The 144,179-nt window shown below is 39.7% G+C and overlaps 1 long non-coding RNA gene across 1 annotated transcript, besides 2 other annotated features; it reads right to left on the reverse strand.

Moving 5' to 3' along the window:
- Window positions 59,602-60,801: an enhancer, noted in NCBI's record as "P300/CBP strongly-dependent group 1 enhancer chr7:42700646-42701845 (GRCh37/hg19 assembly coordinates)". NCBI's record gives its function as "activates an origin of replication core promoter dependent on BRD2, BRD4, P300/CBP, MED14 and CDK7 cofactors, with strong dependence on P300/CBP, by STARR-seq in HCT116 cells {active_cell/tissue: HCT116}" and the evidence as "EXISTENCE:reporter gene assay evidence [ECO:0000049][PMID:35650434]".
- On the reverse strand, window positions 60,281-105,002 carry LINC01448 (long intergenic non-protein coding RNA 1448). Its single transcript, NR_110833.1, has 3 exons — window positions 104,786-105,002; window positions 71,340-71,526; window positions 60,281-61,047 (listed from the first exon to the last, which is right to left on the reverse strand). It is a non-coding gene; the product is annotated as a long intergenic non-protein coding RNA 1448 (long non-coding RNA).
- Window positions 85,110-85,658: an enhancer, noted in NCBI's record as "OCT4-NANOG hESC enhancer chr7:42726154-42726702 (GRCh37/hg19 assembly coordinates)". NCBI's record gives its function as "activates a minimal SCP1, AML or CMV promoter by ChIP-STARR-seq in naive H9 embryonic stem cells {active_cell/tissue: H9 hESC(naive)}" and the evidence as "EXISTENCE:reporter gene assay evidence [ECO:0000049][PMID:30033119]".
- Window positions 105,003-144,179: the final 39,177 nt, after the last annotated feature.

Here is a 144,179-nt window from a genome sequence, read left to right on the forward strand (position 1 = left end):
CCTGCACATTGTGCACATGTACCCTAAAACTTAAAGTATAATAATAAATAAAATAAATAAACATATATATTATATTTATATATATTTACACATACATACATATATAAAATTTGGGTACAAGAGAAATGCTTATCAAGATATTACATTTCAAAAAATAAGCTGTGTAGTACTGCCCAAGTTCAAATCACAGTCTTTCCAGTTACCATCTGTGTCCTCCCAGGCAATCTCTGTTACCTCTCTGGGGGCAGAAATAATACACCACTGATAGGATTGTCATGCAGATTAAACAACTATCAATATGTGTGTTCAATAACTGTTAGGTACCTGTTTCAGCATTCAGAGAATTTCACTCTGGCCAACGTGGAGTAACAGGGACTGGGTTTACTCTCCCATGGAATTAGAAAATTGGGCAACTGTATGAAACTAAGGATTTTAAGACATTAAATATCAGACAACAAACCATAAGGATCCCTGAGACACTAGTAAGAAGTGAGGTGAGTTCTGCTGTTGCCACATATTTTTGCCTGGGGAGAGTTTCCAGGCCATAATGCAGGTGGGGGGACCCCAGACAGAACCCAGTGGTTTCTCAGAGTTGAGTTCATGGAGATGGGAGTCCATGAAGGCTCAGGGCAAAGGACTGAAGAAGAGAGAGCTGAACAGACAGTAAGATATGAAGATTTGAAGAGGGTCCCTTCAGTCTTCAGCTGAGTAAAGATCAACATGTGCTTGTAAGGAAGCTACCTGAGGCCAGGGAGAGAACCACCTGAAATAATTAGAGAAAATAACTTCTGAGGTTCACGCAAAATCAGAAACTGTTCCTGTTCCCAAGAGCCAGATTGGGAAACCTCATCACTCATGGGACATGGAGTAAAGTAGCAAGATACTTTTGTTGTAGGAAAGAATTAGCTCTAGACCCAGTGCTGCTCAGTCCAGCCTGACAAAGTTTAGAAGCAAGATCCAAAATCCCTTGGAACATGTCTGATCAAATCTTTTGCCTATTTTTTCAGTTGGGTTTTTGTTTTTTATTATTGAGTGTTGGAGATCTTTATCAGATATGTGGTTTGCAAATACTTTCTTCCAATGCATGGTTTTGTATTTTCATTCTCTAAACAATGTATTTCAAAGGGCAAAAATTCTTATTAAATTTGAATTTATTAATATGTACACACAAATGTTCATAGCAGCTTTATTAGTATTTTCAAAAAACTAGGAACAATGCAAATGTTATCGACAGGTGAATGAATAAATAAATCTTGGTATATTCATACAATGGGATATACCCATTGTATAGTCAGCAATATAAATATTCCTTTATGCAAAAATATGAGTGCATCTCAAAATAATTGTGCTTAGTGAAAGAAACCAAACCCCCAACCCTCCCCAAAAAGAGTATATACTGTGTGGTTTCATTTACATGTAGCTCTAGAAAATAAAAGCTAACAGGCAGTGAATAAAAGCAGATCAGTGGTTTACTGAAGAGTGGGGAATGAGAGAGTTGGGGTGGGGAGGACAAAACGATTACAAAGAGACACAAGGGCTGGGCATGCTGGGTCATGCCTGTAATCCCAGCACTTTGAGAGGGAGAAACAGGCAGATCTCCAGAGGTCAGGAGTTTGAGACCAGCCTGGCCAACTTGGCAACATCCTATCTCTACTAAAATACAAAAAATTAGCGGGGCATGGTGATACACACCTGTAATTTCAGCTACTAGGGAGGCTGAGGCAAAAGAATCGCTTGAACTCAGGAGGTGGAGGTTGCAGTGAGCTGAGATCGCGCCACCACACTCCAGCCTGGGTGACAGAGCGAGACTCCATCTCAAAAAAAAAAAAAGCACAAGATCACATTTGGGAGTGGTGGGTGTGCTCATTATCTTCATGGTGGAGACTATTTCATGGGAATATATATATACACACACATATATTTTAAAACATCAGATTGTGTACTATAATATGTGCAATTCATTGTGTGTGAATTATACCTCAATAAAGTTCTAAAAATTAGTCACTCGGCCATGTAAGCATAAAAACCAAATACAAAGAAAAAAAAATCAAGCTAACCTCAGGTTTCTCCATTGCCATATCATTTTATTTTATTTAGTGATTTTTAAAAGGCCATTGACAGACTTTATCTAGTATGTAAGAACCCTTAGCATACAGCATTGGTGATAACTTTTTTAACAAAGGAGTAAATAATTACGAGTCATTCCATGTGTGGTGACTCTGTAGACTAGTGCAGGGTGTTGTTGGAAGGTATCCTGAGGGCCCTGATTCAGTCTGAGTATCCAAAGGTGGTGTCCCCAGGGAAGTGACATCTGTGCTAAGAAAAGAGAACTTCCTGGGTGAAAAGAAGTCAAAAGAGTATTTTTGGAAGAAAGAGTCTGTGTAAATGAGGTTTTCTCTTATAGGCACTAAAATCTACTTTAGAGAATATGGTACCAGACTCGATTCAAATATTTAAGAACTTGGCTAAAGTCACACTAGTAAATGGCAAAGACTATACAAAACCTAAACAGCTCTATTTGACCTATATGATCCCAAAAAGAGTTTATGATTTAATCGTATGAGCTAAAAAGGGGAAAAGTCAGACTGCCCCTGGGAAAATACAGAAGATCTATGCAGAAGTTTTCAAATGTCTCTGCTTTTTAAAAGACTTCCAAAGTTTCTTGGTGGGTAAATTCCAAATAGGTTTGCAGAATATACAAAATCTGCACCATTTGCTCTGGGTCTAATCTTATATGTGTATTCATCAGCCTCTCTTTTTCATGCTCCTGTCATATTGAAAGACCTCCAACTTTCACAGGCATTACTGTCTTATTCCTTTGCCGATATTGCTCCCTCTGCCCCACTTTGCCTGAGAGTGACAACACTGTTGTTAAGTCTCTTCTAATGGAATGCTCGCTGAGTGGAACTACCTTTGCCTAGGTTTAACCCTATCTTTTAGCCAACATAGAGGATCTGTGTCATCAAACCCGCCCTGCATCCCTGTCATGGCACTCTTTAAAAATACATGTCATTTTTCAAACCATTTTTAAAAATAAGAGATGGGGTGCCACTATGTTACCCAGGCAGGCTGGAGTGCAGTGGCTCTTCACAGGCACAATCATAGCGTACTACAGCCTGAAATTCCAAGGCTCAAGCAATCCTCCTGCCTCGGCCTCCCAAGTAGCTGAGACAACCTTACAAGAAATGATGACAGAGAGATCTGAAAGTTAAGCACCTTCAAACTGCAGCATTTCATGGGTTGATAGGAAACACTGAATATCTCAGGGAAAGAACATTTTGGAAGAGTTGGAATCACATTCTTAAGCAGTGGTTTTCAAACATTTTTAACAGTGGGGCCTTTTTTTTTTTTCCACATGAAACCACAACTGTAATTCCATCTTACAATACAGATTAAAATAGGCCTTTATGAATAAAAGTTTAATTTATAATTTCATACTTGTAAGGTAATCAATAAGAACAAAGAGGCTATTTAGGGAACAACGAATTTTAGTACCTAACACACTTGAGTGTATGTGCTTTCTAATTACTATTTTTAAAAAGTTTTAATTATGGTTTTTAAGAAGTCACTCAAACATTTGCAGACCCTGAAGCAGTCTTCAGTGTGGCTTGGAAATTACTGTACTGCCTTAAGTCAAAAGTAGAGCTTAGACTGGAATCAATGGGTATTCAGGAAATTCAATGGTATTGCTTGATTTAAGCCCAGGTCTTTCCAGTTCTGAAACCCATGCTCTTTCCATTGCATCGCTATTCCCCAGGTTTTGCAAATTTGCCGTGAGGAGTTACAGACAGGCATTTGCACAGTCCTAAGCCTCTAATTAACAAAGCAGAAAATGCAGTGCTTCAGGTGGGGAGCAGAGGGCCCTGGACAACCCTGGAAACTCTGCAAACTACTCATTCCCCTGAGAGGAGTGCCAGGCCAGATCGTGCAACCTTCTAGGAAAATGCATTTGGTGAGGCCACAATTAACTGGGCTTGGGCAGCTTAACAATGATAAAAGGGGAAGGTATTTGACTTTGTCCAAATACTTTCAGGAACAGGCAGTACCAAGTGCAATTGTGAGGTTCCTTTACCTCAATAGAAGCAGATAGCTTCTAAATGAAGTGATTGTGCACAAGCTTAGAGGAAATCTGAGCTACCGCCAAACCACATGAGGATAATAGGCATCTCAACACAGCGACCGAAGCCATGTACTGCTAATACACACAGACGCTGTGGGCTTCAGCCCATCCAAAAAGGCAGAGAGGTTGCACGGTATATTAAATGCACTGATTTTTACAGCTAACATCTGGCCTCAAGGACAGCTGTGGTCAGGTTTAGTGAAAGACTTCAGTGAAAAATGATTAAGTCAAAATATTTGGCCTCTCCGTTTAAAGCAATTAAAGCAATTTGTTAATCAGTCAATCTGCATTGGGACTTGATATTTACTAGTTTCATTTTACTTGAGGCAAGAATAAACTTCTCAAACAAAGTTAAACATCACTCCTTGGACTCAAGGGAGTCTTACTCATATAGTGCTGTCTTTTCCGTTTGAAAAACATATATTTTTATTGTTATGAAATTAAGAATGTTTCTCTTAACATCCCTTGAGTCTTACTCACACTGAAGTTGCTTGGCCCTTGATGATGAATAAACAGAGAATAAAGAGTGTGTAAAATGATTGGCATCTAAGCCTCCCTGCATGTCTGAGATTTTGAATAAAGGGGTAGTTAGCATGAATAACAACTCCTACATCATACACATGAAAAAAATTCTGAGGGGTTTTATATTTGTGAAGAAAAGTTGTCTCTCAAAATCTGTTGGGTCCACTTTGCAGTCTGTTTCTAATCTCTCAGAAAACACAACATGGGTTTAATGTGACCCTGAAGGATGTCAGGAAAACAGGGCTTGCCCTCTGATCCCCTGTGTGAAGCTTGTTGAATTAGTCTGAGCACATTTGAAATGAATCAGGATAGTGAACATCTGCCTCCCTTTGTTAGAAGAATCCTTCTATTTATAAATAAACACTTCGTCTGGCAAAGATGGTGAATTCCTTCATTCCATGTTGCTTTTCTTGAGCAACTTGAGCATGGGGCCAGTGGCACAAGGTGCATTCCGAATCCCATCAAGGGACACAGAGAATGAAAATAATTAGCTAATACTAAGACCTTGCAGGCTTCTGCCTAGTCCTGTGTGGCAGCTGATTCAGCTACCTGGAAGACACTTGGGAAATTATCTGGACTTTCCTGACTTACACAGCTAAATGACCCAGAGGTGCTTGAGGCCCCTGAGAGAGAAACACTCCTCAGTCAGCATTTCCTAATTGTGGAAACACAGAAGAGGCCACAAAGATAGTTGCCTGCCTTTCAGCAGCCCCAGTGTGGGTATTCACTACTATCAGGAGGGTAAAGTAGACCCAGAGGAGATAGTTCTTTTAAGGGGCTGTGGGCATTAGAAAATAGAACGTTTAAGGAGAGGTTGGGCCTCCTACGCCTCTTGCATACCCCAGCTTCCTTCTCTAGCTCTCATGAATGCACCGGACATGGCTTTACAATAGCTCTTCAGAGTGACCTCAATGATATTGCTTACAGCTCATTTAATGGGTAGGATGCTTCTGTGAATTCAGGAAAATAATTTTTTGCTAAATGTTGCAAAAATTAAAAGCCTATATTGAAAGTGAGGTCATTTTTACTAAAAAGATATTTTTCATACTTAAGTTCCTACTCAGTGGATACTGATTTGATTTGAATAATAAATTATTGCAGTGTGATTTTGGACATGATACTCAACTCCCACAGGAAAATTTCTCTAGTTCAAAAACAATGAGAATATTGGTATTTGAAGAGTAATCTTCACAATGTGTCTTTACTTACATTTATAATTAGTGCCCTCAATCCTGTGATGAGGAGATGATCAATCCATTTAACATAAGGTTAAATAACTTATTTTTTTTTTAATTTAAGAAGGATAAATGTAACTATTTAAAAGTTAAGGAAGATATATGAACTTGCTAAGATGTGGAATGGGACTAATACCTAATCTTCCCATTTCTCAGTCATGTGTTCCTTTCAAGGCACTAAATCCAATGCACCTAAAAAAATAAAACTGAAAACTGTCACCAACTCACTCCCTTCAAGGCTTAACTGAAAGAGAGAGATTCTGGTTTTGTTAACATGTCAGGCTAGGTACCTGGATCAACCCACTGAAGACAAAGAAAGCTGGATAAAATGTAGTTTTGAAAATATTATGAAAACCACCACTCAACCGTTCTGAGATAAATTCCTTGAGAGTAGGGATTATTGTCTGTTTTTTACACTGCTGTGTTCCCAACACATAGAATAGTAGTTGGAAGATTGTAGGGGCTTCACAAATATTTGCTGAATGATTGATTTGGTGAGCTAGCAAGAAAGTAATGTTTGCTCAGGCCAAAATCTAAGGGAAGATGAGAACATAGAGAGGCAAACATAGAATTTCGTTCAGTATTTTTACCTTGAGATTATTTTCAGAACTTAACAATTTAAGCTGTTATGAGCCTGTAAGGTGTAGAGGTCAGAAAATAAAGCACAGCTCCCTTTAAGTGACAGTGTCTAACAGGAGACCTCCCTGGATAAAGCTGCAACACCAAAAGTCTTTATCTTAAGCATAAGTATGAACTAGAAATAAACTCTCCCCATCCTCCTACAAGAAAATGGGAAAAAGGAAAAAGAGATGGGGGAGAATTGCAAGTTTTCAAATCCTGGCACTGAGTGAAAGGGGAAAATAGACTCTGAGAAACTGTATTTATAGGTTAGATCTCGTGTTTGTTTGCTGCCTCAATTCCATAGTATTTGGATGGCCCAAAAAACTGAGAATGGAATTTAGTTTAAATAATCCTAGACGAGTTGTCAACTGGCAGAGGAAAGTCATAATTGTCTTTAGAAGTATTCACCTTTGTGTAAATCTAAGGAGATTTCCACACACACACAAGTTACGTAGGAAAATCAACAGCTCACGTTTTAAAAGTCATGAGACAGATAAAGTAACAAGATACCGTTGAGTGAGAATCAGCAGAGAGTTAAACGCTATCTGTGAACACTTATAGTGTGAAAATAAAAGCAGATTCAAGAGAAAAATCAAATAAAATTCTAAAAAGGAAATATATTACAAGAATTTAAAACTTAGTGGGTACATCTGAAAACATCAGACAGAGCTGAGGATTTAAATGGTACACTGGAAAACTGAGCTGAAGGGCATAATCCATAATCTAGCACAAGAAAAGCCAAAGAAACAGATATAGACTATAAAAGAGTAAGAGACATGGAGGGTGAATTTAAAGATCTGATCTCTATTTAATTGGAGTTTCAGAAGGAGAAGAAAGAATAAAGCAAAAGCAGTATTTGAGGAGAAAATCATGAGAAACTTTCAGAGAAAGAGATTTAAAAATTTTGATATCTAAAAGGATAAACAAAGTGATATTCACAATAAGGTACATCGTATTAACACTGGAAAACATGAATGTCAAAGCAGAGATACTAGAGGAAGCCAGAGAGAAGGGACAATTCGCATTCAAAAATGTGTCAGACCAACAGCTAACTTCTTAAAAACTACAATGGAAGCCGAAAGACAGTGAAGTGGAATTTTCATGGTACTGAAAGGAAAAACAAACAAGCAAACAAACCCAGACACTATCCAACTTAGGAATCTATGCCCAAGGAAAATAACTTTCAAGAATAAAATTGGACATTTTTAAAGAAACAAGAACTGAAAGGTTTTGCTGCCCACAGACACTCACTAAAGGAAATCTTAAACAACATCCTTCAAACTGAAGGAAAGTAAGTTACAGGTGGAAATTTCCCAATGCCAGAAGAAGCAAAGAGGAAAGAAAATAATACATATTTGGGTAACATTTAATGACTATTGAATGAATAAATCCACAATAATTGTCCTGAGATAAACAGAGAAATAATATACACCACAATAATAGCTTTCAATTAGAGAAGGAGGTGAATGGAGTTAAGATTCTTTCATTCTAAGATGAACTCTACAAGATGTGTGTTTATATAAGGCATATCTCTAAAGACAGAGAAGGCTAAAAGTAAAAGGATGAAAAATATGTTCAGGAAAATTATTCTATGTCAATAACAAAAGCCACTGTAGTTATGTCAATCATATACAAAATAGATTTTAAAGCAAAAAGATTTCCTAGTTATAGGTTAATTACACATTATACATGATTCAATTCACCAATAATACATAAGAACTCTAAATGTGTATGCACCAAATAACACAGTTCTGCTTGGGAAGCCACAGAGCTGCAGCAGTGTTGCCAGGAAGAACAGAGAGGATGGAGGAGGCTTAGTGATGGCACACTTTAGACCTTTCCAGCAAATTCTCACTCCTGAAAAGAAAGGACCCACCTTGATTGGAGTCTACTGTAAATAAATTTTAGTTGACAAGGATATGTTTGCTGAGGGCAGCTGAAAAACAAATACATAATGTGCACAAGGGGTCAAAAGGTGAAAAGTATCAAAAAGTGGATACTTTTGTAAGGGAGGGAAATGGAGGGCAGGGTCCCTTGTTTCTTTGTTACAGAAACAATAAGAGCTCGGGGTTCATAACAGAAGACATCCTGGCTAAGTGAGAAAGCAAGTTTGACTGACCAGACAAGTTGTCTTTTAAAGAAGTATCTATCTCTGAAGCAAGAAGACAGAATCTGAGTGAACAAACCTGTAAAGCCACCCACAAGAATATTCTAATAACTGCATGTTGATAAAGGAGCTCCTTATTCAAGGATGTGTTTTTCTTTTAAAGAAATAAAAAGCATTTTAAAAGATGCTCAAATAAAAAGCTGAAAAGAGCATGGTTGAGCAATTCTATTTCCAGGCATTTACCCTAGAAAAATAAATTATTTATCATGTGCCCCAATGCATGTATTCAAGAATGTATGGGAGTGTGTGTGTGTGTGTGTGTGTACATATATAACATATATACTATAATATAAAAGATACACTATGTATATGTAATATATAAACATTATATACATTATAGCTATCTATCTCAAAACATTTCAATTTCATGCAAATAACTGAAAAAAAATCCAATGGCCGGATAAATTGTGGCATATTTATGCAATGGAATACCATAAAGGAGTACAAATGAATAAACTACAGCTCCATACATCAACACAAAAGAATCACAAAAGCATAAGACAAATCAAGTCAGAGAAAGTACATGCAGTATGATTTCATTTGTATAAATTTCAAAAATAAGCAAAACTAAATAATACATTATTTGGATACATTCTAAAATTATGTAACATCCTAAAGAAAACCACAATAATGAGTATCACAAACGTCAAGATAGTGATTACATTTGGTTGGGAGATAGGGGCGAAGCACAGAACTTGGTAGCTAAGAAAATGGCACAATTCATTTATTTACTTGGATGCTGGGTTTTCAGGTGTTTGCTTTATTTAAAAAAAAACTATTCAAATACAGCATAGATACACAAAAGTGTACAAATAGAAGCCTGCAGCTGAATGAATGAAGCCAGCAATCTCCAGCACACCAGCACCAAAACACCCTACATCTGACTCTCTATCCTAATGAAGAGAAAGATAGCAAACAAAAACCAAACAAAATAAGGAATGGCAAGTCACTAACCCTCTCTCAAAGGTAGCTGCTATTCTGACTTTCAACACTATAGATCAGTTTTTCCTGCTTTTGAACTTTATATTAATGGAATTACACAGTATGCACTCTTTTTTTAATCTGGCTGCCTTTCCTCAATATTTTGTTTATGAAATTGACTCATTTTGTTGCATGCAGAAATAGTTTGTTCATTCCCTGCTTTATTATTTTTAAATTGTACATGTATATTTTATATACTTTTCTGTGTTTTTATTATATTTCTCAATAAAGCAAATGAAAATAAAACTTTGAAAGATCAGATTCGATAGTAAGGAAGTCCTTGTTACTCTCTGCATGTCCATTAAAGTTGTAAATTCTAACAATCCAAATATTTTAGACATTAAATATTTCCAGAGAGTCTGGAAAGAAAGTCATTTCTCAAACACATCAGTCTTTCTACTTTTGCTGCCAAGTCCAGACCAGACACAGGGACAACAAATATGGACTGTCAAGTAATTTCACCTAAAGTATTTCTAAGACCAAAATTCAAAGAGCAAAAACAAAGAAATGCTACTCAGCCAGATTCCTCCAGTTGAACTGCTCCTAACAAAGTTGCGCAGTAGGTAACTTGTCTCAGGCACCTGGCTCTCACCAGGCTCACCCCCTGCCTCCGCACACCTGTCTGCCCTTTTGCCCTGTCTTTGCCCTTTTGATCTGTAAGTCCTCCTTCTGAACCATGCTCATTCCAGGTTTCTCCATGTGCTCGCCTCTTTAATATTGATGAAAAGAAGGCTGACAAAGTAGTTCACAGTGAAATATGAAAAAGAAGTGGTTATTCTATCTTTCCAGAGGCTGTCGATATTTTACGAGGGCAAAGTTATCACAAAGCATCGGCTGTGGTAGTAGAACATTGTGGGAGATTTTTGGGTGGGTCTTTTGCATTCCATCAGGTGAGCATCACTCTAATTTGCTTGCAATGACCCTGTGCCCTTGGAGACTTTGTTTATTCTAAGCAAGGAGACTTCTGACAACAGGAAGAAGGCTTTAGCCTTATTATCTCTGTGGCCTCCAAACTAGAAACCACAATGCAAAGATGAAAGCTAATCTTCACAGCAGAAAAATGTTTCTGAGCTGCTGCCACTGCAAAATATAAAAAAGTCAACCCCTAAAAAGGCCACGATGGAAGAATGCCCAAGTGCTGCCCACTCTTCTGACCAGGCCAAGCAGTGCCTGGAAAATGCCTGCATCTCTAGTTGTGTCTGAGGGTGGAGATTTATTGGTCCACTGGGAAACAGGCTTGGGGACAGTTGCCTGAAGCCAGACCTGGGCCTGCTTCTAGCTGAATCTGAAACTGTTTCCCTGAAGATGTTGCTTTCCCTGCACCCTTCTCTCGGGTGGGTGTTCATCCTTCCATCTAGGTAGACTGTACTTTCAGATTTGTCTCAGAGTCCTGGTTTGTGCCTGCTGTCCTAGAATCCATTTTGGTTTGCATTTATCCTGGAATTTTTATTTTCTAACAAGGTATTAGTAGTAGTAGTTACATTAAAGTACGTTGGGAAAGGCTGGATACACCTCTACTTTGTAGCTCTAGCTTTTGCCAGGGTCTCATCCAGGAGGGGGGCAGGTAAGTGATTAGTGAGCAGAGTTCTTATTTTATTGCCTGTTTACAGCAGAAAGACAACCCATGATAACTTACTCTCTTGCCTCGAGTCTTCTTAGATTAAACACTACTTTTGTGCATGCAGAATACTGGCTGACAAACTAGAGCTGGGTTGGACAACCACAGCAAGAAACATCTCAATTCTTCCAATCTCCAATGATATGATACAAGAAGCATTCCAGCCAGGACTTCAGCCTGCAAGATACAAGAAGCCACAAGGCCACTAGTCAGATCTTATGCCAAGGAAGTGGTTGAACTGAGACCCAAACCTGAATATATTTAACTTGAAAACTCATATTCTTAAGCACATTACTAACCACTCCTCACTTTCACTAAAGATTATGGCAAAAGAAGCAGCCCCCCATCTACTCTATGTTTCTTTCTTCCTAGATGAATTCCATATCCATGCAGTCAGTTGCATCATTGTGTCAAGGTCACAGCTCCATGCCAACTGCTACACTTGAGTGGTTAAAACCTGGTAGGAACTTTGGGCATTAGTGTAATCATAATTCCCTAGTCTCCTCATAATATTTCTTGACAACTCCTTTTCTGACTTTGATTAGCTCACTCTCCACTCAAGCAATGATGTGAAACACAAATTTCCTCAAGCATGCTCTTATACCTACCCTTCTTCTCTCAAAAGCTGACTTGTGTCCTGCATCATTTTTGGAGGACATTGAGGGAACTGGCTACACATTTCTCAACCTTTAGATACCACATCCTCCCTCCTACCTTGTGCTTTCTTCTATTAACAGCCAAGCTTTTCACCTGTGCTCATGGTCCACTCTGCTTCTAACCATTCAGGACCTGGCTCTATCACTTATTAGTGTATTCTTTTTACTTTCAACCTATGCTGCTCTGCTGTCTCATTTCCCTTGGCTTATAAGCTTGATCAAATCTCCTTCATCAAAACAAATAAACAAAAATCTTAAAACTTAAACCACATTCTTAACAGTATCCTTTTATCCTTGACCTATCCCTCTTCTTCTCTTGTAAGTTAAGAATCCTGAAAGAGTAGAATACATTTCCTCTCTGAATTTCTTCACTGTCCAGTCTCATCTTAAACCCTTATAATGTAGCCTCTGCCCTCACTACAATCCCTAAAACTGCTCTAGCAAAAATCACCAGTGTTCTCCCTATTGACATTTAAGTTTAAAAAAATGTTGTTACCATTCTTAATCCTTTACATAATTTGATACATTTCACTATTACACATCTTGAAATTCTGCATATGCCTGATTTCTTGTAACCACTACCTTTGGATTTTACCTCCCTGCAAGCCAACTCCTTTTCTCCCTTTGTGCTCTCATCTGACACACCTTCTTCAAATCTGAGCATTTCTTCTTAATCTCCTTCATAGGAATATCGAAATTCCTAGGATTCTCTCCTTGGTCCACTAAGGTCCTCAACCGACCCCAAAGCAATCCCACCCACACTCATGGTTTATCTACCACTTGTGGGACAATGACCCCATCTCCCGCCACAAGCCATCTTTCCCACCCTGACATTTCACCAGCACATCAAATGCATATACTTCCTTGCCCAGGAATGTGTACACATAGTTGTTGCACAGATACCTCACAGCTCAAAGAGTCTAACGTGCCTCATTATTTTTCCCTAAGACCTATTCCCTGTCATCTCTACCTTCATATGTCGTGGTTCCACCTTGCAAAAGCCACTTAGGTCAGAAACCTTAGAAATCTGAAATTCATCAATGATTCTCCCCTCCCCCCCACTCATACTGTGCAATGTCTAAAGAATCATCATAGCTATTGATTTCTTCATCCTAAAAAATTTTCAAAACTTTCCACCTTTTACCTCTGCTATTTTCAGGCCCTCCCTGCCTGCCTAACTTTTCTCCCTGCTTCTCTTCTGATGCTCTCTTTACTCCATGCTGCCACCAGGCTTATACAAACCCACCACTCAGTTTTTAAAATCAAACTGTCATGGGTTTCCTTTTATTGCCTGCTGGGCCAACTCCCGGCTCCCAAGATGGCAGATGTAGCTCTCTCCACAATGTGCAAACCAAGGCCAGGCTTCACCCTGTCTCTGCCTGTCTGCCGCCTCTCTGGAAAACTCCAGGAGAAACACACAGAAGTGCCTTCTCTTCTCTGCTGACATGAAATTTGAACATGTATAAACCAGCATCAAGGTGATGTAATCCCATCCAACTTTCATAGATAATATCCAGGATGGAAATGTTTCCAAACCACAGCTGAAAGACACATGTGGTTTTATTCGGCATGAAATTCGGCAAGTAATTAATACACAACTCTGTCATGCTCCTGGAAGCAGGGCCACTCTTGGAGCTTGGGGGAGTGAAAATGAGACCCTCATGCTGGTCAATACTGACTGCCTCCATCACAGCAGGGAAGGCCAGAGCCGTTCATACCTACTTCTGGGTAATCACACACTTGTGCTGGCTGCTTCTAGGGGTTTATGGGGGTGATTCTGGATGACTACACACAGAGCACCCTGAGTCAAAAGTGTTTCAGGGACCATCTGGGATTGGTACTGAGGCTGGTTATCTCCAACACTGTCCAGTAACTACACAGTTAAAGCCATTCTAGGAGAAAATATAAAATCACACTGAAAGTTTATACCACACTAAAAGTGTCAAATGCTACAAAACCTCACCTTTAAGGATAGCTGAAGGGAACTGCAGGGGAAAACCACAGAAGCAGTCAGGCTTCGGCAAAGTGAAAACCTCACGCCAAGAGCATCTTCATGAGCTCTCACCGAATCAATGCAGAGTTTTCCTTTCCATTCTTTCCTTTCCTTTGCCCCCTCTCCTACTGAACGTAGTCACTTCTTACTTGATCCTGTCTTTTTCTTTTTTAAGACATGAGGTCTCGTTCTGTGGCCCAGGCTGGATTCTAACTCCTGGGCTCAAGCAATCCTCCTGCCTCAGTCTCCAGAGTAGTTGGGATGACAGGCAAGTGCCATCGTACCTGACCTTGATCCTGCCTTTAACTCATCTCCAGTTCCAGTTAATAATTTTTGGCTCTCAGTCATATTTTCATTTTTAATAATTTGGGGACCTCTTTGAGAAATAAAATAAAGTTATGGACTCTCTCTCCAGGAAAAAAAAAAAAGTACATACAGTTGAGGTTTTGCTTATAATTCAGGGAGTTCATGGATCAGGCCCCTTCCCAACAAAGCACATTCATAGCCTTATAGGCTTTAATCAACCTTCCAAATGGCAGCCTTCATGTACTTGAAGAGCATGCCCAGGAATGACTTCCTCTCTCCTCTCCTCCTCCACCTTGGCTTATGTAAGTCAAGTTGTTGGTGTGTTATGTTTCTCCCCCAAAATGAATCTCTCCATTTTCATCTTTGGGCAATGTCCTGAACTGCATCAGCTCTAGAGGTTTTATGTGACACATGTGCTACAGGACAAGCCACCGCATCCTCCCTATCATCAACACAGCCTTAAAGGAAGCATTCCCACCAGGACAGCAGCAGCCTCGGCAGCTCCCTGGCAGACCACACAGAACACTGCCAGCTACAATTCTGAGGATGGTCCTTGACGTATTGACGCCTAGTTGCAGCTCTATGACTTCAACTGTTGGGTCCCTAGGCACCATGTGGGAAGGCTCAGTGAACTGTAATCCAAGGGATTGGATTGGGAGGGGCCAGCACCTGGATCAGTTTCCTATGAGAATGGGGGCAGCTGTTGTGCTGGACCCTGTGGGCAGTGCAGGAGGAGGTACAGGGCAGCTGCCCATGCAAGACACCTTTCATTAAGCATCCATGGGTACAGACAGCCAGTGGGTGTAGAGGCGATGGTGTAATCTCAGCCAGCCAGTGGAACAAAGCAGTAGGAAAGCATATTCATTCATTCATTCATGCAATGAAGCAGTTTTCACTGTGCTCCTGCTAAGTTCCAGGCTCTGTGCTAGGTGCCTGGAAAACAATAGTGAGGAAAATAGATAGGACCTTCTTGGAACTTCCTGTCTAGTGGGTGATGCAGGCATGTTGGTCATGTGACCATTCAACCATGAAGGTAAGAATCAAGTTTTAGAGAGGACTTAGGAGGGCATAGAACACACGTTGGGAGTGGGGAGGATACTGACACAGGGAAGGCCACCTGAGGGCAGTAACATCAATGCTGATGTGTGCAGGGTGAGTAGGTGCTAGCCAGGTGGGTGGGTGCCTTTGCTGTGGGGCCACAGGTGAAGCAGGGTAGAGAGGGCCAGAGGGAGAGTGGGGACTTGGTGGCAAACTGGTCATGAGGGCCAGCAGGGAGGCCAGTGGACCAAAATATTAATAGATACTACCAGAGAGGCAGGAAGGCCCGGAACATGAAGCACCTCTGACACCATTTTAATAACTTTCCACTTTGCACTAAAGGGTTTTAAGCAACATGTGATTGAGGAGATGTGAGTCCCTGAGCAGGGATTGTGGAAGTCCAATGTGTTTGTCAGCAACTCGGGAACTCAGGCAGGAGCAGTAAAGAGTGCTCCTTTCACACAATTCCCTCCTGTCTTCCAAAGAATATCAGTCCACTGAGCTCCTCTACTTTTCCTGACTGTCCTTAGGGGAGGACCAGGGATGTGTGGGGAGGAGCAGTTCAGTGACGCCCAGAACTGACTGAACACCCCAGGAATGATCAGGGAATGAACGTATTCTTTCTTTTTTGCCAAATCTCATCCATGCACATGCAGAGTCCAGCTCTCCCGAGGGGTTTCTGAAATTCACCCAGTGAGCCTGAAACTGGAAGTCTTTGCCAAATATCCAGTCTCCAGGGTACAGGGCAGGGACCAGCAGAACACCATCCCTCTCTCCTGCTTGCACACAGCGCCACCTCCTTCCTGCACACCAGGCCTGCTCAGCCCCAGGCAAGAGGAGGTGGGTCTGGAAGGCTGGGAGCCTGATCACAGTCCCATAAGAAATGGCTGGACTGTTGAATAAACTGAAGGGTCTCTCAGGAGCCGAGGAAACAGGTGGGGCTTGTCTCAAGCAAACTTCTCACTAAAACAACAAGCTTCTTGGTATCTGTTTAAAGACTGTTAGACTTGATGTGCAGAAATGAATAGCCCTTTACACTTCCTTTGTTTGAGATGCTAGGAGATGAGAGACATGGCCTGCTTGTTTCACTTCTCTGCATCCCAGCTTCATAGGGACAAAGCTGGCAACACTGTCCCTTCTGTACTGCTTTTACCTTGGCGCCCAGGCTTGGCCAAGGTAAATAAGTTTCCTGATGAAACTTATTAGCACAGTGTCTGCTTCTGCAAGTGAGAGCGTGAGGGCTGCTGTTGCCCCACGCAGGGCCCCCTGGACTCAGCAGTGTGCTGGCCTGACCTGCAGCTCACCCTTCCCCCTTGGGGCGAAAGCCAGCCACAGCAGCTGCCTAGTAATTCTCTGTAGTAATAGGACCCCTTCTAAATGCCTATCAAAGTGCCATGCACTGGCCATAAGTAAGCTCTGGAAATTACTTTTGCTGAGAGATCCCGGGTGCCTGCCTCTGCATTTGGTTTGCAGGAGGTCTGAAGCCACTGGATGTTTTACTGAGCTCCCTCTCTCTTTTTGCAGCCAGCTTGTAAGTCCTGGATAACACTTGTTGAATGGGCTTCCGAGGACTTTTGTGCTGCCTGTTTATGAGCCAAGCTGGAGAACTCAGCCTTATGTGGGGAAGGTTCCCACCCTGTAATGTGGGTGAGTGTTGGAGGGCATCCGGGATTAGCTTGGCCTGAAAGCCAGAAGAGCACGTTTGTCCTGCTTTGTTTTTGAAAGTAATAATGCAATGCCATTGGAGGATGGGGAATAAAACCCCTAGGGTTACTATCTTTCCTCAAGGCCAAGGTTAAAAAGAACAGGAGCCAAACTTTGTATGGAATCTGACAAAGTTAGATCCCTGAGCATTTTACTCCACAAAGCCCCTCACTGAGGCTGCCCACCTCCCTCTGCTTGGAGAATTTATACTTGGCTCATATATGGAAGAATTTGCAAATTCTGGTAGGCTCACTGGTTAATAAATATTCATGGGATATTTATGGTGAGAGGTAGAGTCATGACACAGACACCTGCCATGTCTTGAAGAAGCCTGGTGAGAAAAGAGAGACCCTCAAGATTGGAAAGAGGTTAAGGGTGCTGCAGGCCAACCACCACTAGGAGCTCAGCTCTTGCATCATCTTCTTATCTGCTGTGCTTGAGTGCAGGAGGAATACTTCTAGTGACTGTGCCCTGAAAACATCAGTTCCTCTTTCAGGGAACAGCTCGTCAAATATCCCAGATTCTGTGCCTCCTTGTACTGTCTCCAGAGTCCTCAACCGCTCCTCTGAGATGTGGTCCAGGGAGGAACATTTTAAAGTCACTGAAACTCATTCTACTCCTAAGCGTTGTCTGTCTCCCTCATCCTACCTTGTGAGGCTGATTCATGTTTGTTTGTTTGTTTTTCATGAGGTTAATAGGGGTTCAGCATGACATATGCTCAATTTTACCTCTTGACCTCAAAGCCTAAAGTATGTACTGTGTAGTCATTTACAGGAAAAGTTTGCCAAACCTTAGTCTTGATTTTAATTCTGTTGTTGAACATAGCATAATCCATTCCTTTTCGCAAGGGCTCCAATCTGATAAGGATGACGTGTTACGTCTCTTATTAAATCTCTAAAAATGCATCAGAGTAGGTACAGGTTAAGGATAGCATGGGGTCCTGTCACGTCCCACTAGAGCCATCCTCCAGATAATATCAGTCTAATAATCAATGCAGGGCAACTCCTCTAGTCCAGCTGTTTACAAATGTGCCTTGTGTTCAGGGATATCAAGAGATCCATGTCAATTATTTTGTCTACATCCAGATATACCAAATATTCTAATACATCTCACTGTTGTTCTGGCTTGGGAGTGGTCTCAGATAACACTCAGACTAGTCTGATATAAATTACTTAGGTGCTGGTCTCTTTTGTAATGACACACAGATTTGTCACAGAGTTTTTCTAGGACTTGGTGGTTTGCTCTCCCACCTGTACTGCTTAGGGTATATATCACTTGCTACTGTGATAGGTAAGCTCCACAATCTCAGTGGATTCGTGCAATAAATTTTTTGCCATTCTCAGAGCAATTCATAATTCTTATTATGAATTAATAAGAATGTCACAAATTCCATGTCATGACTCAGGGGCTTAATCACTTATGGCTCGGTCTTCCCCTAAGGCTTCGAGGGGAATGTGGAGGTAGAGAAGGTACACCTGCGCCATAACTGTCTATCACCTTTACTCATGTGCCATTGGTGGAAACCACTCATATGACTACCAAAAAGGAATGTCATTCTGGCCTCTTCCCAGCTACACTCTAAGCCATGGAAAGGGAATATAAATCTTTGGTGGGCATCTGGCCATGTCTGTCATGATGTGTTCTTTTTTTCTTTCACAAATTGTAACTATGTTTAAAATATCTAAGTTAGGGCACCTCCTTTTACTCTCATTATTCCTCACTGGGCATTGACAAATGGCCCTTGCACTGAGACCAGGACACTCGTTTATTTTTATAAAACAAGATGTTCTGTTAGAATTATTTTACCAGTTAAATGATTGTATTTCCAATTTAAAAATGTATTCCACTCATGTAGGTCTCAAGCTCATTCTCTGTAATTGAGGTCTACTTAGCAAAGACACTTCGTTCCAAATGAGAGAAATCCAGCTTCAATTAGCACAAATAACAAAAAAGAGGATACTAGGTTATATCGCAGAAAAAAAAGACCTGAGGAACCGTGATCTTAGGGATGAGAACGGGGACTTAGAATAGCCAGATCTCTTTCTCCTTCCATTTCTTTCATCTCCACTTGTCTATCTGACTTCATTCTTTTTTTACTGCAGACAAACACCAGCGACAACACATGCCAGCATAATAGCCTAAAATGCTTCTCACCTAATTTTAGATTAAGAGATTCTGGGCAAGAACCCTATTGGCTGTATTTGAGACACCTGCCTGCTCCTCGGCCAATCACTATATCCACAGAAATAGGAGTAAGTTAACGGGCCATGCCCAATCATGTTCCACACCACCACTCTCCTGTCCTCCATGCCAGGGTCATGGGAATGGCTTCTGGGAAACAAAAGCAATCTCCATCCTCTACTCAGTAGAAGTAGCACAGGGGAAGTAACATAATGCCCACAGAGACGGGGATTCCTTTGTTATCTGTTATCCATATACATTATACCACTGGCCACACACAGCCCACCTACACCTAAAACTTTCTTGTTTTTTTTTTTGTTTTTGTTTTTTTTGAGAAGGAGTCTTGCTCTGTTGCCCAGGCTGGAGTGCAGTGGTGAGATCTCAGCTCATTGCAACCTCTGCCTCCTGGCTTCACGTGATTCGCCTGCCTCAGCCACCCAAGTAGCTGGGGCTACAGGCATGTGCCACCATGCCGGGCTAATTTTTGTATTTTTAGTAGAGATGGGGTTTTACCATGTTGGCCAGGCTGGTCTCGAACCCCTGACCTCAGTTGATCCACCCGCCTCGGCCTCCCAAAGTGTTGTTTTTCATTTTTTTAATCGTTTTTGTCTTTAACACACACACACACTCACACACATGCACACGTGCACACACGCATACATGCACACACTGAAAGACCATATTTACCAATAACATAAAGTAAAATATATTCCACACTATGATTGAGATATGCACAGAGTACTATAAAAGTTTGGAGGTAAGAGAAATTTTGTGTGACATTAGATTAGGACTTGAAGAATGTATAGGATTTCAACTGGCAGCCTAGGGGAGGGGAAGAGAGTACCTGGGGCAGGGAGTCCTGGCAAGCTAGATGTCTGAGACAATCTCAGAGGCGATCTGTATTAGAAAGGTTGTCAGGGTGAAGGGCAGAGTGAAAGAGTTCCAACAAGTGTTTTGGGACCAAGGAGTAGCTGCACTTGGTTGAGGCCTATGAAGGCCAGAGTATCAGGATACATAAATTCTGGTATGCCTGTGTGAGAAACAGTCTCATTTCCTTATCGTCTCTCATTGTAGATTTGGTTTCCCTCATTAAATTCCAAGCTCCTTCAATCCCCAGGGAAAGAAACTCCTTTATAGAAAGTCAGCTGTGTGCTGATGTTTTTTTAAGTCTTCATAAATCATGTGAGCCCTTTCATAAATCACACAGAGCTGCCTTCATTTTGCAGCTGCACTCCACAGATACTTCAGGGGAATGCTTCTATTTGTCCCAGGCAAAGCTATCAAGACATGGGCAGTCCTAGACCGCCTTCCGTTTCTAGATGGTACCTCTTCCATTCCATCCCCTTCATTTGCCCAAAGGCCTCTTACTGTCTTCCCACTGCCTCTCCCTTCCCCACCCACTCCACCTATGAAAACAGGAAAGACTCTGTTATCAGTCACTTACACCTGATGATGGATTGATTAATTGCACTTTAACTGAAATCCAGTCACACAAGTATAACCTGTGCTTTCAACCATTCATTTGCATGTTAATCCTTTTATCTTCAAATATGGAATGAAAGACTATTTTCCATGCTCAAAGAAATTCCAGGCTTTAACTTAATTACTGTGAGATTTTAGATGGTGGTGGTAAAGGAGGAGAAAGAATAGGAAGAAGAGACCAGGAATAAAGAAAACAAAAAAGGGGGGACTGGCTGTAAAGCAGGAGGAAATATGGAAGGGGTGAAGAGGCATATGGAAATTGCAAAGAGCAGGCCTAATAGACAAGATGTTTGTTAAATATTTATTGAATAAGCGCTCTTGGAATGCGCAGATGGATAGAAGCTAGATTTAGAAAAATAAATAATTTTTCTCCTCTAAACTAAACAGTAAGTTATTTGGAGATGGGAAATGTGACTTACTTCTTTATCCCATGACACCCAGGATATATCACCCTACTCAATAAATAAGGAGAGATAATAAATATACGCTGACTGAGGTGTAGCAAATATTGCCAAAATGTGTTCCAGGCTTGGAGTCTATCAATAAAATAAATTTTTAAAAGCCCCAAACTTCAATCTTTTACTGCTAGACGCCTGGCTTTTCAGTCAACTAGCTGTATCACTTTAGCCCACTGGTTGACCTCTTTGTATCTTGTTTCTTCCTCTAACTAGCTGTAGATTAGCATATTTGAACCTGTGCTCGATGGAACCCTGGGGGTTTCTGAAAGTGCCCCAGAAGCCATCATGAAGTAGAGAGGGCAAGGGAAAAGCCAAATGGTAAGAGTGAAAAGCTTTCCAGCCCTGCCTCAACTTCACCCTTTCCTACAGCTGTCAGGGAAGCAGCCCCACTTTTACCTTTACCTGTTTTAGAGTTCTGAGTACATTTTTATTTGACAAAGAGAAATGTTTGAAGACGACTGCACTTGACCTCTAAACACAAAATTTCATTAACTCTTATTTATTATTTTTAAAGTATGTTTTCTAGCAGTAGTATGTCATTATAGCAGGTTTTTGTGATTAATAGCCTTAACATTAATTCGAAACAATACAATTTTAAAGCATTTGCCAGATACTTTCATGCTATACACCTTAGACTAAAAATAGATGCAGACATGATCTTAAAATTACTATTAGTATATTTTGAAGTGTTTTCAAAATAGTTGCAAAATCCTCAAACTGTATTCAAGATAGTCATTGAATTGACAGCTATTAAAATTAATTTCTGAAAACATCTCTCTTTTTCTAACCAGAAAGCTGAGTCATATTTCATGGGTTCGCGGAGGGAAGGCATTTTCCAATTAGTGAACTCTTCTGTTGTGTTGTAATTGAAAAATATAAAATATCATATTCATGAAGAAGAGAGAACAAATTCTCAATTTGGTGGTAACTAGTAAGTTATTTGGCTTATGAAAATATGGGAATTGAAGGTGAATGTATGGTCAACTTCTAGCTTGATGATAAACATATTCAAAATACTCCATATATTTAGCCCAAAACAATGTCTAGTGATAAAAAATTGAGTTACGAGGAGATGAAGCAATTTACATCACATGAATTGTAAGAGACTTGAAATTCATTGACACCTCCATACCAGAAAGGAATAATTGAAAGGCAACCTCTGAGTAATTAATGTAGATATGCAATTATATGTGAGGTCATGTTTAATGCAGTTCATCAGGTATTTCCAACACATGGAAAGATTTCACTTCCAGGCTTTTTTGTGGTTGGATGGTGTCATGTGACTAGTTCTGGCCAATATTTGATGTGAGTTGGTTCCAGGCTAGCAATTTAATTGCTAATGTGAGAACTTTCTGAGCTCTCTTTTAACCTGGCAGACCCTAAGAAACATCTAGATGGTGACTGCTTCTCCAACTCTGGTGACCATAGACCCCAGATGACCGTAATGGCTGTGTGGTTGTGTAGTGTGAATGAGAAGCCATTGTGGTTTTAGCAACTGAGATTTGAGGGTTAACCACTGCAGTATGATCTGATAGGATGTGTGAAAGAGAAATCTGTTTCAACAAGCTAGTAAGTAGCATTCTTCTTCTAAGCAAATTGGGAAATTTACAAGAGACGAAACCACAGGCAGGGGTTTGGGGGATAACTGTAGCACACCCCTTCTGAAAAGTCAAAAACAAACAAAAAAAACCCAAACTGCATTTATTCCTCAGGCTCTCATGGAATACTTAAATACTCTCTGGGAGACTATTTTAATTGGAAGCAATGTGACTTTTCCCATCTTAAGGTTTTTAAATGGCATGTGTCATATTTATCTGAAAACAAGACTGATTGAGGTAAAAAATAATAATTCTTGTAATGTTTTTCATTTGAAGAGAACTCTGAATTTTTTCCACAAAGCTTCATTTTTCCAACTTTGCTTTTACTTTGAGATAAATGCTAAAGAAAGAAAATTACTCAGAGCATCTCTCACAATCCCTGAGCATCTCTCACAATCACATACACTGATGATATATCACACATTTCTTTCTCCAGGCAACTTTGGTGACTCTCAATATGCTTAAAGGAAAGAGCTGGGCTTATGGCTGATGGAAGTGGTCAGGTCCCTTTGGAGAGTGGCAGAGGAGAGTTCTTTCCCTGAATGAGTCACAAGGTCCACATGGCTGCTTAGCTCACAGTTCCTGCTAGCCAGAGTAATAGAGTGTGTTCCCCTCATTCTTTGGTTTTACAGCAATATTATTATTAATTCCTTTCCTATGAACTGAGGTTTGGATGTGTTCCTCCCTGATTTTTAAAAGCATATTAATAGTGAATCAGGATGAGCCCCCAAATAAGAAAAAAAAAACATACGCAAAACACCTCTGTGTGATTCCACTCATACTAGGCCAATCAATTTCTTACAATTTATACTTATTTTATGTCATTTAGTCTTACTGAAAAAAATGGCTGAAATATTATTTCTATTAACCAATTAGTCACTAAAACCAATGACTACTTAATTAGTTTCAGTAATTATTTAATGTGTCTCTTTAAAATATCATACTTGAAACCAGTGTCCAAATATAGCTTTATTTTTCAAGCTGATGTATATTTTCTACATTTAACCTTGAAACTGTATAACTTTACTTATGGACAGTCGAGCCTCATAAGGCTTCGAAAAATGTAGGTTGATGATGAACACAACGACCTGCTATAGACTATTAATAGGAATTGCTGGCATATTTTTATCATTTTGTAAATTGGGAAGGCAGACATCTTTGCTTTGCGAGTGATAGCAATACCCTGACATCACTTGGGCTTCCATCAAAGAACTTCCTTAAAAAGTGACTCTTGTTTCCTGGTAGCTGTGTCAATAAATCAGCCAAGGATGCCTTTACCATCATCATCCTGACCATGTTTCTAACATTAGAACAGATGATCTGCTCTAGCTTAAAGAATACAAAGAGAAATTGCTACCTTCACATTTTTGGTCATCTACTAAGACAACACATGCAAATAACATTAGCAAAAATTTCCCTTTTGTGAGTTCCCCCTTGAAACCACACAGTTTGATGAGGGTTTGCTAAATCAATGATTTCATAACTGGAGTCAGTCTTAAACGAAGGAGCAATGCGAGGCATGAACAACAAAAATTATAGGAATCCTTTTTCAATGTGATGAGCCCTTTTGCATGCTGCTTCGCAATCATCAGCATTGTCAACAACGTTTATGGGTACTGCTGGGCTGCACAGAGTATGTGAGGATGTGATCATGACTTTGGGTTCATTTATGAGGCAAGATAAAAAATTGTGTTGCAAAGAGTTGTAGCAGTCAGAGAGCTGTAAAAATACTACGCAAGATAATAATTTAAAAAGAATGCTCTTATTTTGTGTATAAGCATAGATCTGTTTGGTTGTATGTATAAAGGACATGGAATGACAAGTGAGAAGTAGTCAGGGAAATGTTACGCTAGTGGATGGATTTTCTTTGTCTTTATTTTACTTCTGAGGATGTCCAAAGTTATGTTAGGCAGTATATATACACAAGCACATATACTTGGAAAAAAATCTGGCTGGATTTAAACTGCTAATTATTTATTAATAAGCTCATCATCAAGCATCTGTTAACATTTATGACAATTTTGTTAAGCTCCTTTTATTAAGCGCTTTGCACGTATCAGACCCTGTGCTATGTGCTCATATTTTGAGTTGGTTACTGTTATGCTCCTTTGGTAAGAGAAGAAACAGTGCAGAAAGGTTAATTAAATGTTGGAAAATTCTGAAGCTGAGATTAGAAACTGCATCTATCTGAATTTAAACGGTTGCTTTGAAACTAGGCGCTTTGATGAATTAACTGTTTGTCTGTTTATTTTCCTTAAATATGCTGTTTAAATGTGGTTGGAGAGTTGAATAGGTGAATAGTGGAAAATAAGAACCTAAGAAATCAGGGAGTGACATTCTGCAGACAGAAAAAATATTGTTGGAGAAAAGAGAGAATGGAAACAACCTCAAGTGAAACAAATGAAGTTTTCTTTTCCTTTACCCCCATCGTCACATCCCAGAAGGAGCCTGGATTTATTGACCCAGAGCCACAAGTTAAAAAGTCAAGTACAGAGTGGAGCCTGAGTTAACCCCATTTGTTCTCTGAAGGTGGTCACCTTGCTGTAGCAAGTTGCAATGCCAGCACCTAGAGAACTGGCTGGAGGTGGCAGAAAGGAACATGGATGTCCACCAACTAAGAGTATGGGGTCATCATATTAAACAGAATTCCACAATGACATACAAACTGTGAAGCCTAAAACAAGGCTACGTATGCCTCCTTATCTTGCTTGAAAGAAAGAGAATGCCTTTTCCAGACCAAGGTTGCCCTAGACTTCTCTATGTCTATGGATTTTATATATCTATTCCACATATATTTCATTTGATATATATTTGAATTTTCTAATTAAACTGTTTAATACAATCTTATGTTGAGTTCAGTCACGTAATGTAAACATTCTGTGAATGCCTAGAGAGGAAAATATACCATGTGGCAACATCCCATGGAATTACCTGGGGAAACTCATGACTTGGCGTCATGGACAATGTTGTTGCTCATGTGTGTAAGCTCTGTTGGGCAGGTGCCTGTAAATTGGGAAGCGTGAAAGAGATTCTGTCTCATTCCTAGCCATCTGCTTAAGTGAACTTTTCTTAACCGACTCTGAGCATCCAAACAGAATCTGTTTTAGATGTATTCAGCAGGATCACAGAGACAGTAGTTTTAGGCATTTTTTTCTCAGCAACACACATGCCTTCAGGATTATCACCTAGGATCCTCTTCCCTGTCTGTGCATCCCTAAGGCATAATAATTCTGTGCAACTTGGTGCAAAACTTAATCTTCTGGACAAGCACAACTTAACTGCCCCTCAGGGAATGGGACACAAAAGAGTAAGAGCTTTCAGCTAGAGGGCTGGATACTCTCACTAAGGTCCATGTGTGAGCAGGACTCACAGCTTCCACTGTGAGCAGTGGCTCCATCATAGTGGATCAGACAGCCACCTCTGCCTTCTTGGAAGGAAAGTGGGGGCTCTGGTTAGGCCTTAACGTCTCAAAGAAGAGCAGAGTGGGCTGTGAATAAATGTCTTTCCCCAGGGAAAACCTTCCTCCTTTAGTTGTTGGAGTCCAAGGGGAATTTTTTTCTTTCTTTACGATTTCCAGCCTCCCTACATGGTCTCATCACTGCCAAGTTGCACACAAACATGCCTTTAAGCCAGAGGTATTCCAGGGCCCTCTGGCTGCATCTTGATTTCTTCTCCTGGTTAGGGTTCCATGCTGGGCCTCGTCCTCACACAGCATTGCACGTGGGCAAATTGCCTAATAAATCATAGTGATCTATAAATGGGGCTTTTCTTCTTATATCTTCTACCTGGTGCAAAATGCATTGAGGACCAATTTTCTATGAGTAATTGTATGATTTTATACATTTGCAGGAACCCAGGTCTTTAATAAATCAGACTTTTGGAGTCCTTGGAGTATTTTTCTTTTTACCACAGATCTGAATATTTTCTATGGTTTGTGGTCATTTGTTTTTTTAATATTCTGGCCGGTATTCAGTTTGCTTGGTGGTGTTGGCTGCAGACTTGTAATTTCTGCTAGAGTTGAATTTTCCACTCAGAGAAATTTTATAGCTCTCTGGTGTTCACAGAGATCAGAACAGACATTTTTGCCAATTTGACCAACTTCATTGACAGACTCAGAATCCTAAGTGTGGGCCAGATAATGGACGTGATTCATATGTTACAAGCACCCCTGTTGATTAGCCCAGGATCTGATGCTGGCCTTGTGTGAATAACATTCTCCAGCCTCCCCTCAGGGTGTCTGGGAGTATGCAAGGCCATATCCCACATGGCAACGCAAATGTTATCCCTCATCTCCAGGGCTTATTCTCGGGGTCAATAAAATTCTTTGGGAGAGATGCAATGTCCACACCATCATAAATATCTTTCTTCTTGACTATATATGAGGTGAAAGAATGCTTAGTGTTCAGAACTGATGCTGCATTATTGCTCATCAAACCAATAGACTGGGTTTTCGGAAGAAAAATAGTATTAGGCAGTGTGTCACATGAGAAGGCTAAAATGATTTTAGAGAGGCTCCTTCACTCTGTTTCAAAAAAAATGATCTCAGGAGAATGACAGATATCCCAGATGTCATTTAAGGACAGCTGACATAAGACAATACATGCCTAAAGTCACCTATCAAGGCAATGAAAACTCAGCACTCAAATCATTGTATATAATCTAGCTTGAGCTAAATTTAATGCTAATTATTATGCATGAGCAGGTATTCTGAGTGAAGTTCAATTCCACATAGGAAATAAAACCTTCAGAGAAGTTGGGGGAGGGGAATTAGGAACAGTTGAGCATCTGCTATGTGGCCTATGCCTTGCCTCTATGAAAGGTAAGTAAATACAGAAGGACTCATAAATCCCATTTTACAGATTAACCACTCAAAACAGGAAAAAGAAGTAGCATACCCGGGTTTCTCTGACTATTACACAGTGTGTCCTTCCCACTCCACAGCTGCCTCCTTAAACTGATATAAAGCTATGAGTTGACATTTTGAGACTTCAACAACATTTGGCCAACTCCATCTGATACCACTGCCATTTCCAACTTTCCTGCCCTTTCTTTAACTTTAGAGGGCTTTCCTTCTTAAATATACTTTCTTACAAGTGTTCACACAAGTCCTACACTCCAACCTTGGGCTAAAGACCAAGGAATATACTGATGAAACATAAGGTAATTCCTGTCTTCTAGAAGCTTGTAATCTAAGTGGAAAGACCATGAGGCAACCACATCCAATAAACAGTTTGATAAAAAAGTAATATTTGTCACTACCTTCATTCATTTATTCATTCCTTCAGTCACAGTCAATGAAAGCTAATTTTTCTAAAGTATAATTTTTTAATACACACTTCACAAACATTTACAGTAGCTTATCATGTTAAAAATACACGTAATACAAAATATTTAAAATGAGACTGAAAGATCAGAAGCAGTTCAGACAGAAAAGAGAATAGTCAACCAGGAGACAGAAAAGAGAACAATCAACCAAGAGCCTCCATGTGCAGCAAGAACCTCTTCACAACTGAAGCAAAATGTAAAATCCAAATGAGCTTTGCTGTTCTCCTTCAGTCCACCTAAGGAATGAGCTCTGATACAAAATGTAAACAAAATTAATTCAAATAGATCCATATACAAGTTGATATGATCAAACACATCAGAACCTCAGGAAATGGCCCAGGAATTGAATGTGATCAACAGAGATTATTTGAGGAAGTAATGCAGAGAACATCATTAGGGTGAAGTCTTGGGTGGCAATGCAGATGATTTTAAGAAATAAGAGGATCCAGCATTAAATACAGTAAATCACAGAGTGAGAACGTCACCTTCTTCCAATGTTCTTTCAATTAGACTGTCTCAGTTTGGCCTGCTAACTCACTACCTCCAATACTTGGTAGCCTTCCATCTTAATAAAGAAAATGGCAACCTCTGGCTAATTGCTTTTAGTAGGTAAGATTATCCAGTAATAATTTTTAACATTATTTTGTTTTTGTTTTATTTATCTTCATGACTTCCTTATACTTATAACAAGTGATGGCAGTTTTCAATTTATGGTCAAAACATAAAATTTCCCTTTAATGAATTTATGGTTTTTTAGAAAGTGAATTTATGTTTTTTTTTTTTAGAATGTGTGTCTTTTCACCTATCTTATTGGGAGAAGCTTAGACGTCTGTGTTGAGGAGGGTGTAGATTTATGAGATCCCTGTACATGGCTGCTGGCAGAATCAATTGGTATGAGCACTTGGGAAAACAATTTGGCATTATCCCCTTAACTTGAACATTTGCCTGCCCTAATAACCTGCCAGTTCCACCTGTTTGTCTCAATCCAAGATAGGTTTTTGTGCTTAAACGGTGGGAGACCTGCAGAGAACCTTCCCAGCAGCCCTTTCAACAGACCAAAAACATGGAAACCACCCAATGCCCAATGGCAACAGAAGAGTGAAATGACAAACAATTAATAAATTATGGAAACTTCATATCATAGAGTATTATACCATGGTCAAAATGAGTGAACCTTTGCCATGCAGAACCCTATGGATACATCTAAGTAATATAAAGTGAAAAAAGCAAGACCAAAAAGATTACATGTGGTCAGATTCTTTTTCTAAGAATAAAAACAACTAAAATTAAAAGTGAAAATGAATAAAATGAGACATATTGATAAAAAAAAGACTATAGAAAAGGAAGCAACAGAATGATGAACACAAGACTCAAGGTGATTTTGAGGCAGCAGAAGGTAAGGGCAAAGTTGTTGAGAGTTGTCATATGGTTGGATTTAGGCTATTATATGGTTGGCTTTTGTTTTTCAAGGTGGTTCACAGATACTCATTATATTATTCAAAGTAATTCAGCCACTAACAAAATAAGGAAAACTAAGCCTTGAGTGTGCCAATAATGAGAGTCTATCATGAACCAACAATTATGATTTACTCAATTCTGTACATTTGAGGTCCAATAAGAAAAACTAGAGAGGTAATTTTTTAAAAAGATAGTAGGCAAAATAATGGCACATGTGGGAAGGAGTATGCAACTGACTAAAATTTTAAAAATACTGCAATAGGGAAAGGTCTTTCCCAGGAAGAGTGGTTTAGATAGTCCCAATAGACTGGAGCTTGGGAGTCAGGTCTAGGGAAATTGGGAAAGCACTTGTATTAGTTGGTTCTCATGCTGCTAATAAAGACATACCTGGAACCGGGTAACTTATAAAGGAAAGAAGTTTAATTGACTCACAGTTCCACATGGCTGGGTAGTCCTCACAATCATGGTGGAAAGCGAAGGGGAAGCAAGACACTTCTTACATGGCAACAGCCAAGAGAGGGAGAGAGCTTGTGCAGGGGAACTCCCATTTATAAAACCATCAGATCTCATAAGGCTTATTCACTACCATGAGAACAGTATGGGGGAAACTGCCCCCATGATTCAATTTTCTCCACCTGGCCTCACCCCTGATACCTGGAGATTATTACAATTCAAGGTGAGATTTGGGTAGGGACATAGCCAAACCATATTGGCATCCCAGTTGAAAATGAAGTTAGCCACTGGGACCAAATAAGCAAAGAACTAGGGGCAGTATGAGAACTGTGTGGGGACAAATGGAAAAATAGGATGCATAACTGAGAATTAGGAAAGAAAGCTCAGACTGTCAAGGGCTCAGTAATGTGGTTGGGGGAGGTATCAACTCTGATGTTTTTTTACATTTGGGGCCTTGACTTTCTGTTCCTTGGAGTGTCCAGAGCTGAGTCCATCTGTAGTACTTACTGGTAACCTACCTGCTTTCAGAAAGAATTTCTGGTGTTTCACAGAAAGACTTAAAATATAGCAAGGTAACCTAGGTGAGGAGCAGGTGAAGGATAAATGAATAAAAACAAGGAGAAAAAGCCAACCTGGAGTCTGCAATACTCCTAATACAAAAAAATAACATGCCAGAAGGTTGGCCAATACACTTGCTATGTAACAGATGTGGAGGGACAGCAAACACTCCCTTTAGCTGCTCTTTTGGAAGATTCACAGGCACGTTCTTCAATTATTGTTATCACAGGGCTCCTCCATTGAAGGCGGGGGTACAATAATGTTTCTCTGAGCAAGCCTGCCTTGGGAGAGCTAAGCAGGTGCACTGGTTTTGTAACCTAACTTATCAATGAATGAAGAACCTACAAAAATGATTGGGGAGTACAAGCCTTAAATAATTTCTACTAAATAATAATAGTGTCAGCGATATTTTTTGTAAGGGGAATTTAGAAGTTAAGTTCCAGAATGTGCCTGAAGTGGGTGTTAATCTCTAAACAGAGAGATCCATGAGTTTCAGATTCTTAGGGTTTTGTTTGTTTGTTTAGGGTTTTTTGGAGACAGAGGTCTCACTAGGCTGTCCAACCTGGCCTTGAATTTCGAGGCTCAAGAAATCCACCTGCCTCAGCCTTTTGAGTAGCTGGGACTGTGGGTGCAAGCCACTCTGCCCAGCTTGTTTCAGACTCTTAATCAGCAAGTGGCTTAGTTGGTTTTTGGATACTAGCATGCAAAAGCATGACCTGCATTCCAGTCCAGACTGGATGCTGTCCATTCTCCACACCAGGAGAAATGTCGAATACACAGAATTTAAATGGGTATTTGGAGATGGCACCTCAGTGAATAAAATATTCTCTGTAGGAAGTGGAGCTGAATGGATGATTTGGAGTCTCGAATGAGCCTGGGGCTGATGGGAGCCAAAGCTGGCAAAAAAAAATTTTTTTTAAGTCCACAGGAATGTTTATCTCCAGGAGAGAAATTGGTGCTTTTTCCCACGTGGAAAGGAAAAATAGAATAATTCTTTAAGCTGTAGAATAGCAAGAAAACATTGGCACCTGGAGAAGATTTGCAGAGCGGTTGCTGGGTGCTGTATGGGACTGGACATTGGAGGTGTGAAGCCAGCTGAGGAGCTCTGGCAGTAGCTCAGGCCCCAAGGTTGTGAGCTCACCTCTCAGGTGATCCTATTTTCACAGCGACTTCCTCCCAGATGCTCCTAGCTCTCTCTGAGTCTTCTATGTTTTGCTACACACAGTTTCAGCTGAATTTATTCTCCAATGTAATTCTTTTTAGTTGTCTAGGGAAATAATTATTGTTTAAAATCAACCCTTTCAATAAGAACCAGTCCAGAAACCAAAAAGTACATAAGATGTGGCAGAAATGAATAAGAAACCGGTATTAGGGGGATTACTTCCAAAATTCCATCCTTTTTCCATTTACAATACACTTGAGCAAAATCATACTTGAGATTTCTGAATGAAACACTGCAAGGATGTCACACAGTTCCTCTTGAAATGACAATAAGGTTGAGATACCAATAAATCAATGAGACATTCCTTAATATCCTGTAGCTGAGGAATGGCTGCAATAGGAATCCCTGCAAAACACAGCGTATCCTTTCCAACATCCAAAACCATGGGCTCCGCTAGGCTTTGACACCTTATATCCTCTCTGGGTTCTGTTGGGCATTTATTACAACACATGCCATGTGATGACCCCTCCTTTCCTTTTTTTTAGATTATAGCAAAATCTCAAAACAAATCCTTCTGGCAAAAGGGAAGGAAGCCAAACAAGCTACAGTTTATTTGAGCTGGCTGGCTGGGAGGCTGCCGTGTATGTCTACTAGTGCACATACGTCCTGTGGAGACCTAAGGAGAGGGAGAAACAAGTGGTTAATGAGACAAAACACTGAGCCCAGTGCTATTGAAATGTTTGGTCCGTTCCTAATTTTTTGTGCTTAGTGGTGTGACTTCTGAAATAAAACAAAACAAAAAGTATCGGTGTTACCACAGGTTGAACTTTCATACTGAGTAAAAATAAAATCCTAAGCCCCCCAGCTGATTGAATAAACCCTTCTTGGTCTTATAGGAATAACAATGAGATTGAAATAACACGACCAACCTCATTGGAGGGCCACTCTGATCCAGGTATTATTAAGAAGGAGAAAATTCCCATTACTGTACAACGGGAAGTCTATATAAAGAGAACCTAAAACTTTTAGGAAGAGGCTCTGAGGAAGCAGAGTGCTTGGAACCTGGCTAGTAACATGGGGAATTAACACCCACATTAGATAGCGGCTTCAAAAGTAATGGCACTGGCTATCTTTCTTTGGAGTTTTTCAGTATTTAGATTGTTTTCAATTTTCAAATGGGCTTAATACGATTTGACCCCTAATAAATAAATGGGCAGCTATGGTCTGGTTATTTATACTGGGGAGGGGAGCCAGAGGAAAAGGAAAGAAGAACTGGTTTCTCAAGTAGTTGTATCCAAAAGACACAGACAATGTCTCCTTTGCGCAGAAGTTAAAGAAAAGCTGTTGGGAAGGCCTTTATCCCAAAGATGCTCGAACTGGCAGTGGGAGCTGGGAGGAGATGCCAAGACTGGAATTAAAGTACATCAGCAGCCACATCTTCAGAGTAAAATTTGAAAAGTATTTTTATTTTATTTATTTATTTATTATTTTAGAGACAGGGTCTTGCTCTCTCACCCAGGCTGGAGTGCAGTGGTGTGATCACTGTAACCGCAGGACTCTTAGAATGTAAGGTATTCCAAGGAGGACAGTGATGAATTGCTGCCATTCAGCATGAACATAAAACTCAACGTATTCAATACTGAACACTAGAGTAATAAATCTGGGAATCTCAAAGATGGCTTATATCTCTAAATGCCAGTCAGAGAAGTGTCTTAAGACTCAATAATGTAGTCCAGAAACTGCAAGAGGATCATGTACTTCAACTCTTCCACCATGAAATATACCTTTTATTAATCCTAAATGCCAACTGCTCCTCACCTAGCTGGCATTTCCTGAACTCAATAGGGAAATATTACTTGATCTTTTAAAATTAAGGGACTGTGGTATGGAGGAATTCAAGACAACCCCAGGTTTTGAAGATAATTATAAAAATACTTTATATTTGTGTAACATTTGATATACAAACATGTACCTAAGTGCACATGTATTAGCTATGCCTATGAGCTTTACAACAGTCCTATGAAGTGGGTGTCACAGGCATTCCCATTTTACTGTTAATGTCCTCCGTTTTCTTTATCTTCATCTTCTGTGAGTTTGCACAAATGTGTCTACCAGTATTAACTACTCCAGTCGTTCCCCAAGTGTGGTCTCTGGACCAGCAAGATCAACATCACTTGGGTACTTGCTAGAAATGCCCATTCTCAAGCATCCCCACCCTCCCCAGACCCACTGAATCAGAAACTCAGGGATTGGGCCCAGGGATCTGTGTTTTAACAAGCCCTCCAGGTGACTCTGATGCATGCTTGAGTTTAACAGCCACTACACTATGCTCAGCCTTACTCCAATTCCTGAGAAAATCCTGACTGCTGCAGGATACACATCAGACAGCTCAGGACTCCACTTGTTGGGACTTAGACTATTAGTCTCTCCACCTCCAGAATCTGGGTGCCCCAGAGCCAACTTTTAAGCTGGCCCACTTATTACTCATCTCCTCTCTGAGTTTCTAGACTCAGCTGAAACTTGAACTGGGTCCTGGGAAAGCCAAAATGCACCTGAGAAAATGATTTTGCAGGAGAACGTTCATTCACGAAGGCAGTAACGAAAAGGAAACATCTTTCCTTCCCATCTTAGGTTCATGGTTAAGGCACCTATAACAAAAGACAGACTAACAAGAGAAAAATGTACACGTTTATTTAATATGTTTTATGTAACGGAGAGCCTCATGAAGAAATGAAGACCAAATAAACAGGTAAACTTGTGTATTTCTATGCTTAGATGAAGAATGGATAGTCATGGAGAGATAGAATTGGACAAAGAAGGTGTGATCTAATGTAACAAACTGGGGGCAACATAGCAAGACCTGTTTGTTCAGATTCTTCTTTGCATCTCTGTACCTCTGGCTCCTTTCCCCTGAGGTACAGGGAAAGCACCTCACAAATGAGGAGCCTATGACCTGCTTCTGCACCCCCTCCTTATTATTTTGAAGAAAAAGACCCTCCAGATCTTTCTTTTCCAGAGGATACTGGACAAAAAGTAGTTGCCCCAGTGACTGTTCCAGCAGCGCCTCGAGCGACCGCTCTTAGGTCTATTCAGGCAGGAATTCAGCAAGCTAGACGAGGGGGTGACTTAGAGGCTTGGCAGTTCCCTGTTAGAATACACCCCCCAGATCAACAGGGAAATATTACAGCTACATTTGAGCCTTTTCCTTTTAAATTACTCAAAGAATTAAAACAAGCTATTGATACTAAAAAAGAATGTAGAAAAAATCAGCGAGTCAGGCCACCAGATGGGGAAAAAAGAAAACTGCTGAGCCCGAAATATGTCCAAAATGTAAAAAAGAAAAACACTGGGCTAATCAGTGTCACTCTAAGTTTGATAAAGATGGGAACCCGATTTTGGGAAACACCATGAGGGGCCCGTCCTGGGCCCCGTTCCAAACTGGGGCGTTTCCAGCTCAGGCCATTCCCTCACCCCCGTACAATGTCTGTCCCCCGCCACAACCCGTAGTGCCGCAGTAGATTTATGCTGCACATAAGCTGTGAGTCTTCTGCCTGGGGAACCCCCGCAAAAAGGTCCCAACAGGAGTCTGTGGACCCTTGCCAGCGGGGACAATAGGATTACTTTTAGGAAGTTCTAGTTTAAGTTTAAAAGGGGTACAAATACATACAGGAATCATTGATTCAGATTACAATGGAGAAATTCAAATTATTATATCTGCTTCTGTTCCCTGGAAAGCAGAGCCAGGAGAGCGCATAGCACAGCTCCTGATTGTGCCATATGTGGGAATGGGGAAAGTGAAATTAAACGAACAGGAGGATATGGAAGCACAAATAAACAAGGCAAAGCAGGTTATTGGGTAAATCAAATCACTGATAAACGTCCTACCTGTGAAATAACTATTCAGGGAAAGAAATTTAAAGGTTTGGTAGATACAGGAGCGGACATTTCCATCATTTCTCTACAGCACTGGCCACCCCCGTGGCCAATTCAACCCGCTCAATTTAACATAGTTGGAGTTGGTAAAGCAGGTATATTTGCCAGCTAAAGCTGTTCTGATAGGTGTAGAGTGATGCCTAGTTGTGGTTTTAATTTGCATTTCCCTAATGGCTAATGACACTGAACATCTTTTCATGTACTTTTTTTCATTCTTACTTTCCCTTTGATGATATGTCTGTTTATGTCTTCAGCCCATTTTTTAAATTCTTTTTTTTTTGTTTTCTTATTGTTGAGTTTTGAGAGCTTTCTTAATAGTCTGTATACAAATCCTTTATTAGGTATGTGATTTGTAAATATTTTTATCTTCATCTGTAGCTTGTATTTTCATTCTCTCAATATCTTTCACAGGGTGAAGTGTTTAATTTTGATAAGATCCACTTTATCAATACTTTCTTTTATGAGTAGTGCTTTTGGTGTCATGTCTAAGAATGCTTTGCATGACACAAGGTCACAAGAATTTTCTCCTGTGTTTTCTTCTAGTAGGTTTGTAGTTTTATTTTTATCTATAACCCCTTTTGGGTTCATTTTTGGGAAAGCTGTTACGTTTAGGTTAAGCTAATTTTTCGTACACAAAATTCCAAATAATCCAACATCATTTGTGGCATTATTTTTGTACCTCTGTCAAAAATCAGTGAGACATGTTTGTGTTATTCTGTTCCACTCCTCCACTTGTCTGTTTATTCACCAATATCATCATATCTTGATTGCTACAGCTTTATAGTAAATCATTAAATCTCATAATATGAGTCCTTGAATTTTATATTCTTTTACAAAGTGTTTAGCTGCTCTAAGCTCCTTTGCTTTTACATATAAATGTTAGTATTAATTTGTCTACATCTACAAAAAAATCCTGCTGGGGTTTTCACTGGGACTGTGTTGCATCTTTAGATCAATTTTAGAAAAACTGGCCTCTTTACTATGTTGAATCTTTCAATTCATGATCATTTGCTGTCTCTAATTATTAATATTTAGTTCTTTCTTAATTTCTTTCATTGGTGTTTTGTATTTTTCAGATTACAGACTCTATGTTTTGTTAGATTTATCTCTAAGTATTTCATTTTTGCACCTATTGTAAATTAGATTTTTTAAAAATAATATTTCTATTGCTTCTAATATACATTTGTATATCTATTTCTATTGCTAGTAATACATATTTGTATATATTTCAGTATATTGATTTTTATGTGAACCTGTATCTTGCAATCTTGCTAAACTCATTTATTAGTTCTAGAAGTTTTTGTTATTGCTGATTCTTTGGAATTTTCTACATAAATAATCATGTTATCTGTGAATAGGAATAGGTTTATTTTCCCTTTTCCATGTATATACCTTTTATATGTTTTTGTCTTTTTTTACCTTATTATTCTGGCTAACACTTCCAATACAACATTGAGTAGCAGATGTGAATATGGACATTTTTGCCTCATTCTCAGTCTTAAAGGTAAAGCATTCAATTTTCCATGATCAAATATGATGTTAGTTGCAGGCTTTTTATAAATGGCCTTTATAGGATTCAGGAGGGTCTCTTCTATTACACATTTTCTCTGAGAGTTACTAACGTGAATGAATGTTGTATTTTGTCAAATGCTTTTTCTGCATCAACTGATATGATCATGTGGATTTTCTTCTTTAGACTATCAATATGGTGGATTGCATAGGTTGACTTCCAAATACTGAGAAAGCCTTACATTCCCAGGATAAACCCTACCTGATCATGATGTATTATTATTAATATGTTGATAGATTCAATGTGCTAATATTTTTCTTGAGGATTTTTGTGTCTATAATCATGAGGAATATTGCGGGTATTTTGGAAACTGTGTTCCATTCTGGTAATGTTGGCTTCATGAAATGAGCTGGAAAATATTCCTTCCACTTCTGTTTTCTGGAATAAGTTGGGTAAATTTGTGTTATTTTTACTTTGAATGTTTAGTAGAATTTGCCAATGAAAGTATCTTGATGTAGAGGTCTAATTTTGGAGTGCTTGGCAATGAATTCTATTTCTTTATAGTTATAGGACTATTTAGGTTGTCCGTTTCATCATCTTATGTGAGTTTTGGTTGCTTGTGGTTTTTTAGAAATTGGACCTTTCATTTAAGATATTGAGTTTATGTGTATACAGTTGTTATTATTCTTTTTGATGAGAAATCCACAGAATAGTTGTTCCCCTATAAATAAAATGTCATTTTTCTCTGGCTGCTCTCAAGATTTTTTTCTTTTTTTTAGGTTTCAGGAGTTTTATTAAATGTTTGGGTATGGATTTATTTGGGTTTTCCTATTTGTGGTTTGCTTAGCTTCTAATACTTGTAGGTTTGGGTCTCTCACCAAACTTAAGCTTTCAGCCATCATTTCTTTATATATTTTGTCCAGATCATACTCTTTCTCCTTTTCCCCTGAAACTTTGAAAAGAAGAATGCTAGACCTTTTGTTATCGTCTCCCTGAGGTTCCCTTCATTTGTCTTCATCCTTTTTGGTCTTTGTTGTTCAGACAGAATAGTAGCTGTTAGCTACTCTTCAAATTCATGAACTGTCTTCATGTCATGTCTATACTGCTATTGAGCCCATCCACTAGGATTTTTATTTATTATATTTTTCAGTGCTAGAATCTCAATTTGGTTCTTATTTACATCTTGAATTTTTTGTTGAGATTTTCAGTTTTAATGTTTTTTCCAATAGTCTGCAATGGCCAATTTGAACATTGTTATGCTAGCTTTTAAAAGTCTGCCAGATAATTCCAACACCTTTGTCATCTCAGTGTTTGCTTTTGTGGTCTTTTACCATGTGAGTTATAATTGTCCTCATTCTTCTTAGGCCAAGTAATTTTGCATTGTGTCCTGGACATTTTAGATACTAAGTTCTGAGACTCTAGATCTCACTTAAATGCCATGGAACACTTTGATATTTTTGCTACGGAAAGTAACTGAACTGGTTAGGTTCAAGCAGAAAGTTTCAACCCACATTCGGGGGGCTATGGTTCAGATACCAGTTAGTTTTCAGAGCCCTTATAGAGTTCTTCAGATGTGTCACGGGTGTGTGCCACCCAGCGGCCTGTCTGGGGCATGGGCAGTGAACTATTTTTGAGTGTCGTTCCCAAAATATTTGGTTGCTAATTAGGACCAGATTCACATGTGTGCAGCTCAGGGATTCATAAACAAGTTTATGGGGTACCTTTCCTGATCTCCTTCCTCACTGTGATCTCCTCAGTAGTTTTAGGTTTCTAGAGGCTCTGTTTTTCACTCCTCTAGCCAGAAACCTGGGGTTCTAGTTCCCCCTCTCTTCTGTATACTTCCATGGTAGAGGCCAAGCAATAGGAGGACAGAAAAAGGGAGGAGAAAAAGCAATGGGGATTTGTCTCTCTCATTGAGTCTACACTAAATTGAGAGGTAGGTTCCCCTACTGTACTAGTCAGGGTTCTGTAAAAAAAACAGAACAATATTACTTTGTATTTTGTTATGAATAAGTGTGTTTGTGCGTGTGTTTACGTGTCTGTGTGTGTGTGTGTGTGTGAGAGAGAGAGAGAGATAGGGGAGAGAGAGAGAGAGAGAGAGAGACTGATTTGTTTTAAGGAATTGGATCATGTGCTAGTGAGGGGCCTGCAAGTCCAAAATCTGCAAGGTAATCTGGCAGGATGGAAACCCAGGAAGGAGTTGAAGTTACAGCTTGAAGACAGTATTCTCCCTAGAAGGAAAACTCCCTCTTCCTTGGGAGTCCTAAGTCTTTTTCTCTTAAGGCTTTCAACTAATTGGATGAGGGCCACCCATATGATGGAGGATAATCTGCCGATCTCAGGTTCTACTGATTTAAATGTTAATCTCATCTGGAAAACTATCTTCACAGCAACATCTAAACTGATGCTTGGCCAAATACCTGGGTCTTGTGGCCTAGCCAAGTTGACACATAAAGTTAACCATTACAAGGCCATCCCTTCTCAACTTGGCACTCACGCACATCTCCTTAAACTACACTTAATCTCCAAATAAAGGCAATATTCCCACCTAACAAGATACAACCATCCTGCACAAAACTGAACACACACTATTCCTTCCCCCAGAATAGGATGCAGAGTCCTTGGGTGATGTTTACACTTTTCGATATCCTGAGTAATATGATGTAAAGTTAACAATATACTTAAATACCATAAAGTAGAGCCAATACATCTTATGTTATATGATAAGGAGATAAGAGAGGGAAGAAAACAAAGATATTTGCTTGATACACACACACATCATACATCACACACACACACACATAACAAAATACAAAGCAATACCCATGACAACTGCATCTCTCTAAGAGCTTTGACTCCATTAGCTTCCTGTTAACAGCTACTCTCCCTGCTGCCTCTGGATCACTTGGGGTCTCAGTGAAGAGAGAAAAGAGATAAGAAAAATAATTGTTTTAAAAATGAGTGAGTCCCTCACTGGGTGCATTAGGAATTCACTTTCCAGCTCCTTGAGCTGGCACTAGAGGAGCTCTTAGAGCTGTCTGTCTGTGCCCTGATGTCCCCTTCTAGGTTTTGGAATATGAGGAGTACAGGCCAGGGGACACTGAGGGGAAAAAAAAAGCTCATTGCCAGATCAATAGTACTTCAAACTTTTGTGCTCTTTTTCAATTTTATTGCTGCTGTTTTCTTTTCAGGTTATTTGCATAGCTTCCCCATGCATTCTGCCCAAGTTTTATGGTTGTAATCAGAGGGAGATAAAGTGTGAGTGTGTACATCTCACCCACAATCAGGACTTCTCACCTGCTTTGTTCACCTAATAAGGGAAATACAAAGTGACTACTAGAAAATTTCAGGTAATATATGTGACTCACATTTGTGGCTTTCCTTTCTTTATATTTTCATTGTATAGTGCTGGTCTAGAAGTTTGATAGACAATTTTTTAATCCATATAATTAATATCAGTGAAGCACCTACTTTGTGTTAGACTGTTTGCTAAGTGCTGGGATACCACATTGACAAAATAAACACAGTCCCTTCCATCATGGAAGAGTCTAGAGTGGTAACAGATTTCAATAAGTGATAACACACCCAAAACTATATCATTATTCTTACAATAAGCACCATGAAGGAAATAAAGAGTATGCCATAAAGTTTCCAACCTAGGACTATAATCCGGCAGGGCAGGCCATGGAAATCTTCCCAAAGGAGTGGCATTTAAGTTAAGATGTGAAGGTAAGTAGGAGTTTCCTGGTTGAAGAGGGGAGGGAAGGAGAATTTTTGGCAGATATAACCCATGGGCTGTAGATTTTAAGGCAGGAAAGAGCTTTCCTCAAGGAAAAGAAGGTTGGTGCTGGTAGGAGCAGAACAGAGGCCCGAGTTGGTTGGGTGAGGTATGTATTGCGCCTTGGTAAGGCCCTGTCAGGAGTGATGCCTGACAAACACTAGTTATGTATTTCTCCACAAGATTATCCCGTTTGCTTTGGGGTTTGTTTCTGAGAGGAAGCGGGCCCAGGAAAATGTGCCCCACTACTTCTGAAGAGTAAATACAGGAGTTTTGGAGGCCTGAGAAGATCCATTAAGTATTTCCTAGACCACTTCCCCTCTTCCTACTCTTTCCTCGTATCACTGGACGCCACCCAGGGCCTGCAGACTATCAACTCTCGAGTTTGAGAAGTTTCTTTGTAGTTTTTCTAACATGATACCCTCATAAAGGTGTGTGATGCAAAATTATGAGGTCCAGAGGAATTACAGATGAGTCCAAAATAATAATACAAGTTAGTAGCAGCAGAGCTAGGACAGAGCCTGGAAATCTCTCATGTTTGCCATGAAAAAGGAAAAAGCAGAAGTGTTGACCCTGACTTCTTTTTAAACCAGCTGTTTCCCACTTCCCTAATTCAGCTCACACTGGCTGGAGACATAAGGTCTCTTTGTCCTCATCTTCCTACATACAGCCAAGTTACTCTGGTAGTGATAGTGGCAGGAGGCAGTCAAATGCCTAGACAGATGGGGCTGGGTCCCCAGTGAAACCCCACCTTCAAACCAAAGACATTTTAAAGCCTGAAAACCAAGCTACAAGTCCTGGGTAAATCCACAGACCAGATTGAGAGCCTCTCTTCCCATTTGGCACTTTCTTCTGATTGATCCCCACCCTTCATCTATTTTACATATACTTACCCTTCCCTAATTAGTTTTTTACACTGTTGTGCCCAACTTTGAGTGGTCTGTTTGTTTTGGCCTTTTTTGCATACTCACGGACCAATCAGCATGTACTCTCCCATTCTGAGTCCATAAAAGCCCTGGACCCAGCCACACTAGGAGGGAGACCACCCAACTTCAGGCGGGGGACCATCCTCACATTACCTCTCCACCGAGAGCTGTTCTGTCACTCAATAAAATTCTTCTTTGCCCTCCTCGCCCTTTGATTTTAGCATAACCTCATTTTTCTTGGATGTGGGACAAGAACTCAAGAACCACCAAATATGGGTATGAGCTGTAACATAGGTGGGCTGGGATGCACCTGGCCCAGCTGCGGGCTGAGCATGGATCTCACTGTGTGCATGGGATCTGGGCCAGGGCACAAGCTCAGGTCCTGGGCTGAGCGAGGCCAGGGCAGGGATGTCGCTGGCCACGGAGGTCCCTAGATGGCAAAATGACCAAGAAAAATCCTGCATCAGTAGTTCTTTAAAACTACTGTCCTGGTATAGATTATCTCCAACTTTTAAGACTTTCCAAAAACTAAGAGGTGGGACTAAATCCATTCTAGAATGTTCCTTGGACTCCCTACCTATATGTAAAGTCGTATTTATCTGAGTAACTTTTAAAAGAGTATTGCTCTCTCATTTTTATGCTAAATCTTCTCCTTTTCCCTTTATCAATTCCATCCACATTGAGCATACTGATAGAGGAAACTTTGGTTTTCCTTTTTCATAAAACAAAACACTATTAAGAGCTTCACTTTTACAATCAGCTTGACATATGTGAATACACTTATTCAAATGCCATTTGGATACTGGACACCATCAGTGAGAGGGATTTTGTGGCTTGGATCGCTCCTAATCCCAGCTTAGCTGGCTATGAGAGAACTTTGGACACTAGTTACAACTTTCTTAGCCCTGGAAAAGAGAGACATTTTCCTATATTGCAGCATCTGTATCTGGCAAGTAATAGAAGCATTCATAACCAGGCCCATGAAGGAATTTAACCGGGTTAGGTATTTATTGGCTGACATTAGCCCAGTGGATGGAGGGCTTTGTATGTGTTTATTTAATGGTCAGTCACATTAAGGGTTAACAAGCAAAGTTAAGATTTTGGGGAGAAAATGGCCATCTCACACATCTGGTCAGTGCATGTTGCTCAACATCACAGGCAGACCAGAGATTTATTCTTAAATATCATATTAGCCAATATTTGATGGTCCCTTTTCTATACCTGTCTGTCATTTTTTATTTAACAAACAACTGTGTAAGATAAATTAATCAGCAGTGTAAAGTCACCTACATAGAACTGTGCCAAGACTGAGTGGAAGTTTTGACTGTGGGTCTTGCTCTGAAAAACTAAACAAGAGTCACAGATTCCTGATTTGGGAACTACTTTCACTGAGGCAAAAGGCAGAAAAGGGTGATTGTAAATCCAGGCTGGCCAAGAGTAAACTGCAGTTCCTCCTGCTGTTGGCCAGAGAAAAAGCTATTATGCCCCTCACAAGAGGAACAAATGGCCCACGAGTCTCTTCTTTGGCCACTCTGAGGGATGCTCCCTCTCTCACTCCGTTTCCTACTCCTGTACTCCAGACATTGCTGCTCACACACATCCTGAAGCAGCTATGAGTTTTGGTTTTCCTGGCAGCTTGGGTTGGACAATGTCAAAAAAATAACCAATGTTAAGACTGAACTGGAGAGGGGATTCTACCACACACTGAGTTGCTTTAGTACGCAAGTAAGTTTCAACTGCAGAAAAAAGAGTTGAAGACACATGACATGGCTGTCTACAGATGTCTTAAGGACTACCAGAAGGAAGAGGGTTAGGCTTATTTTGTGTAACTCCAGGATGCAGAATTTGGTTAGGCTGGATTTATAACCAGCTGTTTCCCCCTCTTGCCTCAGTGAAAACCATTACCAGATAGTGAAAGTCTGACTCTTCCAAGCATTGAGATTGCAACCCAAGAGTAAGATATAAAACAAGGTAGGTGATCACTTCGCCAAGATTGTTTTCCCTCTTCTATATTTACTTTGCCATCAGTTAAAATAATATAGTATTATTGATAATATTGATAATCCAATCATTGTAATCATTAACTAGAAAATAACTTTTCTTCTGGATTTATTATTTTAAAGCCCACTATAATCGTAATTATTATTTCATTACACTCATTTTTTACAGAATTCTCAAAGAAAATATAACTTCAACTCTAAGAGAAAACTAATGCATACACAGGAAATTTCATTTCAAGGTAGTGTTGGAATGCTTGTGCTCAAATGAATAAAGAACATCTGCCGTTACACCTCCCACCTTTATGGTCACATTTTCAAACTTTTATTTCCTTTAATTTGCCATATCAGAATCTCTCTTTCCTAAGCAAAGACAGGCATGGAAAGAGTCAGTAGCTTCTGCTCTTCACTTTCAATAACCATCAAAATGTTTTTCAATTAAACATGAGATTTGAAAAGAATGAACAGTGTGCAGAAAAGGTGAGACTAGTTGTCAATCCACCTTTTCTAGCTATGTCTTGATTTTTAACTGTCAGCAGCTAAAGACCAAGAGATCAGAAAGCCAGCAAAGACCCTGTATTGTAACCCCCAACTGTGAACTGTGTGTTTTCTCTCAGGGATTGAATGTTTGAAAGATAAGCAGATTTTTAGCTGTTCAGAAAAGTTTGCACACAGTAGGAAAGGAAGAACTTCAAAAGCTCTCCATCCTTCTCCTAGTTCCTGAACCTCTGCCAAAATCCAGACATATTCTAGTTACTTCTGGGAAAGCCACCTTCTCCCCTGCAACAGAAAACACATCAGCCTCGACATTTAACCAGCAGATGGCTTCCAGGGAAAATATAAATGATCCACCTGCTGAAGCAAGGAGCTGACATAAAGTTGGACATATTTACAAATGACTCATGGTGATGACTTCCTTGTGGTTGTCAACATGCAGCCTCCTCATCCACCTCTAATTGCTGGGTGGACAGCCCAGCAGGTGATGTAGCTTCACTGTTTGTTCGGCAGGGGGACTGCAGGGACCCATCTCTAATATGACCCTTGAGCCCTGCGGCAAGGATCTGGCCTCATTTTTCTTGGAGCCACAATGCTTACCCCACTTCCTTCCTGCAGCAGGCACTTGTGAATATTTGTTGAAATGAATTTGAATCCAAGGCAATGAATGAGGATGCTAATTTCTCTAGTTGTCTTTCAGGACATAAGTAGGCAGGTTTATTTTTAGAGTATTGATGGAAAGTCAACACTTATGTCAATGTCTCTTCACTAAGTTGTTTTGCCTAGAGTCATAGAGCCTCAGACTTAAACAACCTGTTGGGGGTTACCTGGTCTTACAGGTCCTCTGTATACATTTATGCTTCTCCTGGGAAGCAGTGGCTTCTGAACTCTTCTGAACAGTACATATTCTACCACCATCTCATAAGGATGTCCAATAAAATCTATACTCAGATTTACAAATCAATTCTATTCATAGATGAGAATTACTCTTTTTTTGTCAAGGAAAAAACACAAGGGTGCTATGGTGTGAGCATGTGTTGGGAACTTAATCCCTAATGCAACAGTGCTGGGAAGTGGAGCCTAGTGAGAGATGATTAGGCCATGAGGGCTCTGCCCTCATGAATGGATTAATGCTGATATGGCAAGAGGGGGTTTGTCATAAAAAAGTGAGTTTAGTCCCCTCTCTCTTGCTCTCTGTTGCCCTCTCTTTGCCCTTCTGCCATGGGAAGACATGGCAAGAAGGCCTTTGCTAGATGCCACTGCCCCCCGCCCCCTCAACCTTGGACTTCCTGGCCTCCAGAACCATGAGCCAGTAAAGTTCCGCTCATTGTAAATTGCCCAGTCTGCGATATTCTGTTACAGCAGCACAAATTTGACTAAGACAGGAGGGTGATATAACTATCAAGTATTGTAGTAAGCATTAGTTGTGTTATTTTGGAAAGTGGAAGATATTTGACTTACCTCTTTTTAAATTAAATCATTCAATGTATACTAAATCTACATAATATAGTATTCTGTGTGTGTACTGCATGTAAACATATAATGCTAGATCAGTGAGCAACATTACTGATTATGTTGCCATGGCCTCCTTATTTACAGAAAAAGAATACTAGGAACACAGAGAAAAGGGGCATACCCAGGAACTTGTAGTGGCAAAGCCCATTAAAGGAAAGTGAAACATCAACAGAGCCTGGAGGATGAACAAAGATCAAGACAGAAAGGACAAACAGGAGAAGTGGAAAACAGAGAATAAAGAAGCAAGGTGGGAGAAGAGAAAAATGAGAGCCTGGTAGAAGTAGGAAAAGAAGAAACAGAGAGGACAGTGAGCAAGGGAAGGTGAGGAGTGGAGGAGAGGAGGAATAGTGAAAGGAAAGCTTAATGTAAGAGAAACTACAGTATAATGATTAGGAAAATGGACATTGGGGACTAATGGCCTAGGATGATATACCAACTCTGCTCCTTACTTGCTGTGTGATCTTGGGTAAGTCACTTTACTCAGTTTTCCTCATCTGTTAAATGGGAATAACAGCAGAGCTTACTTCACAGTAAAGTGCTGGGACAGGATGAGCACAACAGAAATGTGTTGTTTCTCATTATTGTCTTGTGATCCATCCCCTGATCTGGGGCCCTGGCAGCTCCCACATGTCTCATTCACTGTCAAAAATAATAAGCATTTGTGAACCCATGTCTTATTGATTTTTCAAGTCCTAAATATGAAAAACTTTCCCTAATACTATGCTAATATTTTTTTTCAATTTCAAATAATCTGTTCAAAGCATAATTACAGTGATTAGATTTCTGGAAGAATATAGACTTTAGATATTCTTTCCCATAAGTAAACCAAATCAGACCACATGTTTCTAATTCCTCAGATACATAAACATTGTATGTTGTTATTTTGGCATGCGGGGCAAAGAAATTGTTCAGACAATGAGCACAGGAGGGCTAACTCATGTGGTTGTCAGTGTAGTGACATGCACTTCTGAAAGGCTTCTGAGCAAAACCTATCCTTGGATGACTACATTTCCACTGTGAGCCCCAGCCTATCAGATGAAATCCATTTATGGATGTCACACTTCTGCCCTCCACTCCCTACCAGTTCACCCAACTGGCATTTCAGATCAATCTATGAATTACCAATTTATATGCCTAATGTCCTAGAGTGCATTGCTCATTGACACGTTGGCTATGCGAAAGTCCCTAAAAGTCAAGACAGGTTTAAAGTCCAGACAGATTTGATGGTTGTCTTGGATAGCTGAGTCTTTCTGAAGCCACGGGGCTATAAACACACAGAACAAATATTATGGTCTGGTCCTATCAGATTTCTCGGTTGTGATGAGCACATAATCTATACTTACAGGAAAATTTGACGTTTTCATTATTTTTATTTTCAAAATTGTGTCTTTGGTATAACTGACTCAGGGCAAAAAAAAAACAAAACAAATATTAACACATTAATTAAAATGCATAAAACGCAGGCTGGAAGCAGTAATTAAAACAGCTGAATTCCGCCTCAGGGGAATCTAACCTACACTTTCATGGGAAGTAGTTCAGAAATCCTGAAGAGTTAAAGTTCATTCTGGCCCTCATATAGTAAGTGTTAGTTCTCCATTGGATCTCAGCTTCTATACTATTCTCAGCAATTTACAAAATGTACCAAATAAATACTAGCTTTTTGAACTGAGTACTTTACGGTACAATCAGACTCCACATTACCCTCAATTTAAGGTGGGCAAGTGACCAAAGACAGTATAAACTTACCTATTGCTGCTTTCCTTCTTCTCCTAAAGCTTCTTTTACTCTCTGGGGTGATTTTAAACTAAGGGTCATATGTACAGATGTAGACGTGGGAAAGAAAGGGAGCAGGGACCAATAATAAACATTGAATTTTTGAAGAAAATAGATAGTATTTTAGAGGATTGTACTTGGGGATGAGGGTGGGGGGAGAGCAAATACAGGCAAGCCCTGCCAGTTCTCAGTGCCCACACCTGGTTTTCTGTGGCATGACTGTTCAAAGATAGCTTTTAACTTATGGTGTATTTCAAATATACTGCATGTACTACACACACACACACACACACACACACACACACACACACACACACACACCAAACCTTGTGCCCAGCTAAAAAATTAAAATTTGAAAATTCACTGAAGTCCCCATATCTCTCCCTGATCTCATCCTCCCCCATCACACACAGTAGAGAGCATTATCTGTGACTAGGTGTTCAGATATATCCGCACATGTATCTCTATATTGTTTTGTTTGTTTTGTATGTTTGCATATTTATTTAAACGACTATGTAAAATTCCATTAGCCATTTTTTAATTCTAGGCTAGCTTCTGTTATTTACTTGTCATTTTGCAGGATAATCATTTCTGCCACCAAATGGCTAGTCATTATGACAATAAAATGATGTAATTTAGAGGTTAAAAAAAAAAGTATACATCAACAATTAATTCAAAGCTCCATGAGGGCTGAAATGGGCCTCTTAGCCAGGGTTCTATTCTGTTTTCAGCACCTAGTGCAATTACCTGGCATAAACTTGGTGCTCAGTGAATATCAGGTGAGCAGATCAGCAGATGAAGACAGGAAGAAAAGACCTCTTGTCCCATGATCGCGCTTGGTTTCTCCTCACTGCTGTTTCCTCTGGTGGTGTAGCTTAAGTGCTGAAATCAGTCTTTCATTCCCACAACATATTAACATTGGAGCAATTTCAGTTGAAGAAATCTGCAGTGCATTTTGAGGTTGTAACCAGAGAAACAATGCAACTATTACAATTCTCTAAACTCTAGTAAAATGTATTCAGGCAGGACCTCAATCAATAACCCTGGAGTTGAAGAGAAAAGGAGGAATTGTTGAGCAAGGAGCTAAATTATCTTGTTTGAGTGATTTGATTTCCTCTAAATACAAGGTCACATGTGGCCAATTTAATTCTCCCTACTCATAAAGAAGTCCAGATCAAAACAACTAAATTGAACCCAAATTTCACAGTTCTTTTCCCTCAAGGCCCAACTCAGAAGCTCACAGACATCAATGACTGATGATTTTTATGACAAGCTCCAGTCTTGGCATAATGGGGTCCCTCAGTTCGTTTGAAGACCTTTTCATTTGTGATATAACAGCACTGTTGTTGGCAGCATTCGATGACATCATAGTCATAAAACTCAGCAACAGCAGGAAGATTGTCTTGGTGTCGAAGTGGGAATTCTGCCGTGGCCAACACCACGCCATCCTGTGTTCTTTGTTCAAGCTCAATGTTCAGGCTGGGTTGGCCTTATCCAGTTATGGGCAGTAACTAACGTGCAGGCCTGCTAATTTTTGATTGCTATGTCCAGCTAAGAAACACAGCTTGTCCCTGACCTTTGACCCCCAGCATTCTCCTGTTCTCAAGCCTTTAGGATTAGTAACTCAAGTAGCCATGTCTATGAGGGCCTTCGATGGGTGTCTAAGAAATGCAAACATGAAATTTCACCACCAGAAATTTGGCTCTTTAGATATCAAGGGCATTTCTGGCTTTGTTGGACTTAAAAAATCAAAATTCTCCAGGAAAAGGCCTGTCAGCTCTCTGTGGGGGAGAAGGAACTTGTGATGGTACAACATGGCCCAATTTCTTCTCTAGTAGCTGGCTCTATCCCTACCCCACTGGCCCCAGCCCAACCATGGGCCAAGTATGCAAGGCCCACACCTCTGAGGTCCTGGGCACTCTTAGGCCAAGAGCCAGCAGGGGATGCACAGGCAGCTCCACTGAGAGTCTAGCAGAGCCCTGCACAAACCTCAGCGATACTCCATCTGTCCTTGATGAGGACTAGAAAATGGTTCACTCACCCTCCATTTGCCTCAAGTGTTATTAAAAATAATCAAGAGTGGAAATAAATGTAACATAACTGGGCCACTGTAGAGACAGAATGTTGCTGTAAAAATCTGCAGAACAGAACTAAAATACCAGTCTCTCTAGGTAAAACACAGACATGAAAATGGCTTTAACAGGAGGTAAATAATATGAAGTCACATCCTCAGAAAGTGACCGAATCTGCCTACCAGTTACTCTATAGGAAGGAGGAGCTTTGCAGATAGACACTTCACTTTGTGCCTCCTGTTGCCATAAGACAAACCCAGGCATTTTCTATGAGTTAATGCCACTGTCTCTTCAGCACCCTGTCTCTTCAGCATCTTGGAAAGTAAAAACAAACCACATCTGAACAGGATCTAGGAACTGTTTCTCTCAGAGAAGCTAAAAGTGTTTCTTGAAGGCCATTGAATTGCGTGCCATTGCTATTCCCGAGCTGCCTTTTCCTAAGTTGAGCAGAACAACAGAGGAATCTAATGTTCCTGTCCTTGGGGAAGTATTTCCTCCTTATTAAACAGTTCGTGTTCCTGAGTGCTGTCTTCAAAACCTGCTGTTCATTCTCCACTGAATTCAGGCCAGTCATTCTTCGTTTCCTCAATTAAAGTGGGCCGAGAACTTCCCTTTCCTCACAGAAGGACTGTGACTTTTAATTGCTCTTCCAAGGGTCCCTGAAGTCCCCTTAGAGCCACCCCCACAGCCTGTCTCTCCAGCTCCCACAAGCCTGCTCTGCCATGTTGCATGGACCAAGGCTAATTCTGGCAGACTGAGGGGCCCTGCAGATTCCTCCCATAATATCCCAGGGTGAATTGATCTCCACAGCCCTTCTTGAAAAGTCTTAATGACAGCTTCTCTGAACTAGTTCAACAGGAATAAATCCTCCCACTCCTTCTGACTAGCATTTAATTACTATATGTGCCTCTCCTTGGAGCCCCTGAGAGAAAGACATTGTCAGGCTTGTTCAGCAAGTGTTTCTCAGAGTAGGTTGGTTCTGCAGAGCATGCATTCTGCAGAATATTAACAGGTGTCACCTGCCACACACACAAACTGCAGGCACTTATGCACACACCATGCACCTACGCACACTGCATGCCATACATACATACACTCCTCCCTGCACACACATATACACTACATGCCACATACACCATGGTCAAATAAGTAGAGAAATGCAAACTTAATGTAAAACCAATATTTTGCATCTGCTTTCAGAGCCTTTAATATACTGATGTGTATTGTAAATCTTCAAAAGCAGGATTTGAAGCAGTGTTTCCCAACCTATTCAAACACAGGGCTGCTTCTTTGTGGAAAGCATCTACAATGAAACACAGTCTGCAAAAAACTCTGTCACAACATTTTTTTTTTAAAGATCACTTATTCATCTAAAACTGAAGTGATAATGCCAAGCATTTTAAATAATATTAAAAACATAAACATTTTCAAAAGCATTCAGAGATTAGGCCAGGGGGTGGCAAACTGTGGCCCACCAGCCAAACCTGGCCTATTGCCTTTTTTTTTGTAAAACCCTCAAGCTGAGAATGTTTTTATGTTTTTAAAGAGTTGTGAAAACAAAACAAACAAAAAATCAAATATGCCATGGAGACCATATGTAGCCCACAAAAAGCCCTCTATAGAAAAATTTTGCATAGCTATTAGCCACATGTGTTATTTAAACTTAAATTAATCGAAAATTAAGAAAAATTAAAAATTCAGTTACTAGGTCACAGTGGCCATATTTCAACTGATCAGCAGCTACATGTGGCTAATAACTATCATACTGGAAAATGCAGACGTTCTCAACACTGCAGAAAGTTCTGCTACATTATGCTGGTCTAAATAAAACTTTCTGTTGAGGTTTAGGGTAACACTGTCTGTGGTTCTCTCCCGTTGTTGCTGTGTTGAAGGCATTTTATTTAAGCAGCATGGATATTAGTCTTGCAATAGAGTCCTGACAGATTTCTGATGAATTTCCATCTGAGTATGTTTACCATCTGAAGCCCTCACTTGTACCTTGGTCTTCTGCAGCTCCCAGAAACTGTATCTTGACTGACCCCACCATACCACCAGACCCAGACAGCTCCTGAGACTAGCTAGTAGTTTACAGGAAGATTCCCAGTCTTGAGTTATTTTGGCTTGCCTTCTCTCCTCTTCAAGTTTCTGCCAGCCTCTCTACATCTCTCAGTTTCTTGAGTTTCTCTGCCTTCTGCCTTTCCCGCTAAAATGCAATTCCCTTCACTTTGTTTTTCAGAATTTTGTTCTTCACCTTTTTTGTGACTTTTGGCTTGTATTTACATATTTAAAAACTCATAAATATATTCTGCTAAACAAAGTATCATCTACTTAATTATCCTTTAGCAATATGGAAGAATTGGCAAAACCCCTGAAGCAGAAAAGCATCTTTCTGCATTTTCCCACCCATAACTATAAATGGAAAAGAATAGTATCAAAATTTAGCATTTATAAACATATACATATTTAGTATTATATACATTAGAAGGTCAAGTGCAGAGTTTTTGTGTAAATGGCATTCACCCCCCTTGCCTCATGTCAAGAGTGAAATCTGTTGTTTGGTATATTTAATGTTTCCAATATTTCCTCTTTCTTTAAAAAAAAATTGTTTCAGATAGGAAAATAAACCTTGCCGGTGGGGAGGGGGAATGCCATTTATGTTTTTAATGTTATTGAAAATGATTGGATTATCACTTCAGTTTTAGATGAGTAAGTGGTCTTTTTTTAAAAAAAATGTTGTGATAAGAGTTTTTTGCAGACTGTGTTTCATTGTAGATGCTTTCCACAAAGAAACAGCCCTGTGTTTGAAGGAGAATGTGTGTTGTCAACAAGAGTGAGAAGAGCATTAGAAGAATGAAGGGGTCAACACCATCAAATGTTGCAGAGACCAAAGAGGATGAAGACTATGCCAGACCTTTTCAATGGGTTACTGAGAATTTCTTTAATAAGCTATTTTAGTACAGTGTTGAGAAATGGGTAAGGGTGGGTAGAAACTACAATTTTAAGAAATTTGAGGATGAAAAGAAAAGGACAAAATATTCAAGTACATTTTATTGTTTTAAGACAGAAAAAACAGGAATATGTAGACTCCAATGGATAAACCAGTTATGAAATGAATAAAAAACTGTCCTATGAGAAATTAAACATAAGTTTGCACAATGGGGCAAGTATAGGGTCAGAACTTATAGCACCTGTGTGGTGTGGTTAACACTAGCCAGGTCATTAAAACAAAATTTCATCTAAGAATCAAGAATCAAAGGATTCTGCAGAAGGAGATATAAAATTATTCTATAAGATCACTTATACAATTCATGGTCCATAGACTGCAATTCTTCCAAGTAATAAATAACAAAATTAAGCAAAATAAACAAAAAACACAGAATAAGATTAACTATAACAATAAAAAACATCAAATCATACAGAGAAAATTACTACAAAAGAGAGTTTATAGACATAACGAAAGGCAGAACTGATGTTATACAAACTAGAAACAAGAGACAAATCCCTTTAATTTAAATAAAATAGATTTTTTTTTTTTTGAGACAGAGTCTTGCTCTGTCACCCAGGCTGGAGTGCAGTGGTGCGATCTTGGCTCACTGCAAGCTCCGCCTCCCAGGTTCACGCCATTCTCCTGCCTCAGCCTCCCGAGTAGCTGGGACTACAGGCGCCCACCACCACGCCCAGCTAATTTTTTGTATTTTTAGTAGAGACGGGGTTTCACCATGTTAGCCAGGATGGTCTCGATCTCCTGACCTTGTGATCCTCCTGCCTTGGCCTCCCAAAGTGCTGGGATTACAGGCTTGAGCCACTATGCCCAGCCTAAAATAGGTCTTTTAAAAATGAGTAACAAAAAAACAGTAGTAGTAGATAACATCACAAATAATAAAGGATTGCTAAAACAAAAATAGCCATCAAAATTCAAAATTTATTGAAGAGTAAAATGGGTTAGACAGAGCCAAAAAAAGAATTTAAAGCTGGAAGATTGATTTGAAAAATACAAGCAGAATGAAAAATGGAGTGATAAGGATGTGGAAAATACGAAAGAGGTTAAAAGACATGAAGTTACTCCTGTTTTCTAAGATGGAATAACAGGAACTAGATTTACTTTCCCATCTGAAACAATTTTTTTTTAAGAAAGAGGAAATATAGGAAACATTAAATATACCAAACAACAGATTTCACTCTTGACATGGGCAATGAAGAACAGTAATTTCTGAAATTAAGAAAACAAATGAAATGAGCTCTACCTTTGTCCTAACTGTCTTGAGAGTTTCCAGGTAATGGCACAAAGAAGGGAATGGCACAAATTCCTAGGCAAAACCCAGTGGAATCCCTTAGGTGAGGAGACAAAGGCAGCTAAAATATACAAGGCAGAGTGCTGGGAAAAGAGAGAAGCACACAGAGAAAATTATAGGGATATGCAAAGTGAACCCCCCTCCAGTATTCAGCTGAGTGTGAACTAATTCATGGATGTGAGGAAAATACCCAAGACTAGGAAAAGAACCACCTGAAAGGAATAGAAGTAATAGTACTCTGACCAGGATTAATGCCTATTCTAACCAGTGTGAATTGCTAACTTCAAGAATCATGGTACATTGGGTAGAATGCCTGAAGAATCTTGTGTCACTAGTAGAAAAATATTAGCCCTGGTCAAAAACTATCTAACAAATCTTTAAAACAATACCCAAAAGAATCAAGGTTTTCCAGTAAGTTACATGTTTCCCAGACCAAACACACACACACACACACACACACACACACACACACACACACCAGCAAACAAAAATTGAAAGAAAATCCTCAAGAACATTGATAGGAATACAAAGATAACCTGCATCCAACATGATAAAATGCACAATGTCTAGAATCCAATAAAAAATTACCAGACATGCAATTAATGGGAAAACATAATATCTGATGAGAAAATAAATGAAACCAACTGACATAGATATTAGAATTTAAGTGCACAAACTGACACAGATATCAGAATTAGAATACAAGGACATTAAAGTAACTATAATTCATATGCTCAAAAAGTTAAATGGAGAGATGGAAAATACAAAAAAAACCCCACAAACCTACTTCTAGAGATGAAAACAGGAAGGAAAACATATGAACGAGATTAATAGCAACTAGACATTGCAGTTAAAAACAAAAAAAAAGAAAAGAAAGAAAAGAAATGGTAGCCAGGCACAGTGGCTCAAACCTATAATCCCAGCACTTTGGGAGGCTGAGGTGGGTGAATCACTTGAGCTCAGAAGTTCGAAACCAGCCTGGGCAACATAGCAAAACCCCATCTCTACAAAAAATACAAAAAATTAGTCAGACATGGTGGCATGTGCCTGTGGTCCCAGCTACTCAAGAAGGCTGAGGTGGAAGAATCACTTGAACCTGGGAGGCAGAGGTTGCAGTGAACCAAGATTGCCCCACTGCATTCCAGCCTGGGTGACAGAGTGAGACCCCATCTCAAAAAAAAAAAAAAAAAAATTAGTCAACTTGAAAGTATGACAGTAAAATCTTTTCAAATTTAAATATGAACAAAAGAAGAATTAAAAAAAATGACAGAAGTAAGTAGTGGAAGTGAGCAGCAAAACTCAAAAAACTTCAAGCATGTAATTAGAGTCCGGGTGGAAGAAAAAGGAAATGTGGGCCAAAAAAATGTATTTGGCCAAAATTTTTCAAAAATGACAAAAACTATAAACCCACGGATCCTAGAAGCGTAACAAACCCCAAGATCAAGAAAAATGAAGAAAACCACACCAAGGTACATCATATTTAAATTGGCCAAAGCACTGATAAGGAGAAAAATCTTTGAAGCAGCAAGAGAAAAAAAAATGACATATTATATACAAAGAACAAATAAAGATTACAGTTAATTTTTTCAGAACTCAAACAAGTAAACATTGAATAAACATCTTTAAAGTACTGAACAACAACAACAAAAGCTGTCAGCTGTGAATCCTATATTAGCCTTTCAAAGATGAAGGCTAAATAAATATTAAAATAATTAATCGCCAGCAGACTGACACTATAAAAACTGTTAAGTCAATTTTTTCTAGCAGTAGAAAAATATATGGATGAGATTAATGGCAACTAGACATTGCAGAAAAAACAAAGATTAGTAAACCTGAAAGCATAACAATAAAAGCTATTCAAACTTAAATACAGAGAAAATTTAAATACAGAGAAAAGGAGAGTCGAAAAAATGAGCAGATAGAAATCTGGATCTAAGCAAATGGGAGAAATGGAAACAAAATGCATAAGTATATAAGATATTTTCTTATTTTAATATCTTTAAAAGATGACTGACGTTAAAAAAAAACAAAAATATTAGCAATGTGGTGAGGTGTTTATAGCATACAGAAAAAGTAAAACATTTTATAACAATAGCACAAAGTTTGGGAAGGGTGAAATGAAAGGATACTACTGTCAGGTTCTTACACTATATATGAAGGCATATAATATTTGGAGGTGGCCTTTGATACACTAACAATGTGTATTATAACCTCTAAAGCAAACATTAAAATAACAAAGCAAAGAGTTATAGCTAATAAGCTAACAAAGGAGATAAAATAGAATCATAGAAAATATCCACTCTATGCACAACAAGATACAAATGAGGAAAATGTAACAAAGAAGCCATGGGACAAATAGAAAACAAATAGCAAGATGATAGACTTAAACGTAACCTTATCAATAATCACATTAAATATAAATGGTTTAAACACCCCAAAGCAAGACCCAACTATATGTTACACACATTAATAGAAAGACATAATTAAGTTAGAAAAAGATATTATATGCTAACACTAATCAAAAGGTGATAAATTTTCTATGTTAATTTCAAAGTAAATTTCAGAGAAAATAATATTGGCAAAGATAAAGAAAAAGATAAATATAAAGATAAAGAAAAATGAGGAAATCCTGCAGGAAGTCAATCAATGCTGTGTTTACTTACCTAATAACAGAACTTCAAAGCACATGAAGCAAAACTTGATAGAACTTCAAGGGAGAAAAATATTCACATATAGTTGGAGATTTCAGTGATTTTCTCTCAGTAAAAATAGAACAAGTAGGCAAAAATTCAGTAAGAATATAGAGGATTTGCAGAATGATAGACTACTCTACACATCAACAGAATATACAGTCTTTCCAAGAGCATACAGAAAGACTATGTTCTGGGCCATAATATAAGTTTCAATAAATACGAAAGGATTGAAGCTCATGCAAATTATGCCCTCTTACTACAGTGGAATTAAATCAGAAATCAATAACAGAAAGATCTCTTGAAAAAAATCTCTAAATACTTGGAAACTAAAAATGTCACTTCTAAATAACACATGGGTCAAAGATGAATCAAAGGAGAACTTAGCATTTCGAACTGGGTGAAAATGGAAGCACACCATGTTAGGTGTGCTTTGCGGGATGCTGCTAAAGCAATCAATAAAACAGAAAGCAAAACAAAACAGGGAAAATCAGTGAAACCAAAAGCTGGTTATTTGAGAGAATAAATAAAATTAACAAACCTTTAGCTAGACTGATGAGGATCAAAGAGAATACACAAATTACCAATATCAGGTATAAGAACAGTGACATTTACAGATTTTACGGATATTAAAAGTATAACAAGCAAATATTATGAACAATTTTGTTCTAATAAATTTGCCAACTTAGATGAAAGGGACAAATTCCTTGAAAAACACAAAACTACCAAAATTCATTGAAGAAGAAATAGATTACATGAATAGTGCTATATCTATTTTTAAATTGAATTTGTACTTTAAGTCTTGCCACAATTGAAACACCAGTACCAGATGGTTTTTTAGGTGGATTCTACCAAACTTTTAGGGAAGAAATAATCCCTTTTATACACAAACTCTCCCATAAAAGGAAGAAATATGAATACTTCCAAATGCATCCTGTGACGCCAGAATTACCTTGATATCAAAACCAAATAAGTATTTACAAGAAAAGGAAACTACTAGACCAATTTTCCTCATGAACATAGATGAATATTTTAAACGAAGTTTTAGCAAATCAAATTCAACAAATATAAAAAGTATAATACATCCTAAGTGAGGTTCATTCTAGGAATGCGAGGTGACTGAACATTCAAAAAGCAATCTATGTATTAAAAAAAATCTTTTTAAATGTATGATCACCTCAATAGGCATAGAAAAGGCATTTCACAATATCAAACATTTATTCCTGATAGAAATGCAGCAATCAAAAAACGGAAGGAACTCTCTCAGTGTTAAGAAGACATCTCTGAAATCCCTATAATGGTGAAAGACTGAATGCTTTTCTTATAAATTGAGGAACAAAAGGATATCTACTCCCATCACTATAATCAACACTGCACTGGAGGTTCTATTGGGGTGACCAATCTTTTGGCTTCCCTGGGCCACACTGAAGAATTGTCATGGGCCGCACGTAAAATACACTAACAATAGTGATAGCTGATGAGCTTAAAAAAAAATCACAAAAAAGTCTCATAGTGTTTTAAGAAAGTTTACCAATTTGTGTTGGGTCACATTCAAAGCCATCCCAGGCCACATTCAGCCTTCAGGTTGCAGGTTGGACAATCTTGTAGACAGTTTGGACAAAAATTGCATCCAGAGTAGAAAGGAAGAAATTGAACCATTTTTATTTGTAGATGACATGTTATTTACATAGAAAATACTATGGAATCTACAAAAATCTATCAGATCTAATGAATCAATAAGCAAAGTTATAAGATCAATATAAAAATACTTTGTTTTTCTATACACTGGCAGAAAATAATTGAAAAACTCAAACTAAAACCCAACACATCTTATAATAGCGTTAAAATAAGTATTGAGAGATATAGATGACAAAACTTGTGATAGATGCATAAAGACTACAAAATATGGCTGAGAAAATTTTACATGGATCCTATGTAAATGGAGATATTCATGGCTCAGAAGACTAAATATTAAGATATCAATTCTCCTCAAATTGATCTAGGTTGGGCATGGTGGCTTATATCTGTAATCCCAGCACTTTGGAGGCCGAGGCAGGCCAATCCTTTGAGCCCAGAGGTTCGAGACCAGCATGGTAAGACCCTGTCTCTACAAAAAATAATTTAAAAATTATCCGGGCATGGTAGTATGTGCCTGTAGCCCCAGTTACTCAGAAAGCTGAGGCAATAAGATCCCTTGAGTCCAGGAATTCGAGGCTGCATTGAGCTGTGATCATGCCACTACACGCCAGCCTAGAGTGAGATCCTGACTCTTAAAAAAATATTGTTTTTGATCTATTGATCTATAGATTCAAACCTCAAACCCAATCAAAATCCCACCAGGCTTTTTTTGGGGGGAAGTGTTGGGGTAGATGTTGACAAACTAATTCTAAAATATGTATGGAAAAGAACAGGACCTAGAATATCCAAAACAACTTCAAAGAAGAAAAAGAAAGTTGGAGTAATAACACTACCTGATTTTAAGACTTATAAACAAGTCAGTTTAGTGTATCAATGTCAAAAAATGGGTCAATTGAAGAGAATAAAGAGTTAATAAATAAACCCAAACAGAGATGGTCAACTGAATTTTTATAAAGACACAAACAAAATTTAGATGCTGAAGCAATTGGATGTCTGAATGCCAAAAAAGGAGAACTTCAATTCACTCTTCATACCAAGTAAAAAATTAAGTCGAAATTTCAAAATCATCATTTTGACCTTAAATGCAAAACCTACAATTATAAGACTTACAGCAGAAAATATAAAACCTTTGCAAATTTGAGTTAGATAAAAATCCTTTCGGTAAGACACCAAAAACATGATTTATGAAAGAAAAAAATGGAACATTGTACATTATCAAAATTATGAAACTTTTGTTCTACAAAAGGCACTGTTAAGACAAGAAAAAGTCAAATCACGTACTGCAGGAAAACATCACAGATCTGATAGTGGACTTGTATCCAGAATATATAAGGAACTCTTAAAACCCAACAATAATAATAAGAAAACAATCAATTTTTGTAATGTGCAAAAGAACAGATGCTCCACCGAATAAAATCTACATGCAGAAGCTATCCCTTATTCACAGAGGATATGTTCCAAGAACCCGAGTGGATGTCTGAAATCATAGATAGTACCAAACCTTATAAATAGATAGATAGATAATATACAATAGGATAGATATTTTTTCCTATGTATACATACCTACAATAAAGTTTAATTTATAAATTAGACACAGTAAGAGATTCACAGTAATAACTTATGGTGCAATTAGAACAATTATAAAAATATGCCAGCATCACTACTCTTGTGCTTTGGAACCTTTATTAAGTAAAATGAGGGTTTCCAGAACACAAGCACTGCAGTACCAAGAAAGTTAATCTTATAGCCAGGGCAGCTAAGTGACTAACAAGTGGGTAGCATAGGCATTGTGGATATGCTGGACAAAGGGATGAGTCACATCCGGGATTGAATGGCACAAAATTTCATCATGCTACTCAGAAGGGCTTGTAATTTAAAACTTATGAATTGTTTATTTACGGAATTTTCCATTTAATATTTTTGGATTGCAGTTGACCAAAGGTAGCTGAAACTGGAAAGTAAGACTACAAATGAGGTGGGAACTATTGTATAGCAAATAGGCACATACAAAGATGCTCAATATAATTTGTTATTTCAGAAATTTAATTAAAATTAAAAACACAATGAGATACTCTACAAACATTTTAGAATGGCTAAAATTAAAGACTGACCATATCGAGCATTGGTGTGAATGTGGAGGAATAGACTCCCATACATTGCTGGTGGGAATGTAAAGTATACAACCACATTGGAAAATGGTCAGCAAGTTTCGTAAACAGTTAAATATACATCTACCTTATGATACAGCCACTCTACTCCTAGGCATTTACTCAAGATAAATAAAAGCATATGTTCATGCAAAGACATGAATACAATTTTTATAGCAGCTTTTAAAAACAATAGGCAAAAAGCTGGAAACAATATAAATATCCACCACGAGCTGAAGGAATAAACATACTGTGGTATGCCCATACAATGAAATACTAGTCAGCAATAAATAAGAATAAACTATTGATACATGCCACAACAAGGGTGAATCTCAAAATAATTATGCCAAGTGAAGGAAACTAAACTCCAAAGAGAGTCCACACTATATGATTCTATTAATATAAAATTCCAGAAAATGCAAACTAACCTATAGTTGATTAGCAGTTCCAAGAACAAGGAAGGATGGGAAGGATTGTGCAGAAACTTTGGGAGCACGTGGACATGTTCATTATCTTGATTGTAGTGATAGTTTTACAGGTATATACTTATGTCAACATTTATCCAAGTGTATACTTTGTTGATTACTTTTCTTGTAGCCATAATGATACGATCATTGTGTATCAAATAAACCTCAGTAAAGCTTTCTAAAAAGTAACAAAAGACATAGAAACAGGTTCAACTTATATTTAACAAGAATTTTAGAAAGAGTAAATACAGTGAGTCAAAGGTAATATTTGCATCAAAATGGCTAAATATTTTTGAGAATTGGGAAGAATAAAAACAAAAATGTGAGTCTACAAATTTAGCAAGCATATTTAGTTCGAGCAGAATAATAACAACAGAAAAATTATTAACACCTAGGCATAAGTGTAACAGCAGAAAACCAACAATAAAGATTAAATCTTTAAAACACAAAACAAAAACAGAGCAAGATTTACAAACATACACATTTCTAAATGCAAACGTTATCATCTGCAACAACAGAGCCCAGATGACAATGGGAAAATAGCTTAATGGTTGCCGAAACTCACTAGTCTGAACTTAATCCTGAGGAAGTGGTGGGTCCTGAAGGCTTTTAAGTAGAGGAGTGATAAGACCAGATTTGTATTTTAGGAAGATCCATCTGGCAAAGTTCAGATCAAGAGGATTTAAGCTTTTGTAATTCAAGAAGTAAGGGCTGAGAGCCTGTACCAAGGGGCAAGGGGAATGGAAAGAACTAATGAGGAGGTGGAATTAAAGGGATTTGGAACTGAATGTTTTAGTGAACAAAGACAGGAATCAAGAATGACTCCTCAGTTTCTGGACAATACAGAAGAAACTGATTTGAGTGGAGAGTAAATGATGAGTTCAGTGTCCTTGCAGAGAGAATTTGAATGCCTAAGATTATCCAGTTGGAACTGTCTAAACAGATCTGTGTTTGTTTTGTTTTGTTTTGTTTTGTTTTTTTGGATATGTGACAGTCTGGAGAAAAAGACTGGGAAGTTATCCAGGATCTTCATAGGTATGAATTAAATTCATCTGCCATGAGTGCATTGAATAAGAAGGGAATTTATCATACAACAGGATCATCTAAGGAATCCTTATTTACTGTTTTGACTATTATAAAGAATTCAAAGAATAAGTACAAATTGGCTAAACTCCATTGCCCACATATAATAGCCTTGTTGACAGCATTCCATTATGTAATGTATATTTGCATGTATAAGGAAAGGATATATAAATATGCAAACTTATTTTAAATGGCATTATATTATATATGTTACTTTCAAAGTAATTACTTTCATTTTAACTGAATTTCACAGAAAATAAAAACACCAAAAAGAAACTTGAAGGACTCACTGAATTTGAAGAAAATATTTCTTCAACCTCAAGAAATATTGTCTTCTAAAAGATTTCAGAAAGGTTATAATATAATATGAAAATACGAAGTGATTTTTTAATATACATGTTTACAAATCAAAAAGTCCCAATGGCTCCTTGTTAACCTTTAAACTAATTTCCCAAATGATGTGTACACAAGTCTTTTTTGAATCTTGTCCCAGTTTTCCTTTCCTTTCCATATTCATGTCCCACCACACCTACCCACACACCAAAACCTCCAAACCCAATTAACAACTCTAAGTAGAATGAAATCTCTGAGGACATTCAGGTATATCTACATTGTGTTTCTGCCTTCACCCAGAGCAAATTGCCTCACTGCAAGTTTAAGTGATCCTTAAACACGTATGACTCCTCCCAGCATGCACCTGCCACTTTAATTTATTAATTGGTGATTAAGTGTGCTTTGATGCTACGATGGCTTCCTACTAAGAGAAAGGCTTGTAAAAATCAGTCTGCTACCACTGCCTTCAGAAAAGCTGACTTAGAACCCTTTCTCTCCAACGTTACTTTAAGCTGGGGTGAGGGGTTGGAGTTGGGTGGACAACTAAGTGAATTCACTAATTATGAAAGGGCTGGGCTGGCAGTCCCGAGAGTTCAGATGCTCTTCCCTCTGAAGATGGAAGACATTGCCCAAGTACAGCCACCATCTCCCGACAGCACATCTCAACCCTGCCTGAGACAACAAATAATCTAGCAGCTCCTTTCTTCAGAGTATGGAAATCTTGTAATATAAGAGTAAACCTATGGGTTGGTCTCTAAGTGCAAATCCTCCATTGATTTTCATAAATGGCCTTAAGTTGAGGTATCAGTGCAGAGTGATAAAGAATGCAGGCTTTTGATTCCTAAAGACATAGGTTCAAACCTCAGCTCTACAACTTACTCCCTGAGTGACCTTGGGCAATTTGCTGAACCCCACTTTATTTCCACTTCTTCACCTGAGAAATGGGGCTAATTATAAAACCTACCACACAGTTTGATCATGAATATTAAATTATCTAACACATAAAACAATTGGACAAATAGAAAATGGCTAATCATATATTGAATGGTTAATAAATACTTTTAACAGTAATAACCTTGTAAAAACTGATGGTGGCCAATGGCTAGTCTGAGTTATGAATAGAAAGAAGGGGGATAAAAAGGAGGCAGGGAATAAAAATTTGGAGAGAGAAAAGAATAATCAAAATTAAGGGCATGCGACAGCTTTATGTGCAACATCCAGTTAATTAAATAAGAAGTCATGTTTGAGATCCTGAATTACTCAAATTAGTCATTGGTGCTGAATCAATCACTTCCCAGCCCTCTCCCTGAATCTGCACTGGATAGATATGGAAATAACCAAGACTCAAAAGCAGCAATGTATGAAAGTTGTTTGTCTTCTACGGTAGGGAAATATGAACCTTCTAGACCTACTACTCCCCAAAGCAACAGGAGCTTGTAGTTCTAGTAAAAATAGTGACCATGATGCCATATTTGAGAAATGCTTTCCTCAGCTGGGTCCCTAATGTCTTAAACAAAGGAAGACTCTACTTCACCTCCTAGAACTTTCCTTCTGCTTACTTCTTTTTACAATCATTTTTTCCTTCTCATTTACTTTTTTTTCTTCAGTAAATTTTCTTCTCTCAATTATCATTTGGAAGAAAAAATAACATGTGTCACTTCCATGTAGATTTCTTGGTGCTTAATTCCCCCAAGCTCTCTTCTTCCTGTTGTGGTAAATTCTAACACATCACATTAAGTTAAAAACACCATGGAATTGAAGCCGTGTGTTTTGAAAGCCATTGCATGGAGGACAACTCTCCAAAAGAGATTTTCAGATCCGTATCAGGCTTTGCACAAGAGAAAAAGGAACTCTTCTTGGGTAAGTCACTGAGATTTGGCTGTTGTTTCTTACTCAGCATTACTCAGCCTATTCTGACTGATACATAGTTGCCTGTCCTTTTCATCCTGCTACAAATGAGATAAAACAATAATGATTCTCACTAAGAATTTGCAATCCTAAATCTGCTCTCCAGCAGATCTAGGGTTCAATTCACACTTCCTGCATACAGGAAAATCCAAGCCCAAAAAAGTTTAATTAAATGTTAACATGTTATTCATATCAAACTCACATTTTTCTGAAAAAAATTATCGCCAGTGATACAATAGTTCATGTTCAACTAAGTAGGAGCTTAGAATACCAGAGAGTGTATTTCCATACACTGGGGAAACCTACCACACTGTTTGGTAGAAAAGTAAGCAGATAAAGAACAAAGATCAGAGCCTCTCCAGTATAACTGGTGTTACAATGATCACATTTACAACATAAAGTCAATATGTTTGAAATATTTCAAGATAAATATGGACTGTAAAAAATTAGCAAGCAGTGTGGCACTACCAAAATGATCAGGTTTAGAAATAGATATAATTATTTCAGTAAAAGCAAAAACCCTCAATGGATTAGGCAACTGAAATGAGAGTTAGTAAGGTAAAAGTTAGAAATAAAGAAACTTACCTAATAGGCAGCATAGAAAGCTCAGGAGATGGAAAATATAAAAAAGAAGGGTAAGGCATGGAGGATAGGCAATGCAAATTTATTCTTTGTATAATCTTACCTGACAAACAAAAAGAACCTAAAGAGATTGACTTCCAGGAAAATGGTGAGACCAGTTCACGCTATAGGCAATCTACAGACAAGAACCTCCAGCCATGTGATCAGAGCTGCCAATCAACAACATAGAACTCTGCTCTGGCAATCAGCAACTAGCCAAGAACAACAGCACTGCAGCAGAAGTTCTCAAGCACAGAAGACAAAGTCCACAAAAATAAATAAAAGCAGCATGGATCAAACAGACTATAAAGGGAGATAAATACTTTAAAAATCTATTATTAATTTCAGAGAAATAAGAAATTATATTGCATCCACAAAACAAGAACTGAGTGCTTTAAAAAATAATAATAAAATTGGAAAGAGCACTTGGAAATAAAAATCACATTGACAGAAATGAAAGACTCAGCAGAAAAGTTCTAAGATAGAGGAAGTCTCCCAGAAAAATAGAGCAAAAGGACAACATGGAAAACAATGGACACAGCAAAGATACAAATGATACTTAGAAAATCAGTCCAGGGTGAACAGAGATACTTCAAAAACATTCCAGACATGAAGAACACAATTTTCAAATTGAAAATTACCATCTGGTACCCAGTATAATGGATGAAACTGGGCAGGCAACAGATGACATTATGAAATTTCAGTATACTGAGGATAAGGAAGAGATCCTAAGAATGTACTTTGTAAAAACCATGTTGGAACATAGAAGGCAATGGAATAAGGTCTTAGAAATTCTAATTAAAATTTTTTGTGAACAGAATTACATAGGTATCAAATTGTTACTCTATTGTGAGGGTAGAATAAAAATGTTACATGTGCAGGGTATAAAATATTTATTTCCCATGCATACTTTCTCAGGAAGCCAGTGACACCTACATCAATTCGGTTGACAGCAGGAAATAAAGGGCACACTGAAAAGGAGGGAAATCGAGTCTAATTGAGGTATATTTTACAAAGGTGTGGGGCAGGCAGCAAGGAGGAAAGGGGATGAAGCACTCCTGTGCTAGAAATGATGGGAAACAATTATCATCCCTAGGCCAGAAGGGCCGAGGAGGGCAGTGGTTTCTGGAAAAAGAGTAGCTTTACTTTCAGTCAGGGCAGCCCTAGGAACTTGTGGAATTCAGTGAAGGAACATGGACAGCTAGTGGGGACTAGGACAGAGGGAAGCCATGGTTAAACACTCTGGCATTGTGCCCCTCTTCTTCTGTCTCCTGTTGGTGCTTCCTGCTGGCCTAGTCCACTAGCAAAGTCAGAGAGCAAGAGATTTATGCAGTGCATAAAAATCAGCCTCGCAGGACACAAAGTAGTAGAAAAGTCCGGAGAGTGGATCTGTGGGGCAACTAAGACTGTCTGTGCAGCACACTCTCCTAAACCCAACAATGAGGGTTGCCAAAAGCAGGAAAGAAATCAGATCCAAGAAACAGCTTCCAACTCAGGAAAGAGGCAAACACATTCCCAAAATCCCAGCAAAAGTAGTAGAGCTAGAGAACAATTAGCGCATTCTGGAGTAGGTCAGAAGTCTCCAAGAAAATGAAAACAATACAACACCTAATGTGTTTGAAGTGTTTACAGGTGGCTTTGTTAAACAGGAGAGAGTTTGGATACGTCATATTGTATGAAACTAAACAAATAAAAAAAAAGACAATTGTTGACTATATAGAAAATAGACATTTGTACAATAAGAAGAAGATATCATGGATATTAGATGATTAAATATAAAAGGATAGAAATAATGTACTAAACAAATTACCAAACAAAGTAAGTGTAGTTCTGTGAATTTCAGACATAATAGATTTCTCATATAAGATTATTTATTGGAGAGTAAAAAAGTTGCTACACAATGAAAAAATTTCACATTACTAGGAATCAAGTAACCTAATATCTCAAGTATACAAACAAAATTATTTTTTAAATTACAAAGAGAGGCCAGGTGTGGTGGCTCACGTGTGTAATCCCAGAACTTTGGGAGGCCGAGGAGGGTGAATCACCTGAGGTCAGGAGTTTGAGATCAGCCTGACCAAAATGGAGAAACCCCGTCTCTACTAAAAATACAAAATTAGCCCGGCGTGGTGGTGCATGCCTGTAATCCCAGCTACTCGGGAGGCTGAGGCAGGAGAATCTCTTGAACCCGGGAAGCAGAGGTTGCAGTGAGCCAAGGTTGTGCCATTGTACTCCAGCCTGTGCAACAAGAGCGAAAATCCATCTCAAAAAATAAATAAATAAATAAATAAATAAATAAAATTACAAAGAGAAACTGACAAATTCACTATCATAGTGGGAATCACTTAACATTTGTTATTGATAAGTCAAACTAACATCCCCAATAGTAGAGATACAGGAAATTTGAACAATACAATTTACAGGCTTGAGAGAGATAAATACATAGATAAGTAGATAGAAAACTAAGTACTCAATAATTAAAGAATATACATTTTCTATCTGCTTTATATACACTGTAATATTTATTACAACATTACATACTAAGCTCTTAAAAAATCTCAGCAAATCTGGTATCAGCCAGATTGTGTTTTCTGACAGCAATGGAACTAATTTACAAATCTAAAAACGAAAAGATGGCTAAGAAAAAGGCGCACGCCTGTAGTCCCAGCTACTACTCGGGAGGTTGAGACAGAAGAATCGCTTGAACCCGGGAGGTAGGGGGTTGCAGTGAGCTGAGATCACTCACTGCACTTCAGCCTGGGTGATAGAGCTAGACTCTGTCTCAAAAAAAAAAAAAAAAAAAAAAGACTGTATTTATACGGAAATTTTAAAATGTGCTTCTAAATAATGCACAAGTAAAAGTCAAAATCATATTTTAAAGTATGAACTACTGGAATGGAATGGTACATAAAAACTACATTTTAAAACTTAAAATGGGTTAAATCTAAAGTGTTTCTTAGAGGAAAATGTTTAGTCTTAAATGTCTTATTAGAAAGAAAGGAGAAATAAAATTAATGAGCTAAGTATTCAGCTAAAGAAGCTGCAGAAAGAATCACAAAATAAACTTTAAAAAAACAGATAGAAGAGGGCTGGGTGTGGTGGCTCACATGTGTAATCCTAGCATGGGATTTGGGAGGCTTTTGGGAGGCTGAGGCGGGCATGGTGGTGCATGCCTATAATCCGTGCTACTTGGGAGGCTGAGGCAGGAGAATCGCTTGAGCCAGGAGGCAGAGGTTGGAATGAGCTGAGATTGTGTCACTGCACTCCAGCCTGGGCAACAGAGTGAGACTCCAACTCAAAAAAAAAAAAGTAGATAGAGTAGATAGAAGCTATAAGTATGATATCAGATATTAATGAAATAGAAAATAAAATTTAAAACAATGAACAAAGCCTAAAGCTGGTTATCAGAAAAGAATTATGAGACAAAGCTCTAAGGACATTGCTCAAGACAAAAGGAAGAAAAGGCATACATGAACAATATAAAGAAAATGCTTTTAAAAGTCAACCTTAATCAACATATTTAAATACTTAGAAAATGGCATGTTTTTACAAAATATAACTTAGCAAATAGAATGCAAGAAAAATCTTGCAACATTAAGAAATTGAATCAATTGGTTAAAATCTTCCCAGAAAGAAAACACCAAGCCCAAAATATTGCACTGGAAAATTTTACCAAACTTTCAAATCACAAAGTATTCCAGTGTTATTTAAAGTCTTCCAGAGAGCATAAATGGTGGTGCACTCCTCACTCATTATATGATGAACCTAAGATTAGTATGACAAAATAAACAGAACATTATGTACAAGAAAATTATGTACAAGAACATTATGTACCACTCATAAATATGTATGCAAAAATCCTAAACATAATTTGACAGTACAAATTCACCAGCGTTAAAAATAAATATGCAATGGCTAAATTGAGTTTATCCCAGAAATGTAGGACTGATTTAAAGTTAAATAATCTGCAGATGTTGAAAATGGCAGGCCAGCTCTTTAGACTAAACTTCCTACTGAAAAGAATTTAAAATGCTGCATAGAAATCTTTTTTAAAAAAATCACCAAACTTCTGAAATAGTGTAAGAAATTCTTAAGCAAACATCTAAGAAAAGCAGGACAGTAGGAAGAGATCCAGAACAACTTCAGATACAATAAATATTATATACAGAAGAAGCATGGCAGAGCAATGGGAAAAGGATTTAATTCCTAGTGCTTGACCGATGGATTAATCTCATAGAAAAATAAATAAGAGACTTATACCCCTATGCCAACTGAAAAATTAATTCCAGATGAATTAAAGACTTAAAAATAAAACTTGATAACTTTGGAAGAGAAGGTGGATCTTTATTATCTCCAGGAAAAAAAGGATTCAGTAAATAAGATACAAAAAGCAAAACTCAAAAGAAAATAAATTCTGCTATGTACATATTATAAATATCTGTTTATGAAAGAATCTATTATTATTACGAAAGAACTTGTTATCATTAAACCTAAAAAGGTCACAAATTGGGCAAAGATATTCTCTTTTTTTTTTGAGACGGAGTCTCCCTCTGTCGCCCAGGCTGGGGTGCAGTGGCGCCATCTCAGCTCACTGCAAGCTCCACCTCCCGGATTCATGCGATTCTCCTGCCTCAGCTTCCCAGTAGCTGGGACTACAGGCGCCCGCCACCACACCCAGCTAATTTTTTGTATTTTTAGTAGAGACGGGGTTTCATTGTGTTAACCAAGATGGTCTCGATCTCCTGACCTCGTGATCCACCCACCTCGGCCTCCCAAAGTGCTGGGATTACAGGCATGAGCCACCGTGCCCAGGCAAAAATATTTTCAATGCATGATCTCCGAAAGGGATTATTATCTAATATTTTGAAAGGACTTATATAAATCAATTTTAAAAAGTAACATGAAAATTGGCAAGAATATAAATAGGCAACACATTAAAAAAAATGAAAACAAATTAACAAATGACATGATGCTCAATTTTGTTAATAATGAACCAAAGGCAAATTAAAATCATGACATACACTCTTAAACCCAAAAGATTGGTAAATTTTAAGAAATGAAAAACATTTTGTGAGCATGTAGAACAATGGGGATTCATACTCTGTTGCTGACAATGTAAACTGGTTCAACCATTTTAGAAAACAATTTGGCATTTTCTCTTAAATTTGGAGATATGCATAAGGTATGGCTCAGGAATTTTACTCTTATTTTATGTCCCAGAGAAATGCTTGCAAGCATATCCAATATGACATGTACATAACACCAGTATTTGTTGTAATAATAACTGGAAACAGCTGCTGTCTATAGGTATAGCCATGCAATAGAATACTATACATAGCGAAATATAATTACACTGGCACACATCTACATGGGTGAGTTGGGAAAATGAAAAGTTGAGACATCAATACAGTTGCCAAAGAAGACAGGTAGAACTGTTCCTTTTCCATAAAAGTCAAAATTATATGAAGCATCACAATATCTGTGTTTGGGAAAGCATTCTTATGAGGCAAAACCATACCAAAAGCAAGTGATTCATAAATGTAAATTTCACAATAGTGGAAACTTAGCTGGGGAAGGATGGGAGTAGTAACAATGAGAGGCACAAGAAGGTGTTTGACACTATTAGTCATGCTCTATTGCTTAAGCTTTGTCGTTTACTTGATTAATTGGATTGTTAAAAAGTAAAAACCTCATCTCAATTAGGGAAAAGCATCTCACCACAACCTGCAGGGATTTGCTCAGCTCAGCCCTCTCCACCTCTGCAGTTTCACTTACCACCTCTCTAACATATATTTATCATTTTCCAAACACACTGGCCTTCTTTTAGTTCCTCAAAAACTCCAAATGTTTTCCCATCTCTGTGCTTTTTCTGCTATTCCTTCTGCCCAGAAAATTTAGTGAAGACTCAGGAAAACCTGTCCCTGGGAAGCATAAAAAGGCCCCTCAGAACAATGTGAAACTCAGGCAGTGAAGACCATGCTCTCAGTGTTTAACTATCATGCTCCATCCAAATCAAGGAGTGTGAAAACCAGGAGAAGTCATGAGTATCTGGTCCAGTGCAAATTGGAGCAAAGTAGCAGCACATGCCTCAAGTCATGTTTCCTAGAAGATTCCTGCAAGACTGATAACAGCAGAACTTAATACAGAAAAGCAAATTCCAATAAATAAATGAAATCCTACACTTCATTCCCCTGGATATTTGTTTCCTGCTTGGCTCCAAAGCTCAGGGTGCAGGTTTGGCCCCAGAGTCAGGTGGGTGGCTGACATTCAGCACTAGCATTAGCTGTGCTGCACAGCAGCCTGGGTCAGGACTGGGCAGACTCCTCCAGGAGAAGCACTGCAGGAATTAGGATGGAAAAGTTAAGCAAGCAAACAAACAAAAAAACAACTTTGGAGTCGTTTTACCTCTAGGTGTAACTAACTTTGTGACCATGAGCAAGTGAAAACAGGAAGTTTAGGAAGAAACTTGAGCGTGTACTAAATGCCACCTCATCCTAAATGCTTTACATGTTGCTAATTACTCACCACAATCAAAATTTAAAGTGGATTTCACTGCATTGTGTTTCAGATGGATGACTTCACCATAGACATTATGTCACTTTTCTGAGGTTAGGAAGTAGCCAATCTAGGATCCACCTGATTCCAAGTCTGATGCTCTGTTAGCACATCCAGCTGTTTTCTATCAGATCTCTGTGGGCTTCAGTCTCCTCATCTATCAAAACAAACAAACAAATATGGGATTGCAACAAATGATACCTTCTGCCTCTTTCATATTTTCAGTCCTAGCAATGGCAATGCTGGTATCAGCTCCGTATTCCTCAGCTCTTTGCCTATGGTAGGGAAGACTCATGAAGACATTCATCATGTCAAGACCTTGCAGATTTGCTTTTGGACTTCCAAACTATTGTCCTCAAAGGAATGTGAAGAATAATGACTTCTTCAAAAGCTGGAGTAAATTTATAACATCTTAGGGCCTTTCCTTCAATTTGAAGGCCCCATTCTTGGTGCTGACAAATGCTGAATGAAGGTTGGCTGCCCCATGCTGGAACAATCACTAAAATGAACAATAGGAAGATGTTGAGGTCAAATGTATTAGTTTTCTGTTGCTATGTAATATATTACCACGAAACTTAGCAGCTTAAAGTAACACACATTTATTATCTCACAGATTCTGTGGGTCGGTATTCTGGAAACAGTTTCTGTGGGTCAGGATTCTGGACACAGCTTAGGTGAATTTCCTGCTTAGAATCTCACAAGGCTGTAATCAAGAGATTGCCTGAGCTGTGTTTTCACCTGGAGGCTCCACTAGGGAAGAATCTGCTTCCAAGTTCACTCAGACTGTTGGCAGATTAATTTCCTTGCAGTTTTAAGACTGAGGGTCCCAGCATCTTGCTGGTATTAGTTGGAGGCTCCCTCAGCTCCTGTAGGTTGCCCACAGATCCTGACTTTCACTCACGTCCATGTGAAGAGACCACCAAACAGGCTTGTGTGAGCAATAAAGCTTTTTAATCACCTGGGTGCAGGCGGGCTGAGTCCGAAACGGAGTCAGTGAAGGGAGATAGGGGAGGGGTCGTCTTATAAGATTTGGGTAGGTAGTGGAAAATTATAGTCAAAGGGGGTTGTTCTCTGGCTGGCAGGGGTGGGGGTCATAAGGTGCTCAGTGGGGGAGCTTTCGAGCCAGGAGAAGGAATTTCACAAGGTAATGTCATCAGTTAAGGCAGGGACCGGCCATTTTCACTTTTTTTGTGGTGGAATGTCATCAGTTAAGGCAGGAACTGGCCATTTTCACTTCTTTTGTGATTCTTTACTTGCTTTGGGCCATCTGGACGTATACGTGCACGTCACAAGGGATACCATGGCTTAGCTTGGGCTCAGAGGCCTGACACTAACCACACAGGCTTTCCCAAAATAGCCTGTTACTTCATCAAGCCCAGTGGCAGTCTCTAGAGTTCCATTTATGTTTACGTACATGAACAACTGCTTTTGCCTAGCACTAGGTATATGATGTGTCGTCCTTACTCCCAATTCCATTTTTTATAGGAGATTGGATACATAAATACCTAAAATTAAGTACCCAGTCAATCATGAAAATGTTCTGGAATTAGATAGTGGTGATGAGTGCACAGCTTTGTGAATGCACTAAAACCACTGAATGGCACAACTTAAAAGGATAAATGTTATGATGGATGAACTACATTCAACAAGAACAACTAAATCCTTCAAACTATTCATAAAGTGTACATGCAAAATAGAAATTTCATACCTGCAAGGATTTAGAGAATGTGCTTTTCATGTACCTATTCTTTAAAAGCTACTAAAGAATGTGCCTTGGGAAAACAAAAAATTCAATCAAAAAGAGGAGAACATAATACTTGAGAAACCATGAAGACAGATGACAGGTCCTAGGACAGGAGCTATACAGTAGGCTATGCTGCAGGAATGCAGTTGCAAATGCTGCCAAAATTCCCAGAAAGGATGGCCTGAATCCACCAGAGACACTCAGCCATAAATCCCCAGCAAGCAGCACACAGGGCATTTCTAGAGCCCAGACCTTCCCTAGAAAAGATGACACCACTGAAAAGGACTGACATTATTTAGAAACCCCCAGAAATCTAAGCTGGGGAATAAAACACAGACATTTGGCCTTCTGCCCATAAACTTGGATCCATTGGGGATTCTACTAAAACGATTCAAAACTTTACTCAGCCATTAACATGGTAGTTTGGTAAATTGGTTTTATAACTCATCTATCAACTTTTGCAAACGAGGCATATTTATTTCTCACAGTTCTGGAGGTTGGGAAGTCCATAATCAAGGTGCTAGCAGATTTGGTGTCCAGTGAGGACCCGCTTCCTGGTTCAAAGGCAGCCATCTCTTCACTGTGTCCTCACATAGTGGAACCGGCAAGGGAGCCCTCTGGGCTTCTTTTATAAGGGCACCAATCCCATGACCTAATCATTTCCCCAAAGGCCCCCACCTTCTAATATCATGTCCTTGGGCATTAACATTTCAACATACAAATTTATGAATTTTAGGGAGATGCATATATTCAGACCATAGCACAAGTCAATAAGTGAGTAAAACAAGGAGAGAGAGAAGCACACATTTTCTTCTGTAGAATAGCAAAGAAGTAGATTTTTGAAGAAGTAGTGATAAATAAAACTCAATTCAGTCGTGGCCAAGTCATCAGAGCAAGGAATACCCATTGGATGCTCGTCACTCTGCATTCCCATACACTATATTTCAGCCTGCTTAGTGCAAACTATAAAAAGTAAGTAAGCAATAAATCTGTTAAATGATAATATATATTGTACTCTATTTGTTTTTTAAATAATTTTTATTGTTTATTATTATTCTTTTTAGAGACAGAGTTTTGCTCTGTCACTCAGGCTGGAGTCCAATGGCACAATCATAGCTCACTGTAGCCCCAGACTCCTAGGCAAGTAATCCTCCCTCCTGAGTAGCTGCAGATATGCATCACCACACTCAGCTGATTTTTAAATTTTATGTTGTGTAGAGACAGGGTATCACCATGTTGTCCAGACTGGTCTTAAACTCCTGGCCTCAAGCAATTCTCCTGCCTTGGTCTCTCAAAGAATTGGGATTACCATCATGAGCCACCATGCCCAGCCTATTCACATGATTTTATGACTACAAAAATATATGTATACTTCCTCATAGAAATGCCTTAAAGAAAGAAGTGTTAATTATTTCTTTCTATATCATAAGTGCCATGCATCTTGCTAAGATATATTAGATCTGCAAAGTGTTTATTGAATTAATTTCTAAAAATAATAAAACTCTTAGCTTTGTTGCGTGCATATATATATATATACAAGTAAAATGCTTATTGCACAGACTAAACTCATTGGAGTAAAAACAACAAACAGTTTTATTTTTTCCTCCAGCACCTTAAATATGCTATACAACCCCTCCCTTCCCTTAGCAACATCTGAGTCAGATGCCATGGTCCCTCTCAGGTATTGAGAATGGGGTGGAGGAAATGTTTTTAGTTTATATTATTTAACAGTTCCTGCTGATGTAGTTCTTTTGGTCACCATGGGCTGGCCTAAAGTGGCATCTCTCATGGGGTGCATGTGCCACCTCTCTAGAAGCCATGTGCAGACTAATGTAGCTAATGTGCTCTCCAGCTCTCCTCTGTGACCATCCACAAGCACCTGTCCCTAGAAGTACTCCTGACAAAGATGCTCACAGCTGGCATGGAGCCCAAAGCTAGTCCTCTTCATAAGGGTACCTTTAAAAAGCCTTTAGGCTGGTTCTCTTCTCCCATGTCTGTGCACTTTGAAAAATTCAAGCATCCTTGCCATGCACCTGACCTTTGTCCTTACCCTGCAATTGCACCTGCTCAATCCAGCTTCCTGCCATCAGGACTCTCCAGGTCAGAAGTGAGCATTGCTGTCCACACTCACAAACACCACAAGTTTTCAGAGACACACAAAATTATCCTGAGAACTCCCTCACCAATCTTCCTTCTGCTGGACTGGAAGCCCTGGGGAAGGCCTGCAGACACCATAGCTCAGCAAATCACCTCACTGTGGAGGGAAATGCAGGCTTCTTTTCTCTCAGCAACCACAATTTCCATCCACAGTTTTCTTAGAGCCCTTCTCATCTGGTTTGAGGGACGGGAAATGCTGGGCAGTCCCCACTTAGGCAACAATGCAACATGAAAACTGCTAAAACTTCCTCCACTACATTTAACTCCCCTTAACATTTATACTCTTCTCTTTCTATAAATATTTGACAGTGGAACAGGGACTTGTAAGACTACTTTGGCTATCTCTTAACAATTCCTGGGGAAGATATGCGCATTTGGAAGAATATGAAGTACTTTTCAATCCTTGTCCTCAGCCTGGGGCCTTCAACGGAAGTGTTAGATGACAGAAAAAGTCTAATGGATGTCTTATTACATATGAGGCATGTATGTGTCCTTACATGTATTCCTTACATGTATACCCCAGCTCATCTCAAAAAGGTTGTATGCAGCTGCAGAGATGCATAAAACACAACAGAACAAAGATAAGACTCAGAAAAAAACCTATCTGGTACTATAAAGATACTGCAGATACATCTGAAGATTTTTGAGCAAAAGAGTGACATGATGAAAAAACATGTTTTAGAAAGATGGAGAAGATGAAGAAGGCTTTGTGGAACACGTATCAGGACTAAGTAGTGGAAATGCTTATAGGATGTAGATGGGCTTTGCTGTTCTGCTAAAGCAAGGCACAATGTGTTCAAGAAGACACACTTGAGGGCTACTACTCTTTTCCAATGTCAGGTCTCAAATATTAATGCCTGGGCAATTTCCTGCATAATATACTCCACAGAGTCAGCAGTGTTGTACAGGTGAGAATCACTGGGCAGGCATTGGATGATAGCAGTCAAAATCTGGGTGCTTGCTAATTGTACTTTAATATGAGAGAGAGAGCACGAGAGAGAGAGAGAGAGATCACACAAATGAATCAGCACTAACTGCACTCTCACCCAAGCTCTGCCCAAAGGCAGTCCTTGCCAGATAACCAGCACTATATTAGATTTTGAAAAACAGTGCAGCAGTGTCAGCTTCCATGATAAATCATCCTTTCAGGCTCTTAGAGCAGAACAAACACCTTGACTTTCCTGCCATGGATGATGCTTGCTCTCTCTCAAGTCCTGAGTCACCCTGGAGCATCTCCAAATGTGGACTCAGAGGCAGTTAGAAGATAGTCAAGAAAGCAGTGGCACCAGGCTGACATATTTCTGGGGAGTCGAAGCTGGACTGTCTAATTATCCTTCACCACACTCCGTGGAGCTCTCTGTGGTTCCCAGCCTGACTGCCTTCAAATGGTACCAGGCAATCCCCTGGAACTTTTTGCAGCTATTCCTTACAGCTGTGAAGACAGCTCTTTGGGTGATATCCAGCCTGCTGAATCATTCATTTCCTGTTCTTGATCTCAGAAAGTTCTGTTTGATGTTGTTTTCTCAAGACCATCATTTTAAAGGAAGCAATATTTTATATAATGCAGCTTTGTGGGCTTAGGCACTAAAACCAGATTATTTTGAATATGGCTTACCCTTATAATCATTTTCCTATGTAGAATTCTGGGTGCTGAGAATAACTCTACCATGATCCTCCCATGACATGAGGATGTTGGATGTTATAGGCAGGATTCCCAGTTCTGTTTACGCTATAAAGTTGAAGACATTGCTCAACTTGTCAGTAACAAGTCAGGAGAAGTTGCCATTTGTAAAAGTGTCAGATGTATTTGCTAGTGCAACCCAAGAATCTGCTGTGTGGGTGTTTCCAAGACTTCCATCTTATGAGAGCACTCTTCTCTTTAATGTTAAAATAAAAATGAGTTTATTCCCCATCCCTCACTTAGTCAACTCCCTGCATTTCTCAGGAATCTCAGGGACTTTCCATTTCTCACAGTTACTCCCTCTTCTAATATCCTCCTTCTGTTTAACTATCTTTCACTTGGATTCTCAATGCTTACATCTGCTATTTCTCTCCACTCTGCATCAAACGAAATGTGAAAACATGGATGCTTTTCCATGATTAAAACTGTTAATCAACTTTAATGTTAAAGTTCTTAACTTAAACAACTTTAATTTTGATAAAACTACCATCTTTGGGTAGTTTTAACAAAATTTATTAAGGAGTCAGAGGTAAAGGAGCATATGACTGAACACTGCCTATTAGTCCATATGCGACCCTCCTGATCCTAGAAGTCTCCTGGCCATTTCCCCCCGGGAAGCATCTCACTGGCTGACCCCTGCCTTCTACAGCCTTCCATGCAGCTGGCCCTGCTTCCTGTTCATCCAGAGCCCTCTCACTCTTTCCTTCTTAAGTTACCATGAAAAATTTAAATGCTCCTTGTTTTAATCGGCAACCAATATAGTGCTCTTTGTCTTACTCTTCCTCCCTCTAGATCAAGGTCTGGGGTCTATTTCCTCACCAAAAATTCAACAATAATCAATCATACTGCCAGACAAACTTTGTTTCCCTACTCCTACCTCCTACATTAGTCGTAAAATTATTAGATTTTAAAACATTTAGATACTGTAATGTATCTACTCTCATTAGAAATCAGATAAAGAACACAGAAGGACTCAGTTTCAAAATACTGTAATGTATCTATTCTCATTAGAAATCAGATACAGAGCACAGAAAAATTCAGTTTCAAAACTTATTAATCTCTATTATGAACAATTATATGCCAATATATTTAAAAACCTAGAGGAAATGGCTAAATTCCTGGACACATACAACCTGCCAATATTGAACCAAGAAGAAATAGCAAGACTGAACAGACCAAAAACAAGTAATGAGATTGAACCAGTAATAAAAACTTCCCAACAAAGAAAAGTCCAGGACTGGATGACTTCGTAGCTGAATTCTACTGAACTCTTAAAGAATTAATACAAATTCTTCTATTCTAGGAGGCCAGTGTAACTTTGATACCAAAACCAGACAAGGACACGAAAATGAAAGAAAACTCTAGACCAATATCCCTAGTGAACATAGAGACAAAAATTCTCAACAAAATACTAGCAAACTGAATCCAACAGCACATCAAAAAGATCACACACAATGATCAAGTAGAATTCATCCTATGGATGTAAGGATGTTTCAACATAAGCAAATCAATAAACACGATACATCACATCAGCAGAATTATAAGGACAAAAATTATATGATCATCTCAACAGCTGCAGAAAAAGCACTTGACAAAATTCAACATCCCTTCATAGTAAAAACCTTCAATAAATTAGGTATAGAAGGAAAGTACCTCAACATAATGAGGGCCACATATAACAAACTAAAATCATACAGAATGAGAACAAAATCTTACCACTCTTATTCAGTATAGTACTAGAAGTCCTAGCCAGAGCAGTTAGGCAAGAGAAAGAAATAAAGGACATCCAAATTGGAGAAGAGGAAGTCAAAATGTTCCTGCTTGCAGATAAATGATCTTATACATAGAAAAATCTAAAGACTCTACCAAAAAACTCAGAACTGATAAACGAAATCAGTAAAGTTGCAGGATACAAAATCAACAACAAAAATCAGTGGCATTTCTATATAGAGACAACAAACTAGCTGAAAAAAAAAATCAAGAAAGCAACTCCATTTACAATAACTACAAAAATAATAAAATATCTAGAAAAAGAATTTAACCAAGGAGATGACAGATATCTACAAGGAAAACTATAAAACACCGATGAAAGAAATTGAAGAAAACACAAAAAAATAGAAAGACATCCATATTCGTGAGCTGGAAGAATTAATATTGTTAAAATGGCCATACTAACTAAAGTGATCTTCAGATTCAATGCAGTCCCTACCAAAATACCACAGAAATAGAGAAACATAATACTAAAATTTGTATGGAACCAAAAAAGACCCTGAATAGCCAAAGTAATTCTGAGCAAAAAGAACAAAGCTGAAGGTATCACATTACTATTCTTCAAAACATACTACAAAGTTAGAGTAGCCAAAACAGCATGGCACTAGCATAAAAACAGACACACAGGTCAATGGAACAGAATAGAGATTTCAGAGATTAATCCACAGATTTGCAGCCAACTAATTTTTGACAAAGGCACCAAGAACACTCACTGGGAAAAGGACAGCCTCGTCAATAAATGGTCCTGGGGAAACTGGATATCCATATTCAAAGAATGAAACTAGATGCTCACGTTTCACCCTATACAAAAGTCAACTCGGAATGAATCCAAGGACTAGATGTAAGACCTGAAACTATAAAGCTACTAGAAGAAAACATGGGGGAAATGCTTCAAGACATTTGTCTGGGAAAATATTTTATAAATAAAATCTCAAAAGCACAGGCAACTACGGCAAAAATAAACAAATGAAATTATATCAAATGAAAAAGCTTTTAAACAACATAGAAAACAATCAACAGAGTGAATGGACAACCTACAAAATAGAAAATATTTGCAACTATTCATCTGACAAGGAATTAATATTCAAGATTATACAAGCAACTCAAACATCTCAACAGAAAAAAAAAAAAACTAAAGAAAAGCCTGATTTAAAAATGGGAAAATGATATGAACAGATATTTCTCAAAATACAGAAATTTTCAACAAATATATGTAAAAATGTTCAACATCATTAATCATCAGGGAAATGCAAATCAAAACTACAATGAGATATCATCTCATCTCAGATAAAATTGCTATTGTCAAAAATACAAAAATAATAAATACTGGTGAGGATGCAGAGAAAAGGAAACTCTTATACACCACTGGTGCAAATGTAAACTAGTATAACCCTTATGGAGAACAGTGTGGAGGTTCCCCAGAAAACTACAAATAAAACTACCGTATGATCCAGCAATCCCACCACTGGCCATTTATCCAAACGAAAGGAAATCAGTATATCAAAGACAGGTCTGCAGCCCCATGTTGATTGCAGCACTGTTCACAATAGTCAAGACATGGAATCAACCCAAGTGTCCAACAACAGATGCATAAAGAAAATATGGTATATATACACAATGGACTACTATTCAGCCATAAAAAAGAATAAAATTCTGTTATTTACTGCAACGTGGATGAAACTGGAGGACATTGTACTAAGTAAAACAAGCCAGGAACACAAAGTTAAATACTGCATGTTCTCACTAATATGTAGAAGCTTTAAAAAATTAATTTCATAGAAGTAAAAAGTAGAACAGAGCATATTAGAGGCTGGGAAGAGTAGGAGGGAAGAGAGGATAAGGAGAGATTTGTTAAAGGGCACAGAATTACAGCTAGACAGGAGGAATAAATTCTAGTGTTTTATAGAATATCACTATGTGCCCCATAAATATGTGCAATTATTGTGCCAATCAAAAATAATTTTTTAAAAAGAAAATTATTGCTCTTGTATTTATTCTAAAAATTTTATCCATTTGACTTGGAAAAAATAACTCTTGTTTAAACTATTTTTTTCTGGCTCCCCTTTGGGGGTAATGAATCAGCAGCCATGATCACTGGACATGTGTGTGGACAGTGATATCCTCTTTGGGCAAACAAGAGACCAGCTCCCAGTGAAACCAGTCAAACCCTCTTCTTTGTAGACCACAAAAGTGTCCCTGCTCTTCCAGTATGTGTGAGAGAAGAACACACAATGCAATATAGCACCTGCTATGCTAAACATGTTCAACACACATCCACTGAGAGAAAGGACAGATCAGATCTTTCTGAGGGTTTACTAACAAAGAAGTGTTACTAAAAATGTAGATAAAAGAGCCATCAGTTTGCAAGTAGGAATCATCCCTAAGAGAGCAATCCCAACATGGATGACTGGTGCCATTTTGTGGTCAAACTTTAACTGGTTGAAGACAAAATGAGAAAAGTAACTATAATATTGTGTTTTCAAATACATACATGTAAACTTCCCAACTCTGGTAGTAGACATAATACTATGGCATAAGATGTGGCTGTCTCTCTATTTTACCTTTTTAGTGTTATAATGTTCAGTATTAAATAAAATAATGGTAATTCTAGATTGTGGTTTAGTAGGATTTTTAAAAATTATTGTAGTGAAGCAAACTATGTCCTCAATTTTAAGGCATGATACGCAAATATCTGGGAACTTGTTCTCTAGAAACATGTTTGAGGGGTTAGGAAAAGAAACAAAATAAAACATCAACATAAATCTTTCAATCCCCTAGAAATTGTAGAAAACTTACAGAGGGCTTTACTGAAGTCAGGACCCACAAGAACTGCACAGAAAGCTGAGAGACAGGACACACCTCTCTCTCAGGGTGAAGGGTCTGGAGAGAGGACACTGGGACCCCCAGAGATCTGGAATCAGTATCCTTTCCAGTCTGTGCCTCACTCATTATTCCCTTCACCCTACACTGCCAACACTCTCATCCCCCACTGCAGATTTGCATATTCTTCCTAGGAAGTCTGGGGAAATTTTAGATGCATAGAGAAAAGAAGATACAATCAGTAGGTTTCAACTATGTACTTGAAAAAAAAATGGCAGCACTAATTGCAGAATGAGAGAGACCCCTCTAGACTGTGTCTGTTCTCACAGTAGCAAGAGTGATCTCTGGAATTGAGAATGCTCTCCTGCAGTCCCAAGCCTACTGCCAGGACACATGGATGTGATTTTGGACAGTGAGCTGGCTCCTCAGGCAAATAATTTTTCTAACAAATTCTCTCTCTTTCTTTTAATTTATCTGATCATTGAGGAGATATCAAATTTTTATTACATGTAAATCTAAAATGCATATGAAATTAAGAGTTAGACAAGTGCTTTATAAGTCTTGGGTCTATGAAGATGAAGACAGGTAATACAGAATTTCAGTCTTGAAGAGATCCTGGGAGATTTCATTACAGATGAGAAACTGTGGCACTTAGAAGTTACGTAATAAACCAGGATGCCCAGCTCACTAGATGAGAACTTTTTGCCTACTCTTATTTGCCTTATTTGTCAAGCATATATTTTTCCAGGACATAGATTTATCATATTCTTAAGAACATATGCCTTTTAATTCATCCTGTGTTTTAAGAAAGTATAATAGGAAATGTTTATATTCTGAAATTTCCCAGTTTTGATTCTACCTTATGGATTTAGAAAATAAGAGTAATAAATTATAGCCCGCATATCATGACTTTGTGTCTAAGTGTTGATTTTAAATTGTTTATTTCTTCCTTTATTCATACCTTTATTCCTCCCTGCACACCCATTTTTGCTCATAAGCAAATTGCATATTACATTCACATTTGATGAGATCAACCCATGATTAGTTAATCAAATATACATGTAGATCATGTATGTAGACTCTATTTTGGAAGTTTGAAGAAGAAGAAGAGACAGCATTCAAAGGGAAGACAGCATTTCTTACAATGCAAGTGTCTCAAACTTCCATTCTTTTTCAGTTTGGGAGGAGGGAAGCTCAAAGGCCTGCACCTAGCTAGGTCAGTTTCAGGATTTCTGCATGTTGACAGATTCTAGTGCTTGAGGGTACTATGCATGGAACTAAATCATGGATTCTAGAAATAGTGTCCTGAAGCAATAAAAGACGAGAACAATGGCCAGATATCCGAAAGCATGCCGACTACCTAAGGGTGCTAAATGAAGAAAGGAATCGAGAAACCATGAGGCTGAAGATAGAGGCAGAGGGAGGTAAGACTGGGGAATTCCAGAGCAGCGCAAGACATGAGTCCCTGTGGGCATTGCCGCCAGCTTGCCGATACATTAAAGAGGCTGAAGCAGAGTAAATAGGGAACGGTTTAGGGTGGCAAAATGCTAGTAGGAGGAGATTTGATCAAAAGCAGAGGTGAAGGAGGCTGTCCTTAATCAACAGAGAGGATATTCCACTCTATGGGATTCAGGCAGCTAGAGGGATTGATGTGGTTGCACACAAATTTGAAGATGAAAGGGAGATGAATGATGAAGCCATTCACATCATTTCCCTTTCATTTCCTTGATACAGTTGGAGGCTAGGCCATTTGTGTAGGGTGCTGGTGAGGACTAGGCAGGGGAGAGAGGAGCATGGTGAAGCCTTGCTTGCTGCTACAGGTTGCTTCCAAGGAGAGGAGAAAGACATTCCAAACAGAACTGTGGGCTCAGCTGCTGCTGCAGACCACCGATGTGCCATGACACTGATCCACACAGGTGTGGGGCTTCTCCAGGAGAGCTCAGATACAGGAGTGGGGACGACCTCCTCTGGATCAGTTTGGGGATTGATCCAGACTTGGGAAATTTTCAGGACAGGCTTTCTAGAGAGATGAGGGTCTAGAGAGAGTACAGGGTGCTGACTACTAGGAGTGAAGGAAAGAGGGGGCTGGAAATGTGTGGTTAGAAGGTTGATGCAAGAGGAGTGAGTGTGAGTTGGAGTGAGAGGTGTGTGAGAATGCAGTGGAGTGATGCCTGGAGTAGCTCTGGTGGTGGTGGATGAGGGAAATTGTAAGAACAGTGCTTAGCATGAATGAGTTTCATGAAGATCAAAATCTCCCAGATAATAGAAGAAATTTAGTTAACGAGGAAGACTATGAATCGGGCACCTCCAACTTCAAGGAATGTAATGAAGCAGCAGGAAGGGGGAAAGCCATTGAAATTGAATACGAGCTTCAAAACAAAGGAGCTTTTGCATAAAAAATTACAGGAGGGATGCAATTATAGTAAAGACAGGGAGGTGAAGTAGAGGATGACTGAAATATTGTGAAGGGAGAAAGGGTTATGTAACCAATGTGAGCCTTCAAGAAAATGTAGCTTATGGGATGCAGACTCTAACCCCACCTGCTCACTGCTGACTGAGTTCCAAAAAAAAGTAAAAAACAAAGGTAGCCTCTTAAGAGTAAATCAGCTTGATGTACACGTTCTTCTTCCTATGTGAACAATTGGTTCCCTGGATCATAAGTCCCCCGTGTTAAGGCAAGTCAGGTTGGTCTTTGGTTTTATGCAGCATCCATCCATCTACTCTATCAGTCAGTCTGAATAGAGCACCTTTTCTATGCCAGGTATTGTGATGGGGGCTGAGGAAATTGTTTGAAATGAAAATAGAAGTGACCCTTCCCCTTATAGCAATTCCGGTCTAGTAGAAAAGACGTGCATGAAGCAAAGGGTCACCCTCCAAATGAACAATTACCACTATGATGAGGTCAACCCAGGAGTTACAGGTACAGTGAGAACGTGCGATGTGGGATGGACCTCATAAGAGGAGTTGGGATCATCCTCCCCAGGACACAGCATTTGAGCAACACGTGGGAGCTCATCACAGCAGAGTAGCCTAGGAGCGGTCCAGCGTAGGCAATGGCCCTGTGTGCATGTGTGGGGTGGGGAGTGTGAGCACATCACAAAAGGAAAGAAGGCCAGCGCTCCACAGTCCCAAAACAGCGGGAAGCACAGTGCCAGGAGAGCAGACAGCACCCTGGAGGCCAAATAAAAAACCTGGCATATGTTCCTGAGAGTAATGGGAAGTGATTGAAAGGTTGAGAACAAGGGAATGACAAAATTAGATTTGCTTTGAAACGATCGTTTCAAATACTCAGTGGAGAATGGACTGGGGGGAGAGGGGAGGAGAAGGTAAGATTAGATATGGAAGATCAGAGAGGTTCCAGTAAAGAATGAATGATAGGAGGTGCAGAGAGCACTGAGAAGAGCACATGGCGTACGCCAAGCACTTGACAAATGTTAGCTATTAGACCTATTTAGATTTCAAAAGAAGGGCCCCAGAATGGCAAGATAGCTTAGGACCATGTCAGCTACGTGTTTATTCCTTATTTGCATATTATATCTATTTTTCCATTAGCTTCTAAAGTCAGTTTCTAGAAACCTGTCTAGTCAAAGTATAAGGATTTTTTAAATAGAGCCGGAACAAAGGAAGGTAACACACGAAATGTGTTTAACTCGCCCCTTGCTTATTCTTTCAACTTTTAAAAACTTAAAATAGTTTCACCAGGCCCTGGTCTTGCTCCTAAGTAGATTCGTGTCCCCATGGCTGCCTCTCAGACCCGTAAATTCCTGCCGGTGCCTCAGGATTCCACAGGCTTCTTTACCGCTGCCCCCCTCGGCTTCTCTCCATGAGGCCTTCTTTAATGCTGATGAGTTTCATTTCAATTACTGTCCCTTTCATCTCAAACACCAGTGAGGCAGAAGCAATGTATAAAGTCAAATTGTTTCTTTGAAAACTAGAATTTATTGTGTCCTAGTGTCACTTTTATTAATCGTTGAAAGTTAATGGTATCCAGACCAACAGAATTTTGTATAAACATTTAACTTTTTTTTCATCAAAGAGAAGCCTCTCTGACATTCTATATACGGCGATGTGCCTTCTGTTGCAGACTAGTTACACGTAGTAGATTTATATACACTGAAGAACCTAGGAATTTGACCCTTGAATAACATCACTAAGAAAAATCATGTTCAGATCAGGACAGAGCGGAACCTACCATACAGGTAACTGGGAGTCTTTTAAACACTGCCTGCTTGACTCCCACTTTACCTCCTGGGGGATCTTCCACACTTCTGTCCCCGTTACACAGGCTCAAGTTGTGTTGGCCATAATGGACTTTCAGGAAAAGAGCAATCCTCTTTCTTGGATTCAGAGCCAGATTCACTTGGAGGGAAGCATAGAAAATTATCCTCTAGATAACATGAGGAGAAGAAAAGTAAGATGCCTTTTGCTTTATTTTTGGCCTAAACTATTTGGAGAAAAATTCCTGGGAAGATATCAAAGGAACCCTAACTTCAACGTTAGAAATATTTTAGCAAAACATGACACCCTGGGGAACAAGAAGTTATTCCGGAGGCATAATTTCTCCCCAGGGTAGGCAGAGTCCTTATAATCATTGCCCCCAAGAGGGTCTTGTACCTTGTGATTTGAGAATAAATTGAGAACAAATCTTAGTAGTTAGGATGAATGCCAAAATTCACACCAGTCACTCCTGACTTTTCAGAGAAGCATGTGGATTTCTTGCACACTTAATGCGTTGATCAATTGCCTGCCTGCGTGCATCTCAACAGACGCTTAGTTTTCATTATAGATGTAGCATTGCCCATTCGGCTCTGTTCTCAAAATTGGATTGTGAAAATAATTCTTAGCAATGCTGCTTTAATTTATCTACAGAAACTTCATAAAAGCCATTTTATTAGATGAGCCAGAGTCATACTCTATGTCTGATGTGCTGCACGTGGCAAGCAGCATGATTTATATCCTGGTGCACAGTCTGCCATAGGCAGGCATTTTAATGCTATGCCGATTATTTAGATGTATTCAGAATCTTGCCCTTTCTTGCCAATGGACACTAAGCTTTCTCCAAGAGCTTTATGTATGTGTCAAGATATTCTTTCCCTCTGAGAGATGCCAAAACCAGATTTATCCCCAAGGTTAAAGAAATGAGGGAGATGTCCTTTGCTTTTCTCCACTTCTTACTCCCAGAAAATAATTCATCTACATCCACACAGAGACAGTTCTTGGCATGAACAAAGGTGTCCCAAGGGAAACCAGGAGGCATCCATGCAATTGTTCGTGATTGTATCATGATGTATTTAGCATATTGGCTGACGTTTAGGTTTAAACACTAGTCTGACCCAAAATAAGGCAAAACAAAACAAAATTTGTAAATATTCACTCATGTTTTTATCATACTTTACAAAATGGGTTGAAAATGGAGTGACAAATGTAGAACTTGCAAAATGTCGATATAGTCCAGCAGGTAAAGAAATCTAATATCAGAAATTTTTTTTTTTTTAAAGCCATGTACCAGCTTTTTTCCAGTTAAGTTTCTCTGATTTTCTTCCTTGAATCTGAGATAATTTGTATATAAAATCTATCTTCAATCACATAAGCAGAGTCTTTTTGTTGTCGTTGTTGTTTTTGGTTGTGAAAAAAAAAGATTTTTTTTCTTTCCCCTTTGCCACTTATATAGCAGATGCTTCATGCTAACATTTATTTCAACACACATCCAGGCATGACTGGGCTTCAAGTAGGTAGAAGCAGGAAGGATGGGGTTAACAATGTATGGAAGCTATTACAGTGCAGATAATATTTATGGAATGTTACTTTTATCTCTCTCTTGCTTTATTTCTTTATTTAAGATTTCCCTTAAGAAAACTGTTTTGAGATCGGTAATGATTTCACTATGTATGAGCATCTCATATGTGTAACTCTCAGGTGAATTGTCCCATTCAGTCAATGATATTTTTAAGTGCAGCTGTCATTGTTTACAGAGAAAGAAGATATATAGTCACAAATGTATTAAACAGATCTATTAGGCAGAAGCAACCTGGAACATAATCTGAACTTACTGCCTAGAATCATCTCTCTCTCCCTTAGAGGTGGGCCTGTGCTATAATTCACATTGGTGGGGCTTGAGAAATAAGGAGGGATGGACCAGGTGCCAAACCTGCCAGCACCTTGATCTTGGACTTCCCAGACTCCAGAACTGTGAGAAATAAATTTCTGTTGCTTCTAAGCTACCCAGCCTATGGTATTTGTTACAGCATCCCAAATACACTAAGACATAGATCAATGGAATAAAACAGAGAGTCCAGAAGTAGATGCATACACGCATGGCCAATGGATTTTCAACAAAGGCACCAAGACAATTCATGGGATAAATAATAGCTTTTCCTACAAATGATGTGGCAACAACTATTTAATATATATCCATATTTTTAAAAAGGAATCTCAACCCTTATTCTCATACCATACATAAAATTTAACTCAGAATGGATCATAAACCTAAACATAAGAACTAATATATAAAACTGCTAAAAGAAAATACAGAAGAAAATCATCATGTAGAGAGCATCAAAGATTTCTTAGGACACAAACCATTAAATAATGACAATTGGATTTCATGAAAATTAAAAACTCTGCTTTTTGAAAATATTGTTAAGAAAATGAAAAGGCAAGCCACAATATATTTTTTAAAACTCAACAACTAAATTAGACAAACAACATAACAAAGAATGAGGAAAATATTTGAACGGACACTATACAAAAGAAAATAATCAAGTGACTAATAAGCACATGATGAAATGCTCAGTGTCAGTAGTCACCATGAGACACCACTTCACACTCCCTAGAATGAGTAAATAAAAAAGATCAACAATACCAAGCATTGGAGAAGATATGGAGCAATGAGAACTCTCCTACATTGTTGATCAGAACATAAAATGATACAACCAATTAAAAAAGTTTTAAAGTTTCTTGCAAAGTTAAACACACACTTTCCATACAACTGGCAATCCCATGCCTAGCTATTTACTCAAGGGAAATCAAAACACTGGTCTATAGGAAGACTTGTACATGAATGCTCACAGCAGCTATAATCATATTAGTCAAAAACTGGGAGCAATCTAATGCCCATCAGCATGTAAATACATGAATTATGACACATCCATACACGGGAATACTAGCTAGCAATGAAAAGAAATGAACAACATGGATGAACCTCAAAAACTTGCAGAATGACACAAGCTAGATACAAAAGGAGTACATACTATCTGATGCCATTTGTACGAAACTCTAGGAAGGCCCAAAGCAATCTATAGTGATAGAAAAGCCAGCCAGAGGGTGTGTGGAGATGGGAGTTAGGCGGAACTGACTGGGAATGGGCACAAGAAAGTTTTGGGGGTGATTGAAGTGTTCTGTGTCTTGATTGTGATGATGGTTATATACGTATATAATTTTGTCAAAACTCATTGAAAAGTGCACATGAAAAAGCTCTGGTTTGTCTCTGGGTTTTACCTGTTTTTAGGGACAGGCTGTGGAATATGTACACGTTGTTCTGGCCTCCACGTCCCCCTGGGGAATGCTGGGGACTTCCTGCAGCCTGCCTGGGCTGAAGGAGAGCCTGTGGGCTCACACCTTAGAAGAGGGAAGCTGGCTTCACCGGCCAGCTGCAGGCTTTTAAGGAGGCAGGAGCTGGAGGGGAAGTTGTGTCCTGTGGAGACTGGATGGGGTCACTCCATTTTCAACCCTGGGCCTCACAACACTAGGAAGCTGCACCAAAGCTCTGCTAAGAGTCAGTTATATTAGGGTGATTTTGCCTTATTTTATTGCTCCCAATTCCTAGTTTTCAGTCTCGAAGTCACCCTGAGGTGGCCCACTTTCCTTCCTGCAGGCATGGTCTGCCTAGCTGCAGTCACAACGTCTGCAGAAAAGTCAGTTTTCATCAGAGACTGCTGGTCTCACCAGCAGAAGTAGAGGGAATCCCGGTCCTCACCCAGTCTCATTCCCAAACCTCTTGTGAGTGACCAGAAGGACTGGGGCTTACCAGCTCCCTGCTTTTTGCATCAGGAAGGCACCAAACTCCAAGTCCAGAGTAGACTCTGCCTTACAATCCAGGAGATATACCCAGAGAGAGGTTGCCATACCCACGGGGGTACTATACATACCATTACACATCAGCTGGAATGGACACAAGGAACTTAGTGCGGTTTTCTTCTCTGTTTTTGCCTTCCTGGTGTCCTCTCCTTTACCATATGGTGTGATCACCCTCTAGGGGTCAAATGCCTCTTCGCATCCACACGAACATTCAGACTCACTTCAAGCCAAGGAAAATCTCTAATGCTGTAGATGTTTACCTCTTCAGCCCTCTCACAGAGGGCAAAGAGGAAGCCTGTGGGAGGGCCACAGAGCAACACAGTGGCTGCTGGAAATATTTTCCTGACTCAAAAGAAGGCAACTTAACGAGTGCAGGAGTAACCCAAGCGCTCGCCTACTTTCCCGGACCCACTCCTGCTGTCCAGAGTCACTTTCAAATACACCTGGGGAAATGGGCTTTGTCATAGTCTCACCCTGCTCTCTGCTTCTACATCTGATAACCTCCTTCCTATTGCTCTTACTCCTTCCTTCATTCCTCACAAAGTTCAATACAAGAGAATAGGATGTAAGGTTTTTGGGGTAGCTGAGAGGAACTATAGCACCAGACAGGAAATAATTCCAAGTTCACTTCTGGGCATTACTAAAGAAAGAACCCAGGGGCCATCTGACACCATAGTGGAGTTCTTTCCTGGCCTGCCCTTCCCATCTCCCAGGATTTTCTCCTCTTCAAGAGATTCTCCTTCATACTGCAAATTGCCAAATTCTTATTATTCTCTTTTCCTATTTAAGGCCTACCCAAGTGGCCTTATTTTTGTAATTATCTTAAGGTATCTTCCTCACTAAAAGATGATTTTGCCTTCTTCCTAAGAAGATAGGTTCAAAGTAGCACCAGGCTTTTGAAATTCTTTCTCCCCATTCTGCCTTTCATATATGTCTGTGTGTGCATATGTGCACATATGTGTGTAAGTACATATATGTGTGTGTTGTTTTGTGTATGTACATGTATGAGCATGTGACTGTATGTGTGTATTTTGTATACATTTATGTATATGTGTGTATGTGTGTGTTGTGTGCATATTTGCATGTGTGTGCATGTGTATGTTATAGTCACCCAAACATGGTTTACTTTATCCTTGCTTTTGGAGAGGAAGTAATTCTAGTCAAATGAGTCCAAATTACTATTTTTAAATTTTATTTAACCATTTTAGTAACAAACAATGTCTTGTTAGTGTGTACACAATTTTCACATTGGCATGGAACTTTGTCATTTGCTGATTATTGGACTTTTTCCCAAACACTTGTTTTGACTTACACAACTCCCCGAAGAAAATAGCTCCCAGTAGCAGTTTGCTTCCCTGAGGACCTAAAACTGGGCTCTGAATCTTTGACAGCAACTCACAATGTGGTTCTCAGAGATACAGAAGATCAGATGACTTCTTTAAGCTTTTCTCCCAAAGTGTGCACCACGAAGAGGTGGATCCAGTCCCCACTGACCGAGGCCACCCCACATGGAGCCCTCCTTGATGCTGAGTTAGAATGGTCTTCGCTTCACTCTCTTGTACGCAGGAAGCAGCTACAGTAGCGCCATGTCTTTGTTCCCTCCAGAAGCCGATTAACCCTTTGGGTAAAATATAAATTTTCTGACCTAGCTGCAGTTTCTTATTTCCTAGTCTCCCCTTCAGCACCAGACATAGGAAGCATGAAAGCTTAGCATCAGCGTGGAAAATATGACTCAAATGCAACACTTGCTCATTCCAGACGGCAACATGTTCCCTAAATGTAAAGCAAACTGTAACAGGAAACCTGATTTTCATTACAAGAGAGGAGTCTGTGTGTAGCTAAAAAGAATCTGACCAGAAAGGAATCAGTCAGTAATTCTACAGGCTCAAGAACCAAATGATCCTGTAGCAAAGAAGAAATGTGAATCAGAGAGAGAACTAAGCCCTGGCATTCATGTGTCAAGGCTCCCGATGGTGCTGAAATCTCAGAACATTTATTATCTTCCTTATGTCAGCGCTTCCTCTCAGTGCCGGCTCCTTGCCCCGTTTGCTCACTGCATACACCTGGAAGGCAGGTGAGCTTTGTCCGTGGTCCTCTCAGCTCAGTTTTTAGTCTCTTCTTTCCCCAGCCTTCTCTGCTCAAGAGACCATAACCATGGTGCCCCAGTGGTCTCCAGCAAGGTGTGCGTTTTCCCAGTGACTGGCATCAAGTGCAACAGGCGTCAAGTAGTTGGGGGATGCTGGAATGAATGGATCTCCTTCCTCGTCTGACTCACAAGAGAGCTACTCTCTTGCCTTCACCTATGTAGCCCAGCTCTCAACCCAATGAACAAATCTACACAGAGATGTTCATCAATAAAGAGCAGCTTAATGAGTTACCAGCTCAACCATAATCACAGAAGCAATGCCTTCACTCAATAAAGGAAACTGTAATTGTGACAGCAAGAGACACAAACTCCCCAGAAATAAAACGTAACAGGACCATTCCTATTTACTTCTAATGGATAGTCCTGATCTATCGCATAGAACATTTCCCTTCCAAATTTTAAATAATTAGTGAATAATAAACTCTGACATAATTTTGAGATAAAAAAACACACAATCACAATCCACTGGAAGATCTGGCTCCTTTCTCTAAATTTTGAGCTGGGTGGCTTTATTACATTTTTGTGTAAGAGTCCATCCTGAGTTCTATTCAGCCAGGATCCCTGTGCTGATCCATGGTGGTTTAGAGTCAGTCTGCCCCTTCCCTCCCAGCCCAACTCCCTGGAGTGACTGAAACTGAGAATTAGGCTTCCAAACTTCCTCACAGCTCCACAGATGTGGACTGAGTAAGAGGTTGTCCTGGGACCGCACTCAAAGTTTTGGAGCGGATCTGGCCTCAGGCCCCAGCCTGGGTTCGCACACTCCTCAGATGTCCCTGCATGCGTAGCCTAGGAGTCACAGCCAGGAGCTTCAGCCTCCAGGTGTGATTCCCGGGGAACCACAGAATCTTGGCTAACTGCCTCTAGTTGGCCTCCAAGCTTCAAGCATGCCCCACTTCAACCTAGAACACTCTTCTCTAGCCTCCTCAGAAGACCAACTGACTCCTATTTATTTATCCTCCCATTTCCAGTGTGTCCTCTGGACTTATCATGATCTGCGATGCCTGATAAATTCCTTTATATGGCATTCATCGCATTTGTAACAATTTGCCTAGAGCCTATGTCCCCTGTAAAACTATATTACCATGAGGAGCTAGCTCAGAACCAGACTTTGGTAAGATACTTGCAAATACCTGTTGAATTAATGATAGAACTCACCCAACCACCATACCTAAAGTGAAAGGTGACTATGTCCTTTCAGGCTTTATCTGAATCATGGTGATTGCATTAAACTTGAATAGAAAAATTATAACTTGGGAAAGTGACCAAAGAAGAAGGGGAAAACCTAGTTACAATATACCCAAGAAACATTATAAAATACTGGGACAAACACAGGCTCTGAAGGCATGTCACTATGGGTCAAGGTCCAAACCTGTCTCACATGAGCTATGTGAGTCTAGTAAAATCATGTAAACTTGTTGTGCTGCATTTTCATTTGTAAAATGAGGATAAGACTACTACGGAACTGATGGAACCACCATGAAAATTATGTAAAGTAACACACACACATAGAACACAATTAAGAAATAGCATATTGTCCTCATCATTCAAAGCAGGGTCACTACCTTCATCAAAGACACTGCTCTGACAGTGAGGCCAGATCCCCACCATCACCATAGTGGGCCATCTCCTCTCCTAACCTCCCCTCTCATATTTCACAGGCTGGGAGCAAGACCAATTTTGGGGAAAATGCTGTATTATGAAGTGATATAAGGTGCTAAAATGTTTAGAAAAGTTTTTGGTCACACATTATACATGTTCTCCACCTAATTCAAGTTTGGTAAACTTTGCCATAACACTCTTGGCCATGTATAAGAATTAAAAAAAAAAAAAGTCAGTAATGATTAAACTCAAACCAGAACTGGACTCACTGGTTTGCCTTGCCAGGTCCCTTCATTGAGGAAGATGCCTGTAACAAACTGTAGAGCCAGGATAGCAAAGTCCTAGGATTCAGCACTCGGGCTTAGTACCAGGACCCAATCCGAATTCTGCAAACAGCGTCATGATATTCCCTGGGATGAATAAGGACCCCAGGGCTCTGCCTCTGTCAATTGAACTGAAAAGAAAGTTCTAGGGAAGAATGAGCTGTCATGAATCTAAGCAGCCATTGGCTCTTGGCACTTGTGCTGGAAACAGAAGTTGGCTCTAAGTCAAAGCTATAAAAGGGGTTGTGTGTGGAATACGTGTAGCTAAGCAGCTGCTGACATTGCAGAGTTCTACATAAAATCCCCAGGTCGGTTTCAGACATTACAACTAGGAGATCTCTTTATAGCCTTCACCGGCAATTTCAGTCAGGTTTCCTTAGGGGAATAGAAGATGCCAGGTTGAAACAGCTACATGTTCCAAGCCTGCAAGTCCTCATGTCCTTCATTCCATATTTCTCCCAAATAAAAAGATGTGAGTGTGGTAGGGCACAGAGAGAGAAGCAGGACAAACCCCAAGCCTGCTTAGATGGAGGAGAGAGGATTGAAAGTTGGAGCAGGACACTGGAATTAAATATAATGGTGAGTGACATGGCCTGGAGTTAGTGAATTATTTGGACAAAGCATTTGTTATTTTAACAAATCAGAGAAAGGCCGGGCGCAGTGGCTCATGCCTTTAATCCCAGCACTTTGGGAGGCCCAGGCAGGTGGATCTCTGAAGGCCAGGAGTTCAAGACCAGCCTGGCCAATATAGCAAAACCCTGTCTCTACTGAAAATACAAAAATTAGCCTGGCATGGTGGTGCACACCTGTAATCCCAACTACTTGGGAGGCTGAGGCAGGAGAATCACTTGAACCTGGGAGGCAGAGTTTGCAGTGAGTGGAGATTGTGCCATTGCACTCGAGCCTGGGCAACAGAATGAGCCTCCATCAAAAAAAAAAAAAAAAAAATCAGAGACAGCATAGTAATTTTCCAGCTAACCTACTTTTGATCAGTTTAAAGAGGTGGAGGTATCATGAATCTCAACAATCTTCCTCAGCCAACCTTTTGCACCTCTCCCATCGTGCCTTTCACTAAAGCTGCTGTGCTAGCATTGTGTCTCCTTTCTACTTCCCTGCCAGAGAAGTTCGTGAGTAGTAAAAATGACTTAAGGGCATGTAGCAGAAGGGAGGCGAAGGGAGGAGGAGGAGGAACCAAGGCCCTAGATAATCTTTAAATTGTATGATCGAGTTCCAGAAATTTGACTTCATCTGTGTTAAGGAGTTTTTAATAAAATAAATCTTATAATCAAAGAATGTTAGAGCTGGAAGAGACCTTTATAGAGATCCTTAGAACCCTATCTATTTAAGGGTATAGATAAGGCCACATTTATCCCAGAATAAAGGACTGATAAGAATGTTTCAGAAAATAAATTTTGGAGGTTGGATAGTCATTTATGCAACTGACAAGATGCTCAGTATGTTTGCAGCAAGGAATGAAGAGGCATTAGGTTCAAGAAAGAGAAAGTAATGTTTTGAAGAATTACTGAAAGGCAATGCAGGAACAAGACTAGATAATGTTCAGAGTTGGTCTTTGTCACTAGAGGAGAGTAACATTTATTGGAAGCCTACTATGCGGCATGTGTTTTCCCATGCCCTATCTCCTTTAATCCCCATCATAGACCCTTCTGATCATATGCTAGTGGCACCTGCCAAGACTGCAGAGAGTGAGAGGGTACCAGGGAAGACTATGGAATAAGCAGGGCCCATATTGGCTCTTGAATGAGGAGCAGTGAGCTCAGCAACATGGCAGGGAAGAAGAGATGTGCTCTTGAGGCCAAGACAGCAGGGTGAGTTAAGTCTCTGAAACCAGAGGGAGCATGGCATGGGGAAGGTCTGGTGGGAGCTTTGAGAGGGAGAAAATGAATGCATTGAGGAGCAGGCAGGAGCCAGACTGAAAAGGGTGAAGTAAGTCATGCAAGGATGTGTCACCTTCAACTTGAAGGACACGGGAATAGCTGAAATAATTCAAGGAGGAAGGATGAGAAGAGAAATGATCATTTTTATCTCTAGAAAAATTGTTCCTGCTCTAGTTGGAAAGACTACAAGATTGGAGTCAGAGAGATCAGAGAAGAGGTTTCCAGGAGGGAAATGATAAAGTAAGTGAAGAATTTGCTTTCCTCTGTTCACTCTAGAACATTTCCAAAGTGTGGGTGACAGGCCTTGTGATAGTAAGAAAGAGGTTAAATATTTTGAACAGTATGCGGAAGAAACAGGAGAAAGATTGCAGAGTTTGTAGAAGAAAAAGAATAATTTCTGCAAGAAAGGGAGAGACTATAGATTAAGGTAGGTCTAAGAGGAGCCATCACTGCTTCAGCCCACAGCTGCTGTTCCCAGGAGGGGCTGCAGGATGACACGTCACAAGCAAAGAGCCACAAGACAGAGCTTGGAAAGGTCCATTGTTTTTGTCATTTTTACTCTGGCCAATCATATCTAAAAGACCATTATACAGGCAGTTATCTGAACAAACAGGAGCCTTTTATTAGCAGTTGGGAAACTTAACAAGAAAAGTAGAGGCAGATTTAATTCCCAAGGACTTCAGTTGGGCAATCAGAAATTCAACTGTGATGAGATAAAGTATTTAATCAATTGTCTTTCTGGTTCAGAATAGGAAACTGGGTCTTAGAGTGAGCAAGTGACTGGCTCGATGGCATCTATATAGTGAGTGGTGGGGTTGGGATTCAAACCCACACTCGTTTTATTTCAAAGTCACTAAACTGTAGTGCCTCCATGACATAAAAACTCTTGTGATAATTTATATACTTTGGCAACATATTATAAAAGTATTTCTAAGAGGACTCCATACACAATTGTTTTAAATGTTGAAGGGCTAGGTCTGTTGAGTTGTTTCATTAGATAGGTGGTTCTGATGTGTTTCCTGGATAGTTCCAAACTGGAGGAGAAATCCTAGATCCACAATAACAATGAAAATAGCATTTCTCTAATTTTAGCTGCCCCACACTCTGTTATTGAGGACTTCCAGCCACTTAGTGAAGCAGCACTTTCAGTTCTAATTGAAGTCTCCTCTTCCCAGTTGGCAGAAACTTGTAGAAGTGACAGATAGCATACAAGCCTCAGAAGTGTACCTTCTCCGAATGCTGATACCTTGTCTTTGGACTGCCTTAGTACCTAGGGTCTTTTCTAAAAGTCTTGCTTTCTTGATGGCTGTCTGTGTCAATGCAAATAGAACCATGGCAGGCCTTCCTCACATTCCCTCCAGAGGTGCCTGGACATTTCAAATTGTGGAACTCAAGCTTCTGCCCTCATGGCATAGGTTAACATTCATCCACAGGCAATGATCAAGGTAGTCAATTACTACATGTGTTTGGTTGTTTTTAATAGACCTATTTATAATCCATAAGGAGATCCAGCTTGATAATATAATCAATTATAATAGATCCTTGGAAGTATATTTGATTATCAGAAAATAGCAAGCATAATTTTTCTATATGGCTCAAACTGACACAAAAGACGGATCCTAGAGAAGTTTGGGGAATTGGTATGGTCACAGGAACATGTGTACAGACGTTCAGGCCTATTTCTTTGGCAGATAGCATTTATCCAGAGGTTTAGTTTTGTTCTAAAGTTAATCTCGCTGCTGTTAGTCATACCTCCAGCATCATTCTACTTTGAATGTATGATAGGACAGGGGAGCAAAGTTTGCTGACTTTAATCAAGCCAGATGACTTTTCATATTCACACCAGCTGTTGGCATATGCTGAGTTTTACTTTATTTCCTTCTCCTGGGAGTCATTCATTAATAGGTATAAAGAATTGCCCTAAACATTTTTTTTGGCAACTTCACATTTCAATCCACAACTGCTAGACACACTAAAGTATTATATTTGCAGTTAGCCTATGCAGCGTGCAGATTTTTCCTAATAGAGTTCTACTTTAAGTCTGCCTCTGTTCTTATCCATAGAAGGGGAAAACTTAAGCCAAAAAGGAAAAAAAAATTGGATGATTGCCACATATCTCTGCAAATATGGGTTGGACGTGAAATAATTTAAAATGCGGTAAAACTTAGTAATTTAGCATATGGGTTAGTGAACATGCACATATTTTGCCAAGAGCCTGCACACAGATGAAAAGCCCATTTTCTAGACGCCAATTCATGGGGTTCTACAAGCCCCTTGTTTACTTTATTCATTGCAGAGCCTATTTTTATTTGTAGTTTTTGTGGCAAAATTGTTGGTAGCAACTATAAAACCCAGGCAAAAGTCTTAGGAATGATCCTTTGCTACCCACATTTATATCAGCAATCAGCGGGGTTGGGGGGTGGGCGGGGAGAAAGTGGATAAAGCAGTGAAATATAGACCTGCCAAGTGATTGCAAAAATTAGGAAACTCCTCTTGAAAGAAAGTAGTGGGTTATATACGGATGTTCTAACCTTTCATGTGTTGGATGTACCCCAGAAGTTATATATCTCTGTTGTCAGCAGCCACATGGAGGTAGATAAGGGGAGAGATTCCAGTCTCTTTCAGCATTCTGTGTATCATTTCCATGTACAAATATCTGCTTCAGTGTCAGCAGTTCTGTACAGAGAAAAAGCACGTGGAAGGGACGAAAGAACAGAGCAGCCAGGTTCCAAAGAACAGAGCAGCCAGGTTCCGAGTAGATAAGGCTGTCTGTCACCTTTTCAAGATTGACCTCAGCCTTTCAGGAAACCGAGGTAACAACATGAAACTAGTGAATTCCAGTGGAGAAACACTGAGTTGAATATTTTCAGCATCCTGGGTTTTCCAGGATTTTCACAAGTGAGAAATGCAGAGACGATGGTGATAGGGAAGCTCCAGCCTGGGCCACACAGCAGCGTCAGTGCCTGCAGGACAGCAGCTGGCACTGGTGGTGGTGAAGGCAGCGAGGCTGGTCCGAAGAAACAGAAGGAGCAGCAGATACTTTTGAACCTCATGTTAATACTCTAACAAAATCTCTTTTACTTCATTTATTACAAATTGGCAAAGGAAAAAGAAACCATGTTAACCAAACAAACAAAAACAATAAAAAGTTAAAAATAACAGAGCAGAAAGCATGACTGCAGAGTGCCAATGGTCATTGTTCTCTTTAGCTTGTGCTACTTAAGAAAGCTTCATCTGCTTTTTACTTTTTTGTTTTCCAGATTTTCTGTGATCACTTTCTTTCTCTTCATCCTCATGTATTTAATTTTTGTACTGATTTATTTATTAATCTGTGTTTTAAAAAATCATATCATGTTTCAATGTCGTGAGGTTCTATTAAGCTTAGATTGTAAATATTATATTCTAGAGAATTTACTGAGTCAGAAGAGAGATGAATAAAGCCAAGTTCATCAGTCGAAGCTTCAGGGACATTTAGATAAATAAACATAATCATTGCATTGACAATAGTTAAACACCATCTGGTGAGGATCAGTTCCTGAAATGGAAAAGCTGGGAGCCAAGTGAGTAAAGTGGGAGAGAGACTCCTTCTGGTCAGGGAAAACATAGAACTTGGGTTCAGCGTGGGAGTACTGCATTTTTAAATTTCTGTCTTAGCATCTATGGTTAGCGAAACCGTCCCCCTGCTCCCTAATAGAGAAGTCACTTTGAAGGTAGGTGGTGGCAATGTGGAGCTCTGACAGATAAGAGACCTCTAGAAATCAAATCCTTCATTACTGCTTCCCAATGAATCTGAAGTCATTGGAAATAGCAGAAAAATTATGTAAGTGCTGTGACATCTTACTCAGAGTTAATGGGGTTTCTCGTATACCTGCTATGTGCCAGGCATGGTGCTGGAGGCCATAAAGTCATGTGACCTTGAAGGACTTTTGGCTCCTACCATCAAGTTTTGGAAGAAGTTGAAAGGAGTCTTTGATAAAACTTGGTGAAACTCCAAAGTTAAATTAAGCAACAATTGATAAGAACTGGGGACCCATTTCTGCCTTGGCTCACATGATTACTTGCTCTTTCCTATTTCTCCTCCTTCTTTCTGGCCCTGATAATCCTGACAGTCCCCATTCCTGGTTTGGGCAGTGCCACCCGGCACAGAGTAAGAACTGGGCTGTCCAACCATGGACCCAAAGGGAGTCACAGCCAGACCTCAGAGGATTCTCAGCTTTCAAACCTATAGACCTGGATGCCAGGCCTCATTCTTTCACTTTCCATCTCTGTGACTATATTCATCAAAGCTTTCCCAGGAAATGGAACCAATAGGATTATCTATCTATCTATCTATCTATCTATTCATCTATCTATCTATCCCTCCATCTATCTTTCATCTATCATTACCTAAAGAGATTTATTATAAGAAATTGACTTATGAGATTATGGAGGTTGAGAAGTCCAAGATCTGCAGTTGACAAGCTAGAAACCCAGGAGAGCTGATAATGCGATTCCAGTCCAAGTCTGAAGCCCTGAGAAGCAGGAGAGTTGATGGCATAACTTCCAGTCAAAGTTTGAAGGCAGGAGAAGAGCCCTGTTCCAGCTCAAAGACACTCACAGAGAGAGAGAGAGTTCTCCCTTCCTCAGCTCTTTTGTTCCAATCAGGCCCTCAACAGATTCAATGAGCCCCACACACATTGAGGAGGGCACTGTGCTTTACTCAGTTCACCAATTCACATGTCAATTGCATCCAGAACCATCCTCACAGACACACCCAGAATAACGTGTGACCAAATATCTGGGTACCCTGTGGTCTAGACAAGTTGACATGTTTTGATGTGACCTTGGGCAAGTTGCTTAATCTCAGAGCACCTCAATCACACATTTGTAAAAATGGGACTAATTCCTCACTGGGCTAATAGGTTTAAATTGTAGGCAACATCTTTGGCACAGTGTCCGTTCAGTGGGAAGGACTTAATGATCAGCAGGTATCAATCATGTCCACAACAGTTATCATACCCCAGGAACTTTGTAGGTGTCAAGCTCTATGACACCAACGCTTTAGACATATTATCTCACTTAATGCTCACATCAACCCTATGAGGTGTTTTTATCCCCATTTTATAGTTGAGTAAACTGAGGCTCAGTGAGTTATACCTTGTCCCTTGGTCACACCAATAAGTAGGCCATAAAGCTAGTATTTGAACCAGATGTTCTAACCCCAGAGCAAGCTCATAGCTGTTACACTGTGTTTCCTCAAGCTAGAGGCCACACGAATTACATAAAAGTTAATTAGCCCACCATCATTACTTATTTTAATTTGTAGCATTACAATAGTATTATTCTCTACCATTTTTTATTATAAATACAAAGTATTCCAGCTATGTTATGTGGTAAGTAGGTTTTTATAAGGTAGCCTGGAAGCCTAACTGCCATTTATAATACCATTTCTGAAAATGTGATCTGAATTTTAAACAACCAACCTAAAAATGAGCTTTGAATAGTGACATGTTTTCAAGTTGGGGCCCATTTGCTGAAATCAGCAAAACGGGGTAATGCTGGTTCAAGTTGTTTCATTACAGGTTTCTTTAAACATTGTTGAAGGTTGTTCTATGAAAAGCTATGCTAGTGTCTCTCACAGCACTCCATATTATTGGACTAGGTAGCCCCAGGACACAAAAATCAAAAGTATTCCCCTGAGTACTCATCCAAGTCAGCAGGCAACTGAATTGTAGGCAAACTCTGAAGTAGGGGGAAATAAGGACAGATTTGCAAGTTCTAGCTTAGAAATTCAAGAGACTTTCAGGCACCCCACCATGCAGGCATCCCCAGTGCTCTGTCCCTGCAGAGGCAAGGGCTCCCACTTGCCCTGCCCACTTAGAGCAGCTTCACAAGCACTCGAACACTGGAAACAGAAGGGCCTCAGTTTGGCTCACAATTAGCAACTTACTAGCTGTGCAACCTTGGCTTTCTAATTAAAATAACATCTCTAACCCTCATTTTTTTTCCATCTGTAAAATAAGTCTAATCATAACTATTTGTAGGATTGCTGTGGGATTACATAAAAGCTTTTATATATAGTTCCTGGCAACTGCGTACACCTTCAGTATAGAGCCATTCTTCACAACTTCTCTTATCTTTTCTGCTATAATTTCTGGGCAGGTTGAAGGTAGAGATAACAGTGATTGTTACCCATGGCCTGAGTATAGACAGCCAAGAAAGTGGTGGAGGAAGGAAGGAGGCTGGGAAGTGTTGCCCATACTTTTGGCCATGAGAAACCCAACAAAGCTCTGCCAAATGTGGGGTTCCCATTAGTGAGGCTTTCTAGGTTCAGGTTTCATTTTTTAATTTCTGCCCTGAAGACATGCTGATGGGAAACAGAAATACCTTTATTCCACCTGGATTTCAGGCAGCTTGTTCTTAGGCTGCTGCAGGCACCGGGCCCTTCCTGGAAGAGGCAAGGAGGCCAGGCCCAGGTGGGAAGGCCAGACAGTTCAGTAGGGTCACTGCACCTCTCTCCTTCCTTGTCTTTGCCAACTTTGAAGAAAGCCTATTTGAGCTAACATTTATCCTAAATGCACTTTCTGAAAAACTAATGCAAATCTAATAGGTAAGATCTTTATTCCAAGGAGCAAATGCTTCCAAATTATACCCCTATTAAAAAATACAATTTAAAAACCACATGGCAATAACAAAAAACTGAAGGGTCCATAAATTAGGAAAGAGTCATACCCTTGTGCAAAATAAAACTCTGGTCTATAAGACACTTCAATCCAACCAGAAATTCTGTTTGCCCCTGGGTTTTACATATCCTCAGTTCGCTCATCAGTACAATTTGAGAACTTAGAAATAAAAATAATAGAGATACTTTAGTACTCAATTAGTCATTCTGCCTACTGAAAACAAGGATTAAAGCCTCTATTAATTAAGTCACAGTCAACAACAAAACCTTCTGTTGTGTTTTGTTCATTTGACACATATTTAGGTCATATTTCTATACTCTCTTTCTTCCTCATGGACTATATCGTGTTCTCAGAAATAATTTAAAAATATTAATGACAGAAAGTAATATGAAATCCCTAGTCTACAATTTTATTTTCATTTCTTTTAACCTACTATATCTTCTGCCTTTGGCTTGGAAGCCCCTTATTTTTTTTTCCTAGCATGTTATGTCATGTTTTTATAGCATGGCTGTGCTAATGACTAGTATTGAAAAATTCTGAAATGAAGGTAATTAGTCTCAGAGAGGTTAAATTACCCAAAACCACCCATCTATTGAGTGACAGTGTCAGGATTCAACTTCTTGTCCTTTGACCCCAAATCCCATATAATTTCCAATATAAATAAACTGTCAGGATATTTCCAATGTATCTGGATACTGAAAAACAGGTGTTAGATCTATTTTGTTGGGCTCTTATGAGAAAATAATTTTGGTAACTCCAAAATTTACTGAGAATTATTTCAGTCTTACTAATACATTAACTCATGATTATTCCCAAGTTGATTGAGGCATGAGTTCTATATGTATAAAAAAGACTCTGGGGCCAGAACAGGATGTCTGGGAAGCCAGAGCCTCTTGGTACAATCATGAAACAACCTAGAGTTCCTTCCTCAGTGCAGACTGTTTTGGCTCTAGAGTCTTTCTGCACAGATAGAAATCATGCCTCAATGACCTTGAGACTAATCATAAAGCTACTTTAGTATATGGGCATGATGACTCCAAATTGGTACCACTGACTTCATGTTAAAGAGTTGTTAAGACTCCAGTAAGCACATTTTTGAGATAAATAATTTAGACAAGGGAAAGTAAGCTTGTACCAAAAAGGTCAGTTCCAGTGCCTGTCATAGTCATCCAAGAAACTGCCAAGGCCATAGTCAGTACTGAGGAAGGACCCCTTCGTCATCCTGTGAGCTGGGAGCCGTCCACTGTGCCACAAGGCTGTGGCTTCACAGCCATCCTAACTGCATGGGCTATCTCAAATGGCCATAGTCAAGGTAACCAGTAAATTATGAATTGGCCTGACAAAAAAAAAAAAAAAACTATAATGAAATAGCCTCTTTGAGGGGTTTGAAAATGAGACTCCACTTATAGTCTGAGCAGAGGATAAAATAAGGAGAAGGAAAATAGTTGGGAGCACCAAATAAGTTCAAGTAATGAGTAAACTTTAAGGCAGCAATAATAATAATAAACAATAATATACAGTACTTACAAAATGCCATGCTCTGTTTCAAGGGCTTTATCTCTCTTGACTCATTTAATCTTAGCAACAAGTGCATGTGGAAGGATAATTGCCAGGAGTTCCTCAATAATGACAGAGGTTACTTCTGACGCCATTACAGCAACAACCACAGAAAGCAATAAGACAGCAAAAGGATTACCCGGCCCTCCAGACACCTGGCTTACACCATCACCATCCAGCTCTCTTCTCTGCATGGCCTGGTTCCAAATACTTCTTCCTCTGAGATTCCATTTCCTCCTCTGTATCCCTAAGATAATCTCATTACTAAAGGTAGCATAAATGGGTTTCTGTTCTTTGCAGCCTAACAATGTGAATTGACATAAAGCTCATTCACAGCCATATTGAGTATAGTTAGAGAAAAAAATTCAGAAATATAGGTCCATAGTTCAGCATATGCTCTGAGGTCATCAAAGTAAGCAGAACTCCCCAGAAGGAATATGAAAGAATTTTCAATCTGCATCGCCAGTGGAATTAAACAAATAATGTGCAATATATTCACATCAGTACTTTTGCCTTTTGCACAAAATCAACTAACTATGTATGCAACCATGTCTGATACTTAGCACTTCAGCAAATGTTTGAATAATGTTATCGAATAAGAAAGTGGATGTATGTGTGTGGGGACACAAATGTGTTATGTCCTATGGCCACCTGCACATGATACCAAGAACACTGTCAACATACATGTTATCTACAGATAGGGAAGAAATAACAAAGAGAAACAAAAAGCTCGTGAGGCTACTGTGTGATAGTAAACGCCAGGAAACCATGAACTATCTGTACAGGACACATTTGCCTTTGTACCCCAAGAAGTTAGCACAGTGCCTCGCACATAAAGAACTCTCAATTCTTCTGTAATTGAATGGAACTGAATTGATCTAGTTACTATGTATCCTTGCTTAATCTCCAGGTAGCCATGTGATTGCAATGAATACCATTAATGCTGATGAATTTTATTATCTTATGAAAGCATTAAACTTCTGTACCTGTTAAGATCAAACTTCTGAAATTTATTGTTGCAGGACTTTTCCTTAGTTCAGCTAAAGACTGGGTCCTTGTCCATCCCACAGCCACAAAAATTTAGGCTTACAGGCTGGGCGCGGTGGCTCACGCCTGTAATCCCAGCACTTTGGGAGGCCGAGGCGGGTGGATCACGAGGTCAGGAGATCGAGACCATCCTGGCTAACAAGGTGAAACCCCGTCTCTACTAAAAATACAAAAAATTAGCCGGGCGCGGTGGCGGGCGCCTGTAGTCCCAGCTACTCGGGAGGCTGAGGCAGGAGAATGGCGTGAACCCGGGAAGCAGAGCTTGCAGTGAGCCGAGATTGCGCCACTGCGGTCCGCAGTCCGGCCTGGGCGACAGAGCGAGACTCCGTCTCAAAAAAAAAAAAAAAAAAAAAAAAAAAAAAAAAATTTAGGCTTACAGATGGTTTGAAGAGTAAAGAAGGGTTTGAGTGAAAAGGAAGAAAAGGGGGACACAGAGACTCTCCGCGAGGCCAGAGTTCTCTGCTAGAGCGCTTCCTGCCTCACCGCTTGAATCCCACGCTACAGACAGGAAGAGGAGGGGCCAGACTCCTCCTCATTGCAAACTGCGGGAACTGCCGTAGCTCCACCCCAGTGCTCATTGCTCCGAGGGCGCAAGTCTGTTGGAGATTTTCTGGGCCCCCCCATCTGACTGTCTCTTTATTTCCGTAAGATGGCTTTGTTTATATCACACACACAAAAAATAAGAACATAAAGGAACCTTTGGAAAAGATTGTATGATGTGCTTGAATTTTTATTTTTTTAAATCGTAAGGTATTTTCTTACAGACAACTATAAAGAAACTTCAGCACCCACCAGCCTGCTTTATCAAAATAACATTGGTCTCTGTTAACTGTTTTTTAAATTTATTTTTATTGAACTCCAGATGCACAAAATCAGATTAATCAGAGTTCTTGGTTCTTGACACAATATGATCCTCGGCTCTTTCATGGCTTTCAATTAGTTATAGATTACTTTATTCATGTAGTCATTTTTTTATTTTGAATAATATGAGTACTCCTGAATCCACAATGCAATCCAAAAACTTAACACATTAACAATAACTAGGCTTCACCCTATCTTGTGTTCCTGCCTACCCCTTCGGGACAAACACTATCCTGATTTTTGTGTTTGTCACTTTCTTGGTTTTTAAAAAACATTTTATTATATATATACCACATATAAAAAATATCATATATATGATATATATATAATATATATATATATAGTCAATATGTTGTTTTCAACCGATACATTATTTTACTTGTTTTGACCTTCATTAAAAGCGTATCATGTTACACGAAGTCGTCTAACACGCGTTCCAGGGACTCAATATTACATTACTAAAATTCAACTGCGTGTTATATGTCTCTGGTCCACTCAATGCTGGCTTGTTCTGTTGTGAAGACTTGCCTCAATTTTGCATGATTTGGGGTTGTTTGCCATTTTTACCATTAGATAAACTACTGGTGAACATGCTCATAGGTATCTTTTGGTGTGCTGTGCAAGAGATTGTCCTGGGTGTACTTCTTATAGTGGAGTTTCTGGGCCATAGGATATATGAATAACTACCTTCCTAATAGACTGCCAAGACATTTTCCAAAGCGGTCGTCCCAATTTTCACTCCCACCAGTTGGTCCATACACTCTAATACATGGTTAGTCAGATTCCTTAATTTTTCCCAATAAAATAGGTGAAAAATGACATTTCATTCTGGCCTTGATTCTAATTTCCATGGTTACTAATGAGGTGGAATATTTCATCATTTTATTGGCCATCTATGTTTTCTTTTCTATAAAGCACTCGCTGATATATTTTGCATATCTTTTTTATTGAATTGCTTGTGGCTTCGGAATTTTTTTACATAAAATAAAAATTGCAGATAAAGTTGAGATCCTCATGTAGCTATCCTTGTCACATTTCCTTTTTCATTCCTCAGCATAAATCACTATCATTAATTTAATGTTTCTCTTTCTTAGGCACCTTTTGATCAATTTATCATATATTTGTGTATATATAATATATACATAGTGCTATTGTGCTATTTTTTAAACTAACAATCAATAGCATCCTATTTGTCAATGTTTGTAAAACTTACTTTTCTCTCAACATTATGTTTATGAGATTTATTCTGATTGTTGTGGCTCTCATTTTGTCTTTTAAACTGGTATATAGTATTTCACTGTATAAATATACAAAAATATATATTTATGCATATTCCTATTGATGGACTTTTAAGTTTTATCAATTTATTTTACTATCATAAACATTATGCAGGAAACCTGATTATATGTGTCTCCATATGCACATATGCAAAAGTTTCTCCAGGAAACATACGTAAAAGTTAAATGGCTCAGTCATGGGCTATGCACATCCTCACCTTTAATAACCATCACCAAAGTAATTGCACTAAATTCCACCACCAGGATATGACAGCTCCTATTTCTCCACGTTTTTTCTAACATTTAGAGTATTTAGTTCACTCGTTTTCCCCAATCTGCTGTGACATAGTATATTACTATAGTTTTAATGTGCATTTCTATCACCGTTAATGAGTTTGAGCATTTTTCAGATGTTTGGATTCCTCTTCTATAAATCTCTTGTTCATTCTTTCCTTGTTTCAATTTTTTGAGGTTTATTTTTCCTATTAACTTATATATTATAAATAAATTATCTATCTACTTACAATTTATGATTTATTGTATATTATTGTCGTTTATCTGTTTTGGGGGTAGATTTTGAAACATTTTCTCCTACTCAGTACCATGTCTATTTCTCCTTCCCTCCTCCTTTCTTCCCTCTTTTCTTGTTTCCTCCTCCCTCATTTCCTTCCTTCCTTCCTCCCTCCCTCCCTCCCTCTTTCTTTCTTTCTTCTTTCTTTCCTTCTTTCTTTCTCTCTTCCTTTCTTTCTACAAAACTTGTGATCTTAATGTAGTTACATTTGTAATTTTTTCGTTTTCACATTTTTGTTTGTCTTTGTCTGAGATGCCCTCTCCTAAGCTAATACCATAAAGATATTCTCCTATCATTTTTTTCCCAAGCATCATACAGTTCCTCAGTCATCTTTAGGTCAACATTCCAGCCAGAATTGATTTGAGGGCATTAAGACAGAGAGCTGATCTTGCTGTATTTATTAAGCAGTGCATTTTTCCCCATCATTTTGTAAGGCTAGCTCGGCCACGGATCAGGTTTCCATGCATAAATATGTGCATTTGTGACCTACTTCTCCAGCTCTGCACTGACATTATGCTACACAAAGCTCTCCAGCTTCCTAAGATGTCATATCCAATAGGGCAAACACTTCCCTCATGATGTTCTTCTTCAAAAAAGTTGTTTTGGCGATTTGTGGCCCTTCACTGTCCAATGAAGTTTTTAGACTCAGGTTGTCAATTTCCACAAACTCCTCTCTGGATTTTAACTATAACTGTAGTGAATTGCATGGAAATTGCTTTTCCTAACATAATTTCTGGCCTGGTCTTTTTTTTTTCTGCCTTATTTTCTCTTAATCTTAAATTTGTTTTAAATATTTTTCATATTTTACTACAAACTACTATTAATTCTTTTTGGTACTAGGCAGGACATAATTGAGCAAAATGGGTGAATAAGAGCTTCTCTATGTTTCCTGTGGGTAAGCTAAGTACTCTGGAGATACAATGTTTTGGGTGGATTTAGAATCTTGCACATTCCTGAATATCAATCTCATTAGGCAGTAATATAAGCACCATATCCATTTTTAAAGTGTGCCAGAAGGCAGACTAAATCCATCCTAATCCCAACAAGAGAAAAAACTTGTTTAGGTTGAGATGGGGGAATAATTAACCCTCCTATCTGAAAGGGAACAAATTATTATTCCTGCACCTTTCTATAAAACATGAGCACAAGCACAGGGTCTTTCAGCGTACTGGTAGAATTATTTTATTGTCTCCATCTTTATCACTCTAACTTTGAGCTAAATTCATATGTGAAGTATCCTTGTGTGAACGTTGTTCAAAATAGCATCACTTTTCTTTGCATTAAATGAGCTTTACCTCCTTTGCAGTACTAATAGCGGTCATTACCTCTAAGAGTTGTACTCAGCGATAAGATAATGCCCCACTATCTGAGATTTCATAGTGCCTTTCACCTAATATTCACTCTGCCTCTGAAAAAACATGAGTGTAGGTCCCATTTTATAGATGGTGAAGTCTGGGTACCAAAAACTGAAAGACATTCTATTCCCTCTATTAAAACTCTATGGAGTTAAAAAGGAGCACAGCCTGGCAGTCACCTTTGTGGAGAGTCCAGCCATGTAATGCACACTATAATGCAGGAGGGCTGAGTTTGCGGATTAAACACTGGCATGGTTGCCAAGGTCTGCTTTCTTTATGTGTCTTGGACCCAGCCAAGACCAGCATGCAGTGACTTTGGGATCACTAGGCTTCTGTTCCTATGAGTTGCTCATTTCCCAGCCTTTCCCAAAGAGTGTGTTGGAAAACAGAGGGATGTGAATAGATAGTTATACATGAAAATGGATTCCTTGGCCATATAGGCTTGAAAACATTAAAGCGTAAAAAAGCTTCTCAAGTGTAGAATTTGTGAACTCTGACTATGTCATTGTTAATCTCCAAAAGGATCCAGAAAATACCACATCCTCAAATATTTTGATAATAGCATTCTTTTTATTACACAGCAGCAGTCACAGAACTAATGCAATACACAAATAACTGGGGACCATCGCTCAGTGGATTTCAAACAAATATATACTTTGATACATTCAAATCCTGAATGATATGAAAGAATTACTACTAAATTCCTGTTGAATGGTATAATGTTTAAGGAAACACTTGTACATTTTTTTAAACATTAAAACACCCAGATTAGAAACAGCATGTCTGTCCCACCTGACTGGGCACATTTGAGAAGGCTGGACCTTCTCAACATTCTCAAATCTCACCTACCTCAATACAGAAAGGAAGGTGAGAGAGGCAGTCAGACTGTCACTCATCAAATGGCAAGAAACTTGAATCAGTGTGCAAAAAGAATGTTAGAGGTCATCTCGCACATCCTTGCCTTCATCATCTTAAATGTACTGGCAAAGTATAGACTCCCTTGGACTATCATAGCCAAGCTCCTAGACTTTACTTTATGAGCAGGTGCTCTGCCTAGGGGAAGACACGGCAGCAAGATGGCGGACATGAACTATGCAACCACAGCTGCCTTTTCTGGGGTTCTGAATCGATGTATACCCATGAGAGTCTATCCTGCCACAGGACCATCAAATTCTCCAGCCTAAAATTTCTGCTGGAGTGAGGGATAGGATAAACAATAATGTTATAACCCAAAACTCCACACTCTTCTAGGGTGCCATTAACTATGTTTTCCCATGTCAAAATTATTCCTGAGAATCCTTGGCAAGTTCCAAGCCAAAATGGCCATCACAGGAACTTCAGAATTGCACAAAGCACAAAGGTCATTCTGCCTAGGAGACTGTCTGAGTTTGAATAGAGCCTCCTGGGCAACTACAGGTAATTAGGCAATTTCTTAGCCACAGGGATAATGAGGAATGAGCAGAGGCTTTGCAAACAACCAAATGCACTCTCTGGATCTACCTCTTACTAGCTGTGGGCAGGCTTTGGCAAGTTACTTCGAGTCCCTGAGATTCAGTTTATTCCATCTTAAAATACTCTGTATCAGTTGGGGTTTTCCAGACAGACAGAATCATAGGATGTATGGATGGGTAGATAGATACATAGATACAGAGATACAGAGATAGATAGAAGATTTATTAGGCAAATTAGCTCACTTGATTATGGAGGCTGATAAGTCCCAAGACAGGCCACTCACAAGCTGGAGACCCTGGGATACTGGTAACATAGCTCAGTCCAAGTCTGAAGGCTTCAGAACCAGGGAAGCCAATAGTGCAGCTCTCAGTCCCTAGCTGCAGGCCTGAGAACCCTGGGACCACTGGTATAAGTCTTAGAGTCCAAAGGCTGAGGAACCTGAAGTTGTTGTCCAAGGAAAGGAGCAAAAGAGTGTGGCTCAGCCTCAGCAGATGTCTTCACATATTTGCCTTTTCTCTGTTTTTGTTCTTTCCGGGCCTCCCGCAGATTGCATAGTGCCGACCCACATTGGGGGTGGGCCTTCCCCAACTAGTCCACCCATACTTACATGCTAATCCCCTCTGGAAACACCCTCACAGACACATCCAAAAATAATGCTTTACCAGGTTCCTAGGTTCCTAGGTATTCCTTAATCCAGTTGACTACTAAAATTAACCACGTACTCATTCATAGGGTCCTTGAGACTATTAAATGAGGTGACGTATTCAAAGCATCCAGCACAGAGCCTAACAGAGTTGGAGTTCAATTTGTTGCACCTACATAAAAAGTTCAGAACCTTTTTATCATGGTTAAATATTGATCAGATCTATTCTCTTATTAACTAAAAAGAAAATTTACCTTTTTCAGTAGGACTTCAACTAAGTTAAAAAGAAATAAGGATCATATAAAGCATAACAAATATCACAATTGTCAGTGTGAACCAGAAGAACCTATTGAATCTTATTTTCTGTCTTTACCTCACATGAGAGATGCTAGTAAACAGCAAAAGTCTTCAAAATCATGAGGAGAGGGAAGGAAGCGGCCACAGGACACTAAAAGCATGGATTGTTTTGGCCAGATAATTCTTCATTGTCAAGCCACTGGTAGGTACATACATCCATCCCTGTGATAGATGTCATCAAGTTCCACGCAGGCTGGAGGCTGGCAGGTCTGTCGGAAACCTGATTGGTGTCCAGAGTTTTACTGAATGGTAGAGTTTACAGGAGATGGACTTCTGGCTGGGCCCTTTTAGCTTCTGCTTTGCTATGAGTGATGTTTCTGCTGGACAGGCCAGAAACTATTTATAATTCTTTTGAGCAGGTTGTTGTCTCTCTAGGAGCCAGATGGCTGATTGGATGACTATGGTGCCCAGAGGTGCTATGACGAACCTGTCATCAACTGGAAAGGAGCTGTTTACATCAAGGCTACATTCATTTCCCATTGCCATTATAACAAATTGCCATAAACTTAGTGGTTTAAAACAACATAAATGTATTCTTTTACAGTTCTAGAGACAGGAAGTCCAAAAGGAGTCTTATGGGGCAAAAACCAAGGTGCAGGAAGGGCTGGTTCCTTCTGGAAGCCCTAAGGGAAAATCTGTTCCTTGCCTCTTCCAACTTTTGTTAGCTGCTAACATTCTTTGGCTTGTGGCTGCATCCCACCTATCTCTACTTCTGTCTTTATATTGCCTTCTCCTCTACTTAGCCTAATCTCCCTCTGTTTTCATCTTATAAAAACAGTTGTGTTTATATTGGGTTTACCGAGATAATCCAGAATAACCTCATCTCCAGAGATTTAACCTAAACATATCTGCAAATCCCCTTTGGCCAAGTAAAGAAATATTCACTGTCTCCAGGGATTAGGGCCTAAATAACTTTGGGAACCTTTATTCCCAAAGTTATTGCCCAGAGATAAGGAATGAATTTCTGTGGACTATGTCTTCAGTGCTCAAGGACTCATCTGGTGCTGTGTTTCTGTTGGGGGTAATCAATAGACCTGTTGATGGACTCCATGTGGCACCAGGAAGTGGAACACTGAGGTCAGAAATGGACAGCTCTGGATAATGTTTTCCAAAACCAGAAATAGAATTGTGGAAGTAGGTGGTCCTGGTTATAGATAAAGGGATTGAATTGTCTATGGACTCTGATCTCTGTAATGAACAGAGGAGTTAAATTTGGTGCAAGTGCAAGACCAGTGTTGAGGACAGATTGAGATTGTCTTGGTTATGGGAGAGGTCAGCTCCCCAAGAGTGCACATTGTGTCCTAGGGATCTTAGGACATTTTCAGACATCAGAAATAGATGCATAAATTCTTCAGGAGCCCAGGGTCCATCATTGACTTATAGCTGAGCATTCATTCATTCATTCAACAAATACTTATTGAGCACCTGCTTTGTACCAGGCCTTGGAACAGGTCAATGTACAAACAGATGAATATCTCTACCCTCCTGTGGGTCATGGAGAAATCAGAACTGGAAGGTGCCATGTCTGATGTAGGGCTGGTAGAACTTCCATGGCCCAGGTTAAGAAACTTGGAATGTGGGTAGTATTGAGGCACTGCCACAGTCCTTGGGTACCAGTATCTCCTCCTGGGAGATGGAGCCTTCTTTTCTGGACAGCCAGCTCTCCATACTTTCTGCCACTCGATGGATCTCAGCCAGGATCTGTTGTGAGTTACCATGTGTCAGCTGCTCCCCATGGATTATTGCCATCAGCTGTTATACGGTCTGAAAGGCTGAAAGCATCTCAGTCCAGAGGGTTTCTTAGGGCTCTGAGTGTCTCTTTGGTATTCTGAGCCATGTTATGAATCTTCTGCCCAGTGGCCTAGGATGTCAATTGATGGTGTCAGAGTTAAACCATTTGAAGGACATGGCCCATCTCACCTGGCAGTAGCTGAATTCAAGGATTAGTAATCAAATCATGTTGTCACAACATACTGGATCATTTAAGGTAGTGCCTATAAGCCATCAAGAAGGCCCAGCTCCTACATATCCAATTATGTCTTCCTAATAAATCTGGGTTCTTTTTCCAACAGCCTTGGGAGCAATCTGTTCCAGAAGTAAGAATGGGCAGTCTGCCATGTATGGCCATGCAAGGTTATGCCCCACGGGGATTGCAGGGACACTTTTTGCATCATAGATCTTGGAAAGTGTCCCACACAGGTGTGCAATGCACAACCATACATGGCAGTCTTGAGAGAAAGAGATTCAAAGCACACCTCCTGACTGAAATATGATTGTTAGCACTGAGATGTCAGAAGGCTTGGGTCCTGGATCTAGGTCATCATACAGTTCTCAACTGAGGCCCATGTGAACCCAGCCAGGCACTGGGACTTGGCCCAGAGATGCTCTGGAATATGACATGGTGTGGCATTAGACGGGGACATCTGCTAGGGGCAAGGTGATGCCTGGGGTAGGGCCCAGTTCCCAGCTGGTTACCCCTGTACAGATTCAGGGGTTGTTTGTAAAATGAAGTGGGATCCAGTTTCCGGTAGGGATCCTCATGTTGAGAGAATAAGCACAGGCAAGAGCTGAGTGGTGGTGAGGCAAGGTCCAAAAAACCGAGGTGGAGATTCCAATGAGTCCCCAAAGACAGACATCAAAGCTGGTGCCATGAGGTCAAGAATCTGAAAGCCAAGGACATGAGAGCAAGAGCCATGAGATGTGCTGAGACACCCCTCAGCTTTCCAACTGGAACACAGTTTGAAAGCATCAATTTTGACTACCAGCACCATTTTCCATATGGGCAAGTTAGGGCCAGAATGTCAAGATAGTTGCTAAGTAATGGCAGGGCCAGACCACATCTCAGGTTCCTGAAGCCTCCCAGTGGACCACTTCCTTCTCTTGTATTCATGAAACAGTCAGAGGAATGGTACGCTTCCTGGAGAAATGGGCCTGCAGTCCTGAAACCAGCTCCTTCAGAGAAAGCAGATTGTGTCCATCAAGTCCCTCAGTTCTCCTCCAAAGTTACTTTGGGATCTTTCATATCTCCCAGTCATTGGCTGACAGGCTGTCCAAGCCTATGGTGCCTATCTGATCAACCTGAAGATATTTTAGTCTATATCCCAAATAGTTTTTTTCCTTAAGATTTTTATCACTCTCAGGTAAGCCTTATCATTTGCTAAGCTTGCAAAGTTCTCTTACTTTCCCAACAAGTGAGCAGATAATAGAAGGACAGGCACCAATTTTACTGCAGACTTCTGTACACTTGCCTGGGCACTGACACCTGAATCATGTGAGGCATGTGATCTGGGGTCATGGATGGGAAATTGACAGACAGTTAGTGAGACTAAGGACAAAATATCGCTCAGAAATGTTCATGGGGAAAATAAGGGACAAGGAGAAATTCAGACTCATAATGTTTTCTAAGTCACTTGGGTGCATTTTATGATCTTGAACTTCATGAGCTTATTAACAGAAAATCCAAGATAAGTAATGGCTCCCTAGAGCTGTAATGAGAACAAACTGATTTTTATTTGCACAAACATGCCTCAGATGGAGAAATGATGTGGGCATTTTTACTATAAAGCTTTTAGCACGTTGATTTTTGGCAGCAACTTCAAAAAGGTAGTTCTGACTATTTTTTTCCATGTTTCCATTCAACATCTTAGTTCATGGGCTCTGAGAATCTCTAGTCCCTAATCAAACTCAGAGGCTCTCTGGGCTTATAAGTCTCAGTAGAGCTTCCTGTTGTTTGAGGCATGGGAGAGACAGAGGGATGGTTTTTGAGTGGCTGAGAAGGCATGGCTGAAAGGAATGCAGCAGATCTCAATCTGAGAACCACCACTCAGAGAAGGTGCTTCAGAGGGCTCCTGAAAGAGTTTTCATGACTTTCCAGACATTAGCTCCAAATGTCCTGCAGTCCCCTGGTTTGTCAAAGTGCCTGCCACTCTACCTGCTCTTCATCCTCAGGCATCCCTCTCCTTGTCGAGGTTGATCCTTCCCTCTGGCTCCAGCCCTTCTTGTTTCTGTTGAATATCAACTGCCCCTTCCCCACTGCCATGGTGATCAAGACATGAAACCAAGTCTTATTCTCCAGTGCATGGTCTAAGGCTTGCCAGGGGCACCAATGGCTGGGGTGATAACCATTCTAAACCCCATCCTCACTTCCATGGGCTCAGCCACCTACCACGTGGACCCAGCCTTCACCTGGAATAACCCCACCTCTGAAAAGGTAAACTCTGATCTCCAGCTCTCGAACCCACAACCTCCTCTTCCATGATGCTTCCTGTGACCAGCAGCCTCCTAGTGGCACTTTCTTACCTGCTCAGTCCTCACGCCAGAGATATCCCCTAAATCAATCCTCTCAGCAGCTCCTGAGTCAACATCTTCACTCCCTTAGCCTTCCCCTTTGATATGGTTTGGCTTTGTGTCCTCACTCAAATCTCACCTTGAAATGTAATCCCCACATGCCAAGGGTGGGGCCAGGTGGAGGTAATTGAATCATGGGGTGGTTCCCCCATGTTGTTCTTGTGATAAGTGGGTCCCACGAGATCTGGTGGTTTTATAAGCATAGGGCATTTTCCCTGCTTGCACTCACTGTGTCCTACAACCCTGTGAAGAGGGTGCATGTTTCTCCTTTGCCCTTCACCATGATTGTAAGTTTCCTGAGGCCTCTCTAGCCATGCGGAACTATGAGTCAATTAAAACTCTTTCCTTTATAAATTATCCAGTCTCTGGTACTTCTTCATCACAGCGTGAGAACTGACTAATACACCCTTGCCTTGACCCTCTGAAACCTTGCCCAGAATATTTCCATAACCCACTTGCCCTTCTAACAGGGCTGCTGAGGGGCTGGAGACCACACCACCGATGCTTTCCAGCTTTTGCTGAACCCCGAGGCCCGTCGCTGGTCCTTTTACTTGTCCTTATGTTTTCTTTCCTTTTCTGCCTTCCCTTCAGTGACTGCTGTCCCAAGCCCTCACTACTTCCCTTGGCTCCCTCTCAAAACATCAGCTTCCATCTCACCTTACCAGGATGGTTAGGGTTATCAGGAAATGATGGCCCTAAATTTCTGTCTACAAACCCACTTACCAATATTGTAATGTTCTGCAAAAGATATAATAGGTGTCTCTTTTCTTCCTCCTCCTCCATAATTAGCCTTTTATATTTGTTCTTAGACCCATTTAGTCCCATTTTGTGAAGGATCTTGTTATAATTATACTGTCTTTTTTATACTTTCAACCTCTTCCTAGCTGCTGGTAATATCCCCACACCCTACAGTTATCTCCTTTCTAACACAAAATCAAAGCTGAAATGCATCTTTGCATCTCTTCACGCAAGAAATATTTACTGGGAGCCTACTAGGTGCCAGCTGCTAGAACAGGCTTGAGAAAACATATTGGCATGATCCCTCTCTTCATGGAACTTTGGGTCTAGTGAAGGAAAGAGACAATACATAATGAATACAAAAGAAGTATGTCACTGGAAATATTTGAAAACTGCAAAAGAGAAGAACACACTGTTATGTAAGCTTATGTCAGGGGTTATCTCCTTGGTCTGGGGTTAGGTAGGTTTTTCTGTAAGAGCATATACCTGGGTGGACAGGGATCAGTATAGGTACCAGCTCACCTACTCAATAGTTGGTCTCTTCTTAATCTTGAGCTCTGCCTGATATGGTTTGGTTATATCCCCAAATCTCATCTTGAATTCCCACATGTTGTGGGAGGGACCCAGTGGGAACTAATTGAATCATGGGGGCAGGTCTTTCCCATGCTGTTCTCATGATGGTGAATAAGTCTCATGAGATCTGATAGTTTTGAAAAACAGGAGCCTTCCACACAAGTTCTCTCTTTGCCTGCTGCCATCCATGTAGGACGTGACTTGCTCCTCCTTGCCTTCTGCCATGATTGTGAGGCTTCCCCAGCCAGGTGGAACTGTAAATCCAGTTAAACCTCTTTCTTTTGTAATTGTCCAGTCTTGGCTATGTCTTTATCAGCAGTGTGAAAATGGACTAATACACTGCCTCTTGCCTCTACCTACCCATACATTTCTTCTCTTTGCGGCCTCTTTTCAGAATAGTCTGTATTTCCACATCCTTGGTTTCCTTGCTTTCTCCAACCCATTGTCATGTGGCTTCTGTCTCTGTTCTGCCTCCAAATCTGCTCTCACCAGGGTCAGCAATGACCTTCCCATTACTGATGGAGAATATCAGTATCCCTACAGGTCTGCTGGGCAACCTCAATTCTTGCCTCCTCAGAAGAAAGAATTTGTCTGAGGAGCATAAGGCAGAAGGAGAGACCATGGCATATTTTAGAGCAGGAGTGAAAGTTTATTAAAAAGCTTTAGAGGCCAGGCACGGTGGCGCACACCTGTAATCCTAGCACTTTGGGCGGCCGAGGCGGGCGGATTGCGTGAGCTCAGGAGTTCAAGACCAGCCTGGGCAACATGGTGAATCCCCATCTCTACCAAAATACAAAAAAAAAAAAAAACTAGCCGGGTGTGGTGGCACGCGCCTGTAGTCCCAGCTACTTGGGAGGCTGAGGCAGGAGAATTGCTTGAACCCAGGAGGCCAAGGTTGCAGTGAGCCAAGATCATGCCATTGCACTCCAGCCTGGGCGACAGAGCGAGACTCCATCTCCAAAAAAAAAAAAGGTTTAGAGCAGGAATGAAAGAAAGAAAAGTATACTTGGAAGAGGGCCAAGCTGGTGACTTGAAAGACAAGTGTGCATTTTGACTTCTTTACTTGGGGTTTTATATGTTGGCATACTTCCGGAGTCTTGCCCTAGTTCTTCCAACTCCTGAGATCTTATCAGTAAGCTGCTGATCACCAGTTTCAGGTGTTTTCTATCTATTAGGAGCCTGCCTTCCCCTGGCGCTGGCTGTGACCAATTATTACTTTAGAGAGACAGTTAGCAACGGCCTGACCATCACCTGATGGTCACCCAACACTCCTGGTTGGGGTGGTGAGGTAGTGGGGAACCCTCCCCTGCCCTGTTCATGCCTGACTAGCTACCTACTGTAGCATTCTGTTTCCAAACACAAAGGACACTTCCCAGGCTGTGTTAAAATAGATTCATAATTAGTGCCCCCAAAAGAGACTTGTGTATATTTCCTTCAGTAACATATTGTTACAGTGTATAGCCATAACATCTCTTAGTCTCATGAAATTAGGAATGGAAAATAGGACATAACCACAAGCATGAGAGTTTTTAGATCAAAGAAGAATAAATTGTCAAATATTAAATACATAATTTGAAAATCTCAATGGAATAGACTAATATCTAGGAAAAGATTGACTCAAAAAGAAACAAAACCTGTAATAAAAAATGAGATCATCAAAGAATTTAGTGGTTTTGCATGAGATTTTCTTTTTTTACAATTGTCAAGGGAGATATATTTCCTGTTCTATTGGCTCCAAAGCCCAGGTCAGTGCTGTCCAATAGCAGAGCCACTACCTTCCTGTGGCTACTAAGGAGTCAAAATATGGCTCATCTGAATCAAGATGCTTTGTGTGTGTAAGTACATGCTGATTCCAAAGGCCTAGAAGAAAAAAAAGAAAGTAAAGTATCTCATTAATAATTTTTATATGGATTACATACTGAAATGATAATATTTTTCTTTGGGAACTTTAAATATATTGTTAAAATTAATTTTGCCTGTTTTTTCTTACTTTTTAATGTGGCTACTAGAGAACTTGCAATTAAATATGTGGCTTGCATTACATTTTTATTGGACAGTGCTGGTCTAGGAAAAGAAGGGACATGGGACAAATTGTTGTCAACAACTAGCAGAAAAGTAAGAGCAATCTTGGAAACAGTATCTGTGACACCTAACATGGACTGTGGTTTTACTATGTACCAGCACTGTGCTAAACGTGTTAATAAGCTATCTCATCTGTGGCCTCAGAACAACCCCTCAGGGCAGGCAACCCCTGCATTTTTCAACAGCATGGCTGTGACCTTGCCCAGGTCACACAGCCAGGGCGGGAAAGAGCTGACCCTCCAGCCAGACTTGCCGACCCCAGAGCACTTGCTCCCAACCACCTTGACACCTTCCTTCCCTCCATCCACCAGAAAGCGCTTAGGAAGGAACATATATAGCATGGCTCTCTTTACAACATGAGACTTAATTTTTTACGGTGTCTCTGCTGCTGAACTTGAAGCTGGTTTTCTTGTGTTCTGGAGTCCATCCTGGCATGACAAGCAAGGGGCTGGGTTCAGTCTTGCTGAATGGACTCAGGAGCCCATGATGTATGTCCGGAAGGCAGAAGAGAGGTGCAGAAATCCCCCAGGGCCAGGCTGGCCACAATCAGCTGCTGGTGGTTTGGCCATTTGGACTCTATTTGCATTCCTTCTGTGCTCCTCGACAGGAACAGGGCTTTTCAAATGGGCTTAGCTCTCCAAATCCACTCAAAATGTCACAAAATTAAATGAATGGTTTCTTAGACACCATGGGGAGTAGAAACCCAATAGCAAAACACTAATGGTTTCCTTTGCAGGAAGCCCCTTTGAGGATAAAAGAATTCATCTGAGAGTCAGATCCCTTCCTGGCTGGTGCATCCGTCCGCCACATGACAAGCAGTGGGGAAGTCAATAGCACCCTCGCCCGGCTCCACCTGTGATCCTGGAGAACAAGAGAGGAGCCGGCTGGAGGGAAGAAAATCCTGATCTTGTGATTTCAATTACAGGGAGGTGAAAAATTATTTGATATCTGAGCTTGCTAAAGGCTCCTATTCCTTCTGCTCCAAAGATCTTTCCTGCTAAACTGAACAAAAGAGGAGAAAGAAGTGGAGATGCATACTGAGGGGAAGGGGTAGTGGAAAAGAAAGCCGGCACAGCAGGAGGAGAGCAGATGACAATGCAGACACAAGAAAGGACTTCTCTGGATTCTTCCTAAGTGGAATTGACACAGCGCTGGCTCTTTCATTAGACTTCTCTCATCCTTTCCCCTGCTCTCGATCTCTCATGCCAAGAATTGCATTTGGATTTTTGAATCTACATTGATAGCACAGATTTGGCTGTTACTCTCCAATAATAATGTCACTTCGGCCCCCGTGTCTGGGGAAAGAGAGCAAGTATGATGGTGGCCCCCGCCAGGGCCCCAGCCCAGCCCCGGCCAGGCATCCTCTGTGATTCTCCTGGGAGCAAAATCCTGATGAGGCTTTTGACATGGTTCTTCTTTTCAACTAAATAAGAGAGAGGCCTATACGAATGGCAGCCCTAGCTGACTGGAGACATCTCACTAGGTGAAGGCAGTAGATTATATGACCATGGTGTCCCAGCGACCAGCATTCAAACCTGCCTTGACTTCTGGGTGTGCGATGTTGGGCAACTTCCTAAGCTCTTGGAGCCACAGTCTCCTCTCAAGGGGAGGAGAGTAAGGTTTACCCAGTACAGTCATGTGAGGCTAAAAGAAAATATATATATATATATTACTTAGCTCACATGAATACTTTGTGTCTCTAGAAGTCAGCTCCCCTCTGTATACAGAAAGAATCCTCATAAATTAGGCTTTTGGAAGAATAAAATCCTCTGTTCTATACAAGATCAAGATATAGCATCCAACAATGGTGAAATAAATTTGCCTCCATGCTCTGTTTGTAGTTTAGCACCATCAGCATTTTGTCTAACCTTGTCTTTAGACTCTGTGTACATGCAATTAAAATGTTGCCTCCCTATGTAGTGATCAAGGAGGATACCCTCTGGTTGTGTGGTGGCTGGGAAAAATCATCTCATTTTTACATTTCTGCTGTCCACTGTACTTACCACAAACATGTCACAGTGCAAAGCTGTGTAACTATAATATAAACATTACATAACTGGAAATGATAATATTTAATGTAGGAACATATGAGGGAAAATCAGCCATGAAAAATTCTGGCATGTTTGTTTTAAAAATTAAGTCACACTACCTTAGAGTCACACATTATAAATTTTGTCTCTTCATCTAGACTGCAAATTTGCCAAAGGCAAGAACCCTTTCCAACATCTGTGCATTTTCTTCAGCATCTGCCACTTTGCTTGGCAAAGGGGCTCCCTAATTAACATTTGTTACTTGGCTGATTGATTGATTAATTAAAAAACAATGATGCTTTGTCTGGAGGCTACAGAGGCTGAAATAAAAGAAGCATGGTTCTCCTTATTTCCTGGAGACCACACCCTCATCCTAAGACTTTGAGCGCCATCTTTGTGTCACAGTCCTACAAACACAAGAGCACTGGGAGCTGGAAACTGGAAAACAGCCACCACTCTGAACCTCTTGTAAGTGCAGCCTCAACTGCATGCACTACTTCTCCATCAGTGTGCGCGACCTCCTTGTGTTGGGAATCTGCTGAACGAAGCTCAAACCCACACAAAGCACATGTGAGCGGACCAACAGATCAGTCCTGGCTACAACCTAATGGGCAGGCCCAGTGTAGTCAGTGGGGACTGTTGTTGGAGACTTAAAGAGACACCAACAATGTTCCCAAATCTAGAAAGCTATGCTAAGGAAGGAGCTGAGGCTGACTTCGGCTTCAGGAACATGGGTTTGGTTGGAGGGCACCCCTGACAGTATGTTGAAAAAGCTATTGTGCTGAGTGGCCTAGGCCTCGTGTGCTGGTTAACACAGCCCACACCACACAGGGCTGTAAGGGGCCAGCAGCAGCCCATTCGTCAGTGCCTAACCCTCCCAGGCTCCCGGCTCTGAGTGGGCCCAAAATGAGCCCAGTCCTGTTCTGTTATGGAAGCAAGGCTCTCTGAAGACTACAGTGGGTGAAGGCGCGGGGGAGGAGAGCTCAGAGGACTTACAGAGGCTGCCAGTGCCCCCGTGCCTGACTTCCAACTGCTAGTGTCTGCCTGTTAGTACCTAAGTACTTCCTTCAGCTGCCAGAGCTTATTTTGCCTGCCCAAAAAGTAGGCTGCAAGTGCTAGAGGGGCAACCTCCCCCTATCCAGCAGCCCTCCAGCAATGATGGAGAGTAGGTGAGGTGGTGTAGCTCTCCCCACCAGGTGGGCTAATTCTGAATCACATGACCTACTCTGGCTCCTAGACTTTTCCAGTGGGATCATGCAACAATGCTTCCTGGGGTCACCTCCCAAATAAGTGACTTGCATTCAGATCCTTGCTGGAGACTTGCTTAATGCAGGTCTGTTTCTTATAGCTCAATGCAGAGTTTTGAAATTTTGACAATTGATAAATGCTGCAAGGAATGACCATATGGAAATGGTGAAGGTCCTTATTGTTATGCAGCCTCTAGGATGCCCATGTAGGAAGTTAGAATGGCCCCGGCCAGGCAGGGCTGGGTAATGCAAGCAAGAAGCTCCCAGCCTTCCTTCCCTCTCCATGGCAGCAGGCACAAGGATACATCACATTACCCTGTGAAAGACACCTGGCTGTGAAAGTTCTCCAGAAGCCAGCACAGCTCTTTCCTGCTCATTATTACACTGTTTCTGGTTTCTCACCAAGTCAAGGAGAACCTCATGGAACGCATATCACTGGCAGGGATGTACAGACAAGAATCACAACCAGCAGAGCTGCCATAAGAAAAATCCTGGCCATGGCTGCCTCCAAATTGGCACAGAGAGCAGCACAGAGATCTGTCCACGGATCAAGACAGCCATACAGCCAGAAAAGCAGTGCTGTCCTGGCCAGGCTGCAGGGAGGGGAGGGTCTCAGAGCACAGGATCAACACAGAACAGCAGGTCCGTGGATCTTAGGAGCGTAAGCTTGGGTGACAGAGTGTCTGAGTGTCTTTGTTTTCAAGGAGCTGTCACCAGGCTGGCACTGAGAGAGCTGCCTGGTGGTGCAGAGAGACCAGAGGCCTCAGTGCTGGTGGTAAGACCAGGGACCAACAAACCCCATCAGAAGTAACTCCAGGCTTCAGAGGTGACCCAAAATGGGATGAGCCTTTCAGGAGATATTTTTCAAGTTCAATTGTTACTTTTTGGTGCTCATTTTACATGACTTTTCAATAGGCCTGGTTGTTCATCTCCTCCTTTTAAAAATTGACTTTTTTTTTTTGGAGACAGTGTCTTGCTCTGTTATCCAGGCTGGCTGAAGGGTATTGCTCACTGAAGCCTCGACCTCCTGGGCTCAAGCAATCCTCCTACCTTGCCCTCCCAAGCAGGTGGGATTCCAAACATGCGCCATCATGACCAACTAATTTTTAAAATAATTTTTTTGTACAGACGGGATCTTACTATGGTGTCCAGGCTCGTCTCAAACTCTTGCCCTCACACAATCTTCTTGCCACAGCCTCCCAAAGTGCTGGGATTACAGCTGTGAGCCACTGCACCTAGCCTAAAAAGCTGACTACTTTTTAAATTCCCTCTCTTTTCACCTTCCTGACCAGACTGTATCAGTCAACATTTTTTGTGTGTTTTGTGAGAGGTGGGGGAATTATATCTACCTAAACTTCTTAAATGTATCAGGACTTTTCTTCATGAGGAGAATCTGTGATTGTCATATGAGACAGCTGTTTATATATTTATGGGCCTCCATCATGAAACATAACAGTTTGAATTCCATAGTATGTTCTAATCAACTAATTTATATATTTTCTTCTTCATAAAGTCATAATTTAAATAATTCCTCCAGATATTTTTATATATCAATCCCTCAATTGAGTGGTGTCTACCTGACTGTTGGATTCAAGATTCTGTTGAATGGGAATCTTAATTCAATGAGGCTAGCCAGACCAGGTCCTCAGCACCCTAGAGAAGGGTCTCCCTATGGCACATGGTATTTCTGATGCAAAACTTTTTTTTCCCCAGTGAAGATTCCATTTTGTCATTTTGCTAACGTAGAATTAGAACTCTTCATACCCATTGGGGGTAAAATACAAAATGATATAGACGTTAGTACAGGTGCCTAAAAAACAGCAACTGGGATGGAGAGTTTTCTAGAACAGTTGGCAAAGGCTGTCAAGATGGAAGAGAGGAGAAAGGGCAGGAACTGCGCCAGGAGACCCAGCTGTGGATGAGTCTCCAGGTCATACTGAGGGAAAGAGTTTGAAAGAGGAGGCCAATCAGTGGATGACTCCTGGAGCTCCTTTATCATTTTTTCTATCTCATTGGCTCTTACAACCAATAACTACTCCTTTCTAAGTGAGCCTATGACACTGGATATCCATCTATCTTCCAGTGCGAAGGGTTAAACTGGAGTTGTGTCTGTTTAAAACTCACACTGACAAACCTTAATTCATTTATTTAAGTCCAGCTGAAAGAGAAGTTCTCTGTTACCTCAAAGATATTAAGTCCCTGGGTTTATTTCAGTGTAACTTCAACATATGTATGACAGGTCAGTGCCCATGACTGAGAGATGTGTCAGAGGCTCCTTTATCCTCATTCATTTCATCATTTTAGAACCCAAATCAGGAGTGTGAGAGGCTGTGCCTGATTTCTCTTTCCATTACTCAAAAAGAACTCAGGACATATTTTTAGGAGGATGTTGGGGGATGTGATTCAAACTCGTCTCCCGAGACAGTGATTTTGCTCTTTGACTGCTTCTGTGGGGAAGGCGGAATGCATTACATTCCAGCCAATTGCATTAAAAACTTCCATGAGCAGACAAGTTGGGTAAGCCTGAGAACCCACATGGGCTTGTGGTCTTATTTTTCTTTTGCTTAAACTCTGAAATATAAATAAATTAGCACATTAATTTAAAAATCACTTGATTCCTAAAATGGTAATAAACTACGTAATTTTGAAATAGGCAGCATGATTTTCCCACTGCTTAATTGGCTAAAGAAAGATGCAAGTTCCCCTCTCAAATTACTTTAGTCCAAAAAATTCCAGAGAGATCTGCAACTTCCGGCAAAGCTCAGAGTAACATTCTGAATTTTTTATCCTGAAATATTTTGAAGACACTCATCCATTTCCCAATAGCTTATGGCAGACCAATTAGAACTGCCAATTCTGTGTACACGTGCAACTTAAAATCTGACTTTATAATTAATATTGACAGCTTTTACCTGGGTCTAGGTGACATATAGTTTTGCTTTCTATACGAAGTGCATAAATTAAATTAGACATATATTTGCCAGTGTCCACATCTGTACACAGTCTTGCAAACACTTTGGTGAAGACATAATCATTAACCATGTGCCTCAAAACCTCCATTGTAAAATACCTTGAGAATTTCTGGTGAATTCCCCTTCCATCTGTGACAGATATAAGGGTAATAACTCAAACTGAGATTAGTATTAATTTATTACCCCATCCAACTAGTGACTCCATAGTTTCAATTTAGATAACAACAATAAAAAACTCCAAAGAAATTGTAGCAACTTTAAAATATATTTTATTGAAAAACTAAAGTGAAAAGCTATCTCCTGTAAATGGAAATTACTCAAGGAACAAATGCTATAAATCAAATTTTAATCTGCATTTAGAAATGAGGTAATGAAAAGGAAGGCAGAAAGTGACCTTATTACCTGTTGAAAACCAAGAAAAGGTCATTGGTATCATCAACATTAGGAAATATTCAAGTCATGATTCCAAGGTATGAGATTCTTCAAGTAGAAAAAGAGTACTATGCATCTCTAAAAAAAAGAGTTACTCCAAATAGCAGTTGTAAATAATATAGATAAGAAAAAAATGCACTGTAAAAAAGTTGTATTAACTACATCAAGAAATCACTCATAAGCTAAGGTTTGTAGACAATATGATATAAAGATGAGTTGATGTCAGAGAAAGTATTCAAATATCCATTGACTGTTTTTTGACTGAGATGTTATAATGTTGCAGTTATATTCTTTCATAATTGTAGTTTCAAGTTGAAACAATGCCCAGTATTTCAAAGATTCTCTTGTTTTCAGCGATAATCCTGACCAAATTTCCATGTCTTGGAGCATTCTCCCAAACCATTCACTGACTCCTCATTCAATCCACAATGGATAAAAACTCAGCTCACATAAAATGAAAAACTTGGAAAACTGGCTGGCTTGTCAGCAAACCAACATGTTAAACGTTTGAGTTTTAAAAAATAGAAAAATGGAAAATATTTCTATGATACTTCCACAGTGGGAGCAGAAGGCAGGGTAGTCATCTGGCCCTAGCTCTCTGGCAGGGAACTACCCTTGTGGATAGATCCTTGAGTTTCATTTACCAAGATGAGCATCATCAGGATTTGCAGGCACATTCCATTATGCTAGATTTCCAAACAGTACCTTTTACACACACACACACACAAACACACACACTTTTTTAAATATCAGATTGATCCTTAGCCTGAAATCCCTCTCTATTCTCCTACCTTTGTGATCAGACTCAGACCTCAGGTAAGACAAAGGGATCTTTTTGCCTGAACTAAAAATAATTGGAGCCTTTTGCTTAGGCTTTCCCCCTTGGCTTGTCATCTGATTATGGCCTTCAAGGTTGATCAATAAAAGGCATGAAGAGATAAACCCAAGGAAAAATATTTCCTCCTATAGCCTGGAACAGAGCTCGCCTGTGTCTTCTGCTCCTGTTTTCCTTGAGCCCATTTCCAAATGACCTTCTAAAGTTGGAGGAGAAAGGGCCAGATATAGTCATACCTCTTTTAAAAGAGAGAAAAATCAGCCTTCTCTTCATAACAGTCCCATGAGAAGGGAAATGCGGAATCAATCCGAAGGGAAAACATGATCCAAAGACTCACCAGAACATGATTTTCAAGCTGGGCTTCTGGAGGTCTGTAGATTTGTTATCAGATGTCTGGAAGTTTTCTACAAGATGTCTGGAGTTGTGCCCTTAGTTTTATTTTTATGTCAACTATAATCTAAAATAAACTAATATAAACATAATCTAGATTTCTTTGCTGATAATTTTATAACTAAGTATTCCACACTATTTTATCACTGCATTTCTGCTTATATATATACAAAGCTATTAGCTCAAAGTTATTGCTTAAGTGATGTTATTTCAAAGACAATGCAATTGTTCTCGAACTATGTTTTACTGAGCCTCACAAGACCAAGGTGTCCGAACCTCTTCAGTGTAAGTAACACCACTATAGTGTATGATCCCTAGTCTGGTTCTATTTACAATCTCACTGTTCCTACTCTAGAAGGTCTATTCCCATGGCATCATGACCTGATTGTGACCTTGGGACCCAGGTTGTCCTTGATTAATATTACAGGCCCCCTTTCTTGATAGTGTTGAACAGAAATGGGAGTGAGGTGGGGAGGGGAATAAAGAAAGTGAGAGGTTACTGCTAGAGTTTAGAATGTCTAACCATATTGTTTAATGACTTAACTCAAGGTCTTAAATAAACAAATGTTATTTGAGAGTACATTTGGACTGCTCCATTTGAATCTAATGGCACCTTTAAACTGACTCCCAACACTAGGTTTTCTACTCTATATAAATAAAATATTTTTCCTGCTGCCCATCTTATTAAAAGCAAAGAAACAAAAATAATGCATCATCTTATTAACTGGCCAGTAGTGGTCAGCAAGGCAGAGGCAATATAAACCTTGCTTCTCACACCCCTTACTACTCAGCAAGTTAAGTGTACAAGTGCATACATCCCCATAATAAATGTAATGACATGTGAATTTACTTTCTTACCTCATCAAAACATCCACATCAAAATATGCACCTAATAAGAAAGAAGTGAAAACAAAACTAATCTATCAGTTTATCAACTATAGAAAAATGACTTCAATGTGCCACAGAAGTCTTCCATTTAAAAAAAGCCAATAGTATGCAAACATATGCATAAATAAGCTTCTACATAATTGACACTCAAGGTATGGTCCAAGGACCAGCATCTGGAACTTGTTAACAGTGCAAATTCTCAGACCCCACCCAAGAGCTACTGAATCATTAGCAAGCTCCCCAAGCTAATGTTTGAGAAGCAGTGTTCTGCATGGATGACAGCTGATGCATATTAGCATGTTGAAAGAATACATACATAGATATACAGAGAGATATACAACACAGGTAGAGAAATAATTCACATAGTCATAACTCAGAATTTTAACTCAGTGCATCAAGTGACATGTGAAAGTTCTTAATCCTTCTTTGCTATGCCATCTCTACTCCCTGTTTGGCTATGGTAGAGCATATTGCAATGGCTTTATTTCCCCCATTTTGGTTATTTTAGAAGTTAGATTGAATGCTGAGATAAAAGATTTCCTACATTTCTAAAGAATGCCCAGCAGGGTACATGACACATGATTAGATTTTTAATGACCAAATTGTGTGAATTAAAATCTATCTCTATAAATGGAAATGGCAGACCTGCTAAGTAATAAGCCATTTTGGAAAAGTTAAATCCATGCAATGTTGGTTCTAAGTGAAATCTTGTAAACCATCATCTTCTCAGAAGCTACTAGTCTCTGAACTTAAAAATATAAATAGGGAGAAATTTTCAAGGCTGGGCACAGTGGCTGATGCCAGTAATTCCAACACGCTGGGAGGCCAAGGCAAGTGGATATCTTGAGGCCAGGAGTTTGAGACCAGCATAGGCAACGTGGTGAAACCCCATCTCTACAAAAAGTACGAAAAATTAGCCAGGTATGGTGATGCACACCGGTAGTTCCAGCTGCCCAGGAGACTGAGGTGGGAGGATCACCTGAGCCTGAAGAAGTCAAGGCTGAAGTGAGCTGTGATTGCACCACTGCACTCCAGCCTGGGTCACAGAGTGAAGCCTTGTCTCAAAAAAAAAAAAAAAAAGAAAAGAAAAAAGAAAATTTTCAAAATGAATGTATCCAACTCTCCAAGCTTTTTCCCCTTGCTGCCTGTGTATTGCCAAAAACATCTCTAGTTTTTTTTTTCCCAATACCATTGATTGTTCCAAATTAGCTTACAATTCAAGTTTGAATTTTGACAATCTTGCCCAGGTGAATGGCTGGTTTGCTAAGTCTCATCAAATCCAATCTGCTGGAGAAAGAAAAGACAGAAAATAATTCATGTCATACATTGTACACCAACATCAGATATTCCTTTGTCATTAAGTCTTTTCACTCTGTAGTTACCTTTCTAAAAACACAAAATTGTTAGTGTTCTATGATATTGCTGCTGGTATTTCACTTTAGCTATAATTCTTCCATGAAATGGGCAATGCTCCCAGAATCCACTAACCCGTTTATTTTGGACAATCAACTAGAAATTTGAAATATCTTTCTGCACTACATCATGAAGGTTAAAAACTGTAACAGATATATTTTACTACATGAATATAATTGGAAACTTTTAAAAAGTTTATCATTAATTCTAATGAATATGTGGCAAAAGTTGGTAACTAAGCAAACATTACACTAAATCTTCATGTTTCTTCATAGAGTGCTTTCTTCAAATTAATCAAAATCATAAATATATGAGACCTAAAGAAATCCAACTATAATTAATTTTAACACTGGAACAGCTAATAGCAAAAAAATATGCTAATGAAAACTAAATAAAATGATATTTCCTCTTCAAATAGTCAATAAAACATGTGCATAGTTGATATGGTTTGGCTGTGTCCCCACCCAAATCTCATCTTGAATTGTAGTTCCAGTAATCCCCACATGTCATGCAAGGGACCCGGTGGGAGGTAATTGAATCATGAAGGCACTTTCCCCCATGCTTCTGTTCTCGTGATAGTGAGTGAGTTCTCATGAGATCTGATGGCTTTAAAAGGGGCTTGCACCTCTTTTGCTTATACTTCTCCTTGCTGCTGTCATGTGAAGAAGGATGTGTTTGTTTCCCCTTCTGCCATGATTGTAAGTTTCCTGAGGCCTCCCCAGCCATGCTGATCTGTGGGTCAATTAAACTTCTTTCCTTTATAAATTACCCAGTCTCGGGTATATCTTTATTAGCAGCATGAGAATGGGCTAATACAATAATCTTGACACATTATGAATAACCAGGCAATATTTTGAAATAGAAGACATGGGCATTATCTGTATATCTCTGTCATTGAGAGTCAGAAATATTTTTCTTCTTTATCAAAGACTGCAGATTTGAGGCTCATGCAATCATTGCAGCACCCTATGGACAGTCTTTAAGCAATCAAGAAACACATGCCGTAGAAAATTATCCAACATCCTCATGTCTAGGGCAATCATTCATTCCTAACAGGACTGAAAAAGAGAAACTAGCATTTATGGAGTGCCTACTATATACCAAAAGTATATAGTATCTACTATATACTTTTACATACCCTATTTCATAAATAGAATCCTCACAAAACTTTGGGAGAGAGGTCCTACCAGTCCCATTTTTACTGCTATCTGAGAAGAGATCCAAGATGACATTGTCAAGATCTGGCCAAAATGTGCCACTAGTGGAATCTGAATCCTGACATATTTTACACTAAAGGCCACTCTCTTAAATTCATGAAAATCCTATAAGCTAGGTACAATTTTATCTTTATTTTAGACATGAGGAAAATGAGGCACGTAAGGTCCAAGGTTGCAGAGCCAGGAAGTGAGAGAGCCAGAATTAGAATTCAGCCTGCCTGTAGAGTTCATGGTATTAACCATGATGTCATCCTGCCCAGCCAGACTTTTGGTTCACAGCAGCATCCTGAGCAGGATATGTATAAGCTTTTGACCCATCCTATGGGCCCATTGAGATAATATTACTCATTATAAGTTGTTCTTGCTATTTTAGCTATGGTAACTACTATTGGATAAAAACTTAAAAATAAATAAAAATATAATGCTTAAAATTACAATAGAAACTACCAAAAGTACAAAAATCAGAAACTTAAAAGTTGTGGTTTCTAAGGAGTGGGATTTGTACCCCGTGAAACAGAATGGTAAAATTTACTTTTTATTTTACAGAATTTGAACTTTTTGTTACTATGTATATTTTTATATCTATATTTTTTCATTTAGAGGAAAAAATTAAAGGAAGAAAATACAAAAGAAGAACATAGAAGAATGAAAAAAGAAATAAGCATGCATCAAATTCCACACAATAGAATACTGTGCAGCTGTACAAAATATGGGGGCAGATTCATTGTCATGCTATGGAAAAGGTCTCTAAAACATATTGCTAAATAAAAAATAATCCTGGTACAAAACAATATATGTAATACAGAGTTACTCGTGTAATACAAAATTGTATACATTTGCATATCCCTAGAAAAATATGGAGGACACTTTCCAAATCTAAGACTCCTGTGAGGGGTAGAATTGGGGCTGGATAGAATCAGAGAGAAGGATTTGACTTACTACTTATTTGATGTGAATGTCTGTATACTGTTAGACTCTATACTGTATACTTCTCTACTAATTTTTACAATAAACTTATTTTTTGTATAGTTAAAAACTTTAAAAATTAATAAAGACACTGTGTCAATTAGGTCTCTTGGAAAGCCAACATCGAGAGAGTTAGGGGTGCAAATGGTTTAGTGGAGGATAAAGCTGGGGAAAGACAAATGTGGAGGGAGCATAACTGGTCAGGGGAAGGCTTCCCACCTGCAGGCAGTTCTCCTACCAGTGACAGGAAAGGAGGAGGAAGTGGGCTTAGGCAAGGCAGCCTCAGACGATGATGCAGATCTGCCAGAGGCACGGCCAACCCAATGGGAGCTCCAGAGCACACACTGTCTGAGGGCTGCCTGAGAAAAGTGTGAAGATGGCTGGGAAGCAAGGTAGATCCGAAGGTGCTAGCAGCTGGAGGTTGTCATCTGTCTTGCAGCTGAACAGCCAATACTTTCTCCAAGGTGCACAGCAGTGCACCTTCCTAGCGGCCACAGCATGGTATGCCCCTTAGAAGCTCACTGTCCAGAGTCTTGCCCCACTCAGTGCTCCACAAGCAGGCAGCCAGAACAAGCATCTAACAGACACACTGTCTCAGGTGTATGTTAGTGCAGGTCGCGCCACCCTGGGGCTGCTTCCAAGGGTGCTTCCTTCAGCTTAGGCTTCCTTTCTCTACAAGGAGGAAATTGAAACCATTTGTGAAAGAGCATTTCCTTTTCAGAGTCTTATCCTAGTACCTCCGAGAACTCTGTGAGTCTGTTCATAGACGGGGAGGGAGCAGGAGAAAAGGCTGAGGGCTTTTTAATACCTGGGACAAAAGAATCTTTCCCTTAAAATAAAAAATGCCTAAAAATTCTAAATTAAAACTCCAGTACCTGTGCAGTATAACGTACTCAGTTTTCAAAACTCTCTGACAGATAAAGATGATGAAAACTCATTAGATAGATTCTCATGACCTATCTCTCTCTGAAAGATTACACCTGGATTTTTTGTTCTTCACAACTTAGTGAAGAATAACAAATTCAGAAACATTTTCTCATTCCCATTACTCAACACATAGATCAGAGACCTTTATTTAGCTACAAATTTTTATGAATCAATGTTTCCATTTATCTCTGCATGATGTAATCAAAGTTTACTGAGTCCTTTTCACCCAGAGGAAAAGAAGAAGAAGAAGAAGAAGAAGAAGAGGAAGAAGAGGAAGAAGAGGAAGAAGAAGAAGAAGAAGAAGAAGAAGAAGAAGAAGAAGAAGAAGAAGAAGAAGAAGAAGAAGAAGAGCCCTTTCTCTTGCTTTTAGTAAATGGGGTCTTAATTCCTGGTGTGAGATCTTGTCTTGACTCTACCTCGCAATTCAGCTTGACAGGGATGCTTCTTCAAGAGAAATCAGAAGTGTGCTCATTCTGGCCCACAAATAAGAATGGCTTTCTTTTTCATAAAAACATATCTATCTATTAATTTTATAAACTTAGTATATTATGTGTCTTGTCATAATTTCTAGTCTTATGATTTCATTTTGATTCTAATTTGAGAGAGAGAGAGAACTTATATTAACCAAAGGTTGCCAGACAATACAGTGACCCAAAACTTTATCTTCCTGAAATAATGTGCATGCAATAAGTTTCTTCCATTCTCTTAACACAGGTAGATGGTGTTCCACCTCTGCAGTGTAGATCCTTTATGTAAAATGATGGGCTTTGGACTGGGGTTGCCTCTCAAGAGTGATGTGACAAATGAACACTTCTCTTAGGAAAAAAAGAAAAAGAAAGAAAGCATATACTTCCCCAAGATAACAGTGCTTAGTCATTCAGCAAGTATTTACTGGGTCCTTACTATCTGCCAGGAAACGTTCTAAGAGCTAAGGATAAAGCAATGAATAAAACAGATGAAAAATTCCACTCTTACACCAAAGGCATCATCCATGAAAGAAAAAATTGAATGAAGTTGGACATTATTAAAATTAAAAACTTCTACTCTGTGAAAGACATTGTTCAGAGAATAAAAAGACAAGCCGCAGACTGGCAGAAAATCTTTGCAAAACACGTATCCATTAAAAGACTGTTCTCCAAAATACACAAAGAACTCTTAAAACTGCACAATAAAAAACAAATAACTCAATTTAAAAAATGGGTCAAAGACATCAACAGACACCTCACCAAAGAAGATCCACAGATGGCAAATAAGCATGAAAAGATGCCCAACGTTACATCCCATTAGGGAACTGTAAATTACAACAACAATGAGATACCACTACATATTGGAATGGACAGAATCCAGAATGCTGACAGCACCAAATGCTGGTGAGGATGTGGAGCAACAGGAACTTTCATTCATTGTTGGCGGGAATGCAACATGACACAGCCACTTTGGAAGACAGTTTGTCAGTTTCTTACAAAAATAAACATAATTTTACCCCACAATCCAGCAATTATGGCTTTTGTTATTTACCCAAATGAATTGAAAACATATGTCCATAAAAAAACCTGTACATAAAGTGTGATAGCAACATTATTCATAATTTCCAAAACTTTCTAAAGCAAACATGATGTCCTTCAGTAGGTGAATGGATGAGCAAACTGTGGTACATCCAGACAAAGAAATATTAGTCTGCACTAAAAAGAAGAAATGAACTATCGAGCCACAAAAAGACATGGAGGAAACTTAACTGCATATTGCTAGGTGAAAAAAAAATCCAATTTGAAAAGACTACATGCTTTATGATTCCAACTGTATAACATTCTGAAAAAGGCAAAACTATGGAGAAAGTTAAAGAGATCAGCGGTTGCTAGGGGGTTAATTCAGTAGAGGAACAGAGGGAGGAATCAAGAGGGCAAGCACAAGGGATTTTAAGGGCAGTGAAACTATTCTGTATGATACCCTAATGGTGGATGCATGTCACACTACATTTGTCAAAACCCATAGACTGTACAACACAAAGAATAATCCTAACATAAACTATGAACTTTAGTTAATAATAATGTATCAATATTCAATTATCAATGGTAACAAATAAACCACACTTACCACAGGATGTGAATACAGGAGAAACTGTGTTGAGGGAGGGAGGAGAGAGAATATATACTTGCCACTCAAATTTTTGTATGCCTAAAACTATTTTGAAAAATAAATCTATTAATTAAAAAAATGCTACTTTTATAAAACTTACAGTCCAGTGAGGGGGCGTGGAGGGAAGGGTGGAGGGAATCAGTAAATAAAGTAATGGGAATGAATGATATACCATGGTAAAAGGTGATAAGTGCTATGGAAAAAAATAAAACATGGAAGAGCTACAGGAGTACCCAGATACAAAGCAGCATTGCAACACCAAAAAGGGAGGTGAAGGAAGAGTTCACAGGCAAGTGAACATTCAAACACATTGAAGTCAGGGAATGAACCATAGGATCACTGAAAAAATAATATTCCAGGCATGTGCTGAGAGTTGGAAGAAAAGCAAGTCAGTCACAGTGGCTGGAGTGGAGTGACCTAGAAGGTGTTAAGGTCAGAGAAGGTGCAAGGGAAGCGGGAGCCAGGATCTGCAACGTTTTGTAGACCATTACAACAGCTTTTACCCTGAGTAGGATAGGTAGTCATAAAAAGGCTTTGAGTGAAGGAATGATATGTTCTGATAGGATCACTGGGTTACCATGTTGAAAATAAACAGTATGGCGCCGGGTGTGGTGGCACATGCCTGTAATCCCAGCACTTTCGGAGGCCAAGGAGGGTGGATCACAAGGTCAGGAGTTCGAGACCAGCCTAGCCAATATGGTGAAACCCTGTCTCTACTAAAAATACAAAAATTAGCCGGGCGTGGTGGCATGTGCCTGTAGTCCCAGCTACTCAGGAGGCTGAGGCAGGAGAATCACTTGAACCCAGGAAGCAGGGTTTCAGTGAGCCGAGATCACGCCACTGCACTCCAGCCTGGGCGACAGAGTGAGACTCCATCTCAAAAAAAAAAAAAAAAGAAAAGAAAAAAAGAAACAAACAAAGAAAGAAAAGAAAAGAAAAAAAGAAAATAAGCAGTATGGGGGAAAGGGTAGAAGCAAGGACCCCAGCAGGAGGTGTCACAGTAGCCCAGGCTAGAGGCAATGAATGTTTGGACCAGGTTACAGCAGTGCAGGTGCAGAGAAATGCTCATAGTTCAGATATACTTCCATGAAGAGCTCACAGGGTTGCAGTACAGATGAGCTCCAAAGGGGGAGTCCCAAGCAGGGCAGAGGAGACTCCAGGTGGAGCCAGCTCTCTCCCAAGGGTCACTTATCCCATGCAGCTGAGAAATCCTGGGCACCATGAAAGGAGCTGGGTCTGTGGAGTCAGACAGATCTGTGTTGAATGCTAGTTCCTCCACTAACCAGCTCCATGGTCGTGATTAATTTCCCTCACAGGTTTCTGGTTTCCTTATCTAAAAATTGTAATGATACTTGCCTTACAGAAATGATGCGAGGGTGAAATAAATAATATCTAGTACATAGGAGGTACTCAAACAGTGGTAGTTTCCTCCACAGGAAGATTCCTGCTGTCAGCACCAACTCCTGCCCCAGGCATGAATGAGACACCATTGAAGCTGCAGCTCACACACACAGGTTATGAAGGGGCTGACAACAAAGCCTTTTCCTATCACAATTGACCCAGCCACCACCACCGAGGAGTGCTCCCATGACAACAGCAGGGGACTGTCGAACCCTTCAAATGTCACCCATGTGATTCCTGAGAGCCTCCTCTTTAGAGAGTGCCTTCTGCTGAGCATTCACATGGAACACAAATATCTTCATGCTTGGTGCCCATTCCAAGATGCCACCCACATGCTTTTCTTCAAAAGCCTTCCTCGTCGCCATCCTCTCAGCTTGTTCTTTTCAAGTCCCTGGCTGCTCAGCCACACCAGCATGCTCAGCCACACCAGTTAACCATAAACAGTGTAGATACGTACCCCTCTGGCCTTCTCATCACCCAGGCAAAGTGAACAATAGGATGAAGTGTTCAACAGCATGGATCATTTCCCCTCCCCAAGGTCTTCAGGACACTCCTACTTGGATAATATTGTAGTCATCCCACTGCCAGCCAATACCAACATATTGTGCAGAACCATCTGTAGCCTAATGCCCAGATTTTTCTTCCTCAGTCAACTCTGTCCATGGGGTTGAGGGGTAAGAATAGGGAAGAGAGAGGCCCTTTCTCTTCTGTTCTCATGGCTGTTTCCTACTTCCATGTTTAAGCTCCACCCTCAGGTCTCAGGCTAGCATACAGAGCTGTAGCAGTTTATACGACTTCACACTACATTTTCTGTTAGAGTATAGACTCTCTCTTCTCCCAACCAACAGTCAAACTTTCTGGCCTTCATTCTAATTTGTTGAACTCTATTTACTTCTCCTTTCTTGAACTAATCGCTTTGATCATGAGAAAGTCAATCACTGATTGGCTTATTCTGAGTTACGTAACAATTTCTGAACTGGAAACTGGAGTCATTACAATGAAATTACATTGTTTGGCTAAGGCTGGTCCAGGTTCATCCTGAATTGATTGGTGGAGTAAATCCTACTGAAAGTTCTGACTGCTAAGCAACCAAAGAGAAACCTCGGTGCCATCAGGAAAGAGGGAGAAGAGAGTGAACAATAGACAAATAACCTACAAACATCCAACACTACCATCACTACCATTTCCATGTGTTCTAATGGATGGGATGAGGAAGAAGGAGATAGAATAAACCAAAAGGTCAAGAGAGAAGAAAAGAAAAAGGGAGTAAAAAATTATAAGAAACATCAGAGACGTATCTAATTTGCATCCACGCACTCAGATACAGGGGAAAATGAGATAGACAGACGAAAGAAAAATGAGGGAGGAACCACTGTCCTGAATTTCCAGTTTGCCTCCAAAAATGAAGATGATATGAACGTATGCTTATGCAAACTTAAGAGTGGGTTCCAAAAACTATTTTGGCCATAGTAGCTGTACAAAACCTTATGAAAACACTGGAAGTGCTGTTTGTTCTTCATCCCTCTGTGAAGCATTCCAATTATGTTTCCAATCTCTTTATCACAATTATGAATAGCTGTAGAGGACTCTAGATATTACTGTGCATTTTGGGTTGCCCAAGAAATGGACCCTGACACAAGGCTTTGAATATAAACGGTTTATTTCACAGGTAATTCCAAAATGAAGAGAGGAGTGAATTAAATTTCTATTGTTGCCAAAACATCACACATTTGCTGGCTTAAAACAAGACACATTTATTAATTTACAGTTCTTAGATCAGAAATCCAATGTTGACCTCACTGAGATAGGATGAAGGAGTAGGCAGCCCTTGCCTTTTCCAGCCTCTCAAGGCCACCTGCATCCCCTGGCTCATGGCCCCCTTCCTCCATCATCAAAGCCAACAACATTGCATCTCTCTCACCCTTTTTCCGTCATCTCTCTCACCAGCCAGAAAAGATTCTCAGCTTCCCAAGACCCATGACAGTAGATTGGGCCCACCTAGATAATCCAATATCCCTGTCTCAAGTTCCATAACCTTAATCACATCTTCGAAGTCCCTTTTGCCATGTAAGCTAACAGACTCAGAAGTCCTGGAGACTAGGGTAGGGTCATCTTTGGGGGTTATTCTGCCTACCTCGGGGAGTATGGAAGTGAGACAGCAAAGAGAATGAAGCCCAAAGAGCATGCATTGATGGGCAGGTTGCTGCTGTAAGCACCTGGGGCTCAGTCCCCCCGGGGCATCCGGGAGATGGTGTCAAACTCATCTCAGAATTGTCCCACTCTAAAGCACAACATCTCTATCCATCATTGGCTGAGAGCCTCTCCTAGAGGCATCTCCTGAAAGCCCTCAGGCCAAGAGTTGTAGACACTTCCCAGAGGAAGCCAGCAGCACAGAGCGTGGGAACTGTGAGTGCTGAAGAAATCTCGGTGAGGTGCCAACAGCATCTGCTACACAGAGAAACAATTTAGTGTTGGATTGTCAGAGTCGATGTAAAGCAGCAGATGAATCCTTTATAATCTCTCCATCTCTTCTTCAATTAGGAGTAGTTTAGTGGAATCACAAGACCGAGGACTGGAAACCTCGGTTCGTGTCCTTTATCTGCTACACTGCGTTGAATTATTGGCCCAAACACTTGTCTGAGGTTCCACTTCCAATCTGAGAAGTTGGACTGAAAAAGCTCTAAACGTTCTTCCAGTTCAGACATGCTGCATTTTGTGCGTTTTCAGGACAATGGCCCTGGCAATGGCTGTAGATAACATAAAGAAGACATGATAATTTTCTGAAAAGGCAAGAAAGTCTTTTTCACCTCTGGTAGAAGTATTCTTTGGGGTTGGTGGAACATGCTTTAGGGTTTTAGCTCCAAACTTTCTGAAAAAATCTGCAGCTTCCATCTTTACCACTGAAGTTGAGGAATGTTTAAGGACATTTCATAAAAGAAATCCACACCACAAGAAGGGAACAGCTGCAGATGTGAACTTTTTCCTAACTCGATTTCAAATGTCAATACACAGTTCACTGACAAAAAGTGGCAGGAAACAAAAAATAATAATAATTATGTATGGTGTCTGCAATTAACTTCGGATGCTAACCAGGGAAAACCAAGAACCAACTAAATTAGACCTTAACCAATCACAGGAAAGTTGGAAAATTGTTCAAGTATGCCAGACTACAATCGTTCTTGGCCTCAGGAATGAGTTCTTGACCTTGGAAAAACTTGTGAGTCAATGCAGAATTTCCTGGGAATCCTCCAGATAGATTTGAAAATGCTTGACAGACTCTGAATGTGCAAGTTATTGTGGTTCAAAATAAAAATTCACCTCTAGGAAATCAGAAGAGTTTTGAGACAACATGACAGGAGCTAGGGTAGAAGCACGGGCATGAGGTGGAATCAAGCCCTGCCTGTGCACAGTCACCTGGCAGTGCTTTCAGTGGGTATGTTGCTAAACTACCTGGTTCCATCTCTGTCATCTATACACATTATCCTCCCTTGGTTCCAATCGTACTCTCTTTCAGTTGTCTTAATAAATAAATAAAAATAAAAATACATCTATTTTATTTATTTATTTACTTATTTTTGAGATGGAGTCTTGCTCTGTCTCCCAGGCTGAAATGCAGTAGTGTGATCTCAGCTCACTGCAACCTCTGCTGCCTGGGTTCCAGCGATTCTCTTGCCTCAGCCTCCCAAGTAGCTGGGACCACAGGTGTGTGCCACCACACCCGGCTAATTTTTGTATTTTTAGTAGAGGTGGGGTTTCTGACCTGGGTGTGGGACACAATGCTCTTTACCCTTTGACCTTGCTAATCATACCTATACTGTTTCTAGAAGAATGCACTGCAGGATTTGCAGATATTACCGTTTATTTGGGTGACAGCTTAGAGTGTGTCCTCTAACAAGCTGAGCAGATGCTTTGCATTTAGGGTCTCATCCTCTTCTGTATTTTCTATCTTTATATGAAAGTTCAACCCAGGGTTGAACAAGTGCTGTGAAATGGATATGTTATATGTTTGAATAGTTTGTTTTTAAATTTTGATACTAATCAAGTTAATGTGGACAAATACACACAACACTATAACAACACTTAATTGTAATAATTTTAAGGTAATAACCTTGTCTCTAATGTACCACATTTTCACATTTCTAGATGAGCATTGGATTTTCCCTGCGTATTACTTTTAGATATTAAAATTGGATAGGCATAGACTTTAAATAATTTTGATTACTCAACATTTGCTTAAAATTAAAAAAGAAAAGCCCTCATAATTAATAGCTGGAATAGAATATATCCAAACTACTTATAGTTGGTTCTGTTCAGTCTACCTTTCAAAATAATAAATTCTAATTATAAAGTAAAAATAATAAAATTATGGATAACCTTATCCACATGATTCCTAATAATGTTTGTAGCAGAAGACAAGTATAACCTCATTTTCCCTAGAAGAAAGCTGAGGCTCAGAGCGGCTAAGCCACCTGCCCCAGGTTATTCAGAGTTCAGAGTTTCAATTCTGGCTCTATTCCTACCTCATCCTTACAACACAAAAGATGGTGGTGGGCTGGCTGCTGACCTGGTGAAATGGCAAAATGTTTCCCTGTCTCCAGACACTCTGTTCTGTAACTTTCCCCTTTCACTCTTGTAAATGTCCAAAACCTCTCGTGCTAATTTCTTACCAAAACCTATGCTCGACAAAGACTTAAAATCAGTTAATATTAGTATGCAGCCTAGTGTTTTCTTTTCCAGAAGAATTTCACTTTTAACAGAGTTCTGGAACTTACGCTCTAGGAATAAACTTTTCAGGGAGCTTTGAACTAAAAAGCTGCAGCGGAGGGTTTTGTGAAAAGGAGTGGTGAGGTGAGAAAGAGGTAAGAAGACTACTGCACAACACCAACTGTATGCTGGGCAATAAAGTCTTTCATGCTTAAACTAGGTTTTTATTTTCTTTTTTTAAGCCTTCTTTACTCATACTAGCCTCAGTATTCCTTACAATTTCCAAAAAAATTTCTTTGGGGAATTTTGTTGTGAAATGAAAAATGGAAACATGGTTTCTCCAAACGTGTTCTCTTAGAAACCAAGTAGTTCGTGTGGTTTACATTTTCATCACTCTCTGAAACATATTTTCCAAAGGAGGGAGCCACACATGCCCACTGGGGCCCGGCTGGCTTTGGCAGCCTGTGAAAGCATTTTTTTTTTTTTTGATGACTTTGGTCATCCAACACTTAGTTATCCTTGTAGACATGGAATAATTACTCACAGGACTCTGTATGTGAGCTTTTTTTTTTTTAAAGTAATGATGAAGGTTGAATAACTACAGATTTTACAATTTTTAAATTTATTGAAATACTGTTGGTTTTGTGCCTTAAAGTTAGCATTCTGTTTATTCCTATACTTGCACAAATAGAAAAATAATCTCAACAAAAATTCCGAAGACAAATTTAGAATATCAGGGAATATCTTCGCTATGCAGACATGTGGTAAATACTTTTTTACGCACACTCTTTTCATGCTAGAAAAGAAAGAATGTATTAAAAGGAAAGCCAGGTTTTCTATCTGTTTGTTGGCACAGGGGGTGCTGATGAGCAAAATCAGAAGAAGGGAAAGAGAAGAGAAAAGAAGCTGAAAGTGTGATTCTGTCAAAACAATGTAATGAATTTATGACCAGAAACAAATTTGAGCCAAACTCAGTCACCAGTAAGCTGTTCAGCTTTATACAAGTCCCCTAACTCCACTGATCCTCTATTTTCTCAGCTGTAAAATGAAGGGTTGGACAATGATGTTATAAGAATCCATCCAACACACTATGATTCTGTGAAACCCAGTCTACCAGCCACAAGGAGCAGGGATAATAGCAAGAAACTCTTGAAATTTCCACCCCAAAATCTCGGCAGGAAGCCAGCCCTCAGCTGGGGCCTCCACATGCAGATGCATTCAATGACTGGGACACTGACTTTTTAACATATTAGGGTCCACAGAGGGAGAAGCAGAATTTTTCTAATAATATAAACACTTTTGAGAAAATTTTCAACCTAAACGAAATTAGGCTTCTTTCTCAAACTGATCAATAAGTATTATTACTAAGCCTTCATAGATTATTTTGAATTGTTGTCTGGGATAGAGACATTTAATAAGTTTTTAGAGTTTATTCCCAGAAATGACTCAGAATGGAGGAAAATCCAGTTGCACTTTACTTTAATCCACTCTGGTTGAGTATGCTTTACTGCTTGGGCCAGAATTCACAAACCAAGCCCAGTGGGGCTGAGAATATGAGATCAACCTACTCTAAGATTTGACTTCATTGAGTACAAATGTTCACTGGTGTCTGTAACAAGAAGACTAGTTGGCTCCAAGCCCCAAGTGGGAAAAGATACCCAAGTATACTAGCAAAGAAGAAACACTAGCAAATTCATAAATTATAGTTCCACAGATGCCCTGATGCCTGTGCTGAGCCTGAGGCTTGCTTAGAGTTTTCAGCAGATAAAATGCTGCTTGAACTTGCTCCCATGTATACTTCTGGGTTTAAAATGTAAACTTACAGAAATTTACCCACATTTTCATTTATTCATTGTCAGTAACAGCCTTAACCAAGGCAAACTCATTTATGTACAGTAAGTTATTATCTGTTACAGTAGAATCATTAAGATAATCTAATGTATCAACTTGATCATTTTTCTTCCTTTCCACAGATATTTGGTCTAGCGGTATGTAGTCCACTCATCAAACGGAAAGGAGGACATATTCCAGTACTCAACACTGTCCCTGGATGAGTGGTGAACCCCATAAGCAAACAGCAGAGAAGGCTAATTTAAACTCTAAATTCTGAAAAGGCCCTAATCCAGGAGTAATTAATCTGGGGACCAAGGAAAGACTTGGGGGGCTTATGGAGTCAAATGCAATATTATATGAATATGAGAATATGTGCATTTTTCTAAGGAGATGAATCATAATTCTCAAAGGATTCTATGACTTGCAAATCCATGAAATCCATATTTTTTTAAAAGTCTAGGAAGTACCTTGGGATAAGGCAGAAACTTCCAAATATAACATGCATGTGAAGGTACCTGGTAGAAAGTAAAATATAAACTGCAACCAGGTTGGAATAATGCCATAGTCACTAGCTTGAGAGGAAATAATGTGGGATGGGCTCTGAATGTGTGCCTTCCCCAGGAGAGAGCATGTTGGTTCCAGGTTAGAAGCCCAAAATATATTCCTAACATGAAGGTTGACGTACAGTGGTTTTTAAAAATGAAGAAGTCAGTGAAACTATCTTTGGAAAACTGGGAGCTCAGAGGAAGAATGAAGAAATCTTTGAGAGCATTAGATTCATAGTAAGCAAGAGGGTTATTTTGTGTTCTGAACTATTTAACAAAATATCTGTAGGCAGCATCCAGGGGCAGCAGTGGGGTCATGGTCTGGGTGTGCTTCAATCTAGGACCGAGAAAGAAAAATATTGTGCTTTCCAGTAATGAATGACCGTAACTCTCAACTTAGATGGGGTGGAATAAAAAAGAATAGCAAATTTCACATAAGGACTTGGACCTAGGAAAACAATCAGTTGCTTTCAAGATGACGCATGAAATACCAAAGTAACCATGGAGTTGAACAATGAACAATCTTGATCCCTCTTTGTACTTTGTAACATTATCCAGTTCCTGAAATAAGACAAAAACTATATTCAATAAGAACAAAAATGAATAAACTTTTTCACTCCTGAAGCTGATAATGTCAGTATGATTTGATTTGTTCATTTTTAAATGAACACTGTGATTGCAAGGATAATGATGAAAGCAAACTTAAACATATAGTTTCATGACTTATGGTAACATGGGTACTGTTCAAACTGTTCGCCACCGGTATAGTGATTAGATGCTTTCCTAAACCACACAAGAATCTGTAGGTCAAACAGGTGGTCATATGACATAGAGAGTAGTGTATTTCTATAGCTCTCACTTCTATCTACAATTAACGTTGTAGGACTTTAATATGCCCCTATAAGACATGGACCCTCTGTTCCTAATAATTTGGAGAATATCCTTGATGTACCCACAAATGCATCCTCTTAGCTACCCCAGAGAAGTCACCATTTTCTTTTGGTTTTTCTGTGATCTATTCTTTGGGTCTCTCATCCCTATGAAGCAGGCAACGTCCACCAGGGGCGCTAGACTTTGGATGCAAGACAAAGATGTCCCAGCTCATGATGATGCTTCTGCAAGTCTGTTTTTGGTGACTGAG

Source organism: Homo sapiens, chromosome 7 (assembly GCF_000001405.40).
Source record: "Homo sapiens chromosome 7, GRCh38.p14 Primary Assembly".
In the NCBI taxonomy this organism is placed as follows: Eukaryota; Metazoa; Chordata; class Mammalia; order Primates; family Hominidae; genus Homo; species Homo sapiens.